General features: G+C 52.7%; 4 protein-coding genes across 4 annotated transcripts; 1 reads left to right on the top strand and 3 right to left on the bottom strand.

The window, feature by feature from the left end:
• Window positions 1–14,754: 14,754 nt before the first annotated feature.
• On the top strand, window positions 14,755–72,507 carry RIMS4 (regulating synaptic membrane exocytosis 4). The gene is made up of 6 exons (XM_032198162.1): window positions 14,755–14,961; window positions 49,233–49,374; window positions 60,781–60,893; window positions 61,542–61,643; window positions 61,922–62,061; window positions 64,655–72,507. The coding sequence occupies exons 1-6, from the start codon at window positions 14,865–14,867 to the stop codon at window positions 64,871–64,873; spliced, it is 813 nt and encodes a 270-aa protein (XP_032054053.1). The 5' UTR covers window positions 14,755–14,864; the 3' UTR covers window positions 64,874–72,507.
• A 2,319-nt stretch (window positions 72,508–74,826) lies between these two features.
• KCNK15 (potassium two pore domain channel subfamily K member 15) lies at window positions 74,827–78,159 on the bottom strand. Its single transcript, XM_032198615.1, has 2 exons — window positions 77,877–78,159; window positions 74,827–75,737 (listed from the first exon to the last, which is right to left on the bottom strand). The coding sequence occupies exons 1-2, from the start codon at window positions 78,157–78,159 to the stop codon at window positions 74,827–74,829; spliced, it is 1,194 nt and encodes a 397-aa protein (XP_032054506.1).
• Window positions 78,160–86,906: 8,747 nt separating this feature from the next.
• On the bottom strand, window positions 86,907–87,944 carry LOC116495790 (P2Y purinoceptor 1-like). The gene has a single exon (XM_032198502.1). The coding sequence runs from the start codon at window positions 87,942–87,944 to the stop codon at window positions 86,907–86,909; it is 1,038 nt and encodes a 345-aa protein (XP_032054393.1).
• A 3,447-nt stretch (window positions 87,945–91,391) lies between these two features.
• CCN5 (cellular communication network factor 5) lies at window positions 91,392–94,884 on the bottom strand. The gene is made up of 4 exons (XM_032198501.1): window positions 94,825–94,884; window positions 92,593–92,800; window positions 91,794–92,039; window positions 91,392–91,633 (listed from the first exon to the last, which is right to left on the bottom strand). Exons 1-4 carry the CDS (start codon window positions 94,882–94,884, stop codon window positions 91,392–91,394), a joined length of 756 nt encoding a protein of 251 aa, XP_032054392.1.
• Window positions 94,885–109,135: the final 14,251 nt, after the last annotated feature.

The raw sequence follows: 109,135 nt of genomic DNA, 5'->3' as shown, positions 1-109,135 counted from the left end.
CAGCTGTCCCTGCAGGCACCAGGCTGTGGAGCATGCCGTGCTGCTCACTGAGCAGAAGGAAATTTGCTGGCAAGTTGGTTTCCCTCGACAGAGGGCAATTTAATCAGTGAGGGTAATGAGGGCTCGGTCTTGGCTTTGCCACGGGAGCTGAAGGGCAGCCCTGCTTGCTCAGCTCCTGGGGGGCTGAAGGGCTCCTGAAGTGGGGTGGCCGAGCCATCGGGGGCTGCCAAGCTCTGCCCCTGCTAGGGCACAGGGCGGTTTGTGTCCCTTTCTTTGTGACCCACCACAATCCTCTCTTGCCAGTGGGGTTCCCATGGGATTTGGCAGCCTCCGGCTTCCTACTAAGAGAGCTGGGGATGCCAAAGAGATCTGAACGTGGTCCTAATCCGTCATGTGTGCGTATGGGTGTGTAAAGGTGCAGGGCTTCACAAACACATCACAGCTCCATGCGAGGTTTGTGCCACTCCTCGTGCAGGGAGCAGAGCCGGGCTGCTGCAGAGCCCCAGCTGGCCCCGGGGGGCTGCAGGCTCGGGATGGGATTAGCAAAGCGGTTGAATTATTCTAAGCTAATAAATGCTCCAGTCCAGATGGCTCCCACCATCAATACTCTTAAAGAGAAAAAGTCAGGGTAAATTAGGAGATTTGAGGCTAACGCTTTTAATTCATCTGCAGAAGATGCTCCAGGGGTGGGAGCAGCCCCTGCCCCCCGGCTGCCTCCAGGGGCAGAGGGTTGGTGCCTCCCCACAGCCCTGCGGGGAGCAGGATGTGCTCCTGCCCACCCAGCTGCCGTTGTCCTTCCCTCCTGCTCTTCTTGCCTCCAGGCACTGCTGATTTGGAGGTCATGGAGCAATTTTCCTGCCACTTGCACTCAGACCTTGCTCTGGCTGAGCTCAGCTCTTCACCCTGCCCACACGAGGAGCAGGCTCCTGATGGAGCCTCCCCTCGGCCGGCAGAGGCAAGACCCAACATTTCTGGGGCATTTCTGCTTTTTGAGGCAGTCTAAGCACTCTGCAGACCTTACAAGCTATGTTTTTAAGCAGCAGGCAAGGGGCCTGCAGGGACAGGGAGAAGCTGTGGCAGGGAGAAAGGAGCTGACTCCATCCTCGGACAAGAGGCGGCTGGCGTGTTTGGCTGCTGAATTACCCCGATGAGATGTTGTTATTTGTCCTACTTGATCTGAAGAAAGATGCCAGAGCTCCAGGAAGCTGCGGGGCAGGCCTCTGCTGAAGACATTGAAAGCCCTGGCTTAGAGGGCTGTTGGACAGGGTGAGGTGCAGCAATGGGCAGTAAAACCCTTGTTGTTCATTTCTCTTGGTGGTTTTGGGGGCTCTCTGGAGGTTGATGTGACCAGCGTGTGTGCCCAGCCCTGTGCTGAAGCTGTGCTTGCCCAGGAATTGATTCTCCATGCTTGAGATGGAAAGGAAGAAAGATTAAATTTAAGCTATTTGTTCACTATCTCAGTTATGCAACTGGACATCGAAGATTAGGGAAGGTGACCTCCTGTAGCGCAGGGGGGATTTGCTGACATGTTCAAGCAAATATTACACGTCCTGGGATCCAGCACAGCTCAGCATGGAGAAAGAGAGGGCTCCAGCCCCGCTCACAGCCGGCATCGGCGGCTGCACCGCCTGCGCTGTGCCCCTGCCCTCCCTGCTGCCTGTCAGAGGCCACGGGGCGGTTCGGTCGCTCCAGAGGCCATTAGTGGAGCAGCAATTTAAAATTTCAATCTGCGTGCTTAAAAAGGGAAAGAAGAGGAGCACGCTGGGCGAGGAGCACTCTGTGCCTTGCAAGCTGTCAGCGCCTGTTTGCTGACAGGTGCTGACTGACAGCAAGGTTTGTCGGAGGCCTTTGACAGCAGAGCGAGGGCTGGGGTGACGGCAGAGCCCTCCTCCTCACCGAGGTTTCTGGGCCCCAAAGGCTGCCCTCCGGCACCGACCTGCCTGAAACCCCTCTGTGGAGGAGGGGAAGATGCCTTCGTGCTGGATCCGTAGGGCCGTGCAGCTGCTGCACCTCTGACATCCCTGCACAGAGCTGTCTGCCCGGGGCCAGCTCCTTCTCCCGCAGCCCCGACCTCCCTCTAGTCCCTTTTCTAGCTTCTTCCCCATTCAGACAACTCGTGAATGACCCAGGTTTGCTCTTCTGACGTGAGGCCTCCCAAATGGAAATGATTTGCCAGGAAAGCATCTGTTCCTCAGGCAGCGGCTGTACCACTGCAGGCATCCTCCCGAGATGTCGCTGGTCCTGTCTGCAAATGTTACATGAAATAAATAAATCAATAACAGCGGCGGCGGCAGCGAGGGATTTGGCTGTCCACGCTTGGAAATACCTGAGCCATGCAGGATAATCGCCCCGCGGCCACGCATGGATGGGTTTTCTGAGCCCCGGGACACCTGCTTGCTGACGGAGTGGTTCAGCCCATCTGCTCAGTGCTGGGCTCGCTGGGAAATTGTTTCTTTGCTTTGGCTTTAAATGATGAATTGTTGCCTGACAGATTATCCTTTGTTTATCTCCCTTTGTTCCAGTGACCCTCTTTGCTGCCTCCCCTCCCAGCCCAGCCCAGCAGCGCAGGACAGGGGCGTTATTCCCAGCCCTGGATCACGGGGCAGGGGCTCCTGCGCAGGGACAGGGACAGGGACAGGGACAGGGACAGAGGGACACGTGTCAGGGCTTGGGAATCACACCTTCAGCCCAAGAGGCTGCTGCTGCCAGGGCTGGGCACAGGGCAAGAGGTGCTGGGCTTGGAAGTGGCACCCGTGGGTGGCCCCAGCTTCACCCTAGCACCCAAAGCAGCAGAACACGGGGGCACTTGGATGACCCGCAGGGTGAGGCCACTCAAATTGCCCCTCTATTTTGCCTTTCTCCAGCAGAATGGTCTCTAGACTAGGAATTTATCAGCTTTATTTGTGGTTTTGATGATCTCCCTCAGAAAAATCCCCGGGCCGTGACTCTCTTTGGGGTGCCAAGCCCAAACTGGGCTTGGTTTGCTGCTCTGGGGGTGCGCTGTGAAACCTTAAACACCCCAGGCCAGCTGGGGCTGCACGTGCCTGTATAAATCGACAGGAACAGAGACCCTCGTGGGAAGCTCCTCCTTCACCGAGGCGTTTCTGAAATCTGGAAGCCTGCATCCATCTCCATTTCCTGACAGAGCGAGCACAGAACAAGGTTTCCATGCAGATGAGTTTGCTGGGGGGGGAGCGGGGGGATCCACTCACCCGGTTTGCTCACAACTCACTGCTTGGACGAACGCTTCTGCTCGTTCGGGGGGGAGAGCAGGCATGGGCAGGCAGCCGAAGAAACCCAGCCATTTGCAGAACGGGGAGAGGCTCCCTGAGAAAACCTTGCAGCATGGCACAGGAGGCAGCATAAAGCAGTGAATGCCAGGATGGGTTTGTCTGTAATTCGGGTAGAGCTGGGGTGGGGAAACTGCAGAAGGTCACGGTGACACTGGAGAAGGAACAAGTGTCTTGTAGCAAAGCCTGCTGAAGTTTTCGTGTCTCGGTAAAGGAGCTGGAGCATCTATAACTAGTAGCAGGTTATTTTTGGCATCCTAACCTATTTTGCAGCTCCCAGGAGGATGAAACTGCTTCTATTTGACTTTGCAAAGCCTGGATTTCTTTCTGTGTCTGCAGGATGCTGGAAGCTGCATTGAAATTCTCCTGCTGCCGCCTGCCTTAGCACAGACACACAGGTCCAGTTACTGTCCTCGCTTTGCACACAGCAGAGAGCCCACAGCCTGGAAGAGGGCTGCGTTGGCCAAAATGCTGTCCAAAATAACAATGCATAAGGCTGCCACGGCCCAAAAAAGCCCAAAGTCTGAGCAGGGGGCACTCTGTTGTTCCCTCTCTTTTGGCTGCATCACTGGGCCATGGACATCTGCCTGAGGTCACTGGGAGAGGCAGAAACAGAGGCTGGTATGCTACCAGAGCTTGGCAGGACTCATCCATGGCTCTTCATCTTCATTACCGTGTCCTTCCCCGAGCCGCCGATGCGCCCACTCCGTGTTCCCACCCTTCTGAAGGCTGTTTGCTAGGTGGGTGCCAGATCTCCGGTCCTCCAACACACTGGGTGACATCTGCTCTGCCTTCCCCGCACTTTTCCTGAACTGAGAATTAGAGATAGGCAGAAAAAATATTTAAGCCAGAACACACAGAGCCATCCTAATCAAAGCACTTTCACAAAACTGACTGCATTTCTCTGGAATTTTGTTTTGAAAGGAACCAACCAAACAAAAAGGTCTGGCAGCATTGAAACATCTTGTTTCAGTGTTTTCAGGAGAAAGAAAACCTTCCTGTTCTATTCTGAAAAGGCTTTTCACTGCTGAAATTGTTTCAGAAAATAGCTAAATCAAGCAGAAAGCAAGTTAAGGAATCAAAGTCTTTTGGAGATGGGTCCAGTTTCCAGATTGTGCTGTGATTGGCAGTGCTGCTCCGAGCATCCCTTTGGCTCCCCGTGCATGCAGGGTGTGCAGGTCCTGCTGCAACAGGAGAGCTTTAGGGAATCAGTGCTTAAACCTGGCCTCCGGTTACCCGAACATCTCATCTCTTGGAGTGTCAGCACTTCACTGCTGGATGTGTGCTGGCAGCAGCAGCACGGTCAAGCTGGGCAGGTGCCTGCAGGGTCTGAGAGAGGGGCGCGTGGGGCAGCACCTCCTCCAGAGTGTCCAGGGCTCCAGCACCAAGTGCGTTTAGCCTCGAAAAGCAAAAATAAGCAACTGCTCCAATCACCATGGGAGCTGACATTTATGCTTACGGCACACACAAGTTTAATCAGGTGCTTTGTCTGGGCGAAATGGCAGTGGGCTTGAGCCACTGGAGCTCCCACGGAGCTGGATCAAAGGCTGAGGAGCTCGTTACCAGTGCAGAGCAGGGCTTGGGCAGACGCTGCTGGACAAACAAAACTACTGCCTCCTTTGAAGTGCATTTTAGATAGGCAGGAGGGAAAGAAACAAGTGAGGCGTTTGTAACACTGAAGAAAAACCTAAATCTGAATGTCCCTAATGGGTGTTTATGGTCCATCCAGTTCCCCGCGGATCCAAAGACGAGCTGCTCCCTTATGTGCAGATACACAATCAGTGATGTTACCTTCTTTCCATATTTCTCCATCCTCCACAATGCTATTGAAATAAACTGCAAGCAATTCCCGGGCCTTGTAAGACAAGGTAGTTATCTCCACAGCCAGCCAGCAGCAGATTTATCGACCTCGAAGACACATTAGAACCATATTTTCTCTCATATGACAAGTGTGCTATTTTATTAAAACAGTTTTTCAGCAATTCTGAATCCCTGCTGCAACTCCATTTTGTCAAAAGCAAACTGAAGATGTTTTCCACCAGAGACAAGGAAATTGAACACGCTGCTGTCCTGGCCTGTGACAACAGGGTGAAAAAAAACAACAGTTGAGACAGGTTTTGAGACAATAACGATCAACTCCTTAATAATTGAGCTTGGGAGTGAGGGAGTCCTTTTGGCAGCAAAATTAAAAAATCTGGTAAACTGTTTTCATGGTACTTTCACTGAGTATTTGAAGGAGTGGGGCTAATATTTTGAAGACTGGAAGCAATTTGGATGAACTTGAAGATTTCTGCCTAGCAAGAAGTGTGAAACCCAGCAGGAATTGCATTAGTAATGTTGGCAGCGCTGCACTCAAGAAGATTGACAAAGGTGAATGATTTGATGAGCGTGCAAACGTAAAAAAAAAACAACATTGAAATTAAATGTGAAGAGGGGAATAAAAATGAGATCGGCGAGATAGGAAGTGGAGTGATATATTCAAGTACTTCGTGCAAAATATAAGCTCAGTAAAAACATGAAAACATTATCTGTGGTTTTACTGGCACTACCAGGAACCAATGTATCTTCACAGACAGATGATAAGAAATACAATAGCTCTGAAACCACTAAAGCAATCAACATAAAAATAAATTCCCAAGATATGCTTGCAGTGTGCTTTAGATTATGCTCCTTTAAATTTAAACTTTTGGAAGACATGCTCTGCCCAGTCCCTCAAATCCCCTCCTGTAGTTCCCTATAGTTGGAGACCTAAGAAAGGAGTTGGAGCACTCGGAAAAGCAGTCTGCTGATGGCACATAGAGACAAGGCACTTTGAAAGGTACAGCACATTATTTTTGGTTTTAGGACAGGTTATGTCAGAAGAGGAAAGAGTTGTGAAGCTAAATGTGAGCTTGCCGGTGAAGGCTCCAGCACATTATTGAGCTCTCTGCTTACTTTCAAGGTGATGCAATGTTTTAGGGCATTACGATAAAACTTGTGCTATCAGTTGGTTAGGCTGACCTTCGGGTTGTAGTTACATAGTTTGAGTCACAGCTTCGAGTTATTTGTCTTGTGTAGTCTGCTATAAACAGTCTGCTAAGGGTTTCTTATGTAACACCGTTCCTATCAACTTCAGCAAAAAATGCTGCGTCGTGAAAAATGTGCATAATGTGTAACAAATTTAGCCCCGTCGGTACCTACAGACAAGCGAGTCCTTTTCATCATTTTGGAGCAGTTATCACAGCCTGAAGGGAGGAGGAGGGGAAAAGGCAAAGCAAAAGAAGAAAAAGGGCAAAAGCAGCCTTTAAGGCAGCGAGCCATGAAAATGCAACCCCGTTTTGCCAAACTGTTGCTGGCTTTCGAGGTGAAGGAAAAGCGTTTTTGCCTTTCCTCCTCGGCTTCCAGGGTGTCGCCCAGCTGCCGCACGCTGCAGGACACCGAGCCCGCCCTGGCTGCTCGCCGAGTCCAGCCTCAGCACAGGTGCCGGAGCAAGATGGTGACATTTGGAGTGAGCTGTCCTCAAGTGTTTGCAGCGACTGCGCCTTCCAAATGCAGCTTTGCAGTAGCTGCTATGTTGCATCACCTCTCATTCTATAAATCTGTCACCGTCTATCCAAAGCCCTGAGCAAATCCATTTGCTACAACTTTTACAAGTACTAAAGCCCATCTGTGGGAAGTCACACACGGGATTATTTCTGTCCTCTTCTTATTACAGACTCAGCAGTCTCATTTAAAAGCTGTATTACCCAAACCAGGCTGGGAACGGGTGCGTGGCAGTCCCACAGCCAACGACTTCAGCCATGCCCACGATGCCCAACGTGCGGCCCCCGCGGAGGGAGCAGAAATGCCGAGGTGAGGCGTGCTGCAGCGAGCAGCACTTTGTCCACGTGGTTATTTGTTCCAGCAACCAAAGGACCCAGCTCATAACATTAAATCTGAATTAAATTACCATCCGCTGAGCTCCTTACAGGTACCTACTTTAAGAGGGTGTTTATGCCGCAGAGCTGCCCAAGCAAACCAGCTCCCAGCTAGCCCCCAGGGAGCATGGAGAAGCCCTCAATTTGCTGCTGCACAGAGCTCCTGTGGCCTCATCACCTGGGTTTGTTGGGCTCCTGGCCAGGGGGCTGCTGCTAGCCAAGCCACATCAAGCTGGCCCAGTGCCTCAGGGTGCCCAAGGCATGGGCTGGCCCCACTGCGATGGCTGGAGGAGTCCTGTGCTGAGGGCTACCAAACCCCAGTGCCTGGGGCCGGCTCATCCTAACCAGAAATCTCAGGTTCACACTTTCAGACTTAGAAGCTAATACTGGAAAGCTGAGAAGCTTCCTGTTTTCCTTCAGACCTGCAGGCAGGAAATTGCTAGTTGCACACGTAGAAGAGCTTCGCAGTCTTGGCACTGAATTTTGATGTTTCAACTGGATTTAAACATGTATTTGCCTTTCACACACACAAACATATGCCTACGTGTGTGCACAGGGGAATGGGGGGCAACCGCACTCCTTTTAAAGCCGGTGAGAGAAGTAAAGCCTGAATCTTTCTAAGCATGACTTGGGATGGGTGCCATACTATTGCTATGTAATTTGTCTTCATAGCTCTGAGCCATCTTAATTCTCCAGCCATCATTACTTTGCTTGGTTATCACTCATACATTTCTATATGCTAGTTTGCTTGGAGGAAAGAGGTTGGAAATTTACAGCCAGAGTGGATGAGTCTATATTTTTGGAATTGGAGCTAAATTACCCACCAGTTGAAGCATTATTGTGTTTTACAATAATTGCTGATTAAAATTCAAATGCACTAAATTCCACCTGTCATTCCCAGCATCGCCTCCGCTTGTGACAATGCCAAAGCCACGAGCGGGTATGAATGAGGGGAGGGAAGGAAGCAGTTTGTCTGCACAATTCCTTGCTTTCATTCAGCCACAATCTGCTAACCCCCCTCTCCCAAACTCTCACGATATTTTCCACAAAATGTCTGCTCCGTAGGATGCTTTGTACAGCACAGACACCGTGGTTCAGATTTTCAGAAGCAGCCTCTTTGTTTTGACACAGATGGAGGACAGACAGACAACTGCATGAGCCACAGCTCTCTTATTTGTGGCCAGTCAACCTGCTACCTTAATACACTTAACGATTGTTGATCTGTTTTCCAGGCTGGTTTTCCTCTTATGAAGCTTTTGAAAGGAGCTAGATGGGCTGTTCAAGTATGTCAGCTCCTACTTAGTGTCCCAGGTTTGCTCCTGGCCATAGGATGTGCTGCAAATCCATTTCTTTCTATCTGTCTTGAACTTTGCCATGGCTGCACAACTTCTTTTGACTAGTTAAACTCTCCAGTCTTTTCCTTCTCCCTTTGTGCCTCTTGCAGCTCAGCATTTTTGGTCTTCTTGCTTTTGATCTCCTATTCTCTTTTTCCCAGCTCTTCCAAGCTTCTCCTCACTGTGCCTAGCATTTCTGAGCCTGGAGAGCTGGGGAATAGCACAGCCCCTTGTGTTGATGATAAATCTGGGCAGTGGATACGCAAGTACCTGCTCCTAGCAGTATTTTTTCCACCTAGATATTTCTTCTTTCCTTTTGCTTGTTGCTGAGTGTCGCAACAGACAGCACGTGTCTGCAAATGAGGACTACATGCACTTCGTCAGTCTGGGCCCACAGTGAGCTGTTCAGAAAAGAAACAGCCTGATTTAACATCGTTCTCCATCCTTGCTGCCTGAACAAAACAAAACAAAGTAAAATAAAGCAAACAGGCAGACAAAACAACAACCAAACAAACCCAGCAAATAACATTTGGGAAGGCACGGCGAAGCAGAAGATGCTCAGCTCAATCATGTCCCACGGCAGTAGCCAACCCATTCACACCCTCCAGCTCCAAAGGGGTGGAAGCCACCGGACGGCCTGAAGATGTCTGGATTTAGCAGATGCCAACAGTAATAACAGTGCAGAATCCAGTGTGAAGCCTGAGTTTTCCTAACCCCTGGGAGAAGGCTGGCTAGACAAATGTGAGAAGAGGCAGGGATAGCAAGGAGAGGGAACGTGGGACCTAAGGCTGATGGCTCAGCGTCGCATTACTCACCCTCCCAGCTCTGTCTCACCACTGGTTTAGCACCTTTGTGGGCTTGGTTTTGATAGCTAAAGAGAGAGAGATGACTAAGACAGGATATTAGGAGAGAAGGGTGGAAGAACAGCAAGACTGTAAACAAATCTGCTTCTAGGTGGGGCTGGGGGTTTAAAGAAGGGCAGTGCAATGTGAACTGGTCCATGCATACAGCGTGCTGTGCTGGCTAGCTCCTGGCGGCAGCGTTTGCTGTGCCACAGCAAGGCAGGGATGTCGATGGGCTATCACAAAACCAGAGCACTCTCGGCTCACCTGGATCCCAGCCAGCAAAGGATGCTGTAAAAGCCTGTCTGGCTGCTTGGGCAATGTGCAGAATTTCCCATGGACAGTGTAATTTTGCTGAGGCCAGAAAATCAGAATGTTTGTATTAGTGGAAAGATGAAGGTAGGCTTGAGATCAAAGCAGGAAATCTGCATTCAATTCCCTGCTCCAGCAGAGCTTTTCCTTGTGGTCTTGGGCAAACCAAGTAAAACTCTCATGCTTTATACCCTGCACCGTATAAGAAAAAATATACTGCCTTCTGGTTTTTGTCTAGACTATGTAGACAGCGAGCACCTGGGGAAGAAAAAGTCTTTCACCGTGTATTTATACTGTGCCTGGCTCTTCGGGGCGTCAGTCTTCAATATCCTCTCAGCACAAATAATGAAGAATAACAGATAAGTCAAAATGAGAATTGTTACACAAACGCACAATAACCAAATCCAGCCTAACTGTGGTACTCGGTGTAATTGGCCGTGAGTCAGTATCTCTCAGCGTCATCCCACGTCGATGCAGTGCCACCAGACAGGAGGTGGCAATGCCAGGCCGTTCTGCCGGGTTTAGTCCCCGTTTCTGTGTCCCCATACTCCCCACGATCTCCTCTCCTGCCCTCCAGGCTGCTCAGGAAGACCAGGAGGAGCTCACATCAGGTGGGGGAAGCAGTCATAGCCCCGGAGAGCAGGGTGATCCATTTTGCATCTGCTTTTGGGAGCCAGAGCCCTTTGCATACCGCCAACTACACACTGCCCAGGCACCAGCAATGGCTTTGCCCTGGGAAAGGAAAGGGCAGGACAAGGCAGGGAGTTCCTCAGCCCTCCTTACTCTTAGGGCTGTTTGTCCTGAGCAGATTTATGCACGTGATGTGTTCTCACTAGCAGGGTTTGTCTCCCCACTGTGAGCTCCCAGCACAGGAACCCTTTTGAACAAGACAGGGCAGAGAGAGCACTATAAAGAAAGCAGGGAGTTTTTTTGTTTTGTTTTGTTTTGTTTTGTTTTGTTTCCAAACAGGCACATGCAGAACAGTAGAGGAGTACAAGGGGGACAAGGCAGCATATCCTCCTACCCCAATACATGAAAAATAATCTCCCAGGCTGACCCAGACACCTAAGACTCACAACAAAAATATAAGCTACGTGACTAGCTGGAAGAGAAAGAGAAAGCAGGAAAAATCTATCAGAGCTTTCCATGGTTCAATCAGTCAGAGCCTGCTCCACTGGGAAAACAATCAATTAACCACTTCCACTAGTGCAGACACAGACGGGCTACTCTGGAGGTAGTAAATCTTTGAGTTTATTTGTTCTCAGTTGACTCTCAACTTATTTACAGCATGGCAGAAGTCTTCCTCCTTGCTTTTCCTCACTCCTCTGTTTCTCCCAAGGATCGCTCTGTCCACACTGACTGATGAAGAACACTTACAGACGAACATTTTCCAGTTTGACTGCTTATTTCCCTGAAACAAGCAACCAAAGCAAACTGTTTCCTCCAGGCATCTGGAGGGCATTGCAGCTTTAACTGTCCATCTGAATTCCAGCTGCCAATACATTTCATCTCACTTTAAGGCAGAGGTTTTTTGTTTAGGAAGCTTTGGACCAGCCAGAAATCAAGGAGCCTTGCGGTACACAAATTAGGCAGGACCCTGCTATGAGAGGCAAATGTGGGGTAGAAGACGCCAAAGCTAAGGGAGGATGCTGAGGGCACGCAGCTCAAAACCCTCTGTAGTGGCAGGTTGCAAGAAAGGACTGGAGCACAGCTGGTACCACAGGTATGGTAAAAGAGACCCCTCTTTTTTACCAGGGTGTGAGCCTGTAAAAAGCACACAAAAGGAGCGTTGAGAGACATAACTGACAGGGCTCCCACAGGGATTTTGGAGGAAGTGGTGCTGAGAAGCTGCACGGGCACAAGGGGCTCAGACTGTGCCTGGAGAGGGAGACAAGGCTGGCAGAGGGATGGAGAGCGGAGAAAGGTGCACAGCTGTGATCTGGATGATGGAGATGTTCCTCCTCGGTGCCTGATATGTAGATCTCAAAGCACTTCAGTCCCAGTGTACAGCTGAATTAAAAAAAAAAAAAAAAAAAAGGACAGAAAAAAAGCATTGGAAATCACTTGGCAGTGGTGAGTACAGAGATCAGTCATCCAAACCACAGGCCTACGCTCCCTCCATTAGGCACTGCTACCTCTGCCATCACTGTGCTTTCAAAATGCAGTGAATTTGCAGGCATTTAGGTGGCCACAGCATAAAGTCAAGCCTAAATTGCTATTCCTTCTTTAAAATTTTCCTCCCTTGCTTTGAACAAACAGAAAGCAGCTCTCAGCACTTCTAGGTAGCTCCTGTGCCTGGGAACCTGGAAGCAGTTCTGATTCACAGATGTCCCTTGCTCCTCGGATCGAATGCACTGCCAGGACTGGTAGACAGGAGCTGTCTAACAGCTTTAATGCACTTGGATTTGTCCCGATAGTGGCGGTAATGCCTTGATTGGTGCTATTGAAACCTCTCCTAAGCATATGTTAATACATTCCTCACTGATGTTTCTGCCTTTCAGAACTCAGACCTGGAGTCATCGTTGTCTGCAGTAAGTTCATTCTGTTCCTGCTGCTTTACTGCCTGCCCAGCCAAGGTTTGATGAAGGAATTAATGTTATTTCAGAACAAACTTTGATTAGTTTTTGGATTAAGAAATATATTTTCTCTCGGTAAGCCTTGCAAACTCAGTTTGGCTTCTGATACTCAAATGACCTTCGCTATTCTGAATGGATCACCAGTAACAAAAACTGTGGATGTCAAAGCCAGGGAGTTCCTTAATTACCCTTATTTACTCTTATTACCCTTATTTACCTTTAATTACCCTGATGAGCCTTACCTGGGACCCCCACCAGACACTCCATTTAACCTGGGGTTCCTCTGTCTTGGAGGTGAGTCTTCCCCAGATATGTTCTTGAGCTGGTTTTTGGCTTTCTTTGGTTGACTTTGGAGCTGATGTATCAGTAGGACCCGTTTCCATTGCCACCCTGCTACCCCTGGTGCAGGAGTGTGCCTGGTTGGTGAGGTTGTTCCTGCCCTGAGCTGGGGGCTCCTGGCTCCCTTTCCCAGGCAGCAGCACTGCTCTGGCAGCCACAAACACTCTGCAGCTCTGGGAGGGTTTTCAGTAGATGCAAGATTGTTCATGGGCTTATTTATTAGCTGTTTGAGAGAAAAGTACAGGTGTTATTATGGACTATAATTCTTATGTTTCTTACTGCGCATGGAAATAAAAAAGAAAAGCAATGTTTGCAAGTATGAGGTCTTCAGCTCTGTTACAGCCTTAGAGCTTAAGTGGGGCTGAGCCAAGCCTTAGGCATAGCTGATCCCAGGGTGTCCTTCCCAGTTGTCTGCTGGTTTTCTGCAGCTGGGTTCTGGCACTTAGAAGTATTTTTTTAATTCAGGCTTTTGTTCTGCAGCACTCAACTTACAGCAGCTTTCTCCGTGCTTTATTCCTGGATGGAGACATAGGGCTCTGATATGCCTGTCGTAAGACCAGGCCTGTCACGTTGTTTGCTGTGGGACGGCATCTCCTTACAGTGATGGGTGGACAGAACAAGCATGTGAGAATGTCTTCCTTTGTGCCACCAGATGACAGCATCCTCGCTGGGGACACTGCGCTACAGTCAGCAAACATACTCCATGTCTCCATCTGAGGCCTACAGGCAGTGAATAAATCACAATAGGGCAGGTTCCCTTCCCCAGAATGGGCACAGGCGATGTCACGATGTCTGTGGCACTTGAGAGCAAGCGGTGTTCAGCTGGCACGTCTGAGCCGGCACTGGTAATTCCTCACGGGGCCTGCCAGCAGAGGAATCCAAGCAGCCAGCCTTTGGGGATAAGCTGAAAATTCACTCTGTTGCTGTGGTGCCCCAAATTCCCAGCAGCATCTATCAAATGGCGTGTCGCAGAACCAGTTTAAATGCTAAGCAAGCTCTGCCTGGTAACTCAGATACCTCCACATTGTGTTTGTTTTTTATTTTTTTCTTGTTGATTTATTTATTTACTGGTATCCAAAGAGAATCATCTGGGGGAAAGAAGATGTTTTCTGATGAATGCCGATGGCACTGCCCTATGGTATGTGGGATGGGGGAGGAAGAGAGGCGCGAGGAAGTTCAACGCATGGCATTAAATGCCACCACGGCCAGGCTGGGTACAGACTTCTCCACGGCCGCAGAGGGACTTCTGAGACATGTAATGAGTGAAACCTCTTCTCAGAAGTTTTCTTCTGAAGCAATTATTTCTGAAAATAAATGTTTCAGGAGAAAAAGGTATGGATTCTCCCATTGCTGCTGGGCCTTTAGTCTACAGGAACCACCGATGCCGTTCTCTGTCTCAAGTCAGAGCACTACAAGTGAGCTGCGTCCGCCTCCTCTGGGGGACCTCCTGCCAGCCACCCCAGGTCTTCTCATGGCTGTTGCCTCTCTGACATGGTGCCCCTGGGAGCAATGTGCCCACCCCGTGTCCTAAAACCCTGCAGAGCATGGGGAAATGGGGCCCTGAGCCGTTTATGGCACCGAGCTGGGGAATGGGGCAGCTCCTGGTGTCCTTCACCTCCTCCATCCCCACATGGCGCCTCGCACCCCCTGCCAACAAATATCCTTCAATACAACCAGAAACGTGTACGGGGCAGACGGAGGCGGTAGGGCTCAGCGTGACGACCACCCTTGGGACCACATTTGTGAGAAAAACACCTTCAAACTCTAACTTTTGTGTTTATTTTTCTATGGGGGGGACGGGCACCGGACCGCAATGGCGGCACCCCCTTCACCGCACTGAGGCGAACCCGCTCCCGGGGCTCCCCTCACGAACCAGAGGGGCCGGGGGGCTGCGCTACGAGCCCGGCCGGAGGGCGGCGAGCCCGGGCTCGGCCCCTCCATCCCCTTCCCCTTCTCCTCCCCTCCCTCCCCTCAGGGCCGCCATTGGCGGCGCCGGTGCCGGGCGTGAGGCGGGGCCGCGGCCCCGGAGCGGGGCGGTGCCGGCAGCGGCGGGCGGCAGCAGGTGGCTGCGCACCGCTCGGCTCCGCTCGGCTCCGCTCCGCACCGCTCCGCTCGGCCCCGCAGCGCCCCGCACCGCCTCGCCGAGGCCCCTGCCGCAGCCAAGACGCCGCGGGCCGTGCTCCGAGTGAAGAATGGCGCGGCCAAGCTGGCCAAGCCACCGGCGGCGGCGGCGGCGGGGGAAGCCCCCGGCGGTGCCCCCGGCTCCGGGCTGTTCATGGAGCGGTCGCAGAGCCGCCTCAGCCTCTCCGCCTCCTTCGAGGCCCTGGCCATTTATTTCCCCTGCATGAACAGCTTCGACGAGGAGGACGCGGGTAGGGGGAGAGGGAGCGGTGCGGGCTCGGGGCTGGGTGGGGGAAGGAGCCGAAAGGGGCTGGGGAGGGGCTGTGGGGGGCGAGGGGACGGTGCCTGCCCGGCCACCGCTGTGCTGGGAGCAGGTAGCGAGGGGGCTGCGCTCCCAGGGGTCGGGGGCTGGCGGGGGAGCTGGGGGCTGTGGGGTGCCGGCGCTCGCCCTGGCCCAAGGTGAGGGCTGGGGGTGTCAGTGGTCCCCACCTGTGGTCTCCTTTTGGGGTCCCCTTCGGCTCCCCGGCCACAAGGAGCGGCTGCCCAGGGGTGGTCCAGCGCCCACGGTGTGCCTGGCACTGGGATGCCCACCAGCACGCATCAGGGAGCATGTGCCCGCGGAGGTTAGGAGGGAAGGCGTTTCGTGGCGATGAAACATGCTCTGTCTTCCCATCGGTATCGAAACCGGGGGAGATTTGCCAAAGAACGGCTTCAGCATCAGCCGCCTGGTGCTGGCTGCCTCCAGGGAGGAGGTGGGTTTGCTGCCGGACATCGCGGCCGGCTCTCAGGCTGGTTGGGCTGAGGGGTGCTGAGCCTTCAGGGCTGGGGAGCGGGGCAATCAGTCCCTTTAAACGAGAGTGAAGTGGATCATGACATACATGGAAGTGCAGAAGCCTCTCAGAGCGGGTGCGGTGGTTTTTGTCTGCTTTGTAAAGACGTTTCTGGCCTCAAAGAGTTGGCAGTGTCCATAAAATGAGACCGAGCTTCAAAAAGAAGGCTGTTGGGTAAGGAAAAGCAGGAAAGAAATTGGATTGAATGGGAAAGGAAGGGCACCGGGTGCTGGAGAAGGTGCCGGGAGTGGAGGGCAGCACAGCAGCTGTGTGGGTAGGGAGGGCACAAGGCAGTGGATGCAGTGGCTGTAAGCACTTCATCCGTCCCCAGCGGCTCACTCGTAAATGAAAGATGTTTTTCACAGTCCGTGCTGTGCAAGAGACCGAACCCATACATGAATCTGAGCAGCAAATAATGAAAGTTGGTAACTAAGGCGTGTTTTAACATGGACTGTCATGGTTGCATCCCTCAAAATGCCGGCATGCTCCTTTGTCTGGGAGCTCATCCCAGGATGTGCAGATGCCAGCAGGAATACATGGGCAAATCAGCACTGCTGCACCTTTAACATTGTTGTTTCTAAAGGAATTGACGTAAGAATAAATTCATCATCTGTGTGATTAACTTCTGATTGTCATCAGCATCATGCAAGGATGCCAGGCAGCAGGCAGAAGATTGCATCCTCCAGTGGATAGATATTTATTTTAATGTTATCCTCAACATTTTGCTCTTGATTTATTTTCACTTCATGTTTGGTTTGGATGCCGGGGAGCATGCATGGCGATAACGGGAGCTTTGGGAAGTCTTGGCGCTGTTGCTTCAGAAATGACTGATGGTGAGACATGCTGGAGCACAAGCACCCGGCGCGAAGCCCTGAGCAGCATTTCGTTCCCTGCTGCCCAGCCCCTTTGCTCGGCGCTGGGCGATGGTTTAAGCAAATGCTTCCTGTTCCAGCGCTTAGAAAAATGGGTTTGCACACAATTGTATTTATTTATTCACACTTAGTGAATGCTCATGCATGAATGCTGATAGGCTGTCTTTATACAGCACAAGTGCTCACCTCTGAATTAAATAAATCTACAATTAAGACCTCATTCTCCAGCAGCTTATTAGAGGATCTTGCCTGCCTGAGTTAGCCTCATCAGTAAAGCTGTTTGGGGTGCTGTGCAGCACACCGGGGATGTTGCAGCGTTTGTTTCTGTATTTTGTGCCTCTGAATGTGCGTTCAGACACGTATGAGCAACCAGTAAGGATGAGTGTGTGCTGCTTTGTATTTGTGTGTGTGTGTGTGTTAAAACCAGAAGCCTGGATTTTTTTTTTTTTAAGGAAGTAAATGTCACAAAAGGGAAATGATAAATGATGAAATTGTGCCAGAAGAGATTCTGTAATTTTCATGCCCATGCGTAGAGTGAGGTTCTGACCAGTTTGGGTTGCAGTGTGATTTCTGTCCAAAAAAAAAAATAAAATCTTGATAGCTCATTCAGGGAGGTGAATGTTGCATATGGCAAGATGTTCTCCACAGGAGGTGGCAGCAAAAAAATAAATAAATTGATCCCACGAGCATTGGTGAAGTAAGCAAGCTTATTTCAAACAGGCACATCATCCATTTTGTCTGAAGCTGAGAAGCACATCTTTAGGAGAATGCTCATCCTACGGAAAAAGACGAGGAGTTGATAAATGGCCACACCACTCCTTCTGAACAGAGGTGCTTGGGAACTAATGAGAACTCAAATCATCAAACAAGGGCAATTTTTGAGTTGTTTCATTTGAGTTACTACAGGTGGGTCAGATTAAAGGGATTAGAAGGAAGTTTTCAGGACAGCCCATGCTGAGAGGTGTGGTGACATGGAAACAGCTAGCCAGGTTTGGCCAGTGCTGGAACCATCTGGGGGTTCTAGGATGTTCCACTTTTTCTCTTGAAACATGGATCTGCTTTTGAGAAATGCTTTTACTTGTAATGTTTCCTTTTTTGTATTGGCCCTTTTGTTAGTGTCCATCTTTCAGGCAGCAGATGAGGAGGCTGTTCTCAGCTTCTCTTCTGCTTGCCACAAAACCGGTGATGATGTGAGAAAACTGATTTCTCAGCAGTGGAGTGGGTGCAGATGCTGCTCGTATCACAGTGCACAGAGGCTGGAGGCGAGTATACACAGGACAGTGATGGCAGTGAAGGACCTGGAGCGAGAAAGTGGATTTTCTGAATGCTTCCAGAGCTAATCACCCCGTGGGGAGGGGGTGATAGAGCCTCAGATGTGTGCTGTGGCAAATAAGATCACGTGCCTGTCTCTCCAAAGAGATGGATGTGGAGTGGCACTGAAATTTGCTCTCCTGTGTTGTAATACCCTGTTCATTCCTCAGCTGCTTACACAAAGAGGATACTCTGAGCAAACACTGAGCTCTGTTCGCTGGTAAGCTGCAGTGGGGCTCTGAAATAACAGAAATTACTGTCTGCACTCAATAGTGTAAGGACTCGAGGTTAATAACTCTTTTGATCTTGGCATGGTAATGTTGCTGTGCTTCCTGCCGGCTGAGTGCTGCTGCCTTTGCTCCACGAAGGTCCCCATCAATGTCAGCGGAAGGTAAGGATTCTGAAACTGCAGTTATTATCTGCTTAGGTGTTGGTTTAACTTATGCAAATGCCTGTCCTGAACTCTGATAGTTTTTCCCTAATGGAGTAGTAGACTAAAAAGAGTTTTTTTTTTTTTTTTTTTTTTTTTTTAATTAAGCATAAATGTCCAAATGGTTACATGCCTCTCTGTACAAAGCAGGGTGGTTTGCCTTGGTTGCACTTGTCCTGGGGATTATTCCTCTGCCCTGCTGGCCTTTGAGGGCCTGCCTGCCATCCCGGGGCCCTCTCCTGACTTGCTTTGCCTGCTGTCCATCACCAGCATGTTAAATGTGACTGACTGCACTCTGTGCACGTTTCTCTAGAAATGCAAACCTTAAACCCATGCATATTTTTAACTAAGCACAAACCTTGGTTGTGTGAAGGATCCGCCTTGCTCTTGTTCTTGCTCCTGGCTGGAAGCAGCAATTTGCTGTGCTGGTGGCAACGTGTCAGAAGGGCCTGAACTGCCAGGTGGCAAGTGCACGTGGCTTAAAAATAGGCTGTCAAGGACTTGCGATGGCTGTGGCAACCTGCCTTGGGGACAGCTCGCGAGCTCTGTGTGCAGGTTGCAGTCAAAAACCCCGAGCAGTGTGGAGCAGGGTGCTGGAAATCCACCGCGAGAGGTCTTGGCACTGTCCAGGACCGAGGAGGATCCTTAGGGTCAGTGGGGATGTTCTGCTGAACCCTCTGCTTGCTGCAGAGAGCCTGCACGTCCCAGCTGTGGGGCTTGGAGTTTGGGGAAATTCTCTAACGCAGAGCAGAAGGCGAGGATTTGGTAGAGAGCAGTAGCAGTGACTCGGAGCTGTAGGCGAAAAACCCTTTGGGCTTTGGGCAGGAGAGGGGAGGTGGTTGTGCAGTGGGGGCAGTTGGTGTAAGAGGGGTCCTGGTGGGAATCCAGGAGCAGCCCTTGGCTCTGAGGAGAGGGGAGCCTCCAGCCAGGACCCTGTGCGCTGCAGAGGACACAGATCCTACCTGAAGACACACAGGTAGGGAAGGGCTAAAGATCACTGAAGTAAGGGCAGCCTGCTCTGAACTCTGTGGAACCTGCACGTCCTGCGGTGTCTCTGAGGAGTGGCATTGTCCTGAGTGCTCTCAGAGCTGGTCCTTGGGGTTGCTGGAGACACTGTGCGTGAACCTCAGGATCCAGGAGCACTTCTCGTGCCCGAGTGTCTGCTCCAGCTGTGCTGGGACTGAAGAGTGAGGGGCAGGTGTGCACCAGCTCCTTTCTCTTCCATCCCGAGTCCTGCCTTCCTTGGGAAGGAAACCTGTTTGCACTGGGAGCAGGCATCTAAGGCATGCCCCGACAGAGAGACAGGTTGGATGTCTGGGAGCCTGTAACCACGGGTCGTGTTGCAGATACAGCTGCCCTGAAGTCCAGGCATCCCTGAGCATCCGCACAGGGGTAAACTCACGTGAGTTACAGGGATCCTACACCCGTGAAAGCCTGGAGAGCGAAGAGGCTTTGATGAGGAACCAGCAGGAGCCGTGGTGCAGCTGCAGAGGACACGTCGGAGTGCAGCAGGTCAGCGGGCCACGGCCACGAGACGGCAGGAGGAGATCGTGCCTCAGCCAGCTGGAGCCAAGTGTCTGGCAGAGAGAAAATGGTTTCCAAAGTCAAAATGTCTCCTAGATACTGCCAGTAAGCCTTCTTGTGGCAGCTGCTTGTTCGGAAGAGAGTTGAGCTCGAGATAAAATTCAGCCTCGGCTGCTGCTTTCACACGCTATCGAGTACTGGCAGATGCGCTGCGCCACGATCAATTGCTTTGAAGAGCAACTGTGTGAAATGTTAATTCAGTGGGTTGGTAAACGTTTAATACCGGGCTGGAACAATGGGCTGGGTGCAGGCTTCTAGGTTAGTTTAGAAAACTTTTTTGTCTGGGTTGTATCTGCTGAAATTCTCTAATTTTAAACATTTAACTTCTCTATAATTTTAAACATTAAAGAGCCGTGAAGTTATTAAATAGAGAGATCCCCTATGTAGGTTTTCAAGTTGCCATGGATATTTCTCAATGGCAGCACTGTGCTGGATTGGGGTGCACATAATGTTAAAGAAAATGATGATTCAAGCATTAATCTTTTTTAAAAATATATATATTGAAATTGTTAAGTCCTTGTGGTCTGCTTTTCCTTCTTTTGGATGAAGCTAAGAGGTTTACAGACTACCCCAAGCCCACTTTTATTAATTATTTGGTAGGTAGGTAACCACATTCACACAGAGAACGTACGGAGGACAAGGCAAATTATTTGCACAGTGGGGATGTTAAGTATTTTTCCTGTTAACCTTTTACAAGTGAGATGATAGTTCATCCCTGAAGCCCTGCACAAACCTAAAATCTGGGGCTCATCTGGCAATGCCTTACCCAGGGGATGCTGCAGGGCAAATCCGAATCAGCCTTGGAATAACCGGGTGTGGAGGGAGTTTGCTTGTGGCCTGATCCCTGCTATGAACCTCGCTGGCTCTCTTGTGCAGGAGGCAGTGAAAGCTGTGGCTTTTCATGGAACCATAGAATGAAAAAACATGGCTTTCACTGCCTCTTTTCCCTCTCCGTGGGGTGTACCTTGGCCTCAGGTTGTCCTGGTTGGAAGGAGTGCCTTCCTCCCAGCTGGGCTCGTTCTGGCTCTGTGGAAGCAGACCTTTGTTTTACAAAGGGATTAAAACTAAAAATAGGAATGATTTTAGAGGAGCTGCTGGAACAATCACTCTTCCATCAAAGGAAGGTGTATGGAGTGAACCAACAGCAGAGGTGCCGTGGCTAATGGCTGCGGAGCCTTGTCGGGACTGAATCCGGATCAGACGTGATGAGTATCTTCCACCGCAGACCTCGGGTTGGCACGGAGCTTGCCGGATTGTGCTGTTCCTGCACCTCCTGTGCAGTGAAGACCCTGCACTGAACTCTTGGTCCTGTGGATCCGCTGCCCGCTGTGTGACCGGTGTGCACGGGGAGGGCTGCAGAGACACAGTAAGGATTTGTTCGCCTTCGAGACCAGAAGGGAGCGAGAACCCCGTGAAAGAGTCAGCTTTAGGAGCGAGGGACTTGAAACCTTTTCCTTATTTTCCCTCTACCCACAGAACTTGCTTGCAGTCGTGGAGAGCACAGCGCTGCTTCCCTCGAAGGTGACGGCGCCCAGCCGGCCGTACATCTCCTGCCGGATGCTGCGAGGATGTTGGTGCTCCCCAGCCACGTGTGCAGGAGCTGTGGAGGGCTGCCTCTGTGTCATCTCCGCCAGCCACAGGGGAAGTGTCTCTCTTCCCCTTGTTTTGCTGTCAATTTGCTGCAAATAGAGAAGTGTGTCCCTGGAAAGCTTTCTGTCTAGGAGAAACTGTTTCCTTCCTGCTTCTATTTCATGTGAAATTAATTCTAATGCAACATTTATTAATTCAAAAGCACTCTGTTCTCCAGGCTAAAGAAAATAGTCTTTACTCCGTCAGGTTCCTGCATCAGAACAAGCTGGGAAGTGCTGGAAGTGCTTTGCTTCAGCGTTTCTGTTTGACAATGTATGAACCTGCTTCGTGTGGGGGGATAATCACGTTTGGTTGGAGTAGCTGTTCTGAGAAATAATTTATCTGTGCGATTATTTTTTGAAGCCCTATCTGCCCGTATTTGAGTGCCTCGGTTAGATTAGAAACATGAGTGTTTTAATTTAGGGGATGGTCTGCAAGCTGCTGACGCAGTTAGTGGGCAGTGGGACCTGCCTTACGCGGGCTTCTCGGGCCTCCCATCTCCTCCGCCCCTGCTCTTTCCCGCAGCCACCTGCCTCGAAGCACGGCCAGCGTGGTTGAACGAGGATTTCTAGTCCTCTGCAGAGCTGCTCGGCACCATTTGAATATCCGTGTACCCAGGAATGCTCCTCTGAGGTTTGGCTTTGGCTTCTGGGACAGGCTGTGAGAGCTGCGCTGTGTGGGGATGTGTCAGGGCAGGGATCGTGCAACACGAGCGAGGCCTCAGCAGGTGCCAGTGCTCTGACCAGCTGCTGGCAGCACGCACGAACGGGGCACGCTCTGCTCGTGCTACCAAACTGTGCTTGCCTGGGATCAGCTTTTAAGCTGGATCTTTGGCTTTGCTTTTGCAAAGCAGCATGAATAAAAGGACTGGAAGCCCTGAGCCAGCTGAACTTCGCATAGGAATAAAGCAGAGCTCAGCACCCCCTGTTTTTTAACCAAATCTAGCCACAGTTCAATCCCCGTGGCAGTTAATGGGTTTCAGCCTCGTGCCATTAGCGTTATATCACCTTCTTCCAACACACAAAGAACTCGCACAATCTTGCAGAAGCCAGTTAAAATGTTCAAGTGCTCAACAAGCTGGAGAGTACAGCGTGTACAGGGGTGAATCTCACATTTCTGTTAAACCTGGTTTATGACTAAGGAGCTCTTGCTCATGTCTGCGTGTCCTTACTCCGAGGAGCATAGGGGTGGGAGGTGTCCTTGAGAAGTCACTTTTCAGCACCCCAGCTTGTTGTCATCTTCCTGCTGAAGTTTCTAATTAGAAGGACAGCTTTCCTGAAAAATTCAACCTAAATCTTCATGGAAATTAAGCGCGTTACTGGTGTCTTGCTCCTAGTGACGCGGGAGGCAGCCGATCGCTGCTGGCTGTAGGGGAAGGCTTCGCTCCTCTTCCCCGTGCTGATACCCCGACGTCAGGAGGTGACCGTCATCGCCACGGTCGCTCTCTCTCATCCCTCTCCCTCCTTTTTAGCCTCTTGCTTTTTACACTAAAGAAGCCTGATTTGGTTCTTAGCACGGAGCACTTTGCCAGCACTGCGTTGCCCTCATTGCTGTGTGCAGGCTCTTGCTCGCAGAGCATCGTGGACAGTGCTCTGGCTGAGCTCTGCCTGGCTGCTAGCAGAGAGGAAATCATCCCCCACGCTTCGGGGACGACGTTCCTATAAATGCACAGCATTTGCAGGAGCACCCCTCTTCCTGACTCGCGTTTCGGATGTGATCCGTTCTCCGTTCCAGATTGTTCTGTGCAGGATTGCTGCCTGGCTGCTCATTCCCTCTTTGGCCTTTGTGCATTTAATTTCTTTCTGCGTTCGGAGCTACTGCTTGTGCCTTTGCTGAGTCTCCTCTTACTGATTTGTGGGGTGACCTATTTTATCCCGTCGGTACCCGCCTAAATTCTGTGTCTGCCATTTACCCAGACCTGTGCTGCGGGACGTTGGTGGGATTTGGGGTTGGGGACATGGCTATACCAGGGAGCTTTGTCCCCCCGGCTCTGGGCGCACTGCACTGTTTTGGATGGTTTTGGCAGCCTGAGAAGCAGAGACCTGAAACTGAGGATCCACAGGTGAACTGCAGCATCCCTGCAAACCTCTTGGGACTGTGAGGTGTCTCCCTCCCCATGACACGTGTGATTTTGTCCCTCTCTGGATCTCACCATCCCCGTAGCTGTACGAGCTCGGTGTTTGCGGGGTCAGGCCTGCCTCCAGTGCTGTGGGACTCCCGCCAGCTGCCCACCGATACCGCGAGTACTGACAGCTAGCAGGAAATGTGTCCTGCCACGGGGATGGGAAACATGGTAATTGTGTCACAGCCAAGATGTCTAAGAAGATTAATGTGTTTTTTCTTTTTTTCTTTTCTTTTTTTTTTTTTTTGTTGGAAATCCAGCTCCTCATTTAGCACTTCTCAGCATCTTGGAAGGATTGTGTGGGTGGCTGGTGTTTTGTTTTTTTTTTTTTTTTATAATTTTATTTCTACTATTTACCTTTCCTTTCTTGTATTCGATGCGTGAAATCGCAGCACAAGTAAAAAGGAAAATTTGACTCCAAATTTAAATGTTGCTGCTTTATATCCGTATTTTGTTTTTAATTGCATTGTCAGGGAAATAAATGAGAAGGCTTTTCCTCTTTCATGCTTGCCGGACTTCCAGCTGTTGTAGCCGGTTTGTTCCTAGAGAGCCACATCATGGCAAATACAACCCAGTAGTGCTCTGATGTCCATCACGTGCCGCCTCCCGCTGGCTGAAGCCCTGTTAGCCCATACGAGGTCTCACTGGTGGCCCGTGGGATCGGGGCAGTTGCCCTGCAGCAGTTCTGCGGGGCCCTTTTACCTCCACAGGGGTTTTAAAAATTCATCCGATGGTGCAGGTAGGTAGCGATCCATTCTAACTTCTGTGGTTTGATAGTTGGCCGCTGCTCCCCACCTCAACAAAACAAAAACCGCACAACCAGGATGAGTTGCTGTCACAGCCCACTGTTACGTTTCCCCTCTGGTCAGAGGTGATTTCGGTTCCTGTCAGGAAGCACACGGTTTTGTACCTGGTCTGCCTGATCCCTGTACATCTGCCTTTGGGAATCACAGCCCACAGATGCATCCCCTCTGGATTTGGGATTTTTGTTTCTTTGTAATAAGACGGAACAGGCTAGGTTGGTGTAGCTCAAGATAAAAACAAGCTTTCTGCCACGGATCGTGGTTTTGACAACCAGAGCGTGTGCTTGTTTTAAATATTAAATATGGAAAGTTGGGCAGAAACGCCTGCGAGTTTCGGGCTCTACTTTTTATCGAAAAGGAATGGGATTTCGGGCCGCATCTGCCCACAGCCATTGTGAAAATCAGCAGCAGTCCTGCTTGTGTGAGGCTGAAGCTCTGCTGGTCCGGGCTTGAGCCAGCGAGCGGAGGAGCAGCCTCGGGATGGGAACAGGCTGATGGAGGAGCACTGAGAACGCTGGTGTGGAAACCAGGGCAAGAAATGCCCAAGGTGGGTGTGCAGACCAGCACCTGGCCTGGCAGACGGTACACATGAAATCAGAGTGATTTATGGAGCTGTGCTTCCTCGTGTGTTTTTGAAAGCTGCCAGCTTGGTCAAAACCCACCGCCCGGGCACTCCGAAGGGGCTGCAGGGACACCCGTGGCGACGCTCTGACAGCCCCTTCGTGCGGGCTTTGCAGGCTGCCACGTCCTCGCTGCCTCTCGGATATCAGAGGGTGTCAAAATGTTGTGCGGTACGGGGACATTTCCATGGTAACGTCAGCATCCCATGGCACCCGCTCCTGTGCCGTCGCTGTGCCTTCCTCCTGCGGCTGGGGCCGTCGCGGCACCCAGCTACGGGCTCTGTGAGCTGAGGGATGGGGCTGAGGCTGGAAGAGGTGCCCTCCCTGCCCGTCGGGGTGCCTGCAGTAAGGCAGGTATTCCTGCTTTCCACGGGGCGGTTCCTGCATAATTCAGCTTTAAAGCATCTGCCCCTGTTTTCCGCAGCGCCGGAGGAGCAGCATCTCGCTGGAAGATCTGCCGTGCTCCTGGCACCCCCAGCACCTGCTCCTACCTTCGGCTCCTTGTTGGGGGCTCCAAGATCACTCGATGGGGGAAATGACCTGGCCACACGTGGGGCCAATCCCTTCAGCAGCCTCCTGCACGCAATCCATCGGCTGCTCCGGGCGCTGCTGGCCCTGGGGCCACCTTGGACAGCAGCCTCAGGTCTTTGGGTAGAGCCCCCATGGTTTTGGTCTGCCTATAAATGCTTCAGTTCCTGCTGCTACTTCTGCGCTCACAGTGTCCCGCTAGGGTTCTCAGCATTTCCCATCTGTTTTTTCCCCCTTTTCTTTCTGTATTTACACGTTTCCACCAGGTGATGTTTTCCAAAATTAGCATCGTGGATTTCTTCGCGGTGCAGACAACACATGTTTGTTGGCTCCTTTCCCTTGACATCAAGAAAGCTGTTCTCAATGTTTTATTGATAAGCTAGAGACTTGGCAAGGAGCAAGCTGAAGATACTCTCTGTATGGCAGCCCGTGGCCGTTCCACCACTGATATTTTCCACTCCTGCTCGACTCTCTGGAGGAGCAGCGCAGTGGTCTTGGTTTTATCAGTGTGCACGTGCTGCTTCTGAGAATTGCGTGGGTCAAGAGTCATTTACCTGGTGGTTTGTCTTCCTGAAATGCATGAGGTGAGGATGATCAAACCAGCACCACGTGAGTGCACGGCAGGCCCATCTCTCACATGGTGCTGTCTCGTAAAGGGGTCATGGTATCACGTATGATAAAAAACAGGCTTGTGGCTTCCCCACCTGGTCTAAAGGACTTCACTTGAAGGGAATGCGAGGATAGATGGAAGACTGGAGAAAGCACCGGTTGAAAATAAGGGAAGAGCTTGACTTTTGATCACGTCTGTTCCTCAGGACCCTCTTCTGGACTGTTTCACAACAGCAATTCTCAGCTCTCCCATTTGGCAGAGGGTTTCCTCTGCTTGAGCAATGCCAGAGACTTGAGCTATCTTTCTATAAACTTGTTTTTCATCTGTTTCCACTGAAATCCTAGCTTCTGGCTAGCATCACAAGTAAATCTGTTCTTGTGACCTGTCTGCTCTGTGTCTGGAGAAACACTTACTGCTCTGGGACAACAGTTTTGTTTTGTTTTGTTTTTAAATCCTAAACTCAATTTTGCCAAGACCCAGCCCAAGCCAGGTGCCCCTACCATGGCATCATGTTGTTCCTATTTACTGTTTCCTATTTTTGACTCCATGCCACCCAGTTTACCTACTAGAGAGGCCCATGAAACATTGTATGGGTGGTTGAAGTGAAATTTGGCTTGCAGCTGTAGGAGTAATACCAGGCTAATTATCCACAGTCCATTTTCGTTGGTGTACTTGACACCATTTTCACAGTCTGTTCGCTGCAACCATCTGCTTGTAGGACAGACTGACTGTGGAAAATCAGGAAGTCTTCATTCGGGCCACAATTGTGCTTAATTTCCTGAAATCTCTAAAACTGTTTATTTCCCTCAGCACCTGCCATGGCGTCCAAAGGCTGGGCTTCCAGAGCTGAGCTGTCCAGGATATGAACCGCACACGAAGTGTTCGGGAGGCAGGCGGTGCAGGGGGAAGTGAATCCTGGCGGGGTGACATCATGATGGGCTGAAAACGTTTAATTGATCAAAATGCTCATGAATGATTTCCCAGGCTTCTGTCTGTCCTTTTACGAATGTTTTTGTGTACGGACTGACTGATACAAAAGTGTTCTGCAGGTGTCAGTAATGTTGATTCGAGCAGTATTTTGCCTCAGTAAATGGTTTGAAAGCTGGATTTTGCCTGCTCTAATGCTAAATATCTATGATAGCAAAGATTCTCATCCTTTTATTTCAGTTTGTAAGGAAAAAAAAGAAAGCTTAACATCTTGATATGAGTGTGTCTTGCTAGGCATTGTGAAAGATTCATTGACCTGTTCTCGTAAGCTCTTACAGTTCTCAGGTTCGAGATGAAATTGCAGTCAAAAGCAAACATTTTAAAACTTGCTGATCTAAGTGGTCTAATAGTCGATGTGTTTTTTCCCTTAATTTTCCTGTGCTTATCTCTTCAGAACTGCAGGTGTTCAGTCCACTAAGGCTGCAGCGCACAAAGAGGAAAAGAGCTGAAAAACTAGGACAGAGTTGGATTATATTTAACAATGTTCTATTTCAACTTGACAACCAGCTATCGAACACCTACAAGTTTGCGACTGTGATTCACTCGGAAGCTGACGTAACTGATGTCACGTTGTATTAATAGCTACAGAATCGTAACTGCATTTAGCAGCGAGTTTCATTAACAGCCTCTACAAACACACTGACAATCGTTTGAAAACCTGAAAATATTAGGTGTATATAAAAATGGATTCTGCCATAAAGGAACCTCCCGATACTGCCAAATGTGTTTACAGCAAGTTCTTGCAGGTGTTATGCATAATAATTCCTCTTTAGCACTTTCAGTAGGTCTTACTGATGGCAAAAAAAAATAATGTTTGAGAACTGATCCACGCTCCTAAATTAATTCCAAGCTGCTGATCTAGTCAGGTTACACACGAGCATGCTTGGCGCTTGCGGCCACAGCAGTTTTCTTGGCAAGTGGAAGCTGTCCAACAGCCTCCTGAACGGGGCAGGCCGTTGTGTTGGGAGGCAGTCGGTAAGCCTGCAGGGGTTGTAGTTAAACACTTGGGTTTCAGCTGGAAGTGTTGTTCTGAAAGCTGCGTCTCAACAATTCTCTGCGAGCTGAACGGAGCTGCCTGAGTTCAGCTCCCTGTGGAGCTCCGCACGTTTTCCTCGGGTGGGCTGCTAGCCACCTCCGAGATTTTCCGGGGGAGGTGGGAGTGCTGAGCGTTTCCTCCCAGCTTTTTTTTGGAGATGCTGAGTCAGAAGCTAGCGATGGTGGCGTGTAACCGATCCTCACCAGCCTTGGTTAGCTGTCCCGGGCTGAACGAAGCCGTTACTCTGCGGCCTTTCCACTCTCCGTATGCACTGTCTTAGCATTTGCATCACTGGCAGGAAAGGTCAAGACTGGCTCCAGAAGTGAAATGAAAACTGAGAGTCCAGAGGGCGTGTGGATGTCGAGTTACGCGCTCAGACTCTTGCTGGGACCTGCAGCCTCCCCTCCCAAAATGTCTCTGGGAGTAATCTGTGGAGCCGTACGTACATTTTGGGTAGGCTTTCTAAACTCTGGGTACCTCTGAAAAGCAGTCCGCTGCTCCTCACGGCAACCATCTCCTTCCCTCAGTTCCTTCTGTCTGTTACATACTTTGCCTGGCCTCTTCTCTTCCTTCTCGCTATGAATAGTTCAGTCGGGTTTAAATTTTATGATGACGCCTGTCTCATCCATCTATCACCCATATTTGACACCTGTCACTTGGATGCATCCTGGCTTTTGCTGACCTCCGACTTCCAGGCTGGCCTCCCCTGCCCTCTTTGAGAGGCTGCGAGTCTCCCAAGACCAGCAGGGGTGGCTGCCTCGGGACACGACGAAATGGCAAACAACAGCCCTTTGAAAGGCAAGGGAACAGCATTATTTATTTTAAAAAGATGGAAACCATGGGCAATTTTTCTCCTTGTACCTCGCAGGGTTAGAAACATCGTCTTCAAGCACAACACCAAATGGCCCCTCTCCCTTCCTCCCATAGAGTCCTAAGTAGCTGTCCAGACAAATAAGCATATTTTGTGATCTTCCCATGACGTGGCTTTGTTTTAAACGTTGCAGTGGCAAATCTGAGCGTGGAAGATAGCTTCCTGACGCAGCTGGTTAGTGAACCTACCAGGGGTGGTGCCCCGCTAGACCTTCTCTTCACAAACAGAGAAGGACTGGTGGAGGATGTGATTGTCGGGAGCTGTCTTGGGCAGAGTGACCACGAAATGGTGGAGTTCACTATTCTTGGCGAGGCCAGGAAGGGGACCAGTAAAACCGCTGTATTGGACTTTCAGAGGGCTGACTTTGAGCTGCTCAGGACACTGGTTGGTAGAGTCCCTTGGGAGGTGGTTCTGAAGGGCAGAGGGGTCCAGGAAGGCTGGGCGCTCTTCAAGAGGGAAATCTTAATGGCGCAAGAACGGTCTGTACCCACGTGCCCAAAGACGAGCTGGCGGGGAAGAAGACAAGCCTGGCTCAACAGAGAATTGTGGCTTGATCTTAGGAGAAAAAAGAGGGTTTATAATCTTTGGAAAAGTGGGCAGGCCACTAGGGAGGACTATAAGGATGTAGCAAGGCTGTGCAGGGACAAAATTAGGAAGGCCAAAGCTCATCTGGAGCTCAATCTGGCTACTGCCGTTAAAGATAACAAAAAACGTTTCTATAAATACATCAACACAAAAAGGAGGACTAAGGAGAATCTCCATCCTTTACTGGATGCGGGGGGAAACTTAGTTACAAGGGATGACGAAAAGGCGGAGGTGCTCAATGCCTTCTTCGCCTCAGTCTTTAGCGGCAATACCGGATGTTCTCTGGATACCCAGTACCCTGAGCTGGTGGAAGGGGATGGGGAGCAGGATGTGGCCCTCACTATCCATGAAGAACTGGTTGGTGACCTGCTACGGCACTTGGATGTGCACAAGTCGATGGGGCCGGATGGGATCCACCCAAGGGTACTGAGGGAACTGGCAGAGGAGCTGGCCAAGCCACTATCCATCATTTATCAGCAGTCCTGGCTATCGGGGAAGGTCCCAGTTGACTGGCGGCTAGCAAACGTGACGCCCATCTACAAGAAGGGCCGGAGGGCAGACCCAGGAAACTACAGGCCTGTCAGTTTGACCTCAGTGCCAGGAAAGCTCATGGAGCAGATCCTCTTGAGAGTCATCATGCAGCACTTGAAGGGGAAGCAGGCGATCAGGCCCAGTCAGCATGGGTTTATGAAAGGCAGGTCATGCCTGACGAACCTGATCTCCTTCTATGACAAAGTGACGTAATGGGTGGACGAGGGAAAGACTGTGGATGTGGTCTACCTTGACTTCAGCAAGGCTTTTGACACCGTCTCCCACAGCATTCTCCTCAAGAAACTGACTGCTCTTGGCTTGGACTGGCGCACGCTTCGTTGGGTTAGAAACTGGCTGGATAGCCGGGCCCAAAGAGTCGTGGTGAATGGAGCCAAGTCCAGTTGGAGGCCAGTCACTAGTGGCGTCCCCCAGGGCTCGGTGCTGGGGCCGGTCCTCTTTAATATCTTCATCGATGATCTGGACGAGGGCATCGAGTGCACCCTCAGTAAGTTCGCAGATGACACCAAGTTAGGTGTGTGTGTCGATCTGCTTGAGGGTAGGAAAGCTCTGCAGGAGGATCTGGATAGGCTGCACCGATGGGCTGAGGTCAACTGCATGAAGTTCAACAAGGCCAAGTGCCGGGTCCTGCACCTGGGGCACAATAACCCCAAGCAGAGCTACAGACTGGGAGATGAGTGGTTGGAGAGCTGCCTGGCAGAGAAGGACCTGGGAGTGATGGTGGATAGTCGGCTGAATATGAGCCAGCAGTGTGCTCAGGTGGCCAAGAAGGCCAACGGCATCCTGGCTTGTATCAGGAACAGCGTGACCAGCAGGGCTAGGGAGGTGATCGTCCCCCTGTACTCAGCTCTGGTGAGGCCGCACCTCAAGTACCGTGTTCAGTTTTGGGCCCCTTGCTACAAGAAGGACATCGAGGTGCTTGAGCGGGTGCAGAGAAGGGCGACGAAGCTGGTGAGGGGCCTGGAGAACAAGTCCTACGAGGAGCGGCTGAGGGAGCTGGGCTTGTTCAGCCTGGAGAAGAGGAGGCTCAGGGGCGACCTTATCGCTCTCTATAGGTACCTCAAGGGAGGCTGTAGCGAGGTGGGGGTTGGCCTGTTCTCCCACGTGCCTGGTGACAGGACGAGGGGGAATGGGCTTAAGTTGAGCCAGGGGAGTTTTAGGTTAGATGCTAGGAAGAACTTCTTCACTGAAAGGGTTGTGAGGCATTGGAACAGGCTGCCCAGGGAAGTGGTGGAGTCACCATCCCTGGAGGTCTTCAAAAGACGTTTAGATGTAGAGCTTAGGGAAATGGTTTAGTGGGGACTGTTAGCGTTAGGTCAGAGGTTGGACTCGATGATCTTGAGGTCTCTTCCAACCTAGAAATTCTGTGATTCTGTGATTCTGTGATCTTCATTGGACACAACCCAGCAAGCGATCACACCACCTCGGGCTCACCGTGTCTGTGCTGAAGCAGCCTATGACAGCGAAGGAGTGTAATTAGCCAGACGCACAGAACGAGATTGAAAAAAGATGTGAAAATAAGCAGAAGGATTTGAAAAGGATTAGGAGAGTAAATGACAAACCAGTAGTTAAATGGTGCATGATTAATGACTGTAGAAGTAAAAGGTTGACTAAATATTGTGACTCTGTAATGGCTGCCCCAAAGTAATAGAAAATACTTAGTTCAGAAGGCTCCAGAAGTGGATTTGTATCGACGCATGCTGACTCTGGGGTTAGATGTGGCTTAGGTCTTAGACATTGGCTTAGGTTGAGGTGAGCACCCCGGGGCCCTTTCCTGGTTGAGTCAATGACCTGAAATCCATCTCCCACCTCTAATATTGCAGATCACCACCGAAGAGTCAGGTGCCCACTGAAGTCCTGCGGGGGTTTATTCCCGCTGTGAGCCTTGGCACAGGTGGTCGTATCAAAACTGCCTGGAGTCACGGAGTCAACCGGTGGCTTTTTGTGGGATTAAAGGAAGTACGTCGGTACTGGAACATGTTGCTGTGTGCTGCAGAGCTTTGTGTGGGCAAACAGAGCCTGGAGGAGGTGCAGCTTCCACGGTGGTTACAGGAGCACCTAGGAGTTACTTGGGGTGACTGGAGGGAACCTGGAGTACCTCGCTCTAACTCTGTCCTCACGTTGCCTTTGTCACTTCTGAACGTACCTCCTGATCTGGGGCTGGATTTAGTCTTTTTTTTGTGTCATTATTTCTTAATCCTGATTTTCAAGGAGGCACCAAACTCCTGTGTATATTTAGCAAATACACTGTTGAGAACTGAGCAAAATATGGGTGTTCTTTATTGATGTAGCACCTGTCTCTCTCACCTCTCTACTGTTTTAGGGTCCTTGCTGACGTTGTCTTTCCCTTCAAACTGTTTTCTTTAAGACACAGAAGAACAGATCTGAGGATGGCTGGAGGCCCCAAGCTGTATCGTTAGGTTTTAAAGGGCAAGATTTGTATCGAACCTCTAAAAGCCAACAGAAGTTCAGAGTGCCAACCCATAATATCGAGATGCCAATCAGAGATTTGTAGCTGACCTAATTTTTCCATTAGGAACATTAAAGCAGAGCTGCAAGGTAGGGAAACTTTGAAAGCAACTGAGAGGGCTGAGCACACGGTTTTGGCTATCGTGAAGAAAATTTGCTGAGCATATTCTTTAACCTTTGGTTTTTGGTGCATATGCTGCTTAGAAGGGAGGAAGCTATGTAGGGCATCTGCTCTCTGTTCCTCACTGGGAAGATGTTCAACATTGGAGGAAACCGTTTCTATGGTTTTCTTCTTTTTTTAAGCAAAATCTCATTACTGTCAAGAGTAACATTTTTCCTTGTACTGCTTTTTTATGACAACAGCGTTGGCCATAACTCGTGAAATATAATTACAAGTTTCTTAGGTCTTTTTGCACGCGGGCAACCAGCACAAACCTTCCTGAAGGGGATGAGATTTTAGGGAGATGGTCTTGTTGACTCTAGCAAGGAATCCCACAAGTCTTCTGGAGGCTGTAGGCACCTTCCCCCAAGTCAGAGGCCTGGGGTGTGCGGTGTTAATAGCCTGTAAGGCTGTAAATAATTAACTCTCAACAAAATGTCTGCAGTGACTGTCATCCTGTTGGTAAAGTTGGCGTTAAAGGTGTATATTAAGAATCTCTTACTCTTCAAAGATAAAACCATCTATATAAGATGAGTCAATATGAAACGTGCTGTCCCTGTGGGATGAGGGACTGTATGAGAGATGGATTTCTATTACCCATTTGCTTTATAATTGGGATCCTTGAATAAGGTTCTGTGTTTGTTAAACACGAAGGAGTGTGTGTGTGTGAATTTAATTTAATGCAACTGCTGTTTTGTTTGTAGTGCTTTCAATAGGAACATCTTTCCACTGTAATATAACGGGCTGTGCAGGACGGGTTTGGCTATGGCAGGTAGGGTTTAGGAGAGTTCAGTTCTCTCCTGGGTGCGTTGCAGTGGGAGTTACTGGGAACAGCCAGCTGTGAAAGGAGAAGAATGGATCCCCAGGCCCATCCTGCATGTAAGAAATCTTGGAGGACTCTTACGCAGTGCCAGTCATATAAATTGAGTTCAGATGGAGAAGAGAGCTGTAAATAGGTTACTGTCAGCCACCCATCATCCGCCTCTTGGCTTCAGCGGAGTGAAGGTGGGAAACAGCCGTATGAAAGAACTCAGTGATTGCAAAGAGAAATTGCTTCTTAGATGAAATTGATGTCATCACTTGCCATGTTTTAACGAAGAGATAAGATGCAGCGTTTCCTCTTCCAGATTTTCAGCGGACTGGCAGCCTGAGCATATCAGTAAAGCTGTCCCAAGGAAAATCAGACTCCGTGTTCAGCAGCTCCCATCTTCTGCAGTTTAGTCTTTAAGCATTAAATTGCTTTGAGCTCAATAATTTATCTCCCTCCAACTGCCTTATTGTCACTTTGATTTATTAATGCGTTGGCTTGGGCAGCCGTCCTAATGCTGTATCACAGCAAAGCAAAACCAAGGGCTGTGCTGAGCACAGATTGCAAATGTGAGCACGTTTTGTGTGACCAATATACCCTTCCTCTGTAGCTGGTCCCGGAGGGACGATGTGGTTGGTTGAATGGGCGTGCAAAAACTGGAGCTCCTCAGCTCTAACCTCGTTTTAGCACTCACTGTCTCTCTCTTCCAACACTCACCCTCTTCTTACCTTCTCTCGTTGTAGAAGAACTTGAGCTCATGCTCTCCTTCTTTCTTTTCCTTCCCAGGAGTAGGTTGCGATGCTTAATTAGATAATGTTTGCAGAGCGGTGAACAAAAACTGCCAAGGGTTACTGTCCTCGCTGGTATTATTAGAGCTGGAGAAAGGCTGCCAGAAGGTATTGATTACTTGGTAAAAATAAGCCCTTCAAACTTCTTTGGTCTTTATTCATTACTGCTTTTTATCTTTGCTTCCTGCAAACATTTCAGAGGGTGGATTTGTTTGCCAAAAGATCAAAACAAAGCGTTGACAAATCCCGGTGCCAATTTGTAGCCTCCTGTGTGGGTGACATCAGAGGAGTTTTTGCAGTGCTCTGGAAGGTCTTTCTAGGATTTACATCCACTGGGATCCTGGAACGGCTTCGTGACCAAAGCGTCCAAGTAGCCAGGTAGGGGTAGGAAACGGAGTATCAGAAGTAAGGAGAGAATTTCTCTGGGGTTTGTGAAATGCTGTTATTTGTAGAGGCTTGTACATAGTCTACAAAGTTCACGTTGGTTTGTTTAGTGAAGGTTGCTGGTGGGTTGGGTGCAAGCTGAGAGTTGTAATGTACAGGGGGTGCTGCTGAGGGCGTTGGGGCTGGCTGCTGGGAAGGGCTCGCTGCCTCCTGTGTTTTCCAGTTCATCTCACAGCGATGCTGTACCTCGTGTACCTCAGTGTGAAAAACAAAATGTCACGCTTTGAATTCATTAGGCAGCTGTGCAAAGGACTGGGGACCGTTGGAAGGGAAAGCTGCTTTACATAGCAGTAAAACGCAGTGGAGAAAGTCACATCTCTGTAGTAGAAAAAATGAAAAAGTCAAATTTTGCATAACTTTCACAGGGCTGAGTCGTGCTTTGTAAGATGAAATTTCTGAGAAGGGTTTTACAACAGAAGGACTCTGAGAAGGAATGTGACTTGCAGGGTGCCAGGAGGATGCACCGCAGTCTCCTGTGGATCCAGAGAGCTGGAATTGTGATTGGCTTCAAAATCAAACGCCTTATAGCCTACTCTGATTGAAGCGGGTGGTCGGAGCAGACGTGAAATACAATGCCTTTCTCCAGAGTAGGCCAAGGGCAAGGCATGGACCTCCGGCCATCTGCACACCTATGACCTGGTAACTGCTGCAGCAGGGAGACAGAAACCTGGGTTTGGGGGAGCCTGCGAGGTGCTGCTGTGCGTGTGTCAGACTCGCAGACGGGTTCTTTGGTTATCACAGCTCCCCTTCGTGTTCGTTTTCTGCCATTATTCCCAGCGCTGAGCTCCTGTGAATTAGCGTTTGGGTAACTGGGGAGGTTTTAAGCAAATACTGCTGACTGCACGCAGCGAGGGACCTCCAACAAGCTGAGACCTGACCTGTCGCAGAGCAGAGGGCACATCTGGTCAGAGCCATCCATTAGCAGGTCCTGTGCTGGCCTGGCACACCAGCCTGCTTGCTGGCAGCCCCTTCTGGGCCTGCTGGCCGTCATTACTCTGCAGCAGTCTTGACCAAACACCGGCTTCGTTCCTTTTAAGACTCATTGCAATTCATGAACAGAAATGACAAGAACCGTCAGCAGCTGCTGTAAACTCATCCCCCAGTGCTAGTTGCTCAGATTTCTTCTAGAATTAACGAAGATGTGAGCAAGCTTTCCAGCTGCCTGCTGTGTGAAGGATGGGTGAAACAGGGATGGTTTTTTTTCCATTTTGTTAAATCAAGTGGCAGAAGGAATGTGCAGCTGGGTAGGTACAGCACCAGGACGAGGCTAAAGGGAGGGGTGGTGCTGCTGCTAGGAAGTGGCAGAGAGGTTTCTTTTATTATTGAGATGTGCCATAACCCATCAGTATCTTACAGACAGCAGAAGAGCCATGGGACACCAGACAGCGAAGACATGAAGTATGTTTTTAACGTTGTCTCAGTGGAGCTGTTTGCATGTAGTTGCCTGTTTGAGGAAACCCCTGAGTATAGGATTACATAGGTAATCCTGCTGCTGCTCGGGAAGTCCTCGTGCGGGTGTTGCAGCATCCCAGTGGTCCAGGCACACTCAGCATGCCGAGGGGTGAAGAGCTGGTGCTCTGCGGGGAAAAAGGGTCCTGGTGGGCTGGGCACAGATGGTGACTGGTAACCAGTGATAGGACCAGAGGGAATGGCCTCAAGTCGCACCAGGGGAGGTTCAGGCTGGAAATGAGGAGACATTTCTGCTCAGCAAGAGCAGTCAGGCACTGGGATGGGTTGCCCAGGGAGGTGGTGGAGTCACCGTGCCTGGGGGTGTTCAAGGAGAGGCTGGACGTGGTGCTGGGGGACATGGCTCAGTGGGTGACATTGGTAGCAGGGCAATGGTTGGACCAGATGACCTTGGAGGTCTCTTCCAACCTTAATGATCCTGTGATTCAGGGCACAGGCCCAGCCTCCACCCACAGCCCAATATATTCCTCTGCTCCTGATTTTTATCCCCCCCCTTACTGGTTTAGTCCCGTTGCTTTTCAGTCCCTTGTTAATGCCCAGCAGTGTCACGATGCCCCATGGCGAGGAGATGGCACTTGGCAGCAAGCAGAGTCCGCTGCCCCTCTCTCGTCCCGATGCCCTAAATCCTTGGGATGAGAGGTTTTGGGCCGTGGGTTGCCAGAGGGCTGCGGTGGGGCAGCCTTTAATTTTAGCACGTTATGCTGGATAATGACAGTAACAGAAAGTCAATTTATAGGCAAGAACAAATTGCCTTTTTATGTGGGGAGGAGGATAATTCCTCCCCTGTGTTACATTATTAAATTTGTAATCTTCATTTCTAATGCTTTTCAAAAGAGAATATTAACAGAATCTACAATACAGATTTTAAATTTATGAGCTGCATTTTTTTTCCCCAAATTCGTCAGATTGTATAATTTATCTTTAAAGGTGAACTTCAGCAAGGTTTTTTTTTTTTTAACTTAATGAATTAAAATCCCTTACTCGCTACCTATCTCTGGACAAGCTTAAAGGCTCCAAAGATACTTAAATTTTAAATAGAAATAATGGAGATCTATTTCCATCTTTGCTGAGTGGTGAGTTCTGAGTTCAGGCTTATTCCCTAGCGATAAAAGACACCAGCAGAAAAAAATGACACATTTTCGTATGCCGTTTGCGAGGGAGAAGGCTGTGGTGATGCTCTTTTTTGTTGCCAGGGAAACCGAGCGCTGAACCGGTGGCAGGAGAGGGAGGAGAGGAGAGGAGAGGAGAGGACGATGCTGCTCTGCTCCGAGCTCGCTCTGAAATTCTCACTTGTGGTCAGGGACTGCATGGGCTGGGACCTGGCGTCTCTCTCCAAAACCCATTTTCTGATGTGCCTGAGGTTCAGTTTCATGATAGCTGAAATAAGTGGGCAGTTGCAGCTCTGTCCTGGCACAGGTCGCTTCTGGCACGCAGGCAGATGGGTGCGGTCACCAGCGTGGTCCCTGCATGGGGTGCTCTGAAGACAGCTTGGGGGGAAAAGGGGTTGTGTGGCCAGGTGCCAACCTCAAGAAATCCCAAGGCCTTTTTACCTCAGCACAGCCTCCACTTAAGCATGAGAAGGTGTGTACAAGTGAAATGCAGGTCTAAAAGCAAGCGGGTTGTGGCACGGACACTTGGCTAGCAAGGGTAACGCGCGGTGTCCTCTGCTGACCTCTGGGGCCTTGCTGTGCGTGGCCAGGAGCTGCCTGGTGACAAAGTTCCCACCAAAGGTTGTTTCTTTACGTTAAAACGTTCCCTCCCACCAAACAGAGATACACATTGCTGTGTATTGCCTGCTCTTCCTGGGCAGGCAGTGTTGTCTGCAGAGCTGGCACTATGGACGTGGTCATCTCTTCTCATTTCTGCTCCCCAGCTCAAGGGAGAGAAACCAGCGAGGTGCTCTAAAGCATTGTGTTCATCCCTGCTCCTTCTACAAAATGCATTTAGAAAGGTTTGGCACAAATCGTGGGCTTTTGGTGAACTTGCTGCCATGTATGTGTCACTGGGTAATTCAAACCAAACGAGGTTTTTATGATTTTATACCCAGCGCTCCCGTTGTGCACGCAGGAGACAGATGCAGGAGGCAGTTCCATGCCTGCCCTGTCTGTGGGTGAGCACGTTGCTTGGATGGAGAGTCCTGCACCTCTGCAGGGGCTGGGCTGTGCAACATTTTGCTTGGCTGGGAGCCTGCTAATGACCTTTCAGCGTCCCAGTTTTTAGTGGTGGATGGCGTTTCTCAGTGCTTGATGCGTTGCCTTGGCACCAGTTGAAGATGCCGTCGAGGCGGTGTGATTGACAGGGCAGTTCCCTGTGTGACATGACGTGGTGTTTTGACCACTTTGCTTTGTAATTAACCATGAACCGCTTATGTTGGAGCTTAAAATGCAACGGCTGGCCCTGTCCTGCCTCCAGGCGCAGGAGGCCTGACCCTCTTCTTCCAGCAGCCAGAAATCGTGGCCACGAAGGGCAGGGTGCTCTGCTCGCACCCTACCTGAGCAGGACCCGGCGCTCGAGCTGTGTCAGGGTAATCCGTGCTCCTGAAAGGTGGCCGAGTGAGACAACCCGTGTGAGCAGCGTGCCTCCGTCTGCAAGAGCAAGTCTGCTGCAGGTACTCCGTGAAAGCACCTTTGCAGAAGCCTGCCCCAGGTGGTTGTATGGCCTGGTGAAACTCAGCCGAGGAGCCGAGTGCCTGGGATTGTTCGGCTCTGCTGGAAGCCAGGCCATCGTCTCCCTCTCTCTGCATCTACAGTGGATCAAATAACTGCCTCCAAATGGACGCGAGTTATTAAGCAGTGTGTATAATTAAAGTCAGCTCCTTGTGAATTTGATCATTCATTTCCTTAAGGAAAATATGATGAAGTAATTACAACCCAAGCTAAACACAAATCAAATGCTATTCTAAGTGCGATTCTGCACCATGAGTCTAGTTTATGAATGACTCTGGGGCGCTGTGGCTTCGTGCCTGTTACAGAAACGTGGCTGCATTTTTAATTGTTTATAACAAATGAACAAAAGACTGCATGACTCATTTATTGTGTCAAGACCAATGCTCGCTCTTTGTGCTCACACACGTGGTTTTGACAAAGTGGCTTGCTCTTAAAAGAGCTTTGCAGGGACAGAAGAGAAGAGAAAAATCTCGTGAATGAGATCTCATATTAGAGCTTGTCAGCTTTTTCCCCTGAATTGTCTGAACGAAAACTAAACTTTACCCGCTTTAGCTGTGAATTTGAGAGGCAATTCAGTGCTGAAGCCAGATCCCAGTCCTCATGCTCTCCTCTCTCTTGATCGCTCCTTTAACTGCAGCACAGGCCTTCCATTTCAGCTGAATTTGGTGGGGAGCTAGGAGAGACGCACACCCTACGAATGCTCTGAGAAGATGGCTACGGTGGGGAGAAAGATCCAAATTAGTGCCCCAGAAAGAAGGGTCTGATAAATTGTATATCCCCCGTATTGCAAGGTGTGTTGGCTTCTCTGAGAAGCTTGGGTTGCTCCAGGGTGCTCACAACCTCAAAGACCTCATCCACATCAGGAGAGCACAGCTCAGGAGCAGGCTGTGCGAGGTGTTTTGCCCGTTGCCTTTTTGCAGTGAGGAGCAGTGAGGTGGGCTCTTCCCAGAGGTGAGCTTAGTGAGCAGGCAGGCTCAGAAGGCTCAGGAAGGGCAGAAGAGCTTCTTGCAAAGCTTCCTGGTTTAGCAAAGCACAGGCAGGGCAGCTCTTTCATCTTCTGCCGTCATTTTCTTACAGTGACGTTTTCTAGCTGCTTTATTTTTGAGAAGTCACCTCATTTTTGTGATCCTCTTCTAAACTGAGAGGTTTTCTGCAGCTCAGGCTCATTCATATTTCAGATCCCGGACTTAAACAATGTCCTCAGAGTTATTAATAGTTTAAGATGGATGGCAGAATTAGGACAGGGTGCTCTGCTTCAACTCCCTTGTAATTAACCAGAAATCCTGACCTGGCCTTTCTAACTGATGTTGGTCTGCTGGAGGACTTCCAAGGACACCTGTCGGCTCCACCGCTGGTCTTTCTTGTGAAATAACAATGGGAAAGCTCAGGGATGGCCCTGGCAAATGAACTTGCCTCTCACCTTTTGGCTTTTCATGTTTTCATGATGCCCAGATCTTCATAGCTTGCAAAGTTTGGGGTTTTGAAGCGAGGAGGTTGTGCTTTGAAGCACTGGTCATTGGTAGTGCTGTGCCTGACATTTCCCCCGGCTTAATGGGGAACAAATATTGCCATGCAGTGGTAAACGAGTTTGTGTTATTTGTTGTTACTAATAGCCCGGGGCTGTGCCAAATGTACCTGCTGTGCTCTGAGCCAGCCAGCCCAACCTTCCTGGGCTGGGGGTGTGTTTAGGTAGCAGCCCCTGGCACCTTCCAGCCGAGGAGGGGGGGTTAAACTCCAAGTGACCCTCAGGCCCCCCAAATCCAAGAAGTGGCAAGATTGCCTCCCCTCTTTGCTCTGCAGTGTGTATCTATGTCGCTCATTGCATTACAGCTATCATAGCAAGGCTTTATTTTTGTTTAAACGAATCGCTCCTCGCTCAGACAGGAAAGAAGAAGATGAAAAGCGCCCAGGCTGTGGCTGGGAGACGCGGCTCTGCCCGGGGCGGTCACTGCAGCGTCAGCAGCGCCGTGCCTGCCTGTCCCTAGAGAGCTGGGCAGCCAGCAGGGAGGGATTTGGGTTTGCTGGGAGGCTGTTGAAGAATTGTTACAGCAGTGAACGTGCTGCCTGCACGCGGACGTTTCGTTTAATTGCTCTCTCCTGCAAAGCATGGCAGGTTAGGGTAGAGCAGGGGGCAGCGCGCTCCGTTTTCTTATAGAAATAAAAATGCAGAACCAGCCAGCAGGAGAAGCTGTTCAGGTTCTGCTCCTGCAAACGGGGAAAGCAAAAAAGACACGTGGAAAGAATTCTGAGAAGTCTCGCAGCAAAGCAGTTCCCATGAAATACTCTGAGAGAAATGATCGATTTTTTATAGTGCTGTGGTGCTGTAACTTTTTTTCAGTGGGGAAAAGCTTATTCCCTTTTTTTGTTAAATTATAGTCAAAAATCTCTTTAAAAGTCATTGGCAGCGCAGTATATAGGTTTACCTTTGGGTTTCTTAGCTTTGTCTCTTTTGTAGGTAGGAAAATTTGAGATTTTTTTTTCCTTCACTGACATGTGATTTGTTGAAAGTTGCAGAATATTAGGATTGCAGAACACAAGGATTGCAGAACTCATTAGAAATTTCTAAATGAGACCGTTGGCCTTTTTTTTTTCTCTTATACAGCTGAATTATCAAAAAGGTCAAATAATTAAATGTAATATCATGGAAACCGTTTGTGTTTAACCTCAAAAGGAGCAGAAAAAATAGGACATTTTCCTAGTTTAAGGTAGGAAAGCGTGTCTCAGGAAGATGGGCAGCAAAGCAGGGATTCACTCGTGCTCCCCCAGCCCGGCGGTGGAGACGTGCGGGTATCGGCGGGGGGACAGCAAACTGCAGCTGGGGCAGCTTGGAGGAGCAAAGTCCTGAGGAGCTGGGATCTGGGCTGCGGGGTGCTTGGGAGCTGCAGGCAGGCCTGAAAACAGATGTGTGGTTTTTGGAGCTTCCCCTGCTCAGGCTGGGAGGGAGGTGAAGGCAAAGTGCTCCTCAAAGGGCTGGGGTGGGTGGAGGGAAGGACGGGCTGCACAGGGGAGCGCTGGATCTGCGCTAATTTTAGCGTTTATAGGAAGGATGAGGAAGAAAGTTAGCTTTGGCCTACCTAAATTAAGCCCTGATGGGCTTTAAAAATAGGACTGTTGCTGTACACAGACTTGCAGACGTCCCGTACCCCCCTGAGCTCTGTAATGCTCCTCCATGGGGCAGGGGAAGCTCCCTCTTGGGCATCCCGGTGGGTAAGGAAAGGAAGCCTCTGGGGCTGCTGCTGGCTGCCTTCTGCCAGCTACCTAATAAAAATAACCCTCTGAATGATCCTGGTCTCCTCCGTGGGTGCACTTAATCTGCACAGATTAAGAATGAACGTGTTAAAACATTTTTTCCACCCCACAGAAGATTTTCTGTTTAATTTGGGAAGAAAGGGTGTGACTTTATTAGTGGCTGAAACTAGGACAAGGGCAATGAAGCAAACAGCCTGATTAGTGCCCCTGTTTATCCCCAGCCATTTTCTGTCATTTCTGGTGGATTATTCAGGCTGTGATGATAGCCTGGCATGTTCTGGAGCACAGCACAAGCTGCCGCTCTTTAGGTTCTCATAATTCACACTCCATTACGATGTCGACTTTGGGAATACTTGGCAGGATGTTGGAGCTTGCCAGGCATGATGAGATTGAGTTCATCTTGTTAAACTGCATTCCGAAATGGACTTATATATTTTTCCTTAGCAATAGCATCCCCTTAGGAGAACAGCGTGGCTCTCTCCAAGCACAGCTACCTCTGTAAAAGGGCCGGCGGTGCCCAACGCTGCCTCTCAGCTCGGCGTGTGCCAGGCTGCCGCAGGTGCTGGCTGCTCGAGCACGGCTGTGGGAAGAGTCTCCTTTTTTTGTCTTTCTGATTCTGAGCAATGCAGTTCTTTTATTAATCACAGAATTGTTTCATGGCACGCAAATCTTCGCACAGGTCTGTAGGGGTTCAGCATCTGACCAAACAGGAAGAAATCTCACATTTTTAAAGCCGTTAGGGACAACAGCGCAGTGACAAAGGGGAAACGTGAGCGTGTTGGCTCTTTCTTGGTAGAGTATTGGAATATTAAAAGCGGGTACAGTGGGCAGTGCTTCAGCAGAACCCCACAGGGTGCTGAGCTGAGGTGCCCCCACGTCTTGTTCTTTATGGCCAAAGGTGTGCCAGAGCCGGGCTGTTGGACTCGGGGATCCTTCCTCATCTCAGCGGGTGATGTTCTCCGGATGGGCGATCGGTGCTTTCTTTGTCCATTTTCAGCCCCAAACTGGCTCACACCTCCTCTTCTCTGGGGCAGACCTTCATGGAGGAGAAAGCCAGAATCGGCTTTGACCTCGGGAGTGAAGTCAGAGGCAGTGGAAAATGAACGGACTCGCAAGACCTCCTTTGTGCAGGCAGGTTCAGCACCGTCTGCTGTGCAGCTCGGGGAACATCTCTGCAGGCTGCCGGGTCCTGTCCCACCCGTCCACGCGCCCTGGTGCCCCTGGACGGGTGCTGGCAGCAGGCACGTGGAGCTGTCTTGATCTTCTCCCTCATCTCTGCAGATCTCTGCTGCTCATCTCTGCTTCTACACGCTCTGCAACGTGCTCCAAGGAGCGCGTCGGCTCAGTCAGATGGGTTTTTCTCTGTTTCCCTGCTGGGGTTGTCAATTCTCCACGCTGTACGAGTGCTGCTTTGTACCTGGGCCTCGGTTTGGAGCCGGGCAGATAATTCAGTTGTGGAGGAACCCAGGTGTGCAGCCAGAGAGCTGAGCATGCCCAGGTCGATATCCCACAGCATGCAGGGATGCACACCGATGCGCGCTGCCTGGCTGGTGTAAGAACACGACACAAATGCAGCCTCTTTGCTCAGGCTTGGACTGGTCTTTCCTGAAAAAAACAAACTTATTTTGGCCAGAGCTTTGCAGTAAGAGCAAATGCAACTGGAAAGTAAGCATCCAAGTGATTTGTCTTGCTGATTTTCCCCCTTGTACTCCGAGTTTGGGAAGGAAAATGCTGCCCGGGCTGCTCTGCTGGATGCGTAGGGTGTACGGGGTGGCCTTGCTGGTGCTGCTGGTCGTGTGCTCTGGGTACCAGCACGTTCTGGGCTTCAAGCAGCTGGTTAATTTAGGAGTGAGGCTGATCGAGTTGAAATGCAGTCAATCTGTGATCTAAGGGTTAAATCAATACCAATTAATTCCGAAGCGTGGGAGGGCCTGTACCGCATCCATCGCGCTTTTTGTGGCGGTAGCATTCAGCGAGCCGAGCAAACAGAGGGGAAAATTGAAAACAAACCGGGAAAGAGAAGGAAGATACCGAGCACTTGGGTGGTGGTGGGATGGAGCAGCAGGAGGTGCTGGAGGGTGAGGTGAGGACAGCAGCGCGAGGGGCGCGCTGTGCCGCCAGCACCAGCACCACAGCCCCCATCGCGGTGTCATCCTGCGCGATAGCGCTAATTGCATAACCACGACCTTGTAACGAGCTGCTGCAGAACCCGCGGAGATTTTCCAGACTCGCTGTTCTCTGAGCACAGAGACCTGCCAGTAACAGAACGAGCTTTAGCGAGCCAGGTGGCGGCTGATGGGGGAGAGCGGGAGAGACGGCGGCTGTTTCCCTGGGGAGAGGAGGAGGGTGCCACTGGTTTGCTCCATTTATTTACTTCCCAGCCCCAAGATTACGGCAGATACAGCTCCTGGGGCAGTCAGTTCAGCCATAGTATCCACATCATCCTCGTGAAGGGATGCCTCGCAGTGCAGCTGACGGATGACAGTGTATTTAAGGAAGAGGATGCTCCGAGGGGTGCTGAGCTCTGTACCTGCGCGGTCGCCTTACCCCTCCTCAACCACTGCTGGGTTCTCTGGAGGAAACTTCTGCTTTGTTGGTCTGATGCTGCTCCGAGGCAGAATTAAGGGAATCGTGATAATGAAGTTTAATTACTACAGAACAAAATGGTGCGAATATAATTAATACCAGTCAAGAAGGATTTGGGGAAAGTGGGTCTTGTCAGACCTTTTTATGCCTGTTTTAGTGGAAGCAGGTATCTGGGTAAATGTGATGCGTATGTAAGGATTTTGACCTAGAACAACATGACCCTAAAAAACGTGGTAGTGACAAATAGATTAAAAACTTGCTTCACTTCTCAAAAAGCACTCGGCAAGGAAAACTCTTAAGACAAGAGGCTGTTTCCAAGGTCTGGTGCCATTCAGTGTTTTCATTTGGTGTGGAGCAAACATGGATTTAAATCTTACCAAATTCACAGGTGAGGAGCACATTAGCAGGGTAGTAAATAGCACTGAGGGTGGGAGAGTTGGATAGAGCTGCATGGACTGTTTCCTAAGTTGTCTTCGTTATTTTTTTTTATTACATTTTAAAATTCTCCAAGGCCACACCAGCAGGGCATGCAGGGCTGCACAGCATCAGTGAGGCGTGATGCTCTACCAGGAGCTTACTGGGGTTTCGGGAGGTGCAAGGAGCAGCATTGAAGATGGGAGTACAAGCTGAATTCTACCTTTGTACTTTATTTTTTGCAATAAAATGCAGTCTTCAATTCCGACACGCTTGTTCTCAACAGGGTGTTTAAAACCCAGGAAGGTCATTAAAATGATTCAAGGGCAAGAGGAAAAAAAAATGCCAGAGCATGAGAAACATAAAGAGCTCAGTCTGCTTAACTTGTCAGAAGAGATTGAGAGGTGACGACTACGCTGCAGAAGAGCCTTTCAGCGAGAGCACAAGGCAGCCCTCGTGGTGCAGAAGGACATTAAAAACCTGATGGCGAAAAGCTGGAGCCAGGCAAACTTCAGTCACTTCTTTAAATGTCAGGCAGTGAAATAAACTGCACAGGCAAATGGCAGATTCTCCATCTCTCTCTCTTCCAGGCCGGAGTGGGTACATTTTTAGAAGATATTCTTTAGCTAAATGTAAGTTGTTTGGCTGGTCCGAGCTGCTGTCAAGGCAGAAAGCCTGTTGAAATGTCTGCTGCTCCCTTCTGGTCCTCGGCATCCACGAGGTGCGGGGTGCCCTCAGCTTGGGAATTGAGGCAAAATGTTTCTTCCCAAGGTCATTCTGAGCCTGGCTCTGCTCTTCAGCTGCGTGTTGTGCTGCAGGCTCCATCAGCTGCTTACCCTTCGCGGCTTACTGCTTGATTGGAGGAGGTGCAGGGAATAAATCCGGAGATGCTGCAGGAAACGTCAATACCACTCCAACGTGTTCCAGGTAGCACCAGCGATGGAGACAAATGGGTTTGCCAGGCAGTGCTCACAGGGGGCTGATCATTTACATTCTTGATCTGGAAAGGAGTTGAAGGCTTTGGGTTATAAGGGAGGAGGTCCTGCCCCGGCACGATGCTCCACGTTGCCCAGAGGCTGCTAAGAGCAGACAATTGCTTGCAAAATGTTTTCGGTGTGCAGGCAGGCAATGCAGGTTTGTGCTGACTCTTTCCAGGTATGTTACTTCTGACCCTGGTCTTCTCTCCCAGCTGAGGGAGTTGAAGGAACGTAAATTTTTGTTATGTGCCAACCCCAGGTAGGGTTTCACTGAGGGGTTTAAGCAGCTCAGGACCCTGCATCCCATCTCTGATGGCATCTGTGGTGCTCCTGCGGGTGTCGGGCGGCAGTGATGTGGGAGCTTGCCTTTTTGGCAAGTCACATTCCTCCCCTTCTGCTGAAGGGAAGCTTCTGGCAAAAAGGTGAAGGGGAACAAGGCTGGGGAAACCTTTCTGTGGAGTAACTGAGGATGGTTTGTTGGGTGCAGCCGTCCATGTGTGCTCCTACCTGGGAAAGGAGGGAGGGATGAAGGACTCGTCACTGCGGTCACAGCTCATCCTTTGCATCTGACCTGCTCCTGGCTGGTTTCCCAGAGTTTCCCCAGTACCATAATCCCCCTTTTTTTCCTTTTCCCTTTTAAGTAAGAACATCTACATGTCACAGAGGTGAATGTGATCAGGAATACTGGAAAACCACCCACTTGCAGAAGGCCTGGAAGAGCGAGTGAGGGGCATTTGGAATCGCCTGGCTCCCAACGCAGGAGGCAGTCTGCCTGCCTGCCCTCCCTCCTGATCCCATTTCTCAGAGCAGGAGGCAATCCGCCTGCCCTCCCTCCTGGTCCCCAGTGCCCAGCAGCAGGTGGCTGTGCCCCAGCCTCCAGCTCCGGGTGATGCAAAGCCACGAGCACCTTGCCTGGCCCCCAGCCTCTGTCTTATTGCCAGATGTGGACATCTCATCAAGCCATGTAAGCCTGCACGTCTCCAGGCATGGCTAACTAGATTGGAGAAATAACCTAGAGGATGTTGTTTTTTTTTTTAAGCAGATGTTGTATAGCTGGGCTACTGGATGTTTTTCCTTTCTTTTCTATGTATTTGTCAATTTGTTGCTTTGGCTCTGGTTGCCCACCCGGGTTGTAGTAATAACAAACCTCCAGGGTGCAGCAGAATGAGCGTGCTGAGAGTGCTCGTGTGGAGGAGGGCTGGGAACTGGTGGATGAGGTGCCTGAAAGGCTGTCTGGGGAGGTCAGTGAGAGACAGAAGTGAAACGGCCCATCGAGTCTGTCCGCAGGGCTGGGGGTGCTCTCTGCAAGGAACCCAGAAACCCCGTCAGAGGCTCCAAGCAAACCGCACAAGGCTTGTAGAGGTGCAGCAAAGGCAACTACTCTGCAGTGGTTGGGGAAATAGGTAAGGCCATTTCATGAGGCTTTGCTTTTACTGGTGCCTTTACTAATATTCTTGCCCCAAGGTTGGATCTTGGAAGCACTTAAAAAATACCTGGTTTATGTTCGTGGGTCTTCCTGATTTATGCGACACGCTTCATACGTTGCTGCAGGCACACAAACAATCCCAGCTGTAGTTAACGTTAACTCAGAACATGTGTGTCCCAGCTTTTAGCCCACAGGGACGCACGGATACGTGCTGCAGCAGATGTGGGGACAGCTGCTGGTGCAGAGCCCGGGGGCCGATGTGGTTACCCGGTCGGAAACCTCGGGATACTGGAGGAAAAGGGACTTCTGGCTGAGCTTATAGGAGAAATTCTGTCTTTGCATTTCATTGCAATTAAAATTCGAGAAGTGGAATTGGAAGTATTCTGGTATCTTAGTGATTTGAAACGTGCCTGTTACGCTAAGCCCCAAAGAGAAGTATTTTTAAGTCAAGCGGCTCGCTGCACAAAAAAGTGTTCTGCATATTTTAGAGGTTCGTACAGTTACCCGCATATTTCTCTAAAGTAGGAGGGAAAGACTTATTTCCTTTAATATTTGGAGAGCTGGGTCATTTCTTCTGCTGGGCACTACTTGAAGACTGGCAGATTTCTGAGAGCCGTGTGGCTTTGCAGCACTGCGCTCTCCTCGGTGCCATCAGGGAGGCTGCTGCCGTGTAACAAGAAGTAAATTAATAGAAATAATCAGGAGGTTTGGGGGGTTAGAGGTTTGTTCCTGAATCCGGATTTAACAGATAGGCACCTTTAAAAGGGTTTAGACGTTGAGCTTTGTTCAGAGAACTTGCAGATGATGTGTTGCAGGATGAGCACTGTATGTGGGATGGAATTTGGAGCTTCCTCGCACCAGCTAAAGCAATTAATAGTAATGGTATTCATTACATGCTCATTACATAACGTGGCTTGTTCTGAGAAACAGACTGCTGGAGCAGGAGGATGGAAATAGCAACTGTTAATTTCAGAGGGCTGAGCCTCTCAAGGTTGCACCCAGGAGGGAAGAGAGCCTGCTTAATTCCCTTTGCGCTGCCCCAGGGGGTGTGCAAAGGGGAATAGGCCTCTCTGCGGGGTTTTCCACTGCTGGTGCCATTCCAGGTGCCAGCATCAGGGAATATTTTGGTTGTTCCCAGCTTTTCCCCTGCTGGGACGGTTCCTGCCCTCGCAGCACTCCTGGTGCTGCCTGGCCTTACCCATCCCTGCTGGTCCTTCAGTGCTGACCATGGGCTGTGGCTCTCAGCTGCTCCGTGCAACCAGAGGTGTCAGTGTGGGATTTAAGGAGTGTTTCCAGGCTTTTTCAAGCTGCACACCTCAGTCTGCCCGTGGTTATTGTTGCTTGTCATCACAAATTGGGTAGCGTTACGCACAGAGCCAGCTCGCGTGCCTGTGTGCACCTGCGCTCGATGCATAATTAATTGGTACAAATGCCTGAAGTAGGTAGGGTGGTGTGTGTATCTGGAGGATCTGCTGGGCCCTGGCTTGCTGGATCTCTGGGTTAGCTCCAGAGCCGGCTGGGAGCTGTTGCTGAAGCAGGGCTGAGAAACAAAACCCAGCGTGAGAGCAGAGTGCTGCCTGGCTGCCAGCTTGCCGGGCTGGGCTTCTGAAAGACCTTCCCTGCTTCTCCTTGACTCTGCTGCTGCAAAAGGCTGGGAGAGCAATAGCTGACTGACTGCCTCTTCTCCCCTTTTGTTCCTAGATGGGGATGGTCGGAGACTCAAGGGAGCCATCCAGAGGAGCACAGAAACGGGGCTGGCTGTCGAAATGCCCAGCCGGACCGTCCGTCAAGCCAGCCACGAGTCCATCGAGGACAGCATGAACAGCTACGGGTCCGAGGGAAAGTAAGTCACTGAAAGCATCTGGGTAATCGCTTGTGGGATGCTCAGTTCTTCTTACACCTATTAATTTTCCTCCAGTGTGATAGACGATGTCTCTGTCAGACTCATCTCAGCTGCAGGTGTACTGCCCATTCAATTACAGCAGGTCTCTCTGCCTGCATAGCTGGCACATCCTTTAGCTGTTTATATACTTTTTTAGTGTCCTCATTATTCTGAGCTGAAGCAGATACCCATTACTTTTAACAGCTTTGCTTTTAGAAGAATAATTCAGGGTGAATAGCTGAGGCCCATTACAGGTAATAAATTATAAGCCGGCAATCTTTAATGTTGCACAATGGCTGTCTCCCCTGTTTCAAAAGAGCCTTTTGCTTTGGGAAACAAAAAATATCTAAAAAAAAAAAAATGTGCAAAGGTGATAAAAATGATGCAAGTAGCGAAATAATTATTCTGATATCAAAGTACATATTTAGAAACACTAGTTAAAAATACTTATTTAGAAACCGTGGTTAGAAGTTTTGTTAACAAACTTTCTTTTCTGTTTCATCTGAGTTAGTGTCCTAAAAAAATGTATTTTAGAACTGTTTTTTGACCCCAAGAAAGGTTGTAACACCTCCTATTGCATTTAGGCCCTATAACTGAATGCAAAGCAGTGGATCCATTGTCCATAACTTCAAGGACCGACTTGTCTTCAATTCTCTTTTCTCTGTTTCCATTGTTTGAAGCCATAGATGGAGATTATCGTAATTTTATTAAGATGGCCATTCATGGGATCTCTGAAGAGGCTAAAAAAAATAAAAACATAAGAAAACAAAACAGTATTTAAAAAGGGGCAGTCAATATATATATAATCAAATTCCATGCTTGTAGGTGTGAGACTAAAATGTTTGTGTACCTAAAATGAGTCCTGCTTATGTACCACACTCGGTTTCTCGCTGCGCGCTCTCCCTAGCCCCGTGAGGTATTCCAAGTACACCGTGCTGCTAAAATACCAGGGTAGTCCAAAGGCTCCCTCAAATAATTAATGCAATTCTGGTGTTAAATAAGTAACGGGCTGTAAATTAAGAGCTACTTTCTTTAGCTTTGGAAGTAGGCTAATCCTGGAAAGGCATCATAGATCTGTGCTGAAGGTTGGAAATAGTAATGAGGCACAGGCTGCGATAGCAATCTTGTCACTCCGGAGCTGTGATGTACCTTATCTCTTCCGTGAGCCCTTGTCTCTGGGGAAATATTCCTTCTACACCACCACAGTCCTGTGGCTTGGAGTTCTGCCTCTGCTACGAGATTCGGAGGATTAGTGATTAAGTTCGGTCCCTTGGCAATGCAGGGCAAGAATCTGCTTTTGTGCAGAGCAGAATATTTTTCTTTTTATATTTACATAGCTTATCCTCCTGGGAAGGGGGTGTAATTCTCTGTGTCCTGTCCTTGCACATGCTGGCTGCTTGGATTGGTCTTTCCTGGAGAGGGAGTATTTCTGCCAATAAAATATTGCACCCGGCCGAGTGCTGTTTTACCCTGAGGACAAGCTGCGTGTAGCTACCAGTGCAACAAAGAAGTCAAAATCCTGTCTTGCAGTCCAGATGTCTTTATTAGAACAAGCCTGATGGTTGGTATTCAAGCCTCAAACGTGGCCAGAACGTCCTCACCAGCCCCTCTGCCAGGGATGGGACAGTTTCTGCTCCCACTTCTCTGCAGTGTGTGATAAGTCGTTCCTGGACTCTTTGTTCCTAGGTGGGATAATTGGGCTCTCTGGAGAGCCCACGGGAATTGCAGTTATCTGCCTGAACCACCAGCGATAAGCAAACGGGGCTGAGAGTACAAAGAGCAAAGAGGGCTCTATTCTCTTGAAACATGGTGGCAGGAGAGTTTCTCCGCTTTCTTTTCCCATTGCAAAGAAAGGAAGTATTGGGGGAATAGCCTCGAGGGGCAGAAATGTATTCAACTAAATCAGATTTCTGTTGGTTTCTCTTGTTTGCTGTAGCTGTGTTCCCAAGGAGGCAAAATGAGGATTCGGATGACTCCATTAACTGTGGCAAGTTTATTTTCTTTTTAATGCTGGCTTTCTGACTGGTGCAGATAGTCCTTGGTCAGAGACATTTGTTGGCAGTGTCTGTCAAAAACCTGGTTTCCAGCAGCACGAGGTTACCCTACTTCTTCCTGCCCGTGCACCTCTTTGGTATGTGGATGTGGGAAGAAAATTCATTTAAAACATCGTCTTTCCAAAGGGCTTGTTTCCAAAGTTCGGTATAGTTTCATAATCCTCTTCAGTTTAAGGGCTAAAAGGACAACTTCCAAAGGTGGCACACTGAAGCGACCAAACATTTATGTAAAATTTTGCTGCAGAAGGCCTTAAATACCTGCTCTCATACAAACACACTCTTGAAAAGTGATGCTGATGGACTGCTGTCGTGTTTCCTGCAAGGAGCTGTCTACAGCTGCTCAGCTCAAGTGCAAAGAACCACAATCGAAGACTTTTATGTATTGCATGATTCTGAGCAGCTCTGCTTATAGTGTGAGCACCAGACTGCCTGAAATCTGGATCATTTTATGGAAGGCTTATTATACAGGGATGTACTTCTCAGATCCCCTAGGCCCTCCTTCAAGAAAATACTCATTTCAGGGTCTTACCCAAAGACTGGAGTATATGGAAGATTAGCGGGTCTGAAAGATGACTCTCCCAGAATTTAAACTCCTACGACGTGTCAGTAAGTGCTGACAATGTCTCACACTGCCCCATTTCATTTTTTTCCCAGCTGTATTATGCAGTTTTTGTACTGCACGGTAGTTGTGCACCAGTATAGGAAATTAATGTAATAAAACTCACTGTGTGCCCTTATAGAAGAGAAAGGTGGTATTTATTTTAAACAAAACTGTGTTCAGCCATTCAGACTTGTAGGTTTCTCTCACCAGCTCTCTCACCCCGCGTGCAGGTGCCAAGCCTCGTGTATCTGGGTGCTCTGCCAGGCTTGGTTGGGTGCTGCGGGGAGGAAGCACCAGGGACACCATCTGTCAAGCCCTCACTGCGCCTTCTAGGTTGTTCTGCACAACAAACTTGTTCTTGGACTGCTTTTTAAACACTTTCTAGGACTTGTTTCCTATTACGGGCTGATCTTTCACTTCAGGGTCTGATTTTCTTCATCCCCCATAAATCCCACACAGACGTGTTTCCAATCGTAATTCACCCAGCCCAATCTGGTTCTGGTTACAAATCCCTACAGCAGTATTTTCTTCTGAGAACATATGTGGCAGCCTGCCTGAGAGGACAGCTACCCAGTATAGCAACTCTCAGGACAACACCAAGATTACCCAGCGATAACACTGAGCACAGAGGAGGAACTCCCCAACAAACCCTTGGGATGCAGCAGGGCTCCCGCTCCGTCCTGGCTCCCACAGCCTACCTCTTGTTTTGGCTGCGTTTTGATGCAGCTGCACAAAACCATGTGTGACATTCAGCAAGCGACAGATTCTGGACTTAGGTGTGCCTTACTCCTGCCAAACACTTTTCTTATTGAAAATGGAGCAGAAAGGCAAAAAGGGACCTGGAACAACAGACTGCTAGCGGCCCCAGTCCCTAATGTGTGGCACTTGACAGGTTTTTTGTTCTTGCTGGCTGCTGCTGAGATGATGGTCACAGAGAGCTCAGGTGACGTTTACCTTAGAAAAGCCCAGCAGGTGATGACCAGCAAACACTTAGAGATGTGTTCGTGCAATTTCTGAGATGAGCCTGCCTGTCCAGCAAGGACCATCCTAAAGGCTCGTGCTGGAGCTGTTCAGTGAGTGCCTCTTCTTCAACATCTGCAGCCGAGGAACTTCCAGACTCCTTTATGACAAATCACCTCTAGGGCTCTCCTTTTATCTGAGTCTTTTAAAAGAAGAAAAAAAAAAAAGTGTTAATACAGCTCAGGCTGCAAGAAATCAAGGCCCAGAGGTCTCGATGGAAACCAGGGAAGGCACGGAGAATTGTTCCTGTAGCACACTGAGAAATTCATCGGCCTCTTCACCAGCAGCACACCTTCCTGTGCTGTTAAGCTTGACCAGCGTGGCTTGGAGAGGTCGCAGCCTTGAAAGCTGTACTTCCAAGACTGACTGCAGTGAATCCCACCTGCAGGAACCTCTTGAGGAGCAGGCAAAATTGCTCCCTGACGGCAGGGATCTTTTATTCAATGTGCCTGAGAAGTTGTGGTCTGTAAAACCGGAGCTTGCCTGGCGAGGTGGGGAATGGGGGAGGTCTTTGTACATAATTCCCTGCCTATTTTTTATAGCACAGCTTAGGTGGCAGAACTCACGGAGCAGAAGGATCCATACACAAAGGGAGTACAGGGTGTTACAGCACATAAGACAGTACGTCACGGTGCTAAAAATGCTGCAGAAAGCGGAGTGGCCAAGAGGGAGCGGAGCTTGTTGGGAGGCAGAGACAGGAACGCTGCCTGCCTGGGAGGAGATGTGCAGTTGGTGCTGTTCGCTTCATTTTAGGTGCTGCGGGGACAGGTGTTCACCAAAGCCTCTCACTGCCAACGTGGAGGCTCCTGCAGCACTCACATCCACTTGGACAAGGCACGGGGCCGTGTGCCCAGTCCCACGACGCTACAGTCAGATGTACAGTGCATTAATAATGCCTGATATGCACTGTCAATATTTTAAAGGCAGGGGCAATGAATGTTAAACTAACCAGTTGTGCCTTCCTCCACAGCTGATAGATAGTGACTTCGCTTTTGTGTGTGTTAGACGCAATTTAAAAGAGCTCAACATCCAATATGGATGAGTGCGATTGTGAGGCAGTGCGCTCCTGCTCTCTGAAATTGGACTTCTGATGTCTTCTTTCTGCTCAGATAAAATAACTATTGAATACATTATCATTCTCAGAGGAGACTTTTTTCCCTGTTCTTCTGGATGAAGTGCGTCTTGCTGGCCCAGTTTTTAAAGGCAGAACAACTTCCACCTGCAGGAGATGCTGGATATATAGCAAATGGGTTAATTCGGCCACGCAGCTCAAGCCACTGCTGCATGTTTAGTTGCATGGCTGTGTTCAGGTAACCTGCTTATTAATTACCCCTTTGTGCACTAAGAGGATGAGAACAAGTCTTTTAGAAAATATTTACAGGAAGAGATCAGTGCTCTCTGAACCCCAGAAATGCCCAAACAAATTCCACGTATGTACTGGTGGTGGAAGGAGCTCCCCTTTTAGGAGGGGATTACTTCTAAAGGCTTGAGCTGATGGCAAACAGGTGGTTGTGTGGACAGCACGACTACTTCACAAAAAGCAGAAGACAAAATGTTGTCTTCTGAAAATAGCTGCTCTCCGGGGGCGCGGGGTGGCTGTGGTGAGGCTGCAGGCTTCACGAGGACCCGCGGTGCTGACCCCACAGAGGTGCAGTGCTGCAGGAGTCGGGATGTGCAGCTGTACTGAGAGATGGAAACGGGGCCTGGGGCCCAGGGAGAGGACACGGAGTCACCTCAGAACAGCCCTGGTTGTGCCAGAGCTCTGTGACAGAAGGGCTGCGAGGGGAGCTCAACGCCTCGCTCTGCCTTCCCTTGGTGTGGACACAGCAGCCGGTACGTGGCCGTCACAGGCTGGGGCAACTGAGGGCAGTCCCAAGGTCTTGTAGGAGAGAATCGCAAAGTGTTGTATCGAGGGCAAAGGAAAGGAAATAGGCTGGCTTGTGCTTCTAACTGACAGCTCAAAAAATGGTGTTGAGGGCTGCCTGGGAAGAGATGGGGAAGGAAAAAGTAAAACCCAGAGACAGATTGTCTGGGGGTGATTTTTGGAAGAGGTTCATGAATGATGTGCATGAAGCTGCTCTGGCTCGAGGCCTGGCTGTGGACGGGGTGACCTGTGCAGGTGTTTCCTATCCTATTTCATACGAGTGCTGTGACGTCCTGACAAGCTGACTGTGCAGCCCTGTGCAGCAGAATAACGGCGGTACCTGGCATGCAGCATCCCAGAAGCGATTTAAAAATAGATTTAGAAAAGAGGTCAGACAAACTCCACATGGACAAGGGTAGAAATTAATGATACGTTTTCCCTGCACGTGTCTGTGCAGATGCACGCTGTGCATGCTGATGTGCAGCGAACAAGGGGTGGGGGTGAGCCGGAGGCTGAGCACAGCCACGGATGCAGGAGGAGAGGAATCTGCACAGGTGCTCCGAGTCCTCCTTGCACTGCTTGCTATTGAAACAAGCACTGTCCTTCTAGTCAGTCAAATCCTGACTGGTTTAGAAGCGAAGTTACAGCTAGTTCTCCATCGGAATGGACGTGAGGGAGAGCAGCCGTGCTGTGACGGAACCGACTGCGGGGTGATCTCCGCGTGAGTTGTGAGTGCAGCCCAGGCAATGCTGCCACCTCCGAGGAGCAGAGGAGCAAGCAGCTGGCAAAGAGCCCTTCAGCCACTCCTCAGTTACACTAAAGAGGACAGATTTCATGTGCCCCGACCTGCAGCATGCATCACAGGAGTGCAGTCTTCAGAGACTGCTGTGCAGATTTCCTAAATCATTGGAATTCTCACTGCTGTTAAAAATGCGCAGAAAAAACCAACTAGGCAATTTCAGCTCCAGCCTGAATACACAATTCTTCATATTCTGTGAACACGCAATTTTGTTTTACACATACACGTGTCACAAAAGAGACAAACTCTTCATGCAGTCACCTTTTTCATGAGGTCGGGAGTGAGAACTAGGCGTGCGTTTGGCAGGGGCTGCATGCGGGCTCTGCTTGCGGCTGCCTGGAGCGGGCAGGGCTGGGCTCCCCGCTCTGCCTTCCAGCTGGAGCCTTGCAGGCGGTGCTGTGGGATCTTGTCTCCCTCTCGTGGGTGTCCCAGCGACTGCAAGGACAGCGATTGTCCCCTGCGGTCCCGAGGTGTGTCCGTGCTGCAGGTGCTGTGATGCCGTCAGCGTGGCGTGGAGGCACCCACGGTAGCTGGCTCATGTTCCTGGCTTGGTCTTTGCAAATGGCTCTTATCCATCCATCTGAATTGGGTTTTGCAGCTGGTACTGAGCCTGGAGGGCGCAGCTGATACCTGTGCAAACAAAATTAATGTTACTGCATTTTTTTGCTGATGCTGCTCGGCAGAGACAGCGTTGGTTGGCTCAGAGACCCCAGGATCAACCACATCCTGAGCTCTGTTATGCTGCTGCCTCTGCTTTGCCTCCTCACCTCCTGCAGGTGCTCGAGCACAATGTCCTGTGCTTGTCCTTGACAGCCTGGAGGTGTCCTTTTCCTCCCTGTGCCTTCAGGTCAGTAACAGAATCGCATTTACTTAAAAGCAATCCCACCGCACACCCCCTAATCTTTAACTTCATTAAAACCATCCTCATTCAGCTGGGGCAGAGCAGAGCCCATGAATCATGGCTAGCGAAAGCAGGGGGCCAAAGAAGAGACAATTAATTTCTTTCCAGCCCAAAAGGCTGGGCTGTGCTCTCTGGGTGGAGGATTTGTGCCCTTCCCCAGCAGGCTGACACGTGTCACCTGTTCATCCTTCTCGGCGCGCTGCTGTTCGGTTCCGTAGCAGCAGCCCCGCTCCCCAGGGCCATGCTATGACAGTTGCTATTTGCAAGTCAGCTGTAAAATGCTCCCTCTTTATTCCTGCAAGCTATTTTTAGCACTTCTCTTTACACTGAAATAGAAAAGACATCCTTTATTGGTGATAACCAGGTTACAGTAGCATTTTCTGCCCGTAAGGTGGAGCGTTTCGGGAGAAGGAAGGGTGCGGTGTGCCGGGGCGTGCTTTAAGTGATGGGACCGAAAGAGTGCTGTGCTCTCTCTTCTGGGTGGTGGAACAAATGTGAAAGGCCTGTCGGGGCCAGAAGCTCCTCGTGCAAGGAGGGTGATGGCCCTGTCCCGGGGATGCTGAGGGGGCACCGTGTCCACCCCAGCAGCGAGCAGGGGAAGCGGTCGGGGCCGGGACAGGCTGGGTGGGTGCCCAAGCGCTCTCCAGGGCTGCGCTGAAGGAGCTCTCTTCCCCCCTGCTTCAGCTGTAGAAACAGCAGCTGAATGTATGGGGAGGGTCTGTCCCACAGACTCCAGCCCACACCGTCCTCAGCCCCCCTCACTTGCTCACTCCAGCTCCTCGCCGAGCACTTGGTGCACGGAGCTCAGCGAGCGGGATTTGAGCACCCTAAATTTAGCCGGTGCAGCTCAGTGGTTCCTGCTGTTTTCTCTTCCCATGCATGCTAAATGTCTGCAGTTGTGTTTTCCTCTCCCCCCTCTCCTCTCCAGGGAGAAGCAAGAGCTTTCTTGGAGATGGCTTATGATTTTTCCAGACAGAAATTGTTTCCATTCCAGGTTTATTGGCCATACCCGAAGAGATGTCCAAGAATCACTAAAAGCCCAGCAGCCTGATGCAGAGCTGGTGTTTCTGATGCCTATTAAAGCAGGGCTGCAAAAGCCCAGCCTCTGTACAACGTAACTGGCAGTCCCACCAGCTAATGGCATGATCTGTTAAAGAATCAGTTCCCTGTATCTTCCTTCCTCAGCTAAACATAACAAAATGAGGGAACGTTAATTGTCTAATGTGGTACTGAGTGCTGGTAAACCCCCTGACTGAGGCTGGCAGCCAGACTGCTCGAGTCTTTGCCTTGGCCTGGGGTTTGAAAGGGGCTGTTGCCATCCCTCTGAAGATCAGCCTCACGGTACGAAGCAGCACAGGAGCTTTGCTTCTCCCAGCTGCTCCTCACCAGTGGCGGTGGGCAGCCAGGCCGTGTGCCTGCAGCATGGCCCTGCTGTCCGGGTAGCGATGTCCTGCGGCCTGCCCCTCGCTCCAAGTGGCTCTGACAAGGGCGCATCATTTCGAGGTAGTCCCAAACCCTCCGACTTCTGAGTCTGAGCAGAGATAGCAGTGACATAGGTCTTGCTGCGAGCTCTTCCAGTTGCTGTTGTTCACCTCCAGCCCAGCAGCTCTTGTTCTCTCTGGTGCTTTGTATTTTTTTAACCTCGCTTTTCTCGTGCTCCTGCTGTTTTCCTCCGTGCTGGAACATGGTTGATGGAGCTGCAGCATCTGCTGCCCCATTAAGGGGTGCTCTAATTTGGTGGTTTGGAGGGGTGTGCCGGTGTGCAGGACCCTGTGCCATCCTGCCAAATACTGGCATCAGCCTTCAGTGTGAATCTGTGCCCCACAGGTAATGGGAAGCAGCCCCATGGGGCGCACGTGGTGAAGTATTTGGAGTCCTTGGGGGGCAGAAAGGCTTCTCCTTGCTGTCCTGCAGTGAGCAGAAAGTGGGGTTTCTGCGGGTGGGCTTCTCCCAGCCGTGTCCCCACCACGGTCACTGGCCAAGTTTTGCCTCGCAGCCCTGCCCTTGGGACGGGGAACTCACAGAGCCCCGAGGCTGAGCTCGCTTTGGGCTCCTGCAGCTCCAGGCTTTGCTGCTGGACTCCTTTGTTACCCTAACCCTGGGCGTCTTGTCAATGAGACCGAGCATCTGCTCCGAGCACGGCGGTGAGCGTTTCCCTGAGCGAGGTGTCTCACCAGCTGGTTATTTACGCGCTCGTTCAGGTCACGTACTCCCCGGGGTAGGAGCGAGACCGAAGTTGTGCCCATTTATCTTCCACGAGTTGAAGAGAATAAAGAAAACATTTACCTTCTGGCTGAGAGTCCCTTCATCCCCTGCTGAATCATGTCTTCCTCTTTCGGATCTCCTGTTTTTCAAACTATTTTAGGTTCTCCAAGCGCAACTTTTCATCCTTTTTTGACCCTCTGTAGATGGCTCACTGTGGTCAAGGAGCCTCGCTGGTCTCCCGTGTGGCAGAGCTCCCTCGTTCCCTCCTTGTATGGGCAAATAACCGGCCTTACACAGCCTGCCCGCTCCCCCTTCCCCTGTTTCCCCCGTCGTGTTTCCCTGTCCCTGCAGATTCAGCAGCCCTGCGTGTGCACGCATCTGTCCCCAGTGCATGACAGGTCCAGGATCTCTGTTCTGTGCCTTGTGCTCGGGGTGCTGCTCCTGGGGGCTGCCCCGTTGGGGATGGGGAGAGCTGGGCAGTGGGACAGGGACCCTGAACCCATGGGGTCCCTGCAGGACAGACGGTGGCACTGGGGACGCACCCTGTGCCTGCGAGGAGTCGGTGACACTGAGAACAGGCTTAGATATTCTCCGCAATTAGTGCCAATTATAACTCCTGCTGTTTCTGTCATGTCTCAGAGTACCACCTGGGGTGCTGGTGCACGCCGTGGATGCAGGGTGAAGAAGCGCTGAGTCGAGGGAGGCTTCGGGGAAGTCTGCCCCGCTCGGAGCCCATCCCAAGGCTGCCTGTAGGAAGCCAAGGCGCCCTCCTCCCTCCTCCTTTCCGCACAAGGTGGCTCGTAAGGAGCTGGAGGGCAGATGCTGAGCTTTGTGCGCCGCCTTCCTCGGGGGAGTAAATAAATATCCCGGCAGGCTGAGACCGGGGCTGCGAGCAGCTAATGAGGGCTGAAACCTCAACCTGAAATTACCGCTCTTCTGGGTGAATGGGGTTAAAAAAAGGCTGATTATTTTTTTTTAATGTCTTTTAAATGTAACTGGCTTGCAGGGGGGATTCAATGGATCTTTGTGAGCCCGCAGTGCACAGCCCTCCCCGGAGGCAGGGCTTCTCCCCATCTTCATCACCAGGGTAAGCTGGAGGGAACATGTGGCCCTCCTCGCCCGTTCATTTCGAAGGAATTAATTCCCAAAGCAGCGAGCTGTGTCACTGTGTGGGGAATGCCCCCCTCCAGGGGCCTTTGGAGAAGTGCCGGGGGCTGCACGTTGTGTGGCTGCCCTGCGCAGCACCTTCCCCGGGGGGCAGCACGCAAACCCGGCGCTGCAGCGGGGGTAACCCCACAAACCTCCTGCCGTGTGTTGCAGCGGCTGTGCCGCGGGCTGCTGGTGGAAGCAGGTGTCAAAACCGCCCAGTGGGCATGACTCCGGTGTTGAGTGATAGGAAATAGGGCTCTGGTCAAGAAATAGGTGAGTTGCTGTGTGTGTCTGAGAGAAATGGGGGATTCCGTCCCAAGGGGATGGATGTCAGCACCCCTAAGCTCCCCTCTGGCTACTACTCTAGCTGTGTTAATTCCTTCCCAAAACTGAAGGGTGGGAAAGGAGAGCTACCACGCCAAGCAGCTGCTCAGATGGCAGTGCTCCCTGGGAGAGGTGACAGGCTGCACGTGGGTCTGGGATGGCAGAGATGTGCCCTTGCAGACGATTCATTAGAGATAAGTACCAGCCGACTGGTGACTGCAACCATCGTTGCCTTTTTTTTTTCTTTTTTTTTTTTTTTTTCCTCCGCAAGGAAAAGGATTTTAAATGGATCCCATGTAACAAAACTGCCTTTGAAATCACTGAGCTTTGCAGGGGAAAAGGCTTCTGCAGATGCCATTCATTTCAAGGATATATTAAATCAGGCTCTTTAGTTACCGGGTTGCTTTAAAATGCAAATTAACCACTTGCCAAAATCCATTTATTTTGCAGCTTGAATTTCAGTGGAGTCCATCTGGCATCTGCTGGGCAGTTTAGTGACTTCCTGGGGAGCATGGGCCCTGCACAATTTGTTGGGCGTCAGACCTTGGCCACCACCTCGATGGGTAAGGAACACAGAGATCTTACGTGGCTTAAATTGAATCTGGAACAGACCACTCCTACGGCCACCTAATAACGCGTCCAGCAGCTGCTGCTCTACCACTCCTCCGCTCTGTTTCTGCGTTAAATCAAGTAGGCTTGGCTGCGAGGGTTTGCTGATTGCTGCCAGTACAGCGTTAGCAGGGGAGCACCAGCTTTATGCTTTCCTCCACCAGAGCTGAAAGGCACAGACTAAGCAAAACGCAGCTAAAAACCTGAAAATGCGTCCTGTGCATCTTTCTGTTTGCCCTCCAAGGCCCATCAGGCTCTATACAGATTTTCTTACCGTATACCATAATTGCATTTTCCCAAGCAGCCTGCAACTCTGGGTGTTCCAGTTTGGGAGAGAATGGAGGCTTGCTGCCACTGAGGAGTATGAGACTGAGTCACCAAAGCCATGTTAAAGGGCTGAAATTAGAGATTGCTTTTGGAAATGTGGGTTTGAATCACTGCAGAGCTTCTGCAGAGTGAAGCAGGAGGAGATCAGGCACTTAGGGCCTACGGTTCCTTACAGCTCATAGTGGGCATGACACAAAGATTGTTTGTTAACATTTTATTAGCCCACAAACGTATTGTTTTGAAAGTGTTCTGTCTGTTCTGACATTTTGGTTTAGGGGATGTGGAAATTGGCTTGCAAGAGCGAAACGGGCAGCTAGAAGTGGATATCATTCAGGCCCGAGGACTGACACCAAAACCCGGCTCCAAAACACTGCCAGGTAGTGTGCTTTGATCTCCTATAACAGCTCACTGAGCTTCAGCCTCCTGTCACGCTTGTGAAAAGGAAAATTTTGTATTCTGCTTGGCTTCTGTGGCAATAAGCAGTATTTTCGTTGTATGGAAAATAAGGCTGGCTGGGCAAATCTTTTCACTGCTGTACATGCCTTCTTTGGGAATAAGAGAGACCGAGACGTGGCACTCTGTCTTGTCTAAAGTGAGCATGAAGGTTTTTTCATATTTGACCATATTTGTGTTGTTTTTGGTTTTTTTTTTTCAGCTGCTTACATCAAAGCCTACCTGTTAGAGAACGGTGTGTGCATTGCGAAAAAGAAGACAAAAGTGGCCCGCAAATCTTTAGACCCTTTGTACAATCAGGTGTTACTGTTTCCTGAGAGCCCTCAGGGCAAGGTATTACAGGTAAGAGGAGTGGGTTTCAGGTCTGTCTCTTTCTCTCCCACCTGTGCTGGAATATACTAAGTCTGGCAAAGAATCTGGATAAATAACACAAATGAGAAAAAGCTAATAATGCTTTCATGGAACTACATGCGCTCTGTCTGAACTTAACAAAAGGAAAAACCTTTTTTCTTGCTCAGACTGTTTATTATTTGATACCCTGCCAGGAAAAGGTTCCCTTTCTTTGCTTCCCAGGAAAAGGTTCTTGTTTTGTTTTCCAGTTAGGAGATAGACAGTATCCGTAGGGGCTGAACAGCCTTGCACCATAGGTTTCTTCTGTGTTTATTTGCATTCAGAGCACTCTGCTTTGGCCATCACCCAGTCACATATCCTACCTATTTCTACCTCTGTTCTTTTCCTGCCATACATTCTCTGCCATACTCACGTTTTCAATCCTGTACGTATGTTTCCAGGGCAAAGAGTGAATGCCATTGGTTAATTCGTACCTAAATCATTCCCATCCAACAAACCCTGGCTAAAATCCACTGGGAATACTGATGCAATTAACCTGTGAGTTTCTGTTGCTTACCTCTGCTGGCATATGAATTGCCAGCTAATCTACTTGATCCTTCTCCTTAGTGAACTCTTCTTCGTTTACCTCGATCAGAAGCATTTTCCCCTGCTGCAGGCAGAGCACACGTTTTTGACTGAAATGTTGTAGGGCCTGGCTTGGTCTGGGTTTCCTTACCTGCAGCCTTGCTGCCGTGTGGGCCTTCACCCCGAGTTCTGTGGATCACAGCCACAGTGCTGTCACACGGAAGGTGGAAGCAAGGCAGGCAGCCTAAAGTACCTAGAAATTAGCTCACAAAAGGTGTTGAAGGTGTTAAGAACTACGGATTTTATCCTCAACAAGGATGGGAAGTTGAGTATGAAGCATAAATTAGTCTTCATTTCAGATATGTGAGCAGCATTTTCCAGATAGTCTCCAAGGAGGTCAGCTCGGGGTGGTGTGAGCTGGCAGAGCCCAGCTGCTCCTGGAAATGGTCCCCTGGGTGATCCAGTGCTGGGTCTCCCTCGCCACCATTTCACCTTCTGCCACACAACCATGGCTGAGAGGGTTCTCACGAGTCTTTGCCTTGATCTTGCTTTTATCAATAGACCTTTGTAATAGGACAGTGAGAAATGCCTCTGCCCTGCTTTGCCACTCAGTCAGAAAGACTGCTGCCTTCCTACAGGCAGAGGCACAGCAGAAACCCAAAAGCAGGCAGTAACGGTCAGTATATCGTCCTCTGTGAGCCTCTCAAGCAGTATCCTCGCCATGTCCTCGCCTTGGCAGCAGCCCTGGTGCAGGAGGGCAGCCCTGCTGCAAAGAGGGGTGGAGTTGTGCCTGCCTCTTTGCAGCTCTGCTGTCCTGTGCCCTGCTCCATTTGTGGTTTCCAGTTTGTCTTAAGGACCGGTTTCAGTGTCTCATTGCACCTTGCACTGTCCCGTTGGAACTTACTAAAAGGGAATAAAATTAAGAGCCTGGCTCTCTGCCAGTTGCTGTGCCACCAACCCAGCTTTCCTCAGTGCTTTGCTCCATCCCGTGCTGACATAAACATTGACGTTTGATGTCTCTCCTACCTCGTTTTACAGAAATCTCTAATATTCTGGTTATTCGGAGCCTAGGGAAAGAAGCTCTCAGGATTAGCCAGAGATCCCTAGTCACCATCATAACCCATCGTCCTCATCCTCTCGTCTTCAGAACATGAACTCGCTCTGGAGTCAGTCGTCACCTTTGTCTTGAGCCACGTAGGGCCACTCGGCCACACGCAGCCCTCCAGCATGCCTAAGCCCATGACCCTCACTACATCTGTGCCACCCACTGGTCTCCATCGTGTCGTAAGTGTGATTCAGCTTCCCCTGCTCGGCTGCCAGCTCTCTCATTAGACCCTCCTCTGCGTCTCCAAGCCGTTCTCGGCAGCCTGTTCTGCTGTCCCCGCATGCTGCCCCGTGTGTGCCCCTTACGTCACCAGTCCCGCTTGCCAGCGCTCGGCTCCTGCCCTTTCTCCAGGTGAGTGACCGTGCCTCATGGCCATCTGCCACACGCCATGAGGCCTGAGTGCGGATGTTAAGACACAGACTTTTCCTCAAATGGTTGGCTCTTGGCCCAAGTTATTGCCCTACTCGGTTTTTGTTGGGTTATTTTTCCAGACCAGGAGCCCTTCCTTCCCTTTTCCCACCTTGTGCACACACTTGCCTTGTCCAGCAGTTAGAGCAGAAGAAGAGTGTTTCATCCACACGTGCTTTCATTTATTTTTTATTTTTCATGGGGAGAAAAAAAAAAAAAAAGTCTGGTAACGTTCAGATTTGTAAAGCTGTGCTTAAAACAAAGGTAAAACCATCAACTTCACGTCACCAACAGCATAGCATATACCAGTGTATTCCTGTTGTAGTGTAAAACTTTCTGTTCTTCCCATGTAAAACTTTCTGCTCTTCCCAGACTCTAGTAAAGCCCAAGGAGGTTGGGTAAACAGAATGCACAGAGATCCCTCTGATCCCTCTGATCAGATTGCTGCTTCCCAAGCAGGTGTACAAGTCTGAGAATTAATTGTGCTTCCCCCCTCTTGTTTCTCAGGTGATAGTCTGGGGGAACTACGGACGCATGGAGCGCAAGCACTTCATGGGAGTCGCCAGGGTCCTCCTGGAAGAACTGGATTTGTCAACTTTAGCAATTGGCTGGTACAAGCTCTTCCCAACCTCCTCGATGGTAGATCCCACTACGGGCCCGCTCCTGCGTCAGTCCTCACAGCTTTCCCTGGAGAGCACAGTGGGACCCTGCTGTGACAGGTCTTAGTGAGTAAGGAAGGGGGAACTGCTTTTGTTTTTTAAACATGCTGTCAAGGTTTTGTTTGCTGGAACTCTGACCTCAAGCGCAATGCATGTTCAATCAGTTCTCGTGGAGCTGGAAGAGGAGGATAAACCAGTGACCTTAGACAGAAGACGAGGGGGAGGGCGCTGTACCCTCTCCGTCCGAGGAGGAGGTGCCATGGGGCATGAGTCCTAGTTGTCAAATTAGACATACACCTCTTGTTTCACTTCTCTCGCTGTCATTCTTGGACCCTTGTTTCAGATCAGTATTAACCCTGGAAAGTTGCAGCATTTGAAAGAGTATGGGGGGAGTAAGGAAGGCATTTTGCTTAACCGTGCATCTTACAAATTTCTTAGGTTCTTTCTCACAGTACCTGAAAAATTCAGAGGCCAATTTCTGACCTAAAAAGAGCAGGAGTAGAAAGTTTGAGAGGAAGCATTTGTTTTTTCTGAGATCTTTCTTCTTACAAAAAAGAAAAAGAAAGAAACCTGCAACCCTTAAGTACCAATTCCACGTCAGTGAGTCACGTTAACTGTAACGCTGTCGTTGCTGTGTTTTCAAACTGTGCCAAATTACCAGCAAGTGTCTTTGCCGCGTTACTTGTCTGCCACTGCTGATGAAGCATACTTGGTGGGAGAATAAGCGCCTACTTAGACCAGACAGTTTGAACAGAGTTCGAGTTTAGCAGTCTAATTAACTGCAATTTTGCTCAGTAAAAAAGCACTAGAAGTGGGAGCTGAACGTCAGACTTGCTGCTTGAGATAGGTTTTATACTGACTCCCTCGTTGCTGTGCATCCTTCAGCCCCAATGTCTTCTCTCTCCTGCTTTTCTTTCATCTCCTTTGTGCTGGTACATATCTGCTGGAGATGCTGCCCTTCCTGTTGTGCTATTGCCTGACCTGAAACAGGACTGTTTTATTCTGCCACGGGAGAGGAGGTTGAGATTTCTTTGGGTACAGAAGAAAGAAACCTCAGGTTGTCATCTGACAAGAAGGTGCTGGAGGGCACACGATCCTCCTTGAGGAAAGAAAGTCGCTGTAGGCAATCTCAGTAATACACAGGCATTGGCAAGTGTCCTGAGAGAGGAGATGTTGTCCCCAGAGTATGGAGCAGTAGTGGGTGAGGAGTCTGGAGACCTGGTGGTCACAGCATGTATATTCTGTTATTTTAAGTGCAACGCTAGCTGTAAAAGAGTCTCGTAGATGAACCCAGTAACGCACATTCTCTGAGCTGCTGAGCTACAGCAGCTGTTGTCAGCAGTCACATGCTGGAGTAAGGCATGCTAGATCCTTCAGACAAGTCAAAACTTCTATTTGAAAACACTGAATAGCCAAAATAATGGAGAATCTCCAACGATTTCCAGTTAAAAGGCCCTTTCTGGCTAGATTTTCTCATAGTCTTCATGAGGATTTGATGGCTGTGGTCTCCAAATGAGCTTTTGGAGATGTTTGACTGTGATTTAATAGTGAAGGTCCCATGTCGTGTTCAGGAGGGAGCAGATTCTTGGCCTGTCGTTGAGGAATACTGAACATTTATTTCTGCATGCGGACCTTGGCTTCGTTAGAATAAAAGCATGAGTGTAGAGTGGATGGTAAAAGCAGTTGCTTTTGGTCCAAGCTTGTCTATGGCATTTTAAATTATTTTGAGATAAACTGCAGGATAGATGCAAAAATAATAGGCCTTACTTTAATGTCTGTAAAAATGATATAATTACAAAGGAGAGGGAAGGAGGAGAAGGGACATAGAATTAATAGGTTTTTGAGTCTTAAGTGGCAAAAGCCTCAGCATTTCAGATAAATCTCTTAATTTCCTTGATCAAATATGTCTCTGGCCTCTCACTAATTATTTTTTCTAATCGTATTAGACAATTTCTATATATTAGATGAAGAAAGTTTGTTGCATGCTGATCAAACTATGTCGTGGCTCTCTTATTTTAAAAAGAAAAAGCACATTTACTGTAATTTAAGTCAGCATCCTTTCCTCTTGGTATGTAGTGAGTACTAGGCAATATTGTACAATATGTGTATGAACTAGAATAGATTAGGTAGATTTAGTGGTTTGTAGCACTGGATCTTTTAATAACTACGTCTTTAAAAGGACCGTGGGGAGCTCCGGGTACATTCCAAACCTGGTAACTGAGTAACAGGGCTTCTGTCTTAAGGAATGCTGAAAACTTCATGTTGGCAATCGTTTGGACATTACCTACTAGTAACAGCTAGTTAATCACATTTTTCCTGGGTCCAGTGAGATGAATGCAACATTTTTGCAGTCTTTCACGGGGAGTAGAAGACTATATATGCCAAAAAAAAAATGACTTTATTTAATGACTCCGTTGAAAAGCTCAGTTCCTCTATGCCTGGCAAATGTAACGTGTCTCTGTATCTCATCCCTCCAAAAGCTCTGCAAGCTCAAAGTCGATAGGTTTTGTTAAAAGAGGACTACTTCACATCGAGGACTATCTTCCGTATGTTTTTAATCATGCTGAAAGTTCACTGTCAGGGTAAAACAAAGTTATGCTTCCACTTGTGTTACTTTGATTAACATCTCAGGTTCTGAGTTTGGAGGCAGTTTTAGCAGTCTGCTCTGGACGGTTTTCTTCTGCATTTTTTCCATGGTTGACCATCGTCCAGTGATTCTCACTTTTGTTTCGAGTCACTTCCAAGTCCTGTTTCTCCACAGTAAGTGAACGTTACAATCCCTGGCTGCCATGCACAGCACAGTCATGTGAACTGGCGAGTCCAGAAATAAACCAAACAGACTCAACAAAACCAACAGCCCTTCGTAAACCAACAGACTCACAGGAGCCCTTTTCAGAGTGCCCATGGGGCGCAGAGTTTGGGGTCAGTAAAGTTGCACAGTACTGCCCAGCCTAAATTCTTGCTTCACTCATGCCCACGATTCCTGAGCTGACCAAGTCATATCATGGTTTAGAAAAATAAAGATCTTCTAGTTATCCATCAGTTTAAAGACCCCCCAGTGTAGCATCCAAGGCAAGTCTCAGGCTTGGGATAGTTTATTGTCATAAAACAGAAGCTTTTTTTTCCCCTCAAATTTGACTTGCCAGTTTCTGTCTAAGGTGTTGTAATGTGATAGTTGTGATTATCAGTGCGCTTGTGTAAAAAGTAGCAGCTTGCTAGGATGGTGAGCAGCTGAAAACTAAACTTTGGTCCCCTTTAGAAGTCCTGACTGAGTTTTTCTCCTGTGTCTGAGTCTAGCTGTTAGTTATAATCAGGGAGGGGGAGAGAGGGAGAGCGGGAGACTTAAAAAAGCCAAACAACCAAATAAAAATAATTGAACGTGATAATACGTTTGGTCTGTGAGTGGTGATGAGGGATGAGACTGAGGAGAGATGAATACCTGCCCAGCTTCAGGTTGGTTCCCTGAGCCTTGTGCACAAAATACTACATCTCAATAGTAACGGGAAGGTTGCTTGCAGGAAAAGAAAAAGGAGAGCTGATCCCTAAATGTTTCCTGCATTCCTGTTACTATGGAAAACGAGGAAATCCTGACGCTGAGAGCATCTCAGAGAGCAGTGATCTCTCCCCAGTGTCCCTCCCTGCACCTTGTGGTCTGAGCAGACAGCAGCCGTGACCGCAGTGAGCCCAGGTTTGTTCAGGTGCACGTGTGATGTTCTCCTGGTGTCGCTTTCCCTTTGCCCCGACACAGCTGGGATGCCACAGAGACAACACGAGGTCCTCGTTCTGCAGTTAAATCCAAGGGTCCTCATCCTGCAGCCAAAGCCCCGGGGGCAGGCTGCTGTGCCTCCTTTGCACCGTGCAGGCGTCCGCCTCCGCACGGCCACGGCAGGATAGGGGCCGGGGGACGTCGCTGTTCTGCCGAGCACATCCCCAACACTTGGCCATGGGTTGTTTAAATGAATATTGCAGATTTCTTTGCTTTGAACGATGATATATATTTAATGTTTCTAGCTACTGGATCCTTTATCAATGTACTGTTCTAAATTGCAGGTCTTCTGGAGTCAGAATATCACAAGTTCCTGTAGAGGAGCTGTTTTTAAGGTGTTGAGGCAGTTAACAGAATCTCAACCTAAGCATGTTTAGCAATGTTTAGACAGCAAGACAACTTTTTTATGAAACTCATTTTAAGTTAGTTTATTACATGCTGTTAGTAATATTTTAAAGCAGGAAAAATATTTTTCTTTAAAGACCAAATGATGTATGTTTTTTAACAGATAGCATAATTTAGTGTTTTCAAAACTGTTTAATGTTCTCAGTATGGAGTTTACTCATTCTTTTGATTTCTGTGTTCCTTGTTATATTTTATCAACTTTTTTTTTTTTCCACAAGAAAAGAGGCATATGTAAATAAACACCAGAAAAGAGTCCTACAGGAAATTCTGTTCAAACTGACCATTAAATTATTAGTAAATATTTGTCACTGTTCATTAAATCTCAGCTACTATTCAAGCCTTTGTTGAAAAAGAATTGATGTTGTATTTTCAAAATGAAAACAACTTAGCTAGTTTTGTCATAATCCTGTACTCTGTATAAAAATCTTTTTATAAAGAAAGTCTAATAGGCTAACAAGCAATAATCTATTCCATTTGGTGTGCACAGATTGTGACTTGCAGGCTGTAGTACATATTGTTGATACAGTTTATAATTGTCTTCAATCTTAATTCCATCACTTTTGAAAAAGATCCATATGAACTTTGATTGTAAAAAGGAAGATTGGGCTGTTGCCTTGTAAGAAATACCCATCGTGTAGACTTCGCTGTGAGTATGTGTGCCCAGCGACATGAGATCTCTCCTAGGTGAAGGACGAAGCAGCTGTAGGTGACTTCGTACTACAGAGTTAACAAATCCTTTCGGTATGAACTCGACGACTGTTTCAAGCACCCTGTTTTTCTTAGGCTATTTAGTATTTGTAACTCAATACGAATGGTTCCCACTGCCACTGTAGCCCTGATTAAGCAAAAAAAAGCCTTTGCACTCTGGGGCCACACAACTCTGCCCAGTAGCTGCCTGTTTTCCTCGGGATGGCAGGGGCAAGCTAACGGGAGTTTTTTTCAGAGCAGCAGATTGAGCTGCTCTTCTTTAAAGGCTTCGTGGGTTGTTTTGTCCATTTCATAGATGGTATTTGTCCATTCCGTTAGAAAATTCCACCCAAGGCAGAGGAAGGTTGCACCTTTGCAGAGGCTCGGGGGGATATCCCAGCCATGTGAGACGGGAGCAGGCTGTTCTGTGCCAGTCTTCAGATAATGCTGGGCTCGTCTACAGATTTTTCCAAAGTGGCAGGATCAGGATAATGGATTTTAAGGCAGCTCTATCATTGATGAGTGCATAAAATAACAGAGCTTCAAACCAGCATCCCAGTCCATTGCCTGTGGGCTCCTCGCAGCGTTTCCCATAGGAGAAATCCCTGCCTCGTGCTCCAGGCGGCCAGCCACGCAGACAGCGGTGATGCTGGAAGCCCCAAGAAGTGATGAAATAATTCCCAGTCATTTTTGAAGTGCTTGGAGAGCAAAAAGAGCTGTGTAAATGCAAAGTGCCAGCAGTAGCCCGGGAAAACAACCAGACCTTAAAGCACCTTTAGTAATGCAGAGGGACGCACGGAGACCTGGGGCAAGCACCTAACGCCAAATTGCAGCTCCCCAATTTGAGCCAAACATTTAGAAAAGAGGACGATCTTTGAAATCCTTTCCACGTGTACCTCAGTGAACACCCAAAGCATGTTCTAGTGGTGTCCTCGTGTGTGCAGCCAAGACTGCCCCTGCCTGCGGGGTGCTTGTGACCCCTGCATGGCAGAGCCCCTGAGCTGAGCTCAGCACTGCTGCGCCCTGCCTGGGTCTGGGGGCTGCCTGGCTGCCAAGCGCATCCCAGCACAAGTCAGGGAATGTGGTAGTTCCCCTGGGAATTTGTCAGCGGTTCGGTATTCTCTAAATGTGGCTTTTGAGTCTTAAACTCACATTGCCAGACTTCTCTCCGTGACCAGACAGCCCCAAGTCCATGCCAAGTCCCCACTGCACACCATGCAGCAGCATCAGGCTCTGCCAGGCACCTGCAGTGGTGCCAGCAGCCCTCTGCCCTCCCTTCCCTTCGGTAGTGGCTCCCATCCTCGGTGGGGCAGAGGAGCAGGGTCAGTTCCTTGTGTAGCATTTGGTCCTTTGCACTTTAGCAGCTGAAGCTGAGAGGGAGCCAGCACCAGCCCTCTACAGAGCACCAGCACAAAGAGGCTGAGACCGAACGCTTTTCCCTTCATGACTTCCCAGAAGCTAAAATGACAACCAAAGTCATGGTGTTAAACCCCGCTCTGCTGGGCCAGCGTAAAGGCAGCCTTTGCATTTATGCAGCACGCTGGGCACCTCGCTTGGGCTTGAGACCCCTGGCTCAGGAAGGAGAAGGCTTTGCTTTGCAGGAAGGACACAGCCCAGGGGCAGCAGCGAGCTCTGCTTGCTGAGCAGGGACGTGGGCAGAAGAGGGAGGAATCGAAGCACACCTGCTGCAGAAGCCCACGTGCTTTTCCAGTGGCTCGTTTTTAAGTTACCTGGGCACCACAAGCTCTGGTGGCTGCCCCCTGAGGGCTCCAGGTCCCCCTAAACACAGCCTGGGTTGTTAAATCTTGCAGCAGGTTTTTTTCTGGGGCTGTGGTTCCTTCCCCAGCGCCACTCTCTGGTCTCTGCTTTGTGATTTCATCCCCTGGCCCTCGAGCTGCTCTGGGCTTTCTTTGGAGCCAGGAAGAGCGAATCCACGGTGCATTCCCTCAGCCTCACTGTGCTGGGCTTGCCTCCCTGCTTCAGGTGGGAAGGACGTGCTGGGGGCGCAGCGCCTGCCCCTGAGACCCCTGACACAGCACTGCCATGGCCTGCCACCCGCCTGGGATCCGTGTCCCGGCTCTATTTTGTGGCATTTCAGACCGGGGGGGTCCTTCCGTGCCGTGCTTGGGTGGAGCTGGGGGTCAAACACATACCACACCATGCAGGCGGCCAGGAGACAGCAGGGACAGGCAGGAGCCTCTGCTTTGTGCTGCCCCCCAGATGCTCCCCATCCCTCTCCACCCGAGGCCTTACTGCAGCCCGTGGGGACGAGGCTGCCCAAAGCATCTCCCATGCTGAGCCGTCCGTCCCGCGGGGAGCCCGGGGCACTGCTGCAGAGCTGGCCTCTGCTCGGGGCCGGGGCTGCTCCCCTGGGGCCCAACCTTTGTGCTTTGTGAGCTGCTCCACAAACCCATCGCTTCAGGGGCGCTGAGCGGTTGCTGCCCATTCCTTTCGCCTTTCTGTAGGAGCAGGGGTGGCTGATCCCGCTCTCTGGGGGCTCTGTAACCCGCTCCAAAACCTTTTGGAGGTTTTTAACGCTGTCTGCTGAGATCTAACCTTGCGGGGCTGGAGGAACACAGGCGATGGAGCCAGGCAGCCTGCTTGCCCCCCGTGTCCCGTGCCCGGTGTTTTGCGAGGTGCGTGGGCTGCCTTGGGTGGAAGCGTTGGGCGCGGTGCCCGAAGCGCGGCGTGCCGCGCCTGTGGCCGGAGAGGGTTCTGCTGTACTTTTTTCCTGTCTGTAGGTTTTATTCAGACAATATGTAACGATCGAGTGATTTACAATTCAGTGTTAAGCTAATGAAAACGTTGATAATGGTGACAATAAAAACCTTTTTTTTTTTTTCCTGCGGTGTGTCGGAGGTGTTTCATGGAGTGTCTCTGCACTCGGCTGCCACCAGGATTGTCTCTGACCCCAAATGGCAATGGCAGCTTTGTGAGCAATGTGGGATCAGGGGAGCCTGAGGATCCCCAGGGAAATGCAGGTGCCACCGGGTCCAGGGGAGCCCAAGCTGTGAGCCTGCAGGAGGGGAGGGCCTGGGGGCACTGCTTGGACACACGGGGCGCACCAGGGGACCTGCACAAACCCTTTTCCCATGGGAACTATGAAGCATTGCAGAGCCCCAGTTTCCTGAGAATTTCCTAAAGGTTTTCTCATGCCTTCACATCCCTCTGCGGGTCAGCAGGGGCAGGACTTCGGGGCAGGGCAGCTCCCAGCCACCCTCCTGCTGCAGCCACCGGGCCCTGCCTGCCCTGAGGACAAGGAGGAGGAGGAGGCGGAGGAGGAAGATTCCTCCAGCCTGGCGCAGGGGGGTTTGAATGGCATCTCCCACCCTCAGCCCATCTCCAGCTTCCAAAAGCAGGATGGGCTCAGGCAGTCACTAAGCAACGGGTGACCTTCCCAGCACAGCCTGGCAGCTCAGGCTGCGTGGAGGCAGCGATTAAAGCGAGCAGGAGCCCTGCCTTCTGCGCTCCCAGCTCGTCACCAGCTCCATGCACAGCACGAGACGAGCTCCACGGTGCAAATGTCACACCACGAGCCCCTTTCCCTTCGCATCGTCCTGCAGTGGGTTCTGCAGCTCACGGGCACAGAGCTGCTGAGCACACGGGTCTGCCCTGATCCCCGGGGAGAGGGAGAGCCTGGCTCAGCCTCTGCCTTGTGTTTTCTCTCCTGCATCCAGCTCCAGCAGGGCTGGCTGTCACTGGGTGTTTCACTGCCCTGCTCTCCTGCCAGCCGCTCGCTCTGCCCGTCCTGGTGTTGCCTGCTTGGGTCTCCTGCTGCAGAGCTCCGAGCCGAGCCATTGAGAGCTGGGAACAAGAACATCCCAAATGTCAGCAGCCCACACAGCTTTGGGTGATCGCAGGGGAGCCCGAGCACTAGGAAAGGTGGGAATGTGAATGTGGGGGTGGAGGAGTCTGGGGTGTCCCTGTGCAGGAGCAAAGCCACCAGCCCACGGTGGGTGAGGAGCCCCAGCCTGGGACAGCCATGCAGCCCCCAGCTCCCTCGGGTGCCCAAATACCCCCGCACACATCCACAGGGATGTTCCTGCACATAAATGTGGTGGGGCACAGCGAGCCAGGCACTGGGCTCAGGCACACCTGGTCCCGCTCGTGACAAATACCCAACCACCACCAGCTGGATTCACCTTTTATTAAACTTCCCAGAACAAAAGGAGGAGAGAGCAAAGCCTGCCCTGGAGCCTCCCCAGTGCTGGCGCCCTGCATGCCTTCCCCACCAGCAGAAAAATGGAGAGGAAAACCACATCAGAGGGGGGGTCAGGTAGAACTAAAAGTGAAAATGTCTCTTTATTGGGGGGAAAAAATGAGATGGAGCTGCTCCTGCTGCCAGAGCCCTGTCCTGCTCCTGCAGATGAGGCAGGGTGGGCACGGGGCATGGAGGCACCAGCTGGAAGCAGCTTCCCCATTAGGGATTTTTGCTGATGATCTAATTATGGCCAAACCCTCTGCAGGTGGTCTGGGGAGGTGCTCCCTGGGGCCGAGCCCTTCACACAGCCTGCAGTCCCTCCTGCCCAGGCCATCCCTGCAAGCAGGACGCTGCCCCCCAGCTGAGCCTGCAGGACCCCTGGCAGCGGGTGGGGAAGCAAGAGAGCGCGTGGGGCTCAGCTTGAGGGTCTCCAGCCACCCAGAGCCAGCTGTCCCCATGTGCTGAGGCAGAGGGAGGCCTGCAGCCCACCCCTGGTGCCATCCCAGCCATGATCCCGCTGCGTGGCACCGCCTCACCTGTGCCCAGGGCTGGGGGCAGCTTGCAGGAGACCCCCGGCCCTGCAGGGCTCACCCACACGCTTCATCCACAGGCTCGCAGCGAGCCTAACGCAGCCCATGATGCTGGGCAGGGGGGCGGAAGAGGAGGAGGAGGGCAGTAATAACTTAATTTTGGGAGTAGGGAGGCTGGAAAGCAAACCTACAGCCCGCTGGTTTAACATCACGGGGCCTCTTGCCAGACCCAAACGCTCGAGCCCACCTGGGAGGGAAGAGCAAAGAAAGCCGAGGGTGTGCAATTCCCTGCCCGCTCCCCTGCCAGGGGAAGGATCCTTTATCTCCTGGGCTTCGGGCTGCCAGCTGGGAGGGGAGAGGAGAAACGAGGGCGCCAGGAGGGACCTGAGGCCTCAGTTAATCGTCTGCCAAAGCAGGGCCCGAGTGTGCTCCTAGATGGATTTCCTCCGCGGCCGTGGGCGCTGCCGGCACCGGGGGCTGCCAGACGACAGCGTGCTCGCCGGGGAGGAGCCAGTCTGGCCCCGCGTGCTCAGGGACACCTCGTCGATTTTGTAGGAGATGGAGTTGTAGTAGACGGGGTTGGTGTGGCAGCTCAGCGTCTCGGGGTGGGAGGGCACGGGGCTGCCGCACAGCGGGGCTCGGTAGCACAGGCAGGTGCAGAAGGAGGGCACCTTGGCCGAGGAGTTGGCTGAGCGCCGCCGCCTCTCCGCGTCCTCCTGGACCAGGGGGATCAGGTTCAGCTGGCTCGTCCGCTCCTCCGCCGGGAGGAAAATGGCCTTGCTGCTCCGGCCGGCCTCGCCGGGTGGCGGGTGGAGGTTGTTGCGGGCCCTGCGCAGCGAGGCCCTCTCCTCGGCGTCCCGCCGCTCGTCCTCCGAGTTCATGGTGAGGAAGCGCAGCACCACCAGGTTGAGGAAGGCGCCGATGACCGTCAGGCCCACCAGGATGTACATGAAGCTGAAAGCCACGTACGGGGGCTTCTTTTGCAGCGCCTCGTTCTTCTGCAGGGCCACGAAGTCGCCGAAGCCGATGGTGGTCAAGGTTATGAAGCAGTAATAGTATGCGTGGAAGAAGGTCCAGCCCTCGAAGTACGAGAAGGCCGCCGCCCCGATGCACAGCGTGCCCATGCAGGACAGAAAGCCCACCAGGACCATGTTCTCCATGGAGACGTTGGTTGTCCTCATGCCCAGGCATTTCTTCACCTTCTTGAGCAGCAGCCGCACGAGGGTGTTCATGCGCTCGCCCAGGCTCTGGAACATGACTAGGGTGAGGGGGATGCCCAGGATGGCGTAGAACATGCAGAAAACTTTGCCGGCGTCCGTGCCCGGGGCAGCGTGCCCATAGCCTGTGGAGGGAAGGGGACAGGCAGGCGTCAGGCCCTGGCGGGGGCTCCCCTGGGAGCCCCTCCCAGATTTAATTTCCCACCGCTGTGGGGAAATCTCTTGCAGGACTCGAGGACAGGCACAGCGACGCCATGAGCTGTAGTGAGCTATTCACCACCATCCCCCCGACCTCTGCTGTGCTGGCGCCCACCTCGCTTCGTTCGACCAGCCAAACCAAACCCCGCGGCCCCTGACCTAAAAGGACGAGTGAGCAACGCGCTGTGAGCAGCCCGGCTGCGTGGGGGGCTCGGAGGAGGTGCCCAAAGCTTGCTGCTGGGTTTCCCTGAGAAACCACCAGGGCTGGAGACGCCTCTGAAGGTGCCTGCAGAGCAGCACCAGCGAGCAGCTCACAAAGAGGGATCCTTCCTGCACTGCTGCCTGGCCTTTGGCAAACAGACATTTGTGTGTGTGTGTGTGTTTTTTTTTTTGTTCTTTTTTTTTTTTCTTTTTCCTTTTTTTCCGGGTACCTGATGGACTTTTGCTGGAAGAAATGGGGAGAAAATGTGCTCTTTTTACTTTTGTTCAGAGCTCTGACTTGGCTCCACCTCTGTCTCCTTTGCCAGCGGATTTCCAGGGCTCTTAGGGGAAGAGTTAGCACAAAGTGATGGGAAGAGCAGAGGATGACAAACGCATTGTCCTGGGCTCGTGGCGCACCTCCCACTCCAGGAAACTCCTGCAGGTGGTAGGGCTGGGAGCAGAGGACAGCGTTACCCTCGGCCATGCTCTGAGCCGCAAATGCAGGGGCAGCAGGGAGTGACCGGTCTCTAATTGCCGGGTCTGTGCACAAACCCGTGCAATCACAAATGACCAACTTAATTCCTGCATAGCACATCTCTCAGAATACAGAGCAGAAATGCGACTGCAGTGGTAAAGGAGAAAAAAAAAAAAAAAAAAAAAAAGGCAGTCAGATCCCAGCCTAATAACTGAGTGCAATTATCAGGTCCTAGGCTACCAGGTAATACAATGAGAGCAATGAGGAGGTAAATACAATGATACAGAAGAGCAGTAAGTGGAAAAACAGCTGTTGTACCCTGAGAGGCTCCTGAAAGAGCATATGACTGATGCTTTCAAAATGACAAAAGGAATTAGAAAGAGTAAACACAGCTACGTTGGTGCTAAAGCTGAGATTCAGAGCGCAGCCCGATGGAGAGGGAGCTGACACACCAGGCTTTTAAAATATGGCACCTGGGCTGAAATTATTTATTGCACGGGGCGTGTAACACGCTTCCCAATTGTTTGTCACAGGCGACAGAGGAATCATGTTAATGAAGCTATAACCTGTCGTGGGGTGAGGGGGATTTTCCCATTTGCCCCGAAACACAGCGTGTGTGGCCCGATGTGTGTGGCCCTTCCACGAGGCTGAGATGAGGAGCTGCTGTTAGCTGCTGGCTGTGCAAGGCAGGATTTGGCCTCAGGGCTCCTGCCCCCAAAAAACATCTGCTGGTTGAGCTCCCAGCCCGAGGAATGACCCGAGCGGGGGTCCCACACCTGCCTGCCCTCGGGGGATGCTCGGGGTGCGTGGATTAATGGAAGTGGGTTAATTAAATGCTGCGAAACACCTATGTGGCTAACCTCAGAGTGAAGGCAGTCCTCGTTGAATTTAGTGTCATTTCATCGTGAGATAGCAGACAAACCACATCTGGGCTCTAGTAAGCGTGTCTACCTGGGGGCTCCATGCAACTCCATCATTCCCCCAACCCAACTCACCCCCATCCCCACCCCCTGTGGGTGCCCGCACCTGTGTAGCTGCTGGGGCTCCCCGGAGCAGCTCTTGCACAGCCCCACAGCTGGAGTTTGGCGGACCCAGAGCCTCCTGCCCGGCTCCCCAGCCCAGCTCTCTGCCTGCAACCCTCCGGGGGCCCGGCGTGGCTCCCACCCTTGCACCCAGCCAACTTCTGCAGCCCCGGGACCGGGGGCGCATCGCACCCCGCGGCTCCTGCCCCCCGCTGCGCCTCCCCAACCGCGGGGGGGCCGGCCGGGACCCCCCAGCGAGGCAGAGCCCCCCGCCTGGGGTACCCGGAGCAGGGGCTGGCTGGAGGGGGAGGACCCGGAGGGGATGCGGGGCCGGATGGAAGGGGGGCACCGCGCGCTCCGGCGCTCACCGATGGTGGTGATGACCGTGATGGCGAAGTAGAAGGAGCCGGCGAACTTCCACTGCCTGCCGGCTCGGTGGGGCTCGGCCTGCAGCACCAGCCGCTCCAGCTCCCGGTAATCGTCGGCGGAGAAGCGGTACTTCCTCCGCAGCTCCCCGCGCTTCTGCTCCAGCAGCCGCTTGCGGCCGCTCTCCGCCTCCGACTCCAGCGCATCGAAGACGGCGGCGCCCACCAGCAGGTAGGAGAAGATGCAGAGGATGAGCGCGGCCGTGCGCAGGTTCTGCCGCTTCATGGCTCAGCCCGGGCTCCGCATGGCCCCGCCGTGGGTCCCCCCCTTTCCCCGTCCCCCCCTCCCCGTCCCCGGGCCCCGCCGCCGCGCCCCCGCGCAGCGCCCGCGCCCGCGCACCGCCCCCTGCGCGCCCGCCGCCGCCTTGCGCGCCCCCAGCGGCACCCCGAGGTGCCCCCTGCGCGCCCCCGTGCCGGGCCGGGGGGTACTGGGGGCGCTGGGGGCGCGCAGTGGTGCTGGGGGTGCTCAGGACCACCCCGAGCTCTCCAGCAGAATGGGCTGCGGGAGGAGCCGGAGCCCGCGAAGCGGAGGCCCCGCTTTGTCGTCTCTGGCTTCCCGAGCTTTTATGTAAGCCTTCTGCTGCCTTCTTAAAAATAGGATACTTCACTGGTTGGATGGTGTCTGCCTCAAGAACTAAACTCCCCTCCTCTTGATCTGGAATAGGCAAAGCAGGCGAGCAGGATTACATCCCCTCCTGGTGCACCCACCCCACTCAGTCTGGAGAGGACAGGACGATTCGGGCTTTAGCTGCACAAAGGAGGTTTGAGTCAGACACAGTGAAACCTTCCTAACCCCGCAGACAGGGAAACACCAGAACGGATCACCTGGGAGGTTGTGGCAGCCTTGGCGTGGAGGAGTTTGAGGTGGGGAAGGGGACATCAGGCAGAAGTGCCGTGGGGACAGCTGATGGCCCCCGGGGCAGGACACCCCTCGCTGCTCCTGCAGCTCCTCCAGCCCTGACCTGTCCACAGCCAGCACCAGGGACACGGCGCCGGTCCTGCTGCAACCCTGAGCTCCTTTCCACCCTGGCCACCTTCCCACTTCCTCGCGGCACCCCGGTGCCAGCACCAGTAGTGAAAGTTGTTCCCAAACAAAAACTGCAGGTGCTGGTGCCCACAAGCTGTGGGAGGATTGCTGTGTGCCACCGCAGCACTCACAGCCCCTAAATCACACGGCAAGGCCTCCGCTGGAGGAATGTGCCTGGTTTGTGTTCTCCTTGGCCTTGCTTGCAGCCCTGCCAATGGGTCCTGGGATGCTGTTGAGTCTCCAAACCTAGGGCAGTGTCAGGCCACCTGCAAGAGGAGACGCTCCTCGTGCTGCTGGTAATTCTTTCCACTGGTCAGCAACGACATCTGTGACATCCTACCTTGCAGGAAGGGCACAGCAGTGCTCCTGCTGGTTCCTGGAGAAGACACAGATCTCGCAGTGACCACATCACTCTCTTAGGGGTGATTCTGGGGCCCCAGTGCCCTGCAGCTCCAGTTCTGAGTTCCTCAGGTACTTGGAGCATTAAGACGCTATCCAAAGCCAGCTGCTCCATGCAGCTGCTGCAGCAACGTGCCAGGGCAGGGCCAAATGTGCAAAACACAGGGAGACGCTCTGCAGCCACAGGAGAAGATGGGCACAAGCTGCCTGTGCAATCCCTTTAGCAGCAGCTGAAGGAAGGACATCACTGGTTTCTCCCTTGGGGGGTTGCTGTGAGCATGTGCACAGCCTCTGTGCAATAAAAGCAGCTCAGAAGGAACAAGGGCAGGGTCAGTCTCCCAGCAAGAACCCCCAGCACCAAACCCAGGTTGGAATTGTTTCGTGCTTCCCTGTGAAGCTCGCTCCGTTCAACCTTTGGCTTCCCAGCGCCTTCGCTGTGCTTGGGAAGGTTCACGTGGCACCGGCAGGACCAGAGCAGGCAGGGTAAGGTACCTCAGCATCGATTTCCAGCGAGAAGTTGCGTTATGAGATTAAATGCCTCTTTTTTACTGCACGGGGAGGCAGAGGGCAGGTGAGAGCTCTGGAAATCGAGCAGCAGCTGCGTGGTGTGCTGCTGTTTTCAGAGCCTGTGAGCAGGACAGGCGCTCCTCATCCGGCCAGCCCTGAGTGCAAACAAAGCCAGACCTCATCTGTGCTTCAACGGGGCCTAATTAATGTGTCTAATTGGCTCACATCTAATAATTCGGGGCTGGAAAGGAATTTATTAAAAAGCTTTCCTAGTTTTAATGGATTGAAACAGGCAAAGCTGCTCAGCAGGCTCAGAGGAAAGAGGCTAACACAGGCCGGCAGCAGAGGCTGTTTGGGGGGCTCCCGGAGCTCCTGCTTCCCCCTGGGCAGGAGTTTGGGCAGCACACAGCGCCCTGCCCAGCCGTGCCCGTGCTCCTCTTTGCTAAAAGATAAGGGCAAAGCTGAAGCTGGGGTCTGAGTCCCTGCCTTCTGCTCCTTCCTATGGCTGAGGGACAAGGGGCCATAACTCCCTCCAGGCAGCTGCTTCCCTGTTCCTTTCTGGAGGTGGCTGTAGACGACACCTTGCAGTATCTTTGCATTCTGAAACATCTCAGCAATCTCTCTCCTCGCTGCTGTCTCATGTACGTAGAGATGGGTGCACGCTGCCAGCCATGCTCCAGCTGCTCTGTGCCCCTCGCTCGGTGCTGGCCGGACCCAGCACCCTGGGGTCCCTGACACACCGCCTGCCCTCACACCGCCTGCCACCCTTGGGTGTCACCGAGGGCTGGAGGCAGGGGGCTGGCACCTCCCCGTGCTCAGCCGTGGAGTGCTGCAGGTCGCCGAGTGGCTCAGAGAGCACCGTGGCACGCTCCTCTTCTTCGGTTATTGGAAAAGAACAAATAGATGTTTTCTTCTGCCTTAGTAAAAGCATCAGCTCTTCTGGCTTTAATGCCATTTAATACTGAGATTATAGCCTCGCAACGCCGCAGGATATTTTTAAAGCAATGGATTAGTTCATTTCTAAAAAGGATTAGATACTGAGATACGAGTGCCCACACCAGCTGCAGCAGGCTGGAGCTCCAGGGACTGCCCAGCAGCCCCAGGCGTGTGGGGCGGGGAGCTGGGCACAGTGAGTTGGGCACCTTTAGCTGGGCATGGTGAGCTGGGCATGGCAGCAATCCCCTCTCCACACCAGGTGCCGGCGATGCCCTCTTCTGCAGATACAGAGACTGCTGCCCCGTGACTGCACTGATCGTCCTGCACAACACCCTCCTGCTAGCCAGAACTAGCCTGCCTCTCCTACAGGCCATGCCCTGGGCTATTCGAGGCTCCCCCTGTTTGGTTCCAGAGGTTTGCCCCTGCCGTAGCTGAGGGTGGGAGTCCTGGCACGCCGGGGTGCTGAGCATCACTCAGGATCCTCCTGGCTTTCCCTGGGCTCTGGGATCTCCCTGCTGCCTCCCCCCCGACTCTGTGCAGCCTGGATGGCCGCAGGCACTTTGCTGTGCAATCTGGAAGCTCAGGCAGTGAATTAATAAAGTGCTGGGTGTAGAATGAAAATATAAACCGGTCACCAATGCAGATTGCCTCCGTGTGGTTGCTACAGATGAGGCTTGCGGGTTGCAAACCCCAGGGTACGTGCGGGTGGGCACAGCCCCGCGTGTGGCTGTCCTCAGCCTCCTTGCCTGCTCCCAGGCCTGCCAAACCTCGGCTGTGCCTCCTTCTGACACCCTGGCACCCCACAGCCGTGGCAGAGCCCTGCCCCATTTCCTGCCCCATTTCCCTGCCTGCCCGAAGTGGGTGCTGCAGCGCCCGCACGGCCCCATGCCCCTTGCTCCCCACCACAGCTGGAGCCTGGGCAAGGAGCGCAGCTGGGCCGCAGACGTTGATGGTGCTCTTGTCAGTTTGTGACCACAAACTCTATTTTCAGCCTAATAAGTTTTTTATGTGCTTGGAAAGCTGTCAGCTGAGCGTCAGCCAGGCACAAAGTACCTGCCATAAATGCCTGGCCAGCACCCAGCCGGGGAGGTGCTGCGCTGCTGCAGCGGGGTTTTGATCTCGGCCACTTCAGTTGGTTCATTTATTTACCTTGAGCACCTCGGCTTCAGTAATAAAACCAAGATAAAATAATAAAGTTCCTGCTTGCTAACCAGTGGAAATACTTGCCGAGAGGCTGCTGGAGCAGAGCAGCCCTGAGTTTGGATGAGTGCCCCCACGCAGCCAGGCCGCTCCTGGGACAAGGGACAGAGGCTCGGTGAGGGCTGCCCAGCTCGGTGCCCTGCACGGTGACTCCGGGGACAAGCAGCCACAGCATCGGGCTCACTGCAGGACCATGGCCACATCAGAGCCTTGGCTGAAGGCAGATCAGGGCCTGATCCTGCTCCCACCATGCGTAGTGTCACGGTGCTATATATAAACACCTTCCCTGCTGCGAGCCGGGGCGCAGAGGCTCTGGGAACGCATCGCAAATATTCAAGTATTGGAAATATCCCACTGTAACCGGGGAAAAGTGCGTTGATTATTCACAATGAGTGGTCCCTTCCCTGTGCTGCTGTCTGAAATCAGAGCTCGGGGACTGAGTGGTGCGGAGCTGACTGCCTTCCCCACACTGGCTGGAATGCGCCGGGCACTGGTGTGTTGGGATGCAGTTTGCTTCCTCTCTGGGAGGCTTAATTGGGGAGCTGAGAGACATCTGCCCTGAACTGTGAATGCGAAGGGTCCCCTGTGCCTGCCCCAGCCCTGCCCCTTGCTTCCCGGCGCTGCTCAGAGGCTGAGCTGGGTCCCTGGGGCACAGCAAGCGGCAGCAGAGCCACAGCTGCTCCAGGCACCAGCGCCCCGTGAGTCAGCCACAGGGAATCAAATGAGCCCCCGGTTTTTGGGGAGCCGGGCACACCGCCTGTGAGGAGCAGGAGAAGCAGCCTGAGGCTTCCCTGGGACGAGGAGCAGCTGGGTAACTTTCAGGTGTCTCCTTTGAGCCTCCTTTGGGGTGGGAGGTGATGCTGTCCTGGGTTACCATAGGGCACGTCCTAGCAGTGACAGACCCAGGGCATGGGCATTTGGGGTTTCTGGCTTGGGAAGCAGATGTCCACAGATGGAGCCTGCTGCTTGGTCCACCAGTGACCCTCCCGTCCTCACCCCGTGGCATGGGAAAGCAAAATAAAACCTCCCAGCCGGTGCTGTGCTGCCGTGCCGCTGGCTTTGCTCCCCTGGGGACTACCCAGAGCCACCGGCAGCAAGCCCAGGGACGAGGAGCTCTGAAAAGGAGCCAGCCAGGAGGGGGAAAAGGCGCTGACCCCTGCATATCCCCCCTGCACCAACACCCCTGCGCTGGGGGCTGCGGGCGGGCTGGGTGCGGGATGCTGGAGCTGCCGGCTCTGCCAGCAAGGGGCTCGGAGGAGGGATATTGAGAGGGATGCTCTAAAAACCAGCTCATCCCCGCCGAGCCTGGGCTCACGGAGCCCTCCAGGCCCGGTGCAGCCGCAGCTGCTCTGTAACACACATACAAATGCGTGCTACGGCTGCGGCTGCTGCCGAGCTGCAAGTCAGCGCCTCCCGGGCTCCTGCCCCACGCAGGTCCCACCCGCAGCACCTATTTATAACCCAGGCACTGCAGGAGTAATATCAGGCTGGTGGCCTCACACAGGCATGCTAAATGTTGTTCTATTTATACGCTTTGCTCTTCTTACAAGCTGTTGGTCTCCCAGATGCCAAAGCACTGCAGCACAGACAGACTCAGATTTCCTCCTTTCCTGAAATACCCACCAGCAGCACCCAGCCCCGCACATATTTACCATTTTACCATATTTACCGTTACACCTGCAGTAGCTGCAGCTGCTGTCCCTTTCCAAGTGCAGTGGATGCCCTCGGTACATGAGATAACCTGCGGGGTCTGCACCCCTCAAGCACAATGAGACCGTTGTGCTGGAGAGCTGAGCGCTGGGCCTGGGGCTGCATCTCCGGGTGATGGGGCTTTGGGTTTCCCCATCCCTCTTCCCATCCACCCCAGCCACCTTCTTTCAGGATGTACCAGCTGCACCAAGCTCCACGTAGCATTAATTTCAGCCATGCATCACACACTGTGAACGCCAGTGGGGGCAAATCCTCTTTTCAGGCTTCAGACTCCTTCTAAAAATCTGTGCAAAGTAAAAATAAAGATTTAAACGGAGCTGAGTCCTCTGCATCTAGCTGTCAATGGCAGGGATGTGTTCTTGCATGGGGTTCTGCATGCCAAGCCAAACGGTTTGGCATTCTAGGGAAATGAAGGGCTCGTGCGTCTCTGCCTCTGTGCTCGTGCCTGTTAATTTTGCCTGAATGGCTTCCCCAGGCTGTCGGCTCAGAATTGTCTTTAACATAATAAATCTCAACCGTGCTTGCAACAAACCCTCGAGTAAGAGAGGTTTATTTAATGAAAGAAGAAACGCTGCCAAATTTCTGGGCCTGATCTCGATCCCATTAATGCCAGCAGAATTCCCACCACGTTGGGTTGTTGGTTGAGCCTGACATGGGGAAAGTGATTAAAAATCTCCATCAGTCTGATGCTGGTGGCTCACTGCTCTGCTGTGCTGTGCCAGGGCTGGGCAGGAGGGCAGGCACTGGGGGTGGGATTCCTCTCGCCTAATTTTGGGCAGCCAGCTGTCTGCAGCAGAGGGGACAGCTCTGGGTGCCAACCCAGGCACTGCTGTGGCTGCTCTGGGGGCACTGATCCCTTCTGCCACATGAGCACTGGGGCACAGCCCTGCCAAAACACTGCCAGCCCCCCAGGACAGGGGGAGGACAAGGAGAAGGAGGGACACAGCAGCTTCCTGCTGTCCCTGTCCCCTTGTTGGTCACCTAAGGGACAGTGCCACCACACCTGGTGGCTCGGAGGGGCCAGAGGGTGCCCAGAGGTGCCCAGGCACCGAGATGTCCCCTGTGGGACAGCAGCTGATCCTTGCCAGGGAGCAAGGGCTGGAGGAAGAGCGGCTGCTTTGCTCTCCATCACCCAGCTGAGAGAGCCAGGCTCACGTTCCAGCAGTTGTGCTTAATTACATGCAGCTAATAAAGGGCAGGAGCTCGGCTGTGCTTGTAGAGAGCAGTGCTGGCTGAGGACTGGAGAGTACAAGGTACTACAAAAATCTCAGAGGCATCATCCCAGCCTGTGGTTCCTTAATGGCTTTTGGTGGTTTGAGAGCTGTGGGACGCAGAAAAATGAGCTGTGTTGGGACTGCAACAGTTCCTGGGGCTTGGAGCTGGGCCTTGGGATGCTGATCTGTAAATCATCCTTAATGATGATGTGGGGGGCATTGGAGAAGGGAGGTGGGTGGGAGGGCATTTCCTTTTTTTTTTTTTTTTTTTTTTTTTTTTTATCAGGAAAGGAGTAAAAGAATCAGAGGAGTAAAATGTCAGAGCTCTGGAAGAGCGCAGATCCTGGGGACATACAAGCAGCAGAGGGCAGCCTTGGTCCTAATGCCCCAAACACCTGCTGCAGGGACAAAAGATCAGCTCACCCCAGAACTAAACTTTGCCTTTTGGTTTCCTGAGGATGAGGCAGGAGATGAAAGTTTTGGGGCTGTGCTGGATCCCAGCAGACCCAGAGTATGCTCTGGGGATCTCTCTGCCAGCTGCCTGGGCACTCTCTCTGCAGAGCCTGGGGAGCTCTGCTGCTCCTGCCTGCCCGACAGCTGGCTCCTGTGCCCCTGTAAGGCTCTAACAGAAGTCAGACGACTCAGGACTGAAAGCAATAAGTGTTTATTTGCACATTAGGCGTGTTAGCTCTGCCTGAAAGCCAGCCACGGCTTCCTGCATAGAGCAGCGAGGTGGGGCTGTGAGCAGCTGCTGCCTGGTAAGACTTTGCTCCGACACGCAGTGCTCCTGGGCTGGTGCTTTCCCAGCACAGGGCGCTTCTAACTCACAGCCCCCCTCCTTCAGCAGGGGTGCGAAAGCTGCTGCTGCAAAGCACTTTGCAGGACTGAAGGCAGTCTCCATTTCACAAGGACCAAAACATTTCAGCTGTTTGTGGTGGGGAACACGGAGAGCAGGAGAACTGCTCAGGAGCCTCTGCAGCAGAGCCCCACGGCCACCCCCCAGGCACTGGTGCACATCCTGCCCTCCCCAGCCACCCTTACCTCCAGAAGTCTTCGAGCCTCTCTTCAGATGGCATCTGGACATCTAATTTGCACCAGACACGTCTAATTTTGAACATCCTCGTGGGGCTGGATGGGAGAGCAAGCTGCAGCCGCCCACCTGCAGGGCTCTGCGGGGAGCTGCCTGCCGAGCCCCGGGTTCGGGCTGCTGCTGTCATTTGCCTTGTAAAGAACAATAAGGATAAAAAAAAAACAACTTTGGAAACTTTTAAATGCCAATTTGTTGTTGCCTGCTATGTGGTGTTCCAGAAGAGAGTGAGTAATGCTGAAATACTTTTTCTTTTTTTTTTTTTTCTTTTTTTTTTGTCTGTGAAGAAGGTGGGCAGCGGAGGATAACAGATCCTGAAGCAGCTCAATCGCCCAGAACATCTAGCCCAGCAGCTGGCATGGTTTAGTCATACGTTTAAACTGAGTTATTTTTATGAATATTTCCTTTTCCAAAGCACTTCCTCTCTCAGCAGCCCGGCAATAGTAGTTCAATTACCACTGCCCTCTCCTTGTGTGAGGGAGGGAGCCCACCTCCAGTCCATGTCCCCCCCAGAAGTCTGGCAGCTTGAGGGTGCTGCGGGGCCAAGCATCGCTTGTCCCCGTTCCTCACTCGTCGAGAAGCCCAAAATGCAGCCAAGGGCTGTTAACCCCCCTCAGACTGCTGCATTGGAGGCAGGGTTGAGAAATATTTCAGGAATGGGGTAAAGGCAGCATCTATTTTGTTCCATCTCCTGGCATGTTGTAGGCAAAGCAGTTGGGTTTGGTAGCTTTACTCTAAAACCTCACCCCGCTTCGGTGTCTGATGCCCGTGGTCCTGTCTGTCCCTGGCACCAGGGTCAGGTGTGGTGGTGGGGACGAGGGGCTGATACCAAGAAGGAGCCAAGCACAAGCCAATGCAGCACATCTTTTGGGGAAGGAGTTGTGCTGGGTGCCTCAGAGCTCATCAGAAGCCTCCTGCTCACCGGAGATGTTGCTCGTCCTCGTCTCAAGTGCTTGGCGAGAGTTTTCCCTTGTGAAGGCAGACTCCAGGGACTTCTTGGCCCTTCGGTAGATGGTTCTCAAACGTGAGGTGCAGTCCTTGCTGGTCATTACGTAGAGCAGGGGGTTGAGGGCACTGTTGAAGCTGGCCAGGCCCCTGGTCACCTGGTAGGAGACGTAGATGTCCCTTGAAGCCTGCGTGCAGGACCCTTGCAGTTGCCAGCGCCGGGACAGCAAGTTGAGGTTCCTGAAGACGTGGTAGGGGAGGAAGCAGACAGAGAAGAGGACCATCACGAGAACCACCAGTCTGATGCTCCTTCTCCTGAGGCCGGGGTCCATGGTGTCGTTCCTGCAGAGCACCACCACCACGTGGCAGTAGCAGCCGACGATGATGAGGAAGGGCACGACGAAGCCGGTGGCGGTGACGGCTGCGGTGTACGCCAGGTACCTGTCCAGGCTGTCCTGCTCCGTGGTGTCGTGGCACTGCGTCCCCGTGGGGTTCATCTTGCTGAAGGCCAGGTCGGGGGCCACCTGCGCCACCACCCACCCCCAGACCGCGGCGCTGAGCCACGCGGAGGAGAAGAGCTCCTGGCACCTACCCCGCGCCCGCAGCGGGTGCACGATGCCCAGGTAGCGGTGGAGGCTGATGCAGGTGAGGAAGCCGATGCTGGCATAGAGGTTGAGGTGGAAGAGGCCCCGTGTCAGCCGGCACCAGGCCCTGCCGAAGGGCCAGGTCCTGCCCTGCAGGTAGTAGCTGATGAGGAAGGGCAGCGTGCCCACGTACAGCAGGTCGGCCAGGCCCAGGTTGCCCACCAGCAGGCTGAGGGGTCCGCGGGGGGTGGCCCGCAGGTGCCACAGCCCCAGCGCGTTCCCCACCAGCCCCAGCGGGGTCACCACCAGGTAGACGCCGGGCAAGAAGTGATGGGCAAAGGCGGCGTTGATGGGGCACGGGGCGCTGCTGGAGTTGCCCGAAAGCGGAGCCTGGGCCGCCATCGGGTGCTGCAGCAGCTGGCCGGGGACTGGGGAGGAAACAGGGCGGTGCTGGCAGCGGCGGTGCCTGAGGCGGCGCTTGCAGCAGCAGCAGGATCCGGCCCGGGGCTCTGGCTGTCCTCGCCTCCCCTCTCTGATGCCCTTTGACCGGGGGCAAGGGGAGCAGAGAGCCCGGAGGTGGATGGCTGAGGCCGTCCCCTGCTCAGCACCCTGTTGTCAGCCCCTGGATGTATTTTGAGACCGGCGCCAGGGCCCCAGCTATTTCTGGTGGTGCTGGAGGGGGCGGGAGGAAGGGATGCATGCACGGGGGTGGCCCTGAATTGCAGCCGGTGGGAGAGCTCTGCAGCTCGCTGCTGTGGCTCTGTCCCATCCCATCGGGGTGAAGGGGGTCACCCCATCCCCCAAAACAGCCTAAGCACCCCGTGACAGCTTACTGCTGCTGCCCATCTTACATCCTTCCCCCAAACACAGACAGAAATCCTCCTCCTCCTCTGAGTAGTTTTGATCCATACTTTGTTATTGCTTGCCTGTGGGGTGAAGTCTGAGGGCTGCAGGCATCCCCAGGGTGTGCAGCTGCAAAGAGGTTCCCGTGGGGACACGGCTTTTCCGACCATGGCAGGGTGGGGTATTTGTGGGACTGTGCTCTTGGCATGCCACTCCGTCCAGAAATTCACTCACACTAGAGGTGCACCAATACCAAAAATGCAAAAAAAATCTTGTTTTGTTGTTGAGCACTGCACCCTTGTGCCCAGGGAGGTATGTAAAAGTGCTTAGTTTTACCGAGAGGCTCACCAGCCCTTTCCCAGCCATCTCCACATGTTTAAAAATCACCGGATGGAAAAAAAAAAAAAAAAAAGGTTCTGCATGGTGTTTACTCATGCAGTGGCTCACAGTTTCTCTTTCGGAGGCTACATGTGCTTGCTAGGAAACGACCTGCGATGCATGGCTCACCGCGGGCGCAGCCGGATCACCCACTGCTCGTGCACGGATGTGGTGGTGGCGTGTGAGGGGAGCTGGGTTCTGGTTGGGGTTGAGCATTAGGGGTGACCACAATTATCTGTGGGATAAACTCTCTGCATCCACACCCCGAAGGGCAGGCGAAGCCCAGAAATCACGGTGTCGGGGGCTGCGACAAGCACAAACCCCACAAAGGCATGTTTCCAGGGCAGCAGGGCTTCAGGGGGAACGGCAAATGTTGTGAGCCTCACAATTCAATCTCAAGAGTCGATTTCCCTCTTTCCTTGGGGAGAAATAGCTCTGATTTATTTGGATTCGTTAATTTATTGTTTAGGTGTTCTCTGCTGAGTGAATCAGGGAGAAGTGACATTTTGCTGCCAGGAAAACAAAACAAAAACAAAAAAAGAGGTGTGTAGAGTCATTGCTGTGTGGGATTTGCAGGTTGCCACTTAAAAAGTGACCTTTTTGGTGTTTGTTGTCATCCAGAGGTGGCTGAGAGCTGGGAAATCACCTTAGTGGCCTCGTCCCACCATGAGAACTGGCTTCAAAACAGGATTTTCAGTACACCAAACACGTTTTCTCAGTGTCAACAGAGGAACATTGTGGTTTTAAGGTCTATGTGAGCCTCATGTCACAGCTTTTGTGGCACAGCCACCACAGAAGTAAAAAGAAAGAAAAAAGGCCCAGAAAAGCTGTGGCTGGGGCCAAGTTCACTCTGCAGTTTGCTGCCTGCCAGAGGTTTGCCGTGTTCCGATAGCAAACTGAATTAAGGATCTGCACTCGGGCAGCACACCAGATGATCACGGTAAATAATTCTCGTTGTAAACAAGGTTTTGCTTTTACTGCGTGAGCAGTGAGATTTTGTTTTTCTTTATTTTTTTTTTTCCTCAAAGAGGTGGCTGAAAGTGCCATTGACATTTATTTTCAGCACTTTCAGGGACTGGGGGAGCGGGCAAGCAGCTGCTCAGCCCTGCTGGTTTTTCCTGCTGCTGGCCCAGGGATGTATTTAATCCAGGCCGACACGCTGCCACAGAGGTTTCAACACTTTAATTCCATGGATACACACCTAAATCATGCATCCCTCGCCTGGACACACAGCCTAGACCACTGCTTCCTGGCCATGGGCTGTGCGATGCCTCTGCTCACTTCTGCGAGGCCATTAGAGGGCATTTGGGCTGCGTTTCTGCATGGCCCCCACGAGGCTTATTGCTGGGGAAAAACAAACGCAGAGCTGCTCAGCAGCTCTCCAGCCTGTTGTCACAATTTGTTTTCCCTTCTCCTGCCTTTGCTTTGGCCCTCAGCTTTGGGGGTACGTGCCTGGGTGCTTGGTGGTGTCTGGTGCCACGGAGCGGTGCCTCCTCTGTCTGAGCTCCTCGCTCGCCAAAGCCCTGCCAAACCGCCGGGGCTTTGGGGAGGAGGAGGCCAGGCGGGGCAGGAAGGGTCCTGCTGATCCTGGAGGGATGTGGGGAAGGTGAATGCGAGCAGCCACAGGGATGCCTCTGCCGACACCCAGGCACACAGTGGCTGCCTGGCAGTGGGATGGGTGAGCGCGTTGCTGAGCCCCACAGCCCGAGCCCTGGCACTGGGAGTCCCGTTGGGGGTCTCCCTGTGCCAACCCCCACAGAGCAGAGCGGTGTGTGTGGTGCTCAGCAAAGGAACAGCACTGCCCAGCCCTCTCCAAAGCCCCACCGGCCCAAGAAAGGACCAAGTCCCTGCTTCTCAGGTGGGTTCATGCTTGAGACGAGGTTTCCTCATTTCATGCAGCCAAAGAAACTTGGGGATGCTGCCCAGTAACCCGGCCTGGGGCAACAGGGTGCACGTGGTGGGCGTAGGGATCCTGTTCCCTATTTCCACCCTCCTTTGTAGGCAAGATCTGTCAGTTCTTCCTCAGTTTCCCCAAGGACAAGTCCTCCATCTCCGCCGAAACTACGGTGCCATGGGCTTGTGCCAGACTCTTTGCTGGGGCGAGGCGTTGGCTCCGGGCTGCAACCAGGGTGGGCACGGCCACAAACGCCCTCCTCATCCCCTCTGGAAAGGCAGAGCAGAGTGATGGGGTGGTGGAGGGGTGGTGACATGCTCCCCGCGTCTGGGGAGCTGGGACATGCAGCAGCAGGGACACATGGAGCAGGAAAGTGCTGGCTGCATGTGATCGAGGCAGTTGTGCAGTGTGTTTACACTAGGGTCGTGCCAGGCTAATGAAAGGGATGGAAGAGCCCAGCCCCAGTGTACCCAGGCAGGAGCTGCAAGCGCAGCCTCTGCCACAAGGACAGCTCCAGCCCGGCTGCAGTGTGCAGAGCCACACGGGACCCACGATACTCTCAGATTCAGACATCCAGAGCCTCCAAACTCAGGGCTGCTCCTGCTGCTGGGTGGCTGGGGTACGTCCCAAGCGCACCCACCACCAGCAGGTGGTTTGTCTTGCTCAGGGATAGGTTTGGCTTGTGGCTGGGGTGTGCACGGGTACTCGTGCTGCCCGGAACACCCCGTTCCTGGTCAGAGTTGTTGCCCCGAGGTTTTGGCTGCCCCGAGGCCCTCGCTTACCGCAGGGGGTGCCACCGGCAGGGCCGGGCAGGGTCTGGCCATGCAGAGCCTCCTCTGTGTCTCCAGGCGGCAGGAGCGGTTCTGGTTGGAGACACGGGTGGAGATGCCCACGCCACAGGTGGCTGAGCAGGCGCTCCACTCCGTGCCCCACGGCCGGCACGGGTACGGCACCACCGGGGATGCTGCTGCGGGGGCTGGATGGAGACAGAGGATGGAGAAAGAGAGCTTGGAGCCCAGCACCACGCTGCGTGCCAGGATGGGTGCTGCGACGTGATCCTGCACGGCGGGGAGACGTGCAGCGAGGTGCCTCCTGTTGGTGCTCTCCAAGCCCTCACCACCATGTCCTCCTCTTACCTGCCCTGGCATCCTGGAGCCGCTCTCCAGCCTCGCAGACCCACTCGGGGCAGCACTTGCCCGGGATGTCCACTCGCCGCGGGTGGGGGCAGTCTGGGGTGGGCAGACGCACGTCCTCCTGGCAGAGCGGGACGCAGGTGAAGCCCCCGTCCAGGCAGCGGCACTGCAGCTTGCAGCTGGGCTGGAAAACCTCCCCGTCCCGATAGATCCGGCCGTTCACCTCGCAGCCCTCCTCCACATCTTCAACTGCAACGACAGCCCCGGAGCCCGTCAGGGACAGGTAAGGGGGGGAGGGCGGAGGGGTAAAAAGGGTGGCTAGGGGTTGCAAGGGGCAGAGGTGCAGGGTGGGTGCGGGTTTGCTGCTGATCACCTGCAGCAGTGTGTGCATCACCCCTCTTCCCCTTCCCTGCTCCCTCTGCTGAGCTCTTCACGTGTTTTTTTTCAGAGCAGTAGCTCACCAGTTGGTGAGAAACCCGCTGCCCTCTGGCTCTGCCTATATCCCTCAGGGTTTTCAGACTTAAAAAAAAATTCTCTGCAATTTCTCTGCAGCACCTCAGCCTCCAGCCCCAGCAGGGCGACTGGTACTGCAGCATCCCTGAGCCCACCCTGGTTCAAATCACCCCCAAAACCCATCTAGCAACCACTGGCTGGAGGAACAGCACAGCCCCAAGGCCATCTGCATGCATCATCCTCAATAGAGCTGCTCTTGAGGATGTGTCCAGGTCGCTGGTTGCAGGCTCCATGGTGCCTGGAGCCTGAGGGCTTCCTGGGGGGGGGACACAGGCACTGCGGTGCTCACAGTTGCAGGTGGCTCCGGTGCCCGTGCTGTAGTCACAGACGAGGCCCTGGCTGCGGTCGCAGACGTGGAGGAAGTCGCAGGGCTCTCCCAGGCGCCGTGCACACACCTTGCAGCAGCCGCAGCCATCCAGGACCAGGGGAGAGCCGCGGGGGCAGCGGGGAGGCACCCAGGGGCAGTAGCACGGCCGGCGGCACAGCTGGGCACACACCTGCAGGGACAAAACCATCGCTGGCTGCTTGGCTGACGGCTGCTATTTCACTAGGACGGCCAGGGAACCCGCTCTGAATGTCGGTCACGGTGGGGTGGGGGCAGGGTTTTGGTGGAGGGAGGCTCCACACATCCATAGGAATATGGCAAGGCAGCCTGGAATGGTGCCGTCCTCGTAGGGCGTGATGGGCACCTGCAGCTCCCATGGAAAACAGGGGGAACAAGGCATGTTTTGCATGAAGGAGGCTTAACAGCTCTCATTTGTGCCAAGACATGTGGCAACGTGTTTGCAGTGGGGGAGCAGAAGCCAAATGAAGCTCACTGCTGTCCCTTCTGGTCCACCTGCCTCCTCTGCCCGGCTCGCTGGGTGAGGAGCACGTAGATAGATGGGCTTTCAGGGATTGGGAGCCAAATTTCTCCTCCCAGCTACGTGGAGTGATGACTTTGGCAGGTCTGTGCACCACGGTTGTTTGCCTGCCCTGCTGGCTGTTTTCCAGGGCCGTGCCTGCAGGGGCTGACCCAGGCAGGTAGGTGCTCATGCCTGTGGTTTGTGCTGCACACACCATTACCCCGGCACTAACAGCTTCTGCAGGCAGCGCTCGTCTCGTGTCCGACAGGGACGGCTGCTGGGGCTGTTGCATGTTGGGCCTGAAGCCAAATGGTTTGGACCTGCCATTTGGAAGCGAATTCTTTCCAATCCTGGCCCGGACAATGCCGGTATGGATGTGAGCCCTGCCTGCACGTGAGCCCCGTGCTCCCCTCCTGCAGCACTACGCCCATGGCACCTCCAGCACCTGCTCAGTGAATGCGCAACCCAAACCAGCCCTGTCCTGAGCCAGACATGGGTGTCTGCTGAGCCTGCCAGGAGATGATGGATTCAGCTGGAGCACATGGATTTTACAAACCATCTTCCTCTCTTTTTTAGAATTTCTCCCTCCAGCATCAAGCCTGGCATGACCAGCTAGGGATGGGTACAGGTGTGCTGTCTGCTCACCTGCTTGCAGCAGTTCAGCTCACCAGATGTTTTTTTATTGACCTGTAGAAGTGTCAGTGCTAGGAATTAGAGATAAAATATGCCCAAAAAGGGCTGGGCAATCCCTGTTCCAGTTTTATCAATGAGCAGCAGAAGCCAGCGAGACCCGGGCAGGGACTGGAGGACCAGCTGTGATATGATGGCAAGGTCTGGGCTGGGGACAAGAGGCTGCTGGTGATGTTCCAGAAATTCACCGAGTACTCCTGGGGTAGGAGCCATTCCTCAGTCACAGCTTAACAGGGAGCCAAGAGCATTTTTCATCTTTCAGGTTTCTATTACAGAACAATATTTTAGAGAGATTAGCCAAGCCAACTCCATTAATCCATTTCCCCTTGCTCCCTGTAATTAACTCGTCATTAGATGAAAATGTGGCTCCTATTAGAGATCTTAAGTGCCTGGGAAAGCAGTGAAATGGGCACGAAGCTGCTGAGATGTCCCTGCCTGCACAATGTCTGACTTGGGATTCAAGCAGCGATGAGAAGAATTTGGAGCTGCGCGCCCCCCCCCCCCCCCCCCCCCCCCCCCGCCTTTCAAAACTCTGCACAGGGAGCGATGCCACGCAGAAAGGAGGGAAAAAACAAATCATAGAACAACCCAAATCCTGTCAGAGGTATCCGACAGCTCCGTGTGAGCATCCTGGGATGAGCAGATGGCTGGGCACCCCTGGGGCTGGTGCTCGCTGCCCGGCCAGCACAGAGCGAGGAACCTGTGGGAGCTGGCACGGAGCCACAGGGAAGGGGCGAGCAAGCAGAGCACATCGCTGCTATTCCTGCCTGCACCACGGCAGCATTTGGCCCACGAGCATTAAGACCCCGCTGGTTAATTCGAGCTCTCTCCCAAGCACAGCTCTGCCTCTGCGAGGCTGCAGCAAGACAGCCTGCCTGCCAGCGGGAGCTAGGGCTCGAGCCAGCACCGGAGCCTGAGCCTCCTTTTGGGAGAGCCGGGTGCTTCCCCGATGAGGCTACAGCCACCCGGTGCCCCGTCTCCCTTACCTTGGAGAGGATGCAGAGCAGGGAGAGGAAGAGGAGCTGTTTCTCCAGCCGGAGCCTCATGCTGCTCGCCCCGCGGCACTTGGGCACATCGCCCCCCGGGCGGCCAGAGGCAGCAGCGTGTTTGCGGGCTTTAAAGCCCTGAGTGGGTCCTGCTGGTGTTTATACTCTCCCTGCTCTGATGTCACTCCCAGGCTCCAATATAAACAGGAGTAGGTTTGGACGAGCCTCAAGATTTGCTTCTTTTCTTTTCTTTTTTTTTTTTTTCCAGCCGACATTCCAGCTGACATTTCCACTCCCCTCAAGGTGAGAGCGTGCTGCCTGCCAGGAGAGCAAGCGAAGGGAAGGGACGCTGTCCCCAGGGATGTGGGCATGGCAGAGGGGGCCACGGTGCCCACAGAGATGGCCAAAGCCTCTGCCTGCTACGTGTTGGCTGCCAAACAGAGCCAGCACTGTTCTTCAGGGTTGTGAAAGGTCTGGGGTAGCTGTCCACCCGAAATCCAGTCTGGGAAATGCAACTCTGGCACTGCTGATTTCAAGCCTTGTAAACCCAAACTCAGCTCCTGAAAAAGCTGTGACCGAGTCCACGAGGACTTCAAAGCAGGTGACAGGTCCCCAGTTTCCTGCAGAGCCGTCCCTGAGCTCAGCCCCCCGGGCACAGAGCTGCCGCATGCGAGCATGGGGAGGGCAGGGCAGGAAGGCTGCAGGGCCAGCTCTGCGGTCACCGCCAGGATTCTCTGCTCTGGTTCTGCTTCGTTAGCTGCTGTCGGGCTGTTAACGAGGCTGCGGCAGCCCGTGCTGCTGGTCACCCCTCTGTGTCGGGGAGCGGTGCAGCCGCGGTGCCTCTACCAGCAGTGGCTCGAGAGGAGCCAGAGCCCTGATGTAGCCTCGCTGCAGGGGACAGGGAATTCAATTCATTATCCCGGGCTTGTTTATTGCAAATCCAGATTAATGGGCATGGCTTCATTTTCCAGTTAGAAACTGGGATCACGTGCTGATAAGGGAAGGAAAGCCTCATCTTGTACCCACGGGGCTCTGCCTGCATGTCCCTGTGCTCACAGTGTCCCCATGTCCCCAGGCTCATGGTGTCCCCATGTCCCCAGGTCACCGTGTGGGGCTGTGGGCAGCGAGGGGCAGAGCAGGAGCCCTCGCACAGGTTCTGGTTCATGAAGCAGCACGTTAACAGCTCACTTTCTAAATACTCACAACCCTTCCCCTCCGGAGCATGTACCCCATATGTGTCCTGTACCATGCGTGTGATTTCATAGCTACTAATTAATTCCACATGTTGTGCTCCACAGTTTCCATGGTATTATTGTCAGCTTTTTTTTTTTTTTTTTTTTTTTTTTTTTTTTTTTTTGTGGTCAGTTGTGCAAGAAAATAGTTGATACAGGGATCTGAGTACATCTCCTTTGAGTTAGCCGCTGGCAGACTCTGCTGTTTCTATAGGAATGAAGGAACTCACCCTGCGAATTTACATTTTAGACAGCTGTGGTTTTTTTTTCATGGCTGTGCCATTTAATGTGCCATTGTGAATAGCACTGAGCGTGCACCCTGCTCATCTGGAATCGCACCCATCTGCAACAAGCTGTAGCTTCTTTTTGCTTCGGAGTCTCCCCACTTTTGCTCTGTGCCGGGTGCTGGGCGTCCCCTGGGCTGGTTGAATTTGGAGCAGGGCTGGACGTCGGTCTCTGCTGGGCACTGAGACTGTCCTGCTCCTTGCTGGGTCTATTCCTCTTTGTATGAACAGGGAAATTGTCATAGGCAGGGCGAGAGCAGCCCCACACCTTGGAGGAGAAGACGTTCTCCTTGCTCCTGGCAGCCGAGGCGCAATCCCCGTGGCAGGGCAGCAGGGTGGTTGCAGGAGGGCAGGTGGCACTGGTGGGCAAACTGGGCAGACATCACGCTCAGGAGAGCCAGGAGCCCCAAGATAAAGAGGAGACACCCCAGGTCTCCCCTGGCTGCTGAGCCCTTTGGGGTAGCTGCTGGCTCTTTTTCATGAGACTTCTGGAAATAGCCTGGCTTTGGGAACCTTGGAAATACCTATGTTTTTGGCAGGATGGTGAAGTTGTTTCCTACCCAGAATGAATCCTGCTCCAGCTTCAGAGAGCAGAGCCGAGGGCTGGTTATGGCCATTTCCATCCCATCCAGCCAGTTTTACCCCCCCTGGTTCCTGCACCTTAACCGGGGTGGGAGCGGGCTGGGACAACTGGCCATGGCGAGGGGCAAGGGACGGGCCCGGCAATCCTTTACCTTGAGGTCACTGCTTCCACCCCGAGCCCGGGCTAGGAGAGACTGAAAGTATTTACCATCTGGTGACCGGCCAAGTGACTTGTGAGAAAAGAATTCAGGGCTGCCGTCCAGTTCCTGATGGTCAGGCAACGGCAGCAGAAACCTCAGCTTCGGCTGGGACCGGCCGACCCCTGCAGGCTGCCAGGCACGGGGCTGGGGGCGAGCACAGCCCTCTGCCACCCCTAAAGGGTCTGCTGGATGGGAGCATGGTCCTGGCTTGTTTTTGGGGTGCTTTGAAGGAGATTGCATTAAAAAGAAGGTGATAAATGGGTCTCTGTGCTCGTGACCAAAACCCTGCAGTTGCCAAGAGGAAGGAGCTGAGAGATTGCCCGGGGGAGTGAATGGACTATCACAGCTGAGAAATGGCTTCCTTAGCCAAAACTATGGGAAAAGCTCATAATTCAAACAGAGGGCTTATCCCTACCACAGCCCAGCCATGTATCAACTGCTGTGAGAGGAGAAAGCTCTTTCTCAATAGGCGTATCAAACCCTGGGCAAGAATTCTGTGAGATTCTCTGCTGAAGTCCAGACGAGCAATTCGTAATCGTCCCCATAAGTTAAACATCCAGATAACCCACGGAATAAGAATTCTGTAAAACAAAGTCTGGAAACCTCAGCCCGATGAGTCTTCCCATTATTATTTGGAAAACTGTCAGAAATCATCACGTATCAAACATTATGGTCCTCGGAGAGTTTATTTTTGGTACGAAGCATCACCAAGCATAAGCTTCTTTTAAAATCTCACTACAAGTTTTGTCTTTCAGACAAGATATAAAACCCAGACCCTGACCTTGCATGGTTCCTGACAGACCCTTGGTATTTTCCATCGAGCTGCATGGCTAACTCATGTTTCCCAATCAAATTGCTCATGCTTTTCGGCTATCTCTGTTTTTTCTTGTGGTTTCAGGCTAAAATAAGCCATATTTTTCCTCTGGTTCTTGTCCTGGTGGGGTGTGCTGCGTGTTCTCAGGCAACTGCCGTGTCTCTTGCAGCATCATCAGTGCTACAAGCAGAGGCGTGCACAGAGCCAGCGGTGCCTTGGGGTCTCACCAAGCTCCCCTTCGAACCGCAGCCAGCTCTGCCTGCTGGAGGGAGAGCTTGGGCGATGTCTGTGCTTCCTCCAGGCCCTGGGTGTGGGACTCCACAAGGCCCCTGCAGGATGGTGCACGAGGTGTGGCTGTGATTTTGTGTCCGTTTCCTTCTCCAGAAGCTGGCCAGGTGCTCAGCCCTGCTGCACCCACCCCTTCCCCACGTCCTGCAGCACCGGGCTGCAGGGGCTGAGGGCCTGGCAGACCTTGAGCATGAACCTAGAGGAGCCTTGCACCCATGCTGAGGAAGAGGAGGTGCCGGGCACTGCAGGGACCTGCCGAGCACCCCGTGCAACGGGCACATCTCAGCACCCATGGAGGGTGGAGGAGCACACAGAAGGGCTTTCAGCTTTGGCACTGGGCACCTTGACAGGGCTCACCGTGGGCACTGTGAGGAGGATGGGAGAGCTGCCCATCCACCCACCCTGCACCCCTGCTTTGTTCACCACCAGCCCAAATTGTTGCTGTCCAAAACCAGTCAGGAAGAGGAGATGCTGCCGCTCCTTGGGGCTCACACTGCAGGCTTTGGGGCGAGCCCTGCCTCCTCCCTGCACCCAAGGAATGAAGCCAGCACCGGGCTGGCTCTGCATCTCCTAAACAAGCATCCCACCAGACTAAGAAGTCTGAGAGCAGCACTGCCTGTGTGCACGGAGGGGTCCCAGGCCCCCAGCTCTCCCCCACGCCCCATCCCGATGCCGGAGCCATCTCCCAAGCACGCACATCCCAAAAACCAGCTCCTCTTCTCCTCATCCGCAGCCAGGGCAATAAAGGCACGGCCGAAACCTTGAGTGTGTGTGTGGGATCCAGTCGAGAAAAACAAGCCTCTGGGTCTCACTACGGTTATAAAAGCAACGATGTCGCCCGGAAAGTATGTACCAGCGAGCGGAGCGCTGCCTGCCTCGAGAGGGGTGAGCGGAGGAGGTGGGCACCGGCTCAAATATGACTCAAAATCAGGGGAAATGATTTCTGCTGAACGTAATTACTCCGGCTCCAGCCCTGATCAATACGAGGAGCTGAAAGGCTCATAAACCGGCCGGGAATGCGAGCTATGCAGGGTGATTTGTAGAAGGTGCTTGGCTCCGGGCTCCTGCCTGCTGTCAGGCTGCCCATGGGCAGGGGACCTGCCGCGGGGGGGATGACAGGGGGGCGGCTGGCTAATTGCAAACCCACAGCCCCTAACGAGAATCCCCCAAGAAGGAGCAGAGGTGGCTGCCTCACGTAGGTCCCGATGCTAATTAGGAGCGAGCAGACGGCTGGGCTGGGCTGGTTTCACACCCCGACCGCAAGGCGAGAGCCGAGGCTGGCCCTTCGCAGCCAGGCTGCCTCACGCTGCCCCCCTTGTGGCGTGGGGGGCTTTGGGGGGGCTGGCACCCCTGCAGGGCGTGGAGGTCTCCTGCAGAGCGGTGCTTTCCTTGAGGTGGTGAGGGAAGGGGGTGACAGGGTTCTTGTCCTGCTGATCCCCTGGGAGACTGGGCACCCCCCTGCAGAGGTCTCCTCCTCTTCTCCTCCTCCACAGAGCATCCCTGGGCACCACGACGTGGAGAGGCAGCGATGGGAGATGAAGAACGACAGGGCTGGGAGCTCCCCAGGGACTGCTGGAGCAGGAGGAGCAGGAAGATGGACATTTCAGCAGCCCACGCTGCTCTGCGGATCTGAGCTGCTGCTGCTCGGTGGCATCTCCACCTCCTGGGGTGGAACCTTCACCTTCTGGGGTGTCCTCTCCATCTCCTGGGGTGTCTTCTCCACCTTCTTTGGTGACATCTCCACCTTCAGCCAGCAGGGTGAGGCTGCAAGGCACGGCCACCACCTGCCTTGCCCTGATGGTACTCCCATGAGATGCTGGCTTAACAAACTCCCCATCTCTTATTTAACAGTTCTTTGCTGGCTCTCACCATGCTAGCCCTGCCCTCTGGCCAACAAAACTCCGTGCTGTGCCACGGAAAGAGGTCCCTGCAGGTTCCCTGTGTCTCGGTGGTGAGGGGAGGCTGCTCTGGAAGGTTTTGCTCTTCTGCATGGGGCACTTTGTGGTGACCACAGGAAAGCAAAGCAGCCCCCTGTGACTCTGGGGGATGTGTCGGGTTCTATCTACTTCTGAGCCGGACCCTTTCGCCACAGGTTGCCTTTTTTGCTTGTTTAACTGGGCTGGTTCTGGTTCTTCCATGCAGATCGGCTCCTCCCTGCCTCCAGCTGTGCCCCTGAGCTCTGCTCCCCCAGGGCTGCTGCTGGAGAGCTCCAGGAGGGGGCTCGGGCAGCCTGGGGTGAGAGGAGCCCACGGAGCACCGCTGTCAGACCCAGCACCCTGTCAGACCCAGCACCTTGCCCCACCAAGCGTCACCACCCTGCTGAGCACCAGCACCCCACCCAGCTGGCCGCAGCACCCCAGCCACATTGGAAACTGGGACGGGGTGGGCTGTACTGGGAATTGCAAGGCTTCCTTCCTGGAGTCCTTAAATACAGACTGTTTGAGGCTGGGTTTTCACCTGCAGCAGGGCTTTGGGGGGAAATACAGAAGAGGAGGGTTTGGCTGTGGGGTCTGCCTGCACCCAGACACACAGGGCTGGCGGTGGCGGCTCCGCTCGTCCTGCTCCAGCCAGGATTCCTCACCCGGTTGGTGTTACCAGAGCCCCAAGTGAGCACCTCAGGAGGCAGCTCCTCTTGTGGACCTGGCTCCAGAAACCACAGTGTAGCAGCAGGGACACAGATCTGCTCTGGCTGGGCAAAGGACAAGTCTTCTGCAGGTGCTGCCAGGCCAGGAGTGCGGGCAGAGCGCTCTGTGCACCCAGACCTCGCTCGCAGCCCGGCTGGAGGATGCGCTCCAGGTGCTTTTGGCTGCTGTGCACACTGTCCGTGCTGCGCTTCTGGTGTCTGCTCCCCCGAGCACAGAGCTCTCCAGGCCACAGGGAGAAATCCTGGCCGGGACGTTGCTGGGAACGCGCAGCACAGCAGGGTTGGGGTTAGGAGCGCCGCTTCCCAGTGGTTCTCAGCACGCTCTGCAGCCACAAGCTGGCTGCAATCAAACCCCAGTTTTCTTTACACCCCCTTGTCCTGCTGAGATGTGGTCTGCCGCCCGCCCGCGCGAAGCCACGCTGCTGCCTGCCCTCCAGAAGCTGTGCTTCGCCTGCCGGGGAATTAAACACAAGCCCTGTGCCGACCGCACTCCTCGAGTGCAGGGCAGCGAGCCGAGGGCTGTCAAAGCTGGGGGAAGCTCCCCCGAGCAGCGTGGCACATGAAGCTGAGCAGGAAGTGCCATGCTCTGCCATCTCCCCGTGCCTGCTCAGACCTCCTGTTGCTGCTGCCACCCATCTCCAGTGGGGATGGTTCCCATCACAACAGCTACGTGGCTGTGAGGAGGTGATGGAGCTGCTGGCTGCTGGGACCTGGCCACATCGTGCACAGCCTGGTTGTCATCTCCATACCCACCATGGCCACGGACACCTGCTCTGAGCCGTTTTTCCCCTAGCAGGACCTTCCCTTCCCTGGGCCAGCCTGCAGGGCGAGAGCCCAGCCTGTCTCCTCCCGCCTCAGAGCGCTGGCCCCTGGAAACATCTGCAAGGAAATAGCTGAAGGTATTGAAAGGGGAGCCAGGAAACGCTCTGAATTTTTTTTCTAAATATAATGACACTAATGCTGTTTGCAGTGTTAAAAATAGAAATCCAGAGAACCTGCCTTTTTCCTGTTTTCTTGGAGCTCTCACTATCCTGCCTGTCTCTGCAGTCTGAGGATCCATGTGAAAATAAACCTAAAAGAAAAGGTCTCAGCAGCAAGCAAAGCCACACCAGGTGGTTTTGGCTGCAGCTTCAGCTTCCCCAAGCAGGACTGTGCCCGCTGAGCAGCATGGGGAGCTTGGGGCGGTGGGCAAGGGGAGAGGGAGAGGGGCTGGGGGGCTGCGGAGGGACCTGCTGTGGTCCTTCCTGGTGTGGTCCTTCATGATGTGGCCCTTCCTGCCACGACCAGCAGAGCTGTGCTCTCCCTGGGGCTGGATGTGCTGGTGCACCATTGCACCTGCGCCCATCCCTCCTACTGGAGACGTTTCCCTGGGTGCTTGGGGTCAGGTAGGAGCCCCCAGGCACATCCCTCCCACACCATGTGTACATTCCAAGGGCTCTCTGCAGCCACCCTTGGGTGCAGAGGTTGCTGCTGGCCTCTTACCACGTCATTTTGCAATGCCACCTTCAACACCCGCACCACCGAATGCAAGAGGCCCGCAGGTCCAAGCTCACTTTGTCAGCGCTGGGCTGCACCAAGGCACCCGAGAGCTCGAGGGAACAGGACATGGGAGCCTGCTCCTGCCCTGCACGGGGAAAAGATCACTGCTGGAGCACGGCGATCCATCCAGGAGGCAGTCTGAGAGCAGCAGCGTGCCTTTCATCCAGCAGGCAGTGCCGCCCCCAGGGCAGCGCAGTTTCCTGCCCGCTGCAGGTGTTCAGACCAAAAGCTCCATGCTCGTGTTTCAGCGGGGCAGCACAGGCTCTGTGTGTCTTGGATGGAGGCTGCGGGCTGATTTATTGCAGGCTGTGCTCGAGGTGCCTCGGGAGAGCAGGCCCTGGCAGGGGATGAGAGGCGGGCGTGCAGCTGGGTGGATCGCGGCGAGCAAAGGGCAGCATTGTGGTAGGGCTGCCTGCAGCCGGGAGCAGGATGAATGAGCCCATGGGGCTGGGGCACGTTCCTCTGCCTTCCCTGCTCCTTCCTCACGTGGTGAAGGGCTGGGCGGGCAGCCCTGGGCTCCTGCTCTGTCCTGGGAAGCCCCGACAGGCCCTGGGTGGGAGCCTCACTGGGAACCCGCTCCACCCGCAGCATCCTTCCCCCAAAAGGCTGAGATCCCCGTCCTCCGTCAGCTCACCTGCCTGACCCCAGGTTGTTCTTCCCAAAGCCCTCGGTTAGGTGGAAATGAGGTGTTTGAGATGTCACAGGGCTATCAGGAGCCCAACTACTGAGCTGCTTCTGTCGCAGACCCTGAGCCCACAGGGGGAACGGGATCCTGTCCCCAGCTGCCCCCTGCACCCAGCCGCAGAATTAACCAGGGCTGGTGGGGGGCTGTTGGTGGACAGAGACATGGCCGTGGGGACAGAGCCCACCCTGCCAGCTCCTTCCCGGCACACAGGAGGAGCAGACATCCCTCCGGAGGCCCTTTAAGCACAGCTCGTATATATGGCCACAGCTCGGTTGCTTGTCCCCAGCTGACCCCAGTACCCCAATCCCAGTCCCCCCTGCAGGCTGCGCCCAGCCCCTTGTCAGCTCCGGCCTCTGCCTTCCCTTGGCAGCACCTAGGGGGTCTTGTCAGGGGTTTTGGGGGTGAACGAGGCCGGCACCATCCCTGGGTATTCGCCTTTCCAGCAAAGCCCCCCTGCTGCTGCGGGGGATAAGCACCGCAGCCAGGCTTGCCTCATGCCCGGGGAATGGTTGGAAATGCAGCCAGCCTCGCCAGAGACAGCTGTCGAAAAATTGAGGCTGTTTTCTCCCCAATAATCTGTTTTCAATTTCTTCGGCAGCCCTCTGAGCCAAGAACAGAACAAAACAAGAGCTCCAGGAGATCCTATAGAATATTAATTGGGCTGGGGCCCTGGATTAGGCGAATTAAAGTGTCTCCAGACGTTCCCAGCTCGAGGCAGGGAGGATCGCTTTCTCTGCAGACATTCCTTGCTGGAGCAGGAGCCCGTGCCCAGTCTGCCCGGGGCAGCAGCCAGGCAGACCCCGGGTGCCCCCCCAGCACCATCCCCCATGGGACCGGGCACAGGAATAAGGGGACGAGCCCCCTGCTCCTCTCCTCCCCTTCACCTGCCTTTCTGTCCCTTCCTGCTGCTTCTCCCTGGTGCAGCACCCCACGCAATAACCCCAGTGCCTGGCAGTAATAGTTACATGGGCTGCCCGTGATACAGAGGCTGTTAGTGCCAAGAGATTTTTGGGGTAGGAGAGATGATCCCCATGTCTCCAGCATCCTCGGGGGATGCTCCTGGCTCCCAGCAGATCAGGTTGACTGGAGAGAGAGGCTGGGGAAGGCACACAGCCCAGACCCGCAGCCCTGTGGACCCCAAACCCCAATATCTGCTGGGTTTGACAGCACGGGGTGACAGAGGCGTCAGCAAATGTGCCCAGATGATGCCACAGGTGTCACTGAGGGCCCTCATGGCCCTGACCAGCCTCACCTGGGTCCCCACAGCCCAGCCCAGGAGCTCTATTTAAGCTCATCTCAGGAGCTTGCTTTTCTTTTGGGCTGTGCAGGAGGGGTGTGCTGGTTTCCAGCTCAGCCTGGCCTTGGGGATCTTGAGCCTGACCCTAACCTGCTGTCTTCCTGGCACGGTGCTAGCCATGCCCCATCACTCAGGGCCTGCAGATGGACTGCCTGGCTTACTGTGGGACCTGTCACATTGTGGTGATGCTCTGTGCTCTTGGTTGGCCCTAGCTGCCACCTCTGGGTTTGGGCACCCATCCATCTGTCTGTCTGGGGATGGAGGTGAAGGTAGGAATGGTGCTGGGCTCTTTAGTTTTGTGCTTCAGGTGGTACTAAAAAAAGCAAGGAGCCCTTGGTGCTCTGGTAGTGCCATGTACAGCCTGAGCTGGGTGCCTGGCTTGGAGCCTGTGATAACCCAGTGCTGCACCCTGCTGTGGTGGGGTTCAGACACGGGGTGCTTCCCCTGGTGCTGGGGTGCCCCATGCAGTGGCTCCCATATCCTACTGCAGCCCTGCTCCCCTCCAAGGCAGTGCCTGGCCACGGCAGGGCAGGAGGGCGTCACGCTGAGCTGTAGGGTGTCACACAGAGCAATACAAGGTGGGGAAGGAGAGGGGGCTCTAGTTATGAAGGGGAGGCAGTAACTGGGCAGTGCTAATTCCTGCTGGGTAGGCACAGGCCAGGCCCCATCACAGAGCTGCCAGCTGTGCTTCTCTGGCATTGACAGAGGCAGGGCGTATCTCTTCAGACACCATCATTTTTATTATTTTTTTTTAGGATTTTGTGGTTTGGGATGAAGCTCAAACCCATCAGAGGAGGTCCTGTAACAGGCACCTGCCCATATCCTGCCCCACACCTTGCCACCCTCCACCACGCTGTGCAGGGGTTTGGGTGGTATCCTTCACCAAGTGCTCAACCTTAGAGAGAAAAGCAACGCATTCTGCAGACCTTGAAGCAGGAGCGTGTTGGTCACAATACTCCAAAGCTGCTGTAATTAGCCCACAGGGAGAGGCGGTACCACTCCTGATACCATCCACAAACCAATGTCCAGAGGAGGAAAAGAAGAGAGTGTAGCTCTTAATTTTCTCAAAGATAAGTTTCCAAGGGACAGAGATGATAGCAGTGCAGGGCCTGAATACCAGATTAGGCTCAAGGCCAGCGCTTTATAGCACAGCAAACTGGAGAAAAAAAAAAAAAAAGCCTTTAACAAACTCTGACCTGATATGCAGTAGGAGGAAGAATGTGGCATGGATCACATAAAACATGATCACATAAAATATTAACAGCAAGCCAGAAAACATGGTGACTCACAACTAAGTATGTTAATTGTAAGTGTTTTGATCAAATTTACTGTTATCTCAGCCCTTTGAGCCCCACGTTGGGCATTAAAAAGGAGTTAATCCATCCCAGCCAGACCCAGTACACAGCCCCATCCCAAATGCTGTGAGGGGGGGCCTGGGAGCCCAGTTAAACCCCGAGCAGAATTACAAAGTTGATTGCGTGGAGCCCTGGGGAAAAAAATCGGCCTCCATAAAGTGCTCCCTTGACGTGCCTCGGGAGGGCTGAGGGGTTCAGCAGGAGATGGGAGCCCCCGGGTCCTGCCTGCTGGGGACCCTGGGCTTTGGGTTTTGCTGCTGGGGATGCAGCTGCGATGTTACGGAGTGTCTGAGGGGGGCAATGTTACTCCTCCGTGCTCGCTGCTCCGGCCCGACAGAAGCATCCTGGAGGATTTCGGGCTGGGTGAGAGCATTTTCTGTTTTCTATAGCAGGAGTGGGGATTTGTGGTGCTGGCCTCCAGCCCCGCAGGCTGCCGGAGGGGTGCTGTCCTCAGGGCAACTCTGTCCTTTGGTGGCCCTGGTGGCAGGATATGGCCGAGCACTGATAATCCAATTACCTGGCGTGTGCCGGGGTTGCTCAACACGTGCAGATAACCCCGGGCACGCAGGGTCTCCTCTGCTCTGGAGGAGGTTGGCTTGCTGTGGGTGGCTCTCAGGTGTGCACGCAGCAGCCTGGAGAGGTTTTGTGCTGTTCGTGTCACCCTGCCCTGTGCAGGGACTGCAGGTGGTGCTGGGGTGTGAAGCCTGAGCAAGCTCTTTTAGGCCTGGAGTGGTTGGGGAGCGTGGAAGTTCACTCCCAAGGCAGCCCTGGATAATGGGAGGAAGAGCTGTGGGAGCACCATGGGGTTTGGTCTGCAGAGCTTTGCCTACGTGTAAAAGTGCACAAGCCTCAGCTCCCTGGGCCCCATCCTGCAGAGATAAAATCAGCCGTGTGCCTCCTGATCACTTGTTCAGAAATGGGTTTGAATAGCGATGCATTCAGCAGCCACAGCTGGGCTAGCGCTTAGCTGCAGGAGCTGCATTTGAGCTGCTCTGTGACCGCCCTGCTCCTCACAGCGTTTCCTAGTGAAGCGTGCAGGGAGGGGACCTGGCTCCCTTCCTCCTGCTCCTCCCTGCGAGCAGGATGGTCCTGGCGTGCTGTGGGGCTGAGTAGGCCCCATCCTGGGCACAGTGCTGCTGCTGCTCCTGGGCAGGTTTGGCCCACAGGGGAGCTCTGGTTCTGGAGATGCAGAGAGCCACGGCGCAGACACCCCGGGCTGCAGGCACCGTGTGCTGCTCTCACCTGCAGGTGCTGAGGGCTCCGTGTGATGCAGAGCTGGGGGAGAGCAGGCTGCTGCTGGCCTGGGATAACCTGTGGCTCTGAGCAGGCCTTGGAGGTGTTTCCAGGTCTGAAGCACTGCCAGACCCACACCGCTGCTCTTCTCCTTGGCACAAAGCAGTGACATTGTTTCCCTGCCTTTTCTCTGCTGCCTCTCCCCCAAATCCAGTGTCCTGGCGTCCTGGAGCTGCTTTTTGGCCCAGGAGATGTCCAGGACAGGTCACAATACCTCAGCATGGCCTGATGCCCAGTGCAAGTTGGCTGTTTTATCCGTAATCCACTTAGAGGATGAGCTCGCAGCTCCCCACGTGGCTCTGCAGGTGTCTGTGCACCCATGGGCTTGTTGTCTCCCAGCTGGGCACCCCCTGGTGTCCCTGGGACTGCACCACTGGTACATTAGGGTACCTATCAGTGGCTTGTTTTTTTCACTATGAAAACCAAATTATTTTTTCCAATTCTTAGGCTAGTGATGCATCCCGCGGAGCAAGCATCGTGGCTGCCCTTGGAGCAGCACCAGGTACTTGCCCCCAGCTGGCTGTGCAGCATCTCCTGGGCAAGGCCAGGAGCTTCCAGCCCCAAGGGGTGCTTGGTGGCCCCCCAGAGCCCCTGAGCACATCCCTCTGCTCTCAGCCTTCGGGCTGCTTCTACTCCTCCAGATGTGGTGTGGGAATGAAGTCCCCTTGGGGAAGCAGGGGGCTTTCTTTGCATTTCCCACTAACCGTGCAAGGTCCTGAGGTTTCCCAGCAGGAAACAAGTGGCTCCAGCACAGGGACCAGGGTGTGCTCAGCCTGGGCAGGGGTTTGCCCTGCAGGGGAGCTGCGGGAGTTAAATGATAAATGCTGGTATGAGTGAGGGCTTTGCCTCAAACATTTTTGCAATGGGTGTTTGGGCTGAGAGTTTCCACTCTTGCTGAAGTGTCACATTAATACACGGCATCAGCATTTACAGTCCCTTACTGGTAGAATTTAAACACTTTTCCCTTGCTTGGCCACTTATAATGGGCTGCAGTGTGACATTCTTTGGTGTCTTTTGTTAAAGAACAACAACAAAAGCCTACAAAGGTGTGAAAACAAGTCTTTTTGGATAATCTAAGTCTGGCACAAGCACACTTCCAGTATTTTTGGAAAGCTGTTTGGGGGAAGCAGGTGTCAGCAACCAGCTCCCAGCTGGTCTTCACCTGTGGGAGCAAGAGGAAAGGAGCAGGATTAAACATAGCCCCTAGGAAATAAGTGCTGGAATATCCACCAAGATCATGCTTCCCCCCCTAATTTACTGCCTGGGGTTTTCCTACAATTACAGAGGAGAGTTGAGGGTAGACCAGAGCCGTGGGCAGGCTGTGCAGAGCCTGTTTCTTCCCCCCAGGGACAGCCCCAGTGTGTGCCCAGAGCCCCCCAAGCTGGAGGTGATCCCGTCTCTCTTCTCTCCCTCCGAACTTGGGGCGGTGATATGAACCAAGCAAGCAAAACCACACTGGGGCCCTTCATCACCTTGGTTTTTGCCCTGACTTGTTTCACTTTCTGTTCTGAATGGGGAGTGTCTGGTGCTGTTCCCCAAAACTGAGCTTAGTGTGGGGACGTCTTCCTTTGTAGGAAGGATTTAAAGGTGTGACTGAAATGGGAGAACAATGGGGACCTGAAGTGTTGGGCTGATAAATGTCCCCTGAGGAAAGCAAGCAGCTACTGGGATCAGGCAGGTCCCTGACTGTGCCCCCCTGGTTTCACAGTTGGGAAACCAAAAAAACAAAGTTTCCCAGGTGGGAAACCAGCCCCGGCCATGAAGTGGCACAAAGCTTTGTTGTGCTTGAGCCTCCTGGCTGCAGGGGGCTGGGATGTTCTCAGCTGGAAAGCATTCACGTCATTTCAGCAGCACTGCGACTGCCTGATTAGGCAGCAGTACAGATCGATGCAGTGGATGAGGGTAATTAAGACCAGCCCAAGGCTCATTTCTAAGGCTCCGGCAGAGCTGGGTGCTCCCAATAACAGTCCTGATGCTGACTCGCCTGGAAAAAGCTGAGTCTGCAGACAGAAGCACTTGCTCAGCAGAAGGAAAACCCCACACCATGCCAGCCCCCAGTCTGGCTCAGCTCCGCTCGCCTTCCTGACCTTTGCTAACA

This window comes from Aythya fuligula, chromosome 16, assembly GCF_009819795.1.
Source record: "Aythya fuligula isolate bAytFul2 chromosome 16, bAytFul2.pri, whole genome shotgun sequence".
Classification (NCBI taxonomy): Eukaryota; Metazoa; Chordata; class Aves; order Anseriformes; family Anatidae; genus Aythya; species Aythya fuligula.
This window is presented reverse-complemented; position numbering and strand designations above follow the sequence as displayed.

Bases quoted from the DNA above. Each gene is read 5' to 3' on its own strand.
- RIMS4 (XM_032198162.1), top strand. From the start codon at position 14,865: ATGGAGCGGTCGCAGAGCCGCCTCAGCCTCTCCGCCTCCTTCGAGGCC. The intron at 49,375-60,780 runs GTAAGTCACTGA...TTTATTTTGCAG, and splicing joins AGCTACGGGTCCGAGGGAAA to CTTGAATTTCAGTGGAGTCC. The intron at 61,644-61,921 runs GTAGTGTGCTTT...TTTTTTTTTCAG, and splicing joins CGGCTCCAAAACACTGCCAG to CTGCTTACATCAAAGCCTAC.
- KCNK15 (XM_032198615.1), bottom strand. From the start codon at position 78,159: ATGAAGCGGCAGAACCTGCGCACGGCCGCGCTCATCCTCTGCATCTTC. The intron at 75,738-77,876 runs GTGAGCGCCGGA...TTCCCTCCACAG, and splicing joins CACGGTCATCACCACCATCG to GCTATGGGCACGCTGCCCCG.
- CCN5 (XM_032198501.1), bottom strand. From the start codon at position 94,884: ATGAGGCTCCGGCTGGAGAAACAGCTCCTCTTCCTCTCCCTGCTCTGC. The intron at 92,801-94,824 runs GTAAGGGAGACG...TTGTCCCTGCAG, and splicing joins TGCTCTGCATCCTCTCCAAG to GTGTGTGCCCAGCTGTGCCG. The intron at 92,040-92,592 runs GTGAGCACCGCA...CTGTCGTTGCAG, and splicing joins CACCGGAGCCACCTGCAACT to TTGAAGATGTGGAGGAGGGC.
- LOC116495790 (XM_032198502.1), bottom strand. From the start codon at position 87,944: ATGGCGGCCCAGGCTCCGCTTTCGGGCAACTCCAGCAGCGCCCCGTGC.